Source organism: Cibotium barometz, chromosome 35, assembly GCF_041138505.1.
Source record: "Cibotium barometz isolate CiBa-2024 chromosome 35, ASM4113850v1, whole genome shotgun sequence".
Classification (NCBI taxonomy): domain Eukaryota; kingdom Viridiplantae; phylum Streptophyta; class Polypodiopsida; order Cyatheales; family Cibotiaceae; genus Cibotium; species Cibotium barometz.
Genome location: NC_141080.1, coordinates 25,972,339 through 26,116,517, shown reverse-complemented (window position 1 = coordinate 26,116,517; position 144,179 = coordinate 25,972,339). Strand labels below are relative to the sequence as shown.

The 144,179-nt window shown below is 38.0% G+C and overlaps 1 protein-coding gene across 1 annotated transcript; it reads right to left on the bottom strand.

Moving 5' to 3' along the window:
* Positions 1–29,946: 29,946 nt before the first annotated feature.
* LOC147618268 (agamous-like MADS-box protein AGL11) lies at positions 29,947–94,294 on the bottom strand. Its single transcript, XM_086774712.1, has 8 exons — positions 94,169–94,294; positions 93,609–93,994; positions 72,126–72,204; positions 31,980–32,041; positions 30,940–31,039; positions 30,781–30,822; positions 30,630–30,671; positions 29,947–30,341 (listed from the first exon to the last, which is right to left on the bottom strand). The coding sequence occupies exons 2-8, from the start codon at positions 93,950–93,952 to the stop codon at positions 30,162–30,164; spliced, it is 849 nt and encodes a 282-aa protein (XP_086630838.1). The 5' UTR covers positions 93,953–93,994; positions 94,169–94,294; the 3' UTR covers positions 29,947–30,161.
* Positions 94,295–144,179: the final 49,885 nt, after the last annotated feature.

The window sequence follows — 144,179 nt, the reverse complement described above, 5'->3', positions numbered from 1 at the left end:
GTGAAAGTCTGGATAAAGCCATCTTATGCCTTTCATATTTTCCTAGACGGCATACTAGGGAGTTTCAAATTGTTAAGGTATGTATGGGTGGTATCATGGTGGTATGGGACGCTAGTGATCCCTTACATATATTATCTTATGGGATAATTTGGGCTCAAGATTGTTGCTTTGCTTACATCACTTAGCATGTTGACCTCAACATTCAAAGACAATCTCATTTTCTAAATTCACTAGAAGTTATAGTTTGGGCATTCTCTAGATAAACTTCTTTTATCTATAGCCTACATGTTTTGATGAGGGTAATCTCGTCGGCATATTCACTTGTTGAGATCTCTTTTCTTTAGAGTTCAAACAAGTTTATCTTGTTGTGTTTGGATAAGGAAATTTGGATTCTTCCTTTGTTGGCATTTCTTTCTCTAGTTTCGTACTTTAGGTAATTTATACAATCAACTTGATAGGTTTACGGATGGATATATGTGACTCATCGAGACATTGATGACTCTCTATGTTGATATGGGTAACTCGGGATGTCAATTATTCCATATGCAGATGTGGGTATGTCGGGGCGTCGATGAATCCCTGGTTTCTGCTGTTATAATGCCATGTTTTCCTACTTTATTCCGAATGGTTTACAACAAGGAAGTTACTTTGAATGTGAATTGCTTTGATCATCCGCAGTCTAATGGGCAAACAAAGTGTATGAATCAAATTGTAGAGTATATGCTTCGTGCATATGTCTCTAGAAAATCATCAAATTGGAAAAAATATCTTCCATGATGGAATTTACCTATAACAGTTTAAATATACGGCTATTGGTTTTAGTCTGTTCATGCTTATGTGTATGGGTATCAACCCAGGGCACCTATTGATATCAGTCTTAAGGACATCGAGCTTGATGCATCGAGGGATTTCTTGCGAGATATGTAGGAAATACTGACCGAAGCTTGGGATTCTATCAGGAGTGCTCAGGATAGAGTATGATTTTATACTGATATGGGACGCTCATCTCCGTCTTTTGAACCAAGAGCATTGGTTTATTTTAATGTTCCTCCTAAAGATTTTTAGACTTTGTCAATAGAAAAATGCTCGAATTTATCTTCTAGATATTGTGGCAATTTTGAGTTATACATCGGATTGGCATGGTTGCGTATGAACTATAAACTACCTCCACATGTTAGAGTTCATCCAGTCTTTTATATCAATAGATTGAAAGGAAAATTGTGAGGTGTGAGGATTACACAGTTACTCCTCAAGAACTCGTTCAAGTTGAAGATTTCTCCTATGTTCCACATGAACCTGATAAGGTACTTGAATTCAAGGAAAGAAAACTTTCTAGTTATCTAATCATCTGAGGTTAAAATTAGGTGAAAAGATAGGGAAATAGAGGATTCGACTTGGGAGTCGGTTGACATTGTTCAGTGCAGTTCTTCTTCTTTTCGTTGCAAGAGTGCAATGTTTTGAGAGAGGGGAAGTATGTTATATGTACATTATGTGTGCTATGTTGTATGCTCATTATGTGTGCATATACTAGGAGGCAAAACCCACATTAGGCTTGTGAGCATGGGAGCATGGGAACAAGATTTAGTGGAGCATGGGTTAGGACTAACCTTAAGGGTTAAGGTTAGGGTCAGACATCCAAGGGTCACACATGGGAAATGGAGAGTCAAGAGTAACTTGAGGGCCCTCCTATATAATAGGGGCATGGGGCACACTCAAGGGGGGCTTAGATGCTTGGGCTTGTGAGGCCAAGGCTATGTTATGCTCTCTTGTGTAGAGGATCATATCTACTCACTTACCATTTCACACTATAGCTACATGCTATTAGATTGAAGTTATACCTCTTGATGGTATGGGACATCAAGGTAGAGGTATGATGTATTTCCTTTATAATTCATGTGTGCATCCCTGTCGGGGGTGGTCGGGTGGTTGAGTTTATGCCTGATTTATGCATGTTTATGCATAACAATTATCTAGAGAGATGTTAGGGTTTTAACAAGTTGGCATACAACAGCTTTATAAAAAAGAAACTTCAAGTCACAATACGACCACCGCAATATAGACATCAGGTTTCACTTAAAGATTGGCACATAAAGGACATTAAACAACCTATTAGTATCACCATTTATTTTCTAGAAATAAAAGAAATACTGTACACGTTCCCATAGATGGGCTTTTGGCATCTTTCTTGCAAGAGATGGACTCCCAGGCCTTTTGACAAATCATGTGTCAAGATGCTTCTCCACTATCTGTGAACCATTGAGTGTTGAGGAATGTTTTGCCTTTGCATAGGTCTCTTTGATTGACATAAATAGCTCCAATTCTACTTCAACACTATTCCTAGAATCCTTCTTCAAAGGCTTCAAAGTGGTGACTTCTCAAACTTGGTTCAAAATGCTATATCATCTGACTAGGCCATTATAGGTTGTTTAGATCCTCAAACGTGCCCTACAACCTGACACTAGTGTGTCCTTGATTTGTTGTCTAGGTCTTACAAATGTAGTCACATAGCCCATGCAAGCATGAATCCTACTTATCATAGTGCTAAGTACTTACAAATGCAGTCACATAGCTTGCACAAGCATACATCCTACTTAGCATATATAGTACTCAGCCTACATAAGCCATCTCCTAACCATCATGCCACCATCCATTGACTAAATTGGGAGCTATCAAGTGCCTAGGAGCTCACCAACATCCTCATATAGGGGGCCTTATAAAATAGATAACCACCTGCAGTGATAACAGGAGGTTGGAGCATTGAGCAAATGCTTTTCCAATACTCTGACATCTCCATTGTCATCTCTATTTCATTCATGCTGTGGAGCTATGAGTAGCCTCCAAATTCTCTATTTCATTCATGTTGTGGAGCTATGAGTAGCCTCCAAATTCTCTATTGCTTTTGTCCCCTTCTTCACCACTAATGCCACCTACTACACTATCTTTGTTGGAGTGGAGAGACAAAGGTAGCAACATATACATAGATACAAGCAAGAAAGTAAAGATAGAGAGAAGCACAACACTGAACGTAGATTGATGAGAAGGAGTGAACTATAAGTGAAGTGACATAATAAGTTAATCTTTCTTACAATGAGCCTCTCCCTGCTGACATAATGACAATGCACCTCAATGTGCTTTGTGTAAAACATAAAACACTAGATTCCTTTGCAAACCCCAATGCACTCTTGCAAGATGGAGGTGGAGGATTAATGTCCAACACCAAAATCTTCCAAAAATAATTTGAGCTATACACATTCCAAAGTCATTGTGTAAAAGCCAACTTCATGGGCTGAAGTGAAGATGGAGGTGGGGAATTGATGTCCAACACCAAGATCTTCCAAAAGGCATCTGAGTTATAGTCCATAGCCGTTGTGGAAGCCAGCTTCATAGCTCGAAGTGGCCACTGTGGTTGACTACTTCTTGATGAGCCATGATATAAATGAATCACCAAGATGAAAGCAAAAGTCACTAGCATGTTATAATATTCAACCCAATTGGATTCAGTGAAAGCATGTAGTTAAATATCACTCCCCTTAGCATAGAATAGCCCAAGGGGCTATAGGTATTGAAATTCTTGCTTTTAGCAGTCTTAAATTTAGGAATGTGCATAAACCTGCTCATGATCTAGGAGACCCTAAAGTAAATGTTTGTCCTCTTATTACATAGATAAATGAGACACCCATTAGCCTGCTCTGTTGATAAAGTGATGCATCAAATGGTTCACCTATATCCTAGAGAAGACTGAGCTTAGCACCTGTCTCCGCTGGTGTAGCAATAGGCTTACAAGCTTTAAGACCAAACCATGTAAGCATTCTCTGTATGTACTTTGACTGTAAGATCACAATTTATCATCACACTCTGCATAAATTGTATGCCCAAATAATAATGCAATGAGCCCAAATCTATCATCTCAAATGACACATGTAAATCATCCTTGAAGGTTGAAATCTTCTTGTCATTAGGACCTGTGAGTAACATATCATCAACGTATTAAAAAATGATCCAAAATAATCTTTACTCCTCTAAGTTACATAGAGGGTGCTCTTAGACTGTTGTAAAACCCATTTGCAACCAAGTATGCAAATAATCTTTACTTATATTTACATAGAGGGTACTTTCAATTGGACTGTTACAAAAACTATTTGCAACCAGGTATGCATTTATCTTCTCATACCATGCTCTGGGAGCTTACTTAATACCATATAAACGTTTCTTAGCCTGCATACTTTAGGCTGTTGTCCCTACTAAAAAAAAACCACGAGGCTAAGATACATAAACCTCCTCATGTAAATCACCATTCAAGAAGGTAGTCTTGATATCATATTCCAACCATGATGCACTACCAATGCAATAATACACCTAATTGTAGTCATACAAGACATGGGTGCAAGTTTTGATCATAATCTATGCCCTTCTCGAGCATAACCTTTGTAGCAAACCTTGCCTTGTAGCAGTCACCTACCATCAACTTTACACTTACACTTATAAACCCACTTTGTAACAATTGTCTTTTTACAGGCAGATCTACCAAATACCAAGTGTCATTTTTAAGAATTGAGTTATACTCTTCCTATATGTCTAGTACATTCTTTAGTGTTGCTACAATATTTTCATATTCACCTTTGTCCACACTCTTCAGAAGCACTGCTAGTGCCTCATCATCTTCTACCTTTTTGCCAATAGCTATGCCAGCTCTGCTGTTGCTTAATGCTTTTATATTTGTTCAAGTGTGTGATTAAAGGTTCACTTTCCTTCATGTCCAATTTGTAGAATTGCATTAACAAATTTATCTTTGAATTTTTTGCTTGTGTGCCAAATAATTTATTGAGTTCATCCCATGCATCTTTTGCCCATTATATCCCTGTGATGTGATGAATGATTTCATCATTTAAACTGAGTGCAATAAGTCCCAATTCTTTTTCATTCCTGCTCTTCCACTCATTTTCTCCTCTCTCAGGACATTCATCTCTTCCCTCTACTAACCCCCACAGATTTGTCCTCATGAGCAAATACATGGTTTTTGTCTGCCATGTATAAAACTGTTCCCCATTAAATTTGGCTATTTCTTGTGCTGTACTCATGGTGATGTGAAGGGGGTCTTACCTCTTGATCCAATTTCAAGATTCAAGGGTAGTGTCTACCCTTTTACAACTCAATCTGGTGTTTAATAGATGATTACAGCAAATTTATCAGCATAAAATCACCAAAAATTACATTAAATCAAGGGTAACCGATTTGTACAGAATGGTTGGAGTATCAAACCAACTCCGAATTGCAATCTGAAGTTATAGGGATCTGTATCAGATACCTAATGGTTAATTTGAACCCTCAATTGTACCAAAATACAGTGATTAGCATTGATTAATCACTAACTAGCAAATTAATTCACTATTTTGTGTGCAAAAAACAAAGTATGCGGGGAGTCCAGATCTGGTGCCTTAGACTTCAAATGAGCTCAATTGCTTTCAAAGCCATCAATAGCAATGAGTCTAGTAGAGGATTAAGCCAAGAAACACAAGATTTGACCAAATATTGAAAGCTTAATCTCTGTTTTACCAAAGTCACCTGCAGATTTGATGAAGAGCTTGGATTTCACTTAGACTTGAGGAAATTGAATTTTGTCTTCACCAGCTTGTAGAGCATGCTTGAAAACACCTTGGGCTAAGAGGAATTAGAGAACTTTGATTTGGTGAAGACAAGATCTGAGATCTTCTACTGAAAAACGACGCCTGCTAAAACAGCGATTTCTCCCAGCTCCGTTGACAGTTTGCGCTTCTTTCTTGATGAGCTTGAAGAGCACTGAGATAGCTATCATGTGCTAGAAGGGTTTGGCCTAATTTTATGTGTGCAAGGAGAGGGAGCTCCTCCACTGGCTGGGGATACAGAGGTGAGTTGAAAAAAGAGGGAAAATTATAATTTTCTACTAATCCTAATTAGCAAAATAATTAGCAAGATAATGAGCTCACAAATTGATGGATTCTAGGCATGGCTCTGATACCATGTTGAAATTAGAGCATTGTGATGAGCTATGGTGGATCAAACACTAGAATCAACATCATTAACAAAGTGATTAGTAAATAATTAAGACGTAATTAGTGGATAATTAACAAATAGATTAATGTAGGCATGGATACTCAAAAACTAGCAAATTCTCATTAGGGCAATGCCTCAATTTATAGAGTTTACATCAAGCATCAAATCCCACTGATTTCTCCATGATTCACTCCACCTCTTTTCCCTGATTCTCTCCACCTCTTCACTTTTCCTCCCAAAATATCTCCACACTTCCTAAATCTTCTCATGCTACCCTTTATTCTCTCCCAGTAGATTCTTCTCACCTTTTCATAGGTTCTTTCACATTTACACATTCTCTTTTACAGCCTCTAACCAAGGGCTTGTTCTCGCACACACCCTATTCACTTGTATTTTTAACAAATCTATGGGATGAAATTTGAGCTCATTTAATATGGGTTGATTGTTGTGACACCTTATTAAGCATTAATTTTCTCCACATATGGCTGCTCGACATTGTACAAAGGCATACATTTTGTTGTTTTTTGCATAAAAGCATGGGATGAACTGAGTTCTCAATAAAGATAACATCTCTACTCACAAAAATTTACCTTGTGGTCGGATGGTAGAGTCTTACCCTTTGCTTTATGAGTTGTATCCCACATAAATTCATTTTACCACCTTGTCATATCTAGCTTATTGCGTTGTTGCTCATGCATACAAGAGTATAAAAAGACAATCAAATCATACAAATGAGCTATAGACGGCTTCCTACCATTTTAAGATTCACAAGGGGTAATTTTTTGTTGCATGGTGTGACATCTATTTAGTACATAAATGGTACACATAACTGCTTCCAACCAAAAAACATGAGATAAATCCTAGTCTTTAACCATGCAACATGCCATCTCCATGAAAGATTTATTCTCCCTCTCAACCACACCATTTTGCTGAGGTGTGTAAGGCATTGTGCATTTATTTTATACCTCTTTTAGCCATATATGCATGAAAAACCTTTGACATATACTCCCCCCTCGCTCTATATGAAGGGTAGCAACTTTATATGCAAACACATTTTCAGCCATAGAAACATAAGTGTCTAAAGTATGTAAAAACCCCTGACTTTACCTTCAAAGGATACATATCTACTTTTCCTTAAAAGGATACAGCCAGGTGTGTCTAAAGCAATCTTTAATAAAAGTCACAAAGTAGAGATATCCCACGATCGATAGTGTCCTCATAGAACCACATACATCACTGTATATAAGCTGTAATTTTTGGTAGATAGCCCTTATTGATCCATGTTTTGGGGATGATGCATGTTGCATCTTGCCCAAAATGTACCCTTCACATACATGTTTGATAGGTGCCTCAATATTTGGCAACTTCGAGACCATCTCTTGCCTTTTAAGGTATAACAAATTGCCAAAATTTAAGTGACTAATACGAGCATCATGCAATAGCTCCACGTCACTCATAGCACGTGTGGTAGTAACTGAATAAGCATTATATGCCAATCTCTCATTCATGTGTCTAGCTTGTAAAGCCCATAGCTTAGAATACTAGATACCAAAGTGATGTTTCCATCACTATGATCAAGAATTGTACACTTGTGAGATGAACAAATCTGATCACTAGGCACGCCTTAGCAATGGCAGAGATTGAGAAGCAAGATTCAATAGCATGCAAGTAAGCAAGAAGAGGGAATAAGGAGAGCTCACAAGAAAAATATTGCAAGGGAATGATTGTATGTTGCTTGTGAAAAATGAAATATTAAAATAACTAATTTTCACGCTAGGTGGGCCAAACTTAAAAATGGTATGGCCTCTTAAGAAACTAGGTACATTAAGCTCGTATACTTTCCCTATTTGACTTTAAGCATAAGGTAAGGTTACTTTATATATTCTAATACCATCTTATAACAGATAAGTGCCCGATCATGTGGGTAAGATGGTAAAGTGCCTTACAGTAGGTAGGTCAGGCATGCAAAACCATGTTAACCAATAGAGGGGCTAACATACCCACCTTCCAAATGGTGATTGTGATTGCACATTACCCAAGTCAATACCCAAGTCAATGGTAAAGCTGCTACCAAGGTGGAAGGTTTGGATGGTCTAGGATATGTTAGGAATTTAGCGATCAAGGTTAAGTAGTATAGCTTGAGACTGATCTACAATCGAATATAGGGCAAAGTGATAGGAAGCCTTGGGTAGTCCTAATGGTAGGAAGCTTTTAAAGGAAACATGAAAAGTGATAGGCGATGTAGAGGTTCTTCATGCTAGGCATCTATGGGTTATGGAAGCGGCATGGGTTGTTCAACATTAGGTTGTTGGTAGAAGTGGTCCACATACTAATTTGCATGGGTAGATGGTGGTTCATATCTTCATGGCACAATAAGATAGTATGTCCCAATCTCATTGCATCATGATGTGAAGAGATGAGGTGCCTTCATGGCAAAGACATTGGCTAGGGCAAGGTTGGGTTGGTGATGAATTGGAGTTAAAACAAAGGAAATATGCATGAAAGCTCATTGGAGGTACCTGTAAGCTCGAGGGTTCTCTAGATAATAGGTCATACCATGGGCCAAGCTTGTGCCCTTGCCATGGTCCCCCAAGCTAGCTGGATAGTTGGCATTGACAAGGTTAGTTGCAGGTGCATGTGTATGTGCATAATATCAAATGCAAGAAGTGAAAAAATGGTAGTGAAATCTATGAGTGAGTGACGCGCATGGACAACGCGCATGGACAATGGGCGGAAGGTGTGCTTGTGTGGGTGCACTTCTCAACCAAAATTCTCTAGCTCAACTAATATCTTCAACCCTCTTTGCTACTGTCTTTGACATTTACATGACATCCCTTTTTTTAGGGGAGTCAAGACTAGTACTTTTTTTGAGGCATGCAACTTTACGCATAGCCATAATGAAGTTGGGAATAACCTATATGGCTCGAGGGATTCGGCATTGTCAGGAACTTGAGATAGAGGCAAGGTTGATTGAATGGGTGATGTGATTAAAGATGAGGCCACGTAAGGCTCCCGTTAATTGGGGAAGGTCTAAGTGATGGGTCATACCATGGGCTAAGCTTACGCGTGCTATGGTCCTCCCATCAAGAAGTGTACCTAGACGGTTGTCGTCTCACTATGAGGCTCAACGTAGGTCATGAAAGAGTAGTGTGTCAATGTGTCTATATATGCAGACCCTATGTAGGTATTGTAGGTGGCATGCATGGGTTTTGGGCAAAAGGCAAGCAGCATGTGTAGAAGCTTCTTCCAGTGAAAACTTCAATACTCTGCTTTATTTGGCACTTTTTATTCTACTTTCTTCGACTCTTCTCTCTTTTTTTAAAAAAAAATTAATTTTTTTATTTTTTATTTTTTAACGGTACCCTTGGACAAGCATTTGTATCAAAAGTGGCCCCATAAAGGATTGGAAATGTAGTAGGTTGCCCGATCATCTTCCAGTGAGTGAAAACTCCAATACTTTGGTTTCTTTGGCACTTTTTATTCTACTTTCTTTGACTCTGATCTTTTTTCTTTTTTTCTTTTTTTCTTTTTTTAATTTTTTCTTTTTTACAATACCCTTGGACAAGATTTTTTTTATCAAAAGTGGCACATGAAGGATTGGAAATGTAGTAGGCTGGGCGAGATGTGGAGTGAGACTTATCAACCGACATTGGTGCTAAATATGATGTCAGTCTCATGGAAAGACTTGACAAAGAAAGGGATCTTCACTTTCTTGATCTTGTTTAGGAGTTAGTCTCTTTTGGCTTCATGTGCTTGGGCTGCAGCAACCTTGGCGGTCTTGAGGGCTTAGTATTGAAGGTAAAGGGAATCCACGTCTTGCTTGTGAGTGTTGTCTAACTCATCCTGGGTGGCTTGGGCGCTGTCACAACCTCATGCTAAAGCCAACGAATTTCATGTGTGGCTTTCTTGAGTTTGGTTTTGAGCGTGGCATTCTTCTCATGGGAAACCTAAAGCAGTTACCAGGAATGGCTAAGCATAAGGTCCTCTTGTCAGATGTATGCATCCTGGCACTTGAGCTCTTGTTGGTGCCATAGGATCTCGGGGGGGTCACTATATGTAAATCCTCTATATCACGTGCATTCAAGGCCTATTTAAAAAGTCCCTTATCTGTGAATTTTTTAGTGAATATAATGTATCCTTTCCTATTCAAATTTGCAATTTTTTTTAAAATACAATAAATAAATCCCCTCTGTAAATATATTTCTGTAAGTTTTAAATATTTAAAATGTCCTTCTGTTGAACCCACATGATACTTACATATTTATACGAGTGATCCCCCCCCCCCGCCGAGCATAGGATCTAGCACTTGGAGGTTTCGGCAACATGGTTGATAAGCTCAACCCACTGGTGAGTGTGGACATCAAAAGTACTGGGGAAGCTGTGAAATCCTGGGCCAATTTCAGAGGAAAGAGATGGTCCATGAGAGACCAATCTAGAGCATCCTTGAGGGTGTCATAAAGGTGGGTATGAGATGCTTGCACGGGTGGAAGGCTAACCCAAGCATACATTGTGGTGGAGGTTGGGATGAAGTGGGAATTTGTGATAGATTTAGGGGGGTGGGTGGGAGCCATCTCATGGGTTGCTGGGTGACTCTCTTAATAGGCATCTTCAACGTGGGATCCAAGCACCTTTCCTAGATGTGGATCAAGGGCAAAGAAGTCCTGAGCTCAAACATATCACTAGCAGAGCCAAAAGGAGATTCTTCTTCTTCCCTCGCCTTTTGTGAGAGAGTACCACTGCAAAGATGGTTCTCTTATTCCATCAGGGAATAGGGAGCTCTCCCTTCACCCCTTTGGCAAGGATCATTCTTACATGATAATAGAGTGAGGATGCGAGGGATAAGCTAGCACACCCACAATGGGAAGTTGCATTTGTGGCTCAAAGGCAAGACCCAACGACACATGCTTCGGTAAGCTCTTGACTTGAACATATTTAGGACTCTTCTATGCCCATAAGAGATCCTTGGTGATGAGTAGGATCTAGCATGTTAACCTCCCCTGAATTGTCTGTATTATGGTAGGACTCAATGTGATTGGAGCGTAAGAGGGAGATCTGGGCCCCATCTGCTGCTGCTGCTGACATGTAATGGAAGGTAAGAGGGAGATTCGGGCCCCATGGGGGTTGGTTGAGGAAGGCCATAAGGCCAACTTTATCAAGGATAGGGGCTACTTCAGGATTGGAATAGCATGGCATTTGATCAACCAACGAGTAGGTGACCCTAAAAAGATTGCCTTGGGGAGTTTTGACTAGGGCATGAAGTAGGAAACCTTAGACAATGCAGAGCATTTCCAAGCTGAGGGACCAGGAGTTATCCCAAATGGTGAGAGACATTTTGGCAAACACTACAACAAAAAGAGGGGGTAGCAATGTTTATAGTGTGGCTTTTATAAAGGGAACTGGAAAAGTGTCGGGGTGTAAGCATCACTATAAGTGAAACTATTTTTTGGATGCTATAAGTGTCAGTACAAACAAGACTATAATCGTCGCTCAGCGGCACTGAGAATGATTTTTTTGGAAAAGATTGGGATATTATCCCCAATTTTCCCCATTTTATATCAATATATATATGTTGAACAAATGACATATCCAATTTTTATACACAAACATATCAAAATACATGTAAAAAATAACTCAAATACACATGTAATTAAAATAAGTGAAACATACATTTGAAATATATTAAAACTTAAAAAATTATTTGTATTAAATCCAAAATACCATGGAAGGCAAGTTATATCGAGTATGAAATGCAAAATGCCATAGAAGGTGAGTTCCATCTTGTATTAAAGCCAAAGTGCCATGATAGGCAAGCTACATTGAGTCTCGAGCTACATAATAGTGAATGCACAAAGATAAAGGTAAAACACATAATGATAAAGTAGGCTGGTCTCTACTCATCCTCGTCCTCCATGCCTATTGCCTCTTCTTCATCTTCCTATATCACATAAGATTAAGTAATATTAAAATACAAATAAGATAAAATTATAAAAGCTTCTAAAACCAAAAGAATATGACCTTTTAAAACTTCTTCAAACACGTAACTTACAGTGGGCATAGCATCATAGTTCAAAACGACACCTTGTTGACACAACCATTCAAATGCAGCTGAGATCCCATTATGGATAAGCACAGTCGTACTCCTTATGAGAAGGAGATCTACCTACCACATTTTCCTACATTAAACACACATTAAAAAAGAACAATTTATATAAGTTTACAAATTGAGCAAGGAAAGATGGCCTTCCACCCGATCCAAGAATGAGAAGTCCCTCTTTTATATTGTCATACTCGGGCTACTTCTCTTTGTCGCTTGAATAGATCAGGGTTTTCTTGGTATGTATTTTTTTGCCTTCTTCCACTCTTTATCTAATTCTCTGGGCAACTTGAGGCCATCCGCTTGATTTCACGGATTTTTTTTCACATGGACCTGTTTCATGATGTGAAAGTTAGGCCGCAAAACGCATCTCACGCCGTGAAATGTATTTCACGAAATTTTTTTTTGAGTCTAGAGGGAAATTCGAGTTTCCTTGTGTAAGGGAAATATTTTTTGAATTTTAAATTGGGGAGATATAAGCATTTTCTCAAAAAGGCAAGTGGGAATACAAAAAGTCAACACTTTTATGACATCCCCTTACACCCTTTATAAATGACCCCCAAAATGGACAAGTTGACAACTCATTGGCATCTTTTCATTCAATGCTCATTAGCCTTAATGAGTTATGAAAAAAAGTACTTAAGAATTAATCCTTCCACTAATCTTTCTCCCTTTTGGCCTAAGCAAGGACTCTATTAAAACCACTAATCACTAATTAATTCACATCATTGGATAGGGCATGAGATTGCTAAGCTATGTGCATCAACTAATGTGTAAATTAATTCTTAATAAGAGATTAATTAAACTCTTAATTTTAGTCTCTTCTCTTTATGCAAAATAAAGCAAAAGAGAGCAAAATTCCTCTAATTGATGAAGAAATTGATGTAATTAGGTGTTTTTAAGCATCTAGATACTCTCAAAACAATCAAGAACACTAACTTCAACCTCTTAAATGATCTAATTTGACCCCAAAAAACATATTTTCTAGTTTTTTTTGCCTTTTGAATTGGATTAATCACCCCTTAATGATAAAGACCACTCAATTAAGGAAGATTAGTCAATTTAAAGAGTTCTTAAAAGTTTTTGTGAAAATTTTCAAATGATTAAGCTATCCCTAATACTTGCTAACACTCTAATGCATACAAATCAAACAAAAAACACACAAATTAAGCAAAAATTAATGACTCTAGTTCTATGTTTAACTCTAAAGAGAGTTAAAATTCACAAAATTGAAATCCATTGCATTGTTTGATGCAATGGATGCAAACTGAATCTAACACACTCTATATACACACTTAAAAAACACTAAAAACTGGATTAAAACTAACAAAGCAACATATTTAAGCCAAAAAATCATTTTTTTAAAAAATAAAAAAATCATTGTTTGATGCAATGATGAAAACTAAACCTAACACACTTTATGTGCACACTTAACAAACACTAAAAACTAGATTAAAACTAATAAAACAATATATTTAAGCCAAAAAATCATTCTTTCAAAAAATAAAAAATTATTGTTTGATGCAATGGATGTGCAAACTGAACCTAACACACTTTATGTGCACACTTAACAAACACTAAAAACTAGATTAAAACTAATAAAATAACACATTTAAGCCAAAAAATAAATCTTTCAAAAAACAAAAAAGAGAGCTATTTCTCACAAAATTACACACAAATCTCCATATTAACCACATCTTTTTTGTGGGAAACCATTAATCAAGATAATGGGCAATGGGTATGCATAGATTAGAGAGCACAGTGGAAAAAGCCAAGGGATGGTTCCCCGCCGGCAACTCTAAGTTCCACAACTCCTTGAGAAGTAATTCCACCGCGATCCCACAGAGCGTTGTCACACTGTCGCGTTGCACTACGTGTACTCGTCCCTCCTCTCACCTCACATCACTCACACACACTCACTATCATGGATTAGAGAGAGATTAGTAAGAGGATTATCAAGAGCAAGACTCTATTGCATAATGGGAGAGTTCTTTGTATAATGAGAGATATTGACTTATATACATGGCCATAAGTGTTCACACTCACTTAAACTGTGACCACCGGCTGGGAACTTTAGGCTCATAAGAGGCCTAATGCTATTATAATGAGACTACTCTCATAATATATCCATGAACTACATCACTTGGGACTTCATTCTAATTTGCTACCACGCGGTCTTGAATCGAAAATCACCATAAGTATTATGTCGGACCATTACGAGCGCCCATCCAAGTTATAGATTTGGACACCTTTGCTTCATATCTTGAATGTACGACCTTTTGGTGTTTCTACCTTGAATCCTTGACATAAGATAATGTCAATACCTCTTATTAACCCTAGAAGTGGGTTAACACTATGATAGGGCATGGGTACTATAGGTAAGTTAGCTAAGTAGCTACCCAGAGCTAAGCTATCTCATCATCTTTTTTTTTAAAAAAAAATTTGTATGGTTAGTCAGTTTTTTAGTATGTGTATAGCTGCTATATTGTTGTACACTGTTGGGTCAAGCTAGATTGTCATTGGTTAGCTTTCTTCCCACAAGCTCCCTCTTAATATGGACATAAACTTTGTCGAGGAGAAAAACATGGAGGGAAAAAGTAATGATATTAGCATATAAGTCCCCCCTTCCTGCTTTCTATCATACCTTGACCTCGTGGAAGGTATTGTAGGTTTTTTGCAACCATCCCTTCCAACTTTGCTCCATTAATGTTTGTTGGCTAGGAACGCTCTTTGTTTTTTGTTGTGGTGGTAGGTCAACTTCTAGCTTTAATGGTAGTAAAGGGATCTCATAAGACCGGATGGAGCTTATGGTTTCACACTAGTATTGATGAGCAATGGAGTTGACACTTGCATAGTGAGTTGCTCTAGGGAGACTAATGGGGTTGGGGCTTGGATAGTCATCTTGATGGTTAGTGATGTAGAGGCTTCAATATCAATCACCATGTCTTGTGTGATAGGGTTTCTCTTTGGGATCTATAATTTATTGGGTGGTGTTGGTGGTGAAGTCTTTTTTACAATAGATTTTCCTTTGTTGGCATTTGAGGTGTTGAAGTCTTTATCCTATCATTGATGTGGAGGTTTGGAAATTGGTAAGCGGCGGTAGTGAGACTCGGAGTATACTTTTATGTTTTGGTATCCAAATATAATGGTTACCCTTGTAGTAGCCTTGAGCTTTCAATAAGCGTTTGGGGATCCATTTTGGGGTAACTTATAATTTGCACTTCTTGTGCTGGTTCTTGTGTTAAGGTCCTCTTTTCTTAGATGGTTGAGGTGGTATGGATTGAGAAACCTTGGAAACCCATTTCCAGGTAGATTGCCACTTTGTAGCTTGTTGAATCTCTTTTTTCTTTTGATATGCAAGTGTTTGTTGTGTGGAGGTAGAAGGATCGAGAGTTTTTTTGGTTATTGGACACTAAAGTGGAGGGGGTTGAAGCTTCCATATATTTTGTGGATGTTAAAGCTTCCTCCTCTTGCGACCCTCAATAATAGTGAGAGGTAGCAGGGGTTTATGAGTAGATTGTTCACTTGTGGTTTCACCCACAAAGGCACACCCTGTCGACCAGTCAATCATACATCATGTAACCTTCATCCATGTACAACCAAGTATTATTGGTTTAGGTACTGTTCTGATAGGCATAAAATTAGGCAAAATATGTAGCCTTCATCCATGTACAACCAAATATTATTGGTTTAGGTACTGTTTTGACAGGCATAAAATTAGGCGAAATATGAACTCTCATTTTTGCCCCTTAAGGATTTCCACACCTCTTCCTTGTAGAAAAATAGGCTCATGGTGAAATTTTTGCAAATCAAATCAAAAGTTGGTGGAGATTGCACTTTTGGAATCTACTCATCAAGACCTTTCCAATGATATAGAGCATGATGGGAAATTTTTATTATTCAAGAAGTCCTCGAATTGGTGATGATATGGCATTGTAACATGTCACATCGTCACCAATTTGGGGACTTGTTGGTTACATGCCACATCATCACCAATTTGGAGACTTCTTGAATAATAAAAATTTCCCATCATGCTACATATCATTGGAAAGGTCTCGATGAGTAGATTCCAAATGTGCAATCTTCGCCAACTTTTGATTTGATTTGCAAAATTTTACCATGAGCCCATTTTTCTAGAGAGAGGAGGTGTGGAAATCCTTAAGAGGAAAAAATGAGAGTCCATATTTTGCCAAATGCCAGGAAGTCTCCCACCAATTGCTTGTTATACCATCATTGTATATCTCTATTTGTAATAGCCCAAGAGCCTCGGTACTTCTACCATGGATACCTTTCACCTTTAAGGAGGTATCTACGAGTTGGGGTTTTCCCAACTGGTTCCATGCATTTGAAGGAAATTGAATGGATGTTTGTAGTAGAGGCACTATGTGCTCCTCTGTATCCCCTTCAACTTTTCCCACAAATCCTTGTGCAGCAAGTCTAAGGTTTCCTTCTCGTCATTGTTGCACTTTGGCTCATCTTTCCATTGCCTCCTCTTAGTCTTAGGTCTTCTTTTGAGCAGCCCTTTCCTTGGCAGCTTTCTTGTCATATGAAGCACATAAGGATTTTGTTAATCCTAGGAATAAGTTAATATTTAGCTCACCCTAACCCCCCTTGAAACACATCCAACAAGAGATTACCTAGTGAACCACAACTATCATGAGGCACTACGGATACTCGTCCCTCCTCTCACCTCACATTGCTCACACACACTCACTATAGCATGCATTAGAGAGAGAGATTAGCAAGAGGATTAGCAAGAGCAATACTCAATTTCACAATGGGAGAGTATGTTGTATTATGAGAGAAATTCACTTATATACATGGCCATAAGTGTTCACACTCACTTAAACTATGGCCGGCCAGGCACTTTAGGCTCATAAGAGGCCTAATGCTATTACAATGACTACTCTCATAATATATCCATGAAGTACATCACTTGGGACTTCATCCTAACTTGCTACCACATTCTTTTGAAGCGGGAATCGCCTTAAGTATTCCATCACACCATTACGGGCACCCAAGTTGTAGCTTTGGACACCATTGCTTCATATCTTGAATGTATGACCTTTTGGTGTATCTACCTTGACTTCTTGATGTAAGATAATGGTAGTAGCTCTTGTTAACCCTAAGAATGGGTTAATATTCCCCCCTTCTTGATGGCGATCGCATCCTCATGATTGCGTTTGAAGACCTTTGTGTGAGGAGAATGGACAAGCTTTGTCGATGGCTTTGATGTTGATTGACATTGTAAGGTTCCCCCCTTCCAAAAATAGGGAAAACACTTAAGATAGTCCACTAAGTCTTATCTTGGAGAAAATTTCCTACTCATCAACACCTTGACCATGCAGAGATTCAAGGACACGATTCATAGGTAAGACCTAGTTCTATCCCACAGGAGGGGGAGCGTGGTCTTCTAAAAATCAAATCACCCATAGGGTAATTGATCATAATTTTGGCAACTAGTAGTCTTGATTCCTAGAGACAACGCTTTTTTCCTCATCCATGCAAGGCACCAACCCGCTGGCCTAGTCTTCTACAATAGAATTGCCCGAGAACCTATTTATCTAACGTAGGGCTTTCACTTAATATGTTGAAAAGCTACCTGACTGATCGGGTCCACCCGTGCATAGGATGGTGCCGTCGGGGCATTCCATCCTCCCACTTTCCACCCTACTCACACGTCAATTTGTTTTCTAATTAATCCTACCACACTGTTTGACATAAATAAACATGTTCCTTAATTAACACTGGTTTGGTACCAAAAAAGGACACTTAAGTGTCCTTTTTCGGACGATGCAAATAAAATGCTACTTGCGCTAGGAAAGACATATTCAAAATCCCTCTTGAGGAGTTTGAATATGTGACCTAGTGTGTCTTTAAAAAATGTAACCTTGCAATTTGGATGCTGGCATGATAAGGAATTACACCCATAAATAGGACTTGCATGAGACTGCAACTCAGGTTTGAGAAAACCGTCTTATAAGCTTAGAGAAAAAAATCACTAAGACCCGTGAAAAATTCCAAGTAATTATTTCATATTTGTTGAGATTCAAGATCGATGTCAGTGTGCGCCAGCTATGCTATGTGCTGGCATGTTAGGTAGGAACATGTGTGAGACATAAATGACCGCGTCCAGCTGGTCATAGTGTGTGGACATTAGCTAGGGTTAGATGTGTGTGGACACAACTCATAGTGTGGTGTGTATTATGATTATGGCTTTATGCATTCTGTGAGAAGGGAGATGGCTTCCCTCTATGGTTAGGGTTTGTAATATACATTAGGGTTTGCTCCTGTGTGTGTGTCTCCTCTCCCTCTACCTATTTTTCAACATGGTACCAGAGCCTTATGCTGTCTACTAGGGTTTATGAGTGAGTGAGAGAAGAGGGAGAAGAAGCTATGAAGAAAAGCTGTGAAGCTTGCCATTGATACTGTGAAGCTTGGAGCACACCGATTTCTATCAGATCTGGGAGCTTGGCCTACCGGGTAAGGTCTTCTAAACATCCTTGAGCGGATTGCAGGTGATTCAGGCAAAAACAAAGCAAAGTAGGGCAACCCAAAGCAAAGAAAAATTCTGGTTTTTTGGAAGCTTTCCATTAAAGCTTGGAAGCACATGTAAATCTGGCAAAGACACATGTATCTGACAAGCAGGAATGTGTTGGCAACTCATGTGCAAGCCCTACACTGATTTTGGAGCAATTTGGATGCATTTGAATGTGTGAAATTTACTGGTTTTTGAGCTCTCACAAAATAGAGAAAAGGAAGCCAAATTTTGATGCATTTGGAGCATGTTTTTGATGCATTTGGAGCATGTTTTTGGCCAAAATCAAAGCATTGATTGGTTACACACTTGCCTAGGTGTGTTGGGGACTTAATCCCATCATCAATTAGCATCATAAACACTCCCAAATCCTCCTATAGTAGGCGGCACAGACTGGACAGAGAAACATAGATTTTTTTCATACTTTTTGATAGGTGGAGGCCCAAAATCACGTATTGTGACTGATAAATCCCACAATTGGCTTAGAAAATTTGTGGTACACACTAGTGAGAAGGATGCTACATGGTTGGTTTGATCAATTATGCCTAATTGAGCTGGAAATGAGCTGATTAAAAAGGCTGTCTACTGGTTGTAGAGAAACAGAGTGAGTTTAATCGATCAATTACTCTTTGGTCATAAACAATTGGACTAATTCCTTTTACATGGAGTTAGTGGACATCATTTCTAGGCTAATTAATGCCTAGTTGCTCAATTTGGACAAAGATTGAAGAAATTAGAGCAAAATTACTCTACTGGTTATTCTGGTTTTTCTGGTTTTTTCCAAAACAAAGAAAGGGGTTTGATAAAATTGATATGTACACACATCGGATGGTGTTGATACTCAACATTGAGGTTGTTTTGGTGTCAATGCAAGTTACCCATACTTGATTGAACCACTACATTACAATTTGGAGCCTTGGAAAGCGCATCAAAATAGGGTATCTTGGACTGTGTGAGCCAGTTCATTTTGGATGCATACAGGTTGATTTTCTACACCAAAATTGAAGTTTGTGAAATACTTTGGAATATCTGGAACACTCATTGGAGTGTGGTTGAGTTGAGGAAGGCTCATTTATAGATTTGGACGTGTGCAAAAGGTGTATGCATTGAGCAAATATGTCGGATAATCCAGTACAAATTGTTGGTGAAAAGCTGGATAGGAAGAACTTCCAGGCATGGAAGTATAGGATCAAAAGTTTTCTGAAGGAAAAAGGTTTTTGAAATCTCATTACAGGTGCTGAGCGCCAGAGCCGAAAAACTACCCCGACAACCTACACAGCAGCAGGTTATAGCTCATAAGCAATGGTCAGAAAGAGCATTCAAAGTGTTGCATTATCTGTCTATATGTATTTCGGATGCTATGCTCATACACATACATGATGCTGAGAATCCCAAGGATGCATGGGATACATTGGTGAAGTTGTTTGATACAGACACAAGTGCTTGCAAGTCTCTGTTGTTGCGACAACAAATACATAATGTGAAGTGAAATAGAAGGATCATACATGATTATGTGCAAGAAATCAAGAAGTTTGCAGATGCATTGGCAACAATAAATGCCCCCATGCTTGATGATGATTTGGTAGACATTACCTTGCTGCATGGTCTTGGCAAGGAATATAAATCTTTTGATACATCTATCTCGGTTCGGAGTACAGGTTTACCAGACTTTGATGAGTTGGTTTCACTCTTGCTTGTTGAGGAAATCAAACTCAGTGATTCCTTTCAGGATGCATCTACTAGCCATGATGATAATGGCAGAAATCAGGCTTTGTATTCCCAAAGAGGATTTAGAGGCAGGGGGAGATTCGCATCACGTGGCCGTGGTAATGGTCGTGGATGGCAGGACAGGTCACCACAATAGAATTTTCAGCCTTCATATGGTGCTAGAGGTGGTCGTGGATATACACCTCAGAGAGGTAGAGGTAATCCTCGTGGTAGAGGACGTTGGCAAGGCCAACAAACATCTATGCAAGATGTGGAATGCCATTACTGTGGGAAATTTGGTCATATGGCAAGAGATTGTTTCCGCAAATAGAATGATTTGAGAGGGGGTAGAGCACAGCATCGTGGAAATTATGCACAACATGGTGGTGGAAATTATGCATCAAGCAGTAATGATGGCAGCGCAAATCACTTGTTTGCCCCATGAAACATGTTGTTGGATCTATGATGACAAATGCTGAGAATGATGACACTTGGTATATGTGAGGACAGATGGAGGTGATGAATACACCTCAAATGCTTTTGAGCATTTCTTGAGAAAGCATGGTAAAAAAAGGCAATTGACTTGCAGGTATACACCTCAGCAAAATGGTGTGGCTGAGAGAAAGAATAGAGTCATATGTGAAGTGGCTAGCGCGATGCTCAATGAAAAGAGCATGCCAGATTATTATTGGGCAGAAGCTTGTGCTACCGTGGTGTATATACTGAATAAAACACCTACATCAGCCATTCATGGAAGTACGCCAGAGATACGGCTTACAGGTTTTAGGCCAGACATTGGACACCTCAAAGTTTTTGGATGCATAGCTTATGTACATGTGCCTGACGAGAGAAGGAGGAAGTTGGATCCTAAGGTAGAAAAATATGTATTTTTTGGATATGCACAGGATCGTAAGGCATACAAATGTTACAATCCACAAACTAGGCAAGTTGTTATCTCACGAGATGTGGTGTTTGATGAGCTTGCTAGTTGGTACAAAGAAAAGGATGAGGGTGTCATTGAGTCACTTGATGCTGATGTGCATGTGAACTTACCACAAGCAAGTTCTAGTTCTAATTCTATGTCTGGGCCAGCAGAGGCGGCTGAGAGTAGTACTGTACATCCATGGTCAGGACGTTTGAGGCATGAGAGTGTGAGCACTCTGTGGATAAAGGAAAGAAGAAGGTTGAAGAACTTGGAATTACAGGTTATGAGTCATCAAGCTCAGAGAGTTTGGATGAGGAACTTGGTGGATAAAGGAAAGAAGAAGGTTGAAGGACTTGGAATTACAGGTTATGAGTCATCAAGTTCAGAGAGTTTGGATGAGGAACTTGGTATACCTGTTTTACGCACACCTGGTGCAAGGTAGGATAGATATGTGCCACCACATGCTAGAGTGACAGGTATTTAGAGTGATCCGCATGCATTGCAGAGATCCCAAAGAGTCAGATATCTAGTTGACAGGTTGACATACTGTGATTTTGCTATGCATTATGCATATATGACGTCTTTGGTCTCGGGGGGGTCACTATATGTAAATCCTCTATATCACGTGCGTTCAAGGCCTATTTAAAAAGTCCCTTATCTGTGAATTTTTTAGTGAATATAATGTATCCTTTCCTATTCAAATCTGTAAATTTTTTTAAAAATACAATAAATAAATCCCCTCTATAAATATATTTCTGTAAGTTTTAAATATTTAAAATGTCCTTCTGTTGAACCCACGTGATACTTACATATTTATACGAGCGACCCCCTCGAGTCTTTGGTGAAGCATGTGGAACCTACATGCTATACAGAAGCTATTGGAAAGCATGTATGGGAGAAGGCAATGGATGTTGAGATGGACGCATTGGTTCATTAATGACACATAGGATTTGGTTGCATTACCACACAGGACAAAAATGTCATTGGTTGTAAATGAGTTTACAAAGTGAAATGCAAGTCTGATGGTTCCATTGAGCGACATAAAGCAAGATTGGTAGCTAAGGGTTATGCACAAACCCAAGGTTTGGACTATGATGAAACATTTAGTCTAGTGGCAAAGATGGAAACAGTAAGAGTAGTCATTGCTATGGCTGCAGCTAATGGTTGGGAAATGCATCAAATGGATATGAAAAATGCATTTCTAAATGGTGATTTACAAGAAGAGGTTTATATGGCATAGCCAGAAGGTTATGTACACCCAAAATATCCCACTCATGTATGCAGATTGAAAAAGGCATTATATGGTTTGAAGCAAGCACCTCGTGCTTGGAGTGATAAGATGAGCAGATATCTTATCTCCCTTGGATTTCAGGTTTCTACAGCAGATTCTTCACTCTATGTAAAGAAAACAGATCATGGGATTGTTTTACTTGTCATCTATGTGGATGACTTGATTATCACAGGTGATTAAGGTACAGATGTGATGCATGTCAAGAAAGCTTTGAGTGGGCAATTTGACATGAAAGATTTGGGTGAGTTGAGATACTTTCTTGGAATTGAAGTGATCAAAGACCATGCAGGTATATGGTTATTAGTGCAATGCCAATATGCATTGGATATGTTGGCAAAATATGGAATAACAGGGTGTAAGCCTATGAGTACACCTTTGGAGTAGAATGTGAAGTTGCAAGCTGATTATGGTGAGGAGTTGGATGATCCATCTATGTACAAAAAGATGGTTGGAAGTCTCATTTACATGACTATCACCTTCCCGGATTTGAGTTATGCTGTGGGGCTAGTAAGTCAGTTTACGCAGAGCCCCAGAAAACCTCATTTGGATGCAGTGAGACGCATTATGCGATATGTAAAGACCACTGCACATTATGGTCTTCTATATGAGAATGGTAATAAAGGCTTGGATATACATGGCTACACAAATGCTGATTGGGCAGGTAGCTCATATGACAGGAGGTCTACTAGTGGTTATGCCTTTACACTTGGAAGTGTCGTGGTGAGTTGGAGTAGCAAGAAGCAACCTATAGTTTCTTTATACAGAGGCTGAATATAGGGGTGCAGCCATTGCTACTTGTGAAGGAATATGGTTAAAGAGTCTCTTGGCAGATTTGGGTGAGCCTATTGATGGCAAAGTTGTCATTCATTGTGACAACATGAGCATTATACAATTGGCCAAGAATCCAGTGTTTCATGCGAGGACCAAACACATAGAGGTCCATTATCACTTTGTTAGAGAGAAAGTGCTGGATGGTACAGCGGATCTACAGTATGTGAAGACTGATGAGCAGGTGTGCAGACATCTTTACAAAGCCACTTAGCAGGGAGAAGTTTGAGTACTTCCGTACTATGTTGGGAGTACATGGGATGAGCTTGAGGGGGAGTGTTGAGAGCCTTGATATCCCAAGCTCATCTACATCTTCATCTATGGCAGTACATCATGAGCTTGAGAGAGGCTATTGAGATTTAAGCTCGATGTCAATGTGCGCCAGCTATGCTATGCTGGCATGTTAGGTAGGAACATGTGTGACATAAATGACCGCGTCCAGTTGGTCATAGTGTGTGGACATTAGCTAGGGTTATATGTGTGTGGACACAACTCATAGTGTGGTGTGTATTATGATTATGGCTTTATGCATTGTGTGAGAAGGGAGATGGCTTCCCTCTATAGTTAGGGTTTGCTCCTGTGTGTGTGTCTCCTCTCCCTCTACCTATTTTTCAACAATATTTGTGTCAAATATTTTGCCAAGTTTCGCATGAAATAAAATTCAATTGAGAGTGTCTAAAATAGCAGGAAGTTGTGTGTGTTTGATACACCACTTTTTGGCATCCATTTGTATCCAAACCAATACATGGTTTTAATGTGTTTGCAAGTTTTTTAAGGTGATACAATGCTTACTCTATCCATTGAGATCTTAAAGTTATATGTAAAAGCCCCTTAGTAAGCTACAAATATTAATTGTTTCAAAATGTCAAAACTGCACACAACAAAAATTCTGGATTTAGATTCTTAAGTCATACGCATTACATTCCTTAGTAAACTTGCAACATTTTGTCTGTATAGAATAATTTCGCTAAGGTACATTGTACAAACATAATTTGGGCACCTAAAACCTTTGTTTCATATGGTTGTTGAGAGAGAATTTATAAATTTTGAAAAATGTAGCACGATTGAAAAACTAAGATAGCGCTCAAGTAATAAGATTTATTTGAGCTTGGGACCCCAAAAAATATGTATTAACTTGGTTTTGAACTATATAATCATTTCCGATTGCCAATTTGCACTAACATAACCCTAGTTTTATGGAAGTACCTTTGGAAGGCCAAAATTTTCCTCTTTTTCAGCATCTTGGTAATTATGAGATTTTTGTTATAGTTCACAACAAGTAGCTTAGGAACTAGGACCTAAAGGATATTGTGTTGTTTTGAAACCCCAAGTTCTACCAATTTACTTTTACAAACATGAAAAACATGATTTATTCAAGACGTTATAGGCATTTTTATGGGATTTTTGACAAAACAGCTTCAAATTTCAATGAAAATTTCAAGTTAGAGTTTTTTGTCAAATTTCTAATTTAGCTTGTGTTTTGACATCATGAAAAATCCCCTTTATTTTTTGACTTTTAACCAACCTATGGTTGAAACAAGGTGTAGAAACGTTGTTTCTAGGTTTCCCAAAAAATTCCAAAGTTTTGGTGAGACCAATTACAGAACTAGTGTTAAGGCCCTTTTTAAAACAGCCTTTTTACAAATACAATAATGCCAAGACAAGATTTATAAAAAAAAGTTTATACATGAAACAATTTCATACAAGCCAAACCGGCTCTCTTATTCTTTTTCTTTATACCGTCGATGATCTAGAATTCGGCCTTCCAGCCTCTACATGCTGGGCAAAACCCTACGGGACCATACACCTCATCATCGGCTAGCAAGGACTCAAGCCGGCCTATCGCCCTCTCAGGCTCCATCGCTCGATCCTCCCGCCCCTCATAGGAATGTCTGCACACTAGGGTAGGCTAATTCACTGCACTAGGGTGGGCCCTCAGAACTAGGCAGCATCACAATCACTCGCCTTAATCGGAGAACCTCATTCTCCCAATGGTATAAGGGATACCATGGGCCAACTCCAGGCCTTACTAACGTCTCCGCCGTCTGGCTATACAAGCACAAGAACAGGGCAGCGTCAAGGCAGGGAGAGTTATACCTGTATCTTAATTTAACCAAGATAACAATCCATTTACTCAACTAGACCATAGAACAGGGCAACGTCAAGGCAGGGAGAGTTGTACCTGTACCTTAATTTAACCATGATAACAATCCATTTACTCAACTAGACCATAGGACTAGAATCCATGTACCTTCTTAAGAAAACAATCATTTTCACAAAGATTTTAGCATTTCAACTTGAGATTGTGATAAGACATTCTTTATTAAGGCATATGCTGTTGTTTAAAAGAATACAAACTTTAAATAGTAAATCAATCAAATAGATCACTATTAACAATTAATAGAGAAGCCGGGGCCATACCTCAACCCTTAAGAATGATATATAATTGAAAAACAAAATATGTATATACCTTATAGAAATTTATCGTTTATCATTGCCTTTGCTCGTTAACAAGAGCTTTAGAACTTGACATATGAGAATAGAATCTTCTAATACCTTGTCTTACAATTGAAATCATCTAATCATCCCCAAGATTTATCTCCTCTTACTCATACTGTGACTCTTCTCTCTTTCTAAGGTTTATGGCAAAATAGCCTTCTCTTATAGGGCTATGGCATACTATTCTTTCTCTAAAAGAAAAGCTATGGAGTTTTGGTCTCTTCCTCCGAAAGACCATAGCAATCTAAGCTTCATTTCTAAGACATTAGATAAGAATGAAGGAATATATACATCTCAAGCTCTAGGATTACCTTGATGCTACTTGTTACCTTCTTACAGTTTTCCCTGTGTAGAGACCCTGACAAAATTAGCAAATTGTTTCAGCCATAACTCTCTGATAAAAACTCAGAATATGGTCACATAACCAGTCAAAAGAATCGGAAGCCATCTGTTCTACGAGCCATCGCGGGTAGAATATAGGCAAAAACGTATGTATATAGCCACAAACGTGCCAGCTTTAGAAACGCATTGCTTTTCCACATTTTTAGTATGCATGGACTCTAAATATGTAAAAGTATACCAAATATGACCTCTTATCACCTAAACTCAAAATTCTATTTTTGGAGATACTTATCTCTTAATAGAACTGTTCTTGTCTTCTTATTTCTTTTAGGATTTTTGGAGCTAATATTTTTATTCTAACACTTTCCTAATGTTTCTAGCCTTATTGTCTCACTCTTCTCTAAGTACACTCTCTTTCCTTATTGAAATCTATATTAAAAGAGACACATACATACATGGCTTGGGAGGGACTTTACAATCTCCCCCACTTAAAAGATTCGAGATGTCCTCATCTCGCGAGCTGGGGTTGTATCTAAATAAATCCTCCTGTCTCTTTCAAAGTGGTGTCCCCACTAGGTAGAAATCTTCTTTTATCTAAACTTTGTTCCGAGTCCCTTATTTCATGTGTTTGGCTTGTTTTGTTGTGCCTCCAAAATGTCTATTATTTTAAAGTTAATTGGCCTTATTATCCTAAGTTCATGCATCCATATACCTCTCAAATGCTATAAACCTTCGAATTCCTTATTCTATACCCCCATGTAATATGGTACTTATAAATTGTCATGGAGAAATGTAAGAGAATCTATCCTTTACGCAATCTAACCTATGATAGCAATTTCATAATCTTAGTATCGTCTTGTAGAATACCTCTATTCATCATGCACATTACTTCACATGAATCTTGCACCAATCCTCTTCTATTTACTCATAGAAATACTTGTTGAATTCGGTTATCTTTAACCTAGCTATCCCTATTTCTTGACCTAGTTTTTGCTCTAGCTCATGATTCCTTGTAGCCAGGGGTGCGGCTTGACGTTCCTCTTGAATTAGGAGACCTCTTCTTGATTAACATGGAAGGACTCATGTCCTTCTTGACACTTTCTATATAAAAAAACTTTATCACAGTCTCTGGCTATATTTATGGCTTCTGAAATAGAGGATAGTTTTATATTCTTAATGAGGTTATTCAAAGGTAGATTAAGCTTCCAAATGAATCGATGGAGAAGACTTACCTCATCCATCTCTAGAGCAAATCGGAGAAGTTTAACAAAAGTTTGGTGGTATTCTTTTAGGGTCTTCCTTTCTTGGGTTAGCTCCAAAAATTCATTCATTTTAGCCTCTCAAAATCCTGGAGGACAAAACCTTTCACGAAGGTGTAATTTCATGGCATCCCATAACTGATTCTCATTCTAGTGGTTAGATTGACAACAATGCTTCCAACTATTTTGGCATTTCTTACGATTTTTAGATGCGAGCAAGGGTAAGCTTGCTTCTTTCATTGTATCCCATTAAAAGTTCAAAACTATCAAATCCTTATCATAGCACCACATTTGAAGGCAGCCAGGATTAATACATCTAAGATCTTTATTTTTTTGAGAATTACACATCTGGTGCCTTGGGATTGACACATCCAAAGATTATCAGGATTGACACATCTAAGATGATTAGTTTTTTGAAAATTACACATTTAGTTTCTTGGGATTAACACATCTAAGAGCATGATCCTCTAGGAATTACACATCTGAGACCCATGTTTGTGTGAGATGGGTTCAAGATCTTGGATGATTGTCCTAGTGTAAAGCATCCAATGGATGGCATTCACACGTCAACTATTCAAACCTTAATGGAGTTATAATCATCATCAGCAAAGCCTTCTTAATGGACTTCTATAAACCATTTCTTATTATAACATATATACATAGCATTTTTTGCCAAACATTGACAACCACTATTGTATTGAGCAACTCTTAGAACTCCAATCTTACTATGACAGGCATATATTATGGGTTGCATTTAGGACCTTTAGGAACTTAGACTAAGATTTAATACCATCAACAAATCCTTCTTGATGGACTTTTATAAACCATTGCTTATTATAACATATATACATAGCATCCTCTACCATAAACATTGACAACCACTATTACATTGAGCAACTCTTAGAAATCCAATCTAACTATGATAGGCATATATTATGGGTTGCATTTGTGACCTTTAGGGACTTAGGCTAAGCTTGAATACCATAAACAAAGCCTTCTTGATAGAATTTTATAGACCATTGCTTATTATAACGTAAATACATAGAAGTTTCTACCATAAACATTGACAACCACTATTGTATTGAGCAACTCTTAGAATTCTAGTCTTACATTGATAGGCATATACTGTGGGTTACGCTCAAGCCCACATGAAACAATGTGACCTTCCTCTTAAGTGGTGTCATTCACAATATAGAAGCTTTAACCCTACATATTGAACATGAGCATGCTTGATCAACTCATGGTTAACTATATATATGCCACCACCAAGTAGCTCTTGTTGCAAAGTTATGCAAGACATTTGGTCACATTTTGAACCTAGGTATTCTACATTGATAATTCAATTGGTGACTATGGCTAGAAGCAATATATCATCATAAAGGAGTTAACTTTGTGCATAAGTGATGTTTTCTTTTCTTACGACCATCAAAACATTCTATTAGTCATGTAGTTCTTGAAAGCATACCCTCCATTAATATTTATGTTGTATTAGAACACAATCATTTATGTTGCTTACAATATTTCTTGGTAATATTATAAGTGATCCATAGAATCTATTGTATTAGAACACAATCATTTATGTTGCTTACAATATTGCTTAGTAATATTATAAGCAATCCATAGAATCTATCGTATTAGAACACATTCATTTATATTGCTTATAATATTGCTGGCAATCTATAGAATCTAAACCTCATCATCATCCCAAGTGGCATTATAAACAAGTAGATTATCCCACATCATATTTTGGGGAATCATTATGAGCTAGTTGCCTTGAACCTTTCCATATCTTTTGGGAGATAGGTTGGTTTCCTTGAACCTTTCTATTTTATTCCCTGGTATTCTTATATTTATAAACATAATGCTCTTCCATCATCGGTTGTATAAGTATCATGTGTAGTTTGATTTATATGCAGTATCATGTACTTGGTAAATATAAAATTTCTCAATTTAATCTACACATAGATTTCCATCTTAAAACTTATAGGTATTGATCAGCCCTATAGCTTTATTGCATGCTGACCTACACAATTTAATCAACACACCTTTCCATATTATAGGTATTGATCACCCCCATAGTTTTATTGCATGTTCTCTCTCTCTCTCTCTCTCTCTCTCTCTCTCTCTCTCTCTCTCTCTCCCCACATGCATCCTTATACAGAAAAGTACATCCATCTACATGATGTGTATGCATGTATGGTTCAATACATGGAAAAGGTGACACATGCATGCCTTCTCCAGATATCCTATTTTAATCCAACTCAAGAACCAACTTAGATAACAGTTGACAAGGTCAAGGGAAAAATTCACAATGACCTTTAGTCAAAAGATGTATAAGATCAGGTGAGTTAGGACCTTGCTACATTCATGCTCACTAGAAATGGAGAGGATCTACCTTAAAGCCCGTAATATTGAGGATTTACATAATAATGATTATTATTTCAAAGTCATTATTTATAAAACAAAGTTCAAGAGGGCACCATGCATTGATTACATTAGCGTTGATTGTTTTGCTGATGAAAAGAAAGCTTCATTGTTAAATTGTAATAGAATGTTCACTATCCTTTTAGGTTTTCAATGGTGATAACAACTTACTTCATGTGTAAAGTACAATCATAATTTAAAGGTTAAAAAAGCCAATGTGGAGATCATCTCTGTGGGCATCCAAGCTGGAGGGTTGTTTCAGCAACACTAATCATTGAAGCATTTTCTTGTGTGAAACCTTGTGGTGGCCTTGATGAAACCTTTATACGTGAGTTGTCTTCGATGTCTTGATAGAAGGTTTCCCTTATAACATTACATGCTTGCATCGAGGATGCTTTGGCAAGCTAAACCATTCAAAATTTTAAGATAGCATGTGAAAAAGAAAAACCAAGTTATGCACGCTTCAAGGTTTTTTAATATAAATAAAAGCTATTTTAAAATAAAATTTAGGAATTTAAAAGACTCTTGTAATGAAAATGTAAAGAACCAAAAAAATCACATCTTAAAAATAAAGCTTCTAAGAGAAAATAAATTTTTCTTAGTAGGAAAGAGAATCCATCTAATTATATATAATATTGGTGATGCTTATTTATATATAAAAGTTAGTGTTAGACACATGAAGAGAAATATACCTTGGATCTTAGTATTTCATTCTCTTGTACAAGTATATGTTCCTAAAATGGGAAAAGAAAATTCATAACTAAGTCAAAAAATCCCAACATAATGATTAAAAAAGCATCGCATCCAAAAGTTAATAAAAGAGAAACATTATAAAATTTGTACCTTCTTACTAAACTCTTGAACTTGTTTCATCAAGACTTGCATCTATCCAAGGGTAAAATAATAAAAATGCTTTTAATATAGAATTTTTGTTTGGAAACAAAGTATAATTTCTTAATTAAGAATTCTTATTAGTTTTGGCAAAAGTACATTGATAAATACCTTTCTTGCTCTCACACGACTTATTCCAGCTTGAAGTTGGTTCTCAAGCTTTTGCAAATCTTTGATTTGAAAACCCACAAGATTTTCTCCCATTAGGTTTCTACAACATAACAAATTAGTAAAGAGAAGATGTCCAATCAAATCTAATGCTTATGATGAAACGATATACAAGCAAGATGATGAAGTGATACAAGTTGTGATATAGGCACCAAATGATTTTTTCAAATAATTAATTAGTGAGTTAAACTATGCAAAGTGTGACTTGACTTAAATTTACGTGTCCAAGATCACAATAGTGTGAACCCAAGACTCATCATCTTTCAAACTAAGGTACATGTAAGGATATGATGTTTCCTACCCCATTGCATGTCCCTCTTAAAGCTTATGTGAAGGTGACCCACCATAGCTTTCTATTCAAGTATGTAAGTAATATGAGTCTCAAGATATCAATTAGGGGATGTCTTATAAGCCATAGTTAACTAAAATATATATATTTTAGTTAACTAAAATATATATATTTGATACTAGGGATAATGGACCATTAAAGGTGAAGAGGCTTATGCCATTGGATCTTCAATTTGATTTGGTAAAGCCCATTGTTCTATTGTCAGGCTATACAAAGTGCCTCCCATGATGTAATGCTCTATGTTCTTTCCAAGTTGAAGATACATGTATCCCAAGAAGAATACAAGCTCACCATATATGGCTGTAAGCTATTATATGTTGTGTTTAAAGTTTTTGATTTCATTAGTGAGAATGGAGGATGAGAGTTCTCTAAGAAGAATAGCTTTTTAGCCAACATGTTGGCAAAGGGAGCCAATTTAATGTATATATGTAAATGTTGGAAAATTAAGTGTTGCTAACACCTAAATATAATATGTATATATAGGTGTTGGCAAATTGTGTTGAAAAAAAAAACCAACATGTTGCCAACACCTAGATACAATATGTATATGTAAGTGTTGGCAAAGTGTGTTGAAACAAAAACCCATATCCTTTCAAGAAAGCCTAGCAAATATGTATGATTTACAACTTTTTACCTCTGCCTTTCCTCCATGAAAGCTATTTTTTCTTTATATTGAGTAGCCTCATGTCTCCAATACTACAAAACAAGCAAATACAAGTGTTACCAAAATCATAATAACCATACCATCCAAATCATGACAACACGTGTTACCTTGAAATCATGATAACCCATTAGAATCTCTTTAGATCTAATACTATATTTGTGATAAAACCATAGTTGCATTGATTAAATATTTACCTCTAGAATTATAGTGGATTTCTCTGAGGCTTGTCATCAAGGAAAAATTTTATTGCTAGACCAAGCTTGCTATTGGTAGACCAAGCTTGCTATTGGTAAGCCAACACCTAATCTAATGAAAATTTTGAATAATTAAAGAGAAAAGGTCTCTCTTTTTAGTAAGTGTTTCAAGTCCTAGCCGTAAACAACACTTTTATGAAACATGTAGAAGATTGGCTTAAAGCATATAGTAGCTTACTCTAATTTTAAGGACCTAAAATTCCTTGTGTTTTGAACAATTTTGACTTAGCTTTATATTAAAAAATTATGTGTGGTTTGCATCCATTACAATCACTTTTTTGGGGGAGAATATGTAGGTATATGTATCTTAAAGTGAAAGAAAGAAACACACTCAAGAACCAAAGTTTACAAGGTAGTACTCATACAGGAGGGATCACTCATATTATCAAAAGAAGAATCCACCATATATAGGACTAGAAAACTATAAATATTATTAGAAAATTATTAGAAACATCATTATTTTCCATTTTCACTTATATACATAGCTATCCCTTTCAAATTACACTTAAACATGACCATGGGTATGGCCATCCTATTCCCTAGCTCTTGACCCTTTTACATACACTTATTCTTGGCCTTGGGCCCAAATAGATATGAGACTTTTCTAATTTGTTACAAACCATCCCCACCCATGAGGTTTTGTCCTCAAAACCGTGGATGAACATATGAACATATATGAATGGAGAATATTAGCAAAGTCTCATGTCAAGTATCATTCATGCTCATACTTGAGTCATATATGTGTTGAAGACAAAAGGGCATACGTATGGTTGTATACTACAACTTATATCTTCTAAACATATCCAAAGGCATGTATCATGATACAATATAAGTATCATAAAGATTCCATACACTATGCATCCACCTAAAGTGAGTATATTAGGGCTATCCAAAGTGCATTTATAGGAAACTATTGCAAGCTCCTTCACTAATTTCAAGCCCAATATGAGTCCTCAAATGCATTCAACATCCCTTCATAGCCTTCCAATCTAGAGTTAGGTTGCCATGAAGCCTCTTCATGAGATAACCCTCACAATTTGAATAGACATTCCACAAATGTTTGGTTGCAAAGAAACCTTTCGCTTGTACCCAAAATTATTTCCAACACATACTCAATCATTCCCTCCTCACTCATTGGAGGTATCTCATCACATACACAAACACATCTGGCCCAAGGTAAGCTTTTAGACGTGATACATATCGTGAACCTTTATAGTTATTGGTAGTTCCAATCATGCTGAGATTCTTAGACGAGGACCCATGAATGCACAATGGCTAAGATATGTCAAAAGACACTAAAGTTCATGAGGAATTCTCTAAAAACTTGGGAGATTAGTTAAGCCGTGCAATGTTACAAACCAAGACCCTCCCAAGCTCACAAAATCGGCAAGAAAAAAGCAAAACAAAGCTTTTGGTGGCTGATGTAAAATGAGAAGCAAAAACAACTTTGGTAGGCAAGGAAGAGAATGATGAGGATCCGGATTCGCAGAAGTTTGCAAGCCATTTCAAATCCTTTGATGTTGATCCAAGAAAAATAGTTTATCTACTATAGGCACAACATTGAAGGGGTGATCAAATAGGAACCTCATATGATGCACCTACGGAGGTGAAAGAGGTAGATATTGCAAAGCTTGGTGCGAGGACCCTAAAATGGTCTTCATTGCCACCACACACCTAACCCTACAGGAGGAAGAGTCATTGATAACTCTTCTAAAAGAGTTTAGGGACTAATTTTTCTTGGAGCTATAAAAGATATGATGAGAATGCCACTAGAAACGGTATAACACACCACATCATGGAAGGTTTAAGGTCATTCATCAAGAAATTTATTTACCAAATGAATCTAAAATACTCAGAAATTGTAAAGGAGGAAATTGATAAACTCATTGGCTGTAAATTTCATTTACAAAATTGAGCACACAGTTTGGGTATCACCAATTGTGATTGTACCCAAAAAAGCGAGAAGTTTTGCGTGAATGTTGATTTGAAGAAGGCGAATGTAGGAACCGATAGAAATCATTACCTATTACCACACTGATCATGTTTTGGAAAAGGTGGTGGGTGAAGAAGCGTACAGTTTTTTGGATGGATTCTCACAATACAACCAAGTATCCATTGCATGTTTTGCAAATGGTGGCGGGTGTAAAAGCTTACAGTTTCTTGGATGGTTTCTCAAGATACAACAAAGTATCCATTACACTTTAAGATCAACATAAAACTACTTTCACCACCACATGGGAAACCTTTGCATGAGGTTTTTTGGCTCACCTACAAAATTGAGCCAATGATACCTATGAAATACCTGGTGCTCATCTTGAAGATAGCCATGAAAGAAAGTCTCAGGGAGAATGTTTTAGCTAGCATTGATGAACAAATTGCTACAGCCATTCCTCTTCAAGTTTGTATTGGTGTTTTTCAATGAAATATTGGTGTATAGCAAGAGTGAAGAGGAACACTTGGTTCATTTGAAGGAGGTATTTGATGCATTGAGAACCAACCAATTATGTGCCAAAGAAACCAAGTGTACATTCACGATGACAAAAGGGGTGGAATGCCTTGGTCACATTGTTAGCATTGATGGCATAAAGGTGGACCCCAAGAAGGTGGAATGTGTGAAGAATTGGTCTACTCCCACCAATCTCACTCAAGTTAGGGGATTCTTAGGTCTCTCATCATTCTATCATTAGTTCATTGAGAAGTATACACATATAGCAGCTCCTTTGACGGATAAGTTGAAGAAAGAGGCATTCTTTTGAGATGTGACAGCACAAAAGAGTTTTGGTGAGCTGAAAAGAGTTTTGATGATGGCACCTATCTTGGTATGCCTAGATTTCTCCAAGCCTTTCACTATTAGAGAGGATGTATTTTGAAGAGACATTGGTGCGGTGTTGTATCGAGACCATGGAATAATTGCTTTATGAAAGCTACAAACTTGATGAGAAAGAGATGGAGATGCATGTGTATGACCAAGAGATGATTGTTATTTTGCATGCAATCAAGAAATGGCATCACTATTTTTATGGATGCAAGTTTTATGTGCGAAGTGACCATACGGTTCTTCAATTCTTTCTATCACAATCAATCAAATCTCTCACCTAAACAAAGAAGGTGGTTGGCTACCCTTCAACAATATGATTTTGAGATCACATATACAAAGGGAAAGGATAATGTGGTGGTGGATTCAATCTTCAGAATGTGGGCATGTTCTTTATCAGCCATCATGGAAGTGCATAATGATTGGATTGAGGAGATTCAAGAGGAATATATTCTTGATAATTAGGCTTCACAAATAGTGTAGAAATTACAACATAGTGTTTGTGATGATTTACCTCATTTTTGGTTACAAAATGGTCTCCTCTATCCCAAGGAAAGGGTGTATCTTATACCCCACTCATCCTTCAAGAAAAAGGTCATGGATGAGATATATTCTACTCCCATGGTGGGACATTTGGGTTTGTTCATCAAAACCTATGATGCCATAAGGAAAAGTTTTAATTAGAAAAGCCAATGGAGGGAAGTCAAAGAGTATGTTGCTAAGTGTATGCCTTGTCAACTCAACAAGGGTCCCAAACACAAGCCTGGTGGTTCGCTTTATCCTTTACCTATTCCGTAAGGTAAATGGATGCATATTGCTATAGATTTCATTACCGGCTTGCCTTCTATAAAGAGGGGATGGCATAGCATCTATGTGGTAGTTAATCGATTAACAAAAGATACCCATTTTATACCAACAAAAGTGAGACATGTTCTATCTATGATAGCACACCAATTCATGGAAAATGTGTTCAAGTTAAATGGTATGCCGCAGCAAATATTGAGTGATCGAGATGTGAAGTTTATGGGCACATTTTGGTATACATTGTTTGATAGCGTGGACACTAAGTTGACTCCTAGTATGACCTATCATCCAAAAACCGATGGTCAAATCGAAAGGGTCAATAAGTGGCTTAAGACTTACTTGAGGCATTATTGTTACAACGATTGGTTGCATTTGACAGAGTTCACCTATAATAGCACCTATCATAGTAGTATTGGAATGTCACCTTTTGAGGCTATGTATGGTTATAAGGTGCATGTACCAATCGTAGCATTCAAGCAAGAGAATGCAAATCCACATGCAAGGGAGGAAGTGGAAAGAATGTAAACTCTTTTGCAAACATGCAAAGAGAACATCAAGAAGTATCAAGAGAAGATGAAGCATTATGAAGATGCACATCGAAGACCATTGGAATTCAAAGAAGGAAACTTTGTGTTCTTGAGAATACCTAAGACTCGATATGGATCTCTCAAAGGTAGTACCAACACAAAGCTTGCACACTGTTATTATGGGCCATACAATGTATTGAGAAGGGTTGGTGAAGTGGCTTATCAATTACTACTTCCATCTACTACATAAATACGTGATGTCTTTCACATACCACATTTGAAGGCATATGTTGGGCTGGAGGTGTAAGTATTGGATGAGCTTCCACACCCAAGAGTGAAGATGGCATGGTGGAGTACATTCCCGAGAAGGTGTTGGGAGAAAGAGAGAAGGTGTTGCGCAACAGCACTTTGCATGAATACCTTGTCAAGTGAAAAAGTTTACCTCAAGATGAAGCAACATGGCAGCCTGTCTCTATGTTGGAGGGGATGGAATACTTTTTTGATGCATCTGAGGTGCATTCTTGAGTCAAAACAGTAAAAAACATCTTGCTATATTTTACTGTTTTATGAGGCATAAAAGAGGTTCAAATGGATGTAATTGGCATATACACTTCTTAGCCATGATTGGCAATGAGTTGTAGAGCATTACATAAAGTTTTGGAGTTGTCAAAGGCTCAAATCGTGCTCTTTTGGAAAGCTTTGGCGAGGAAGTGTGAAGTGGTTCATGTTGATGCTTATGTAAATCATCCAAACTATGGCTTTACTTTGTGCATGTTTCAAGGACAAAATATATTTGGGTGGGGATGGTTTGTAATGAAGTAGATTAAGACATTTACATGTATATCTTGAGGGCCTTAGGTTATATGAGGTATAGGGCCCATCATGGGCTTATAACCTTTTTGATCATTTTGACTATTACCTTTCTTGGAGCTCTTATATCCAAGCTTTCATGGTGTTCTTCTCCTATATAGAGATGAAGTTGGTGACTACACCCATGTTATCTACTCTATGTCTTGAGTGGATCATTTACTTTCTTGCTTTTCTTCCCCATGGCCTCAATTACTCCCATGCATTTGACTTTAGAGCTATTGGCCATTTTAACACTAAAAATGGACTTCCCTGTCACTTTCAAGCCTAGGTCATGGACTTCTTCTTCTATCATTACACATACTTGGGCCCCTCCATCAATATATACTTTACTTACTTTCCTTCCTAGTATCTAAACATCCACTATTGGTAGTATGTCAAACACCCTACTCAGCTGCACTACATTTGCTTGAGGTGTCTTGACTTTAACTCTCCTGACACTGGCCATGGCTTTCAAATATTTGAATTCAGCAGCAAGCAGCAGCAGTTGGCCATAGGTTATATCTGCCTTCTTACTCTTGACATCTAATAGGAGGCTATATGGGGGTTCCCCTTCTCTCATGTTGAAAGTCATCCATTCCAATTTTCCTTCTCTTGGCTCTAGCTCTCCCTTGCTTACTGGATTCAGGCTCCTCCATGGGCTCTAACTCTCCCCTACTTTACTGGATTCATGCTTCTCCATGGGCTCCTTCTCTTTTCACCTTTTCTTCTTTGCCCTGGTTTCCTTACTAGCTACCTCTAATTCAGATCTTTGCAGCCTGCTAGTCCTCTTGTTTGCTAGCATATCTGCCTCATCTTCTTCCTCCTCATCACCCAACAATTTCAAGTATATGAGCATTTCCTAAAGGTCGCTTTGGTGGTACCTACCCTTGAACTGGTCCTTGAATTCCATTGTTCATCTCTCTATTTCCAACTTCCCTGTTTCCTTCAAGCCTCTAAATTATGGGGTAAACACCCCTAGGTTCCCTCCTTGGCTGGGTACACTATGGAGCAATGTGTCCCCTTTTCCCATAGCTAAAACATTGAAAATTATCCATTATATTTCTCACAGGTCTGTCAGCATGTGGTCTCCTAACCTGGTTTTGAATCTTCCTCACACAATCCCAGTTACCTCTTTGCTCCTCTGTTAGCACATCCTCATACCACTCCTTGGCTGCCCCTTCTAAGAAGCAACTCCATCATCCTAGCCTTATACATATCATCATCTTTGTTATTTCTCAAGGCTATCAGTTCAATCCTTCTCAAAAACAAAGAGAAATCTTTCCCCCTCTCACATTTGGAGACATCATATGTGGAGGCAACCATTTGCCCTGAGTTGATTACAAGTGATTCTCAAACTGCAAATCAAAGCTTCAAACAAGAGCTTTCTGTCCTTAGTGGGGGCACCAAAACGATGTGTGGTCTCTAGGTGGTGGCCTCTATACACCACCAATTGGCACACAAGGAAGAAAGTCAATGGGATAAGAATTGAGGGATGCAGAGATCCTAGCTCCAAGGGCACTTCTCAGCTGAACTTTAATCTTTAGCCCTCCAGTTGATTCCTTTTAACACCAACGAATCCCTCAAAACCCTCCCAACCTCCCTATCTGTCCCAATTGTCTACTTCACATGTCCTCTTAGATCAACACACACACCTCTTGTAGCTCTGAACATACACTCATCGGCCTCTCCTGACCACCCACAGCTGACCACCAGCTAACCAAACTCACCCTTAGCTGACACAGAAACCTTTGTTTCTCCCTCCAAAGTTCTCCTTTAGTCCCAAAACAAAATATGTCCTTCAGGATCCTTTTGTTGTCCTTAAAGGTCAGCTGACCTCACATCCACATCCCCTCAACCTTCCTGGATCTCTTGCTTACCTTTCTCTGCCTCCTCTACTATCTGCTATCTGCACAACCAGACTGAATTCTACCTCTAAATTCTGATACAAAATTTTTCTTCTAAAACCTTCACAGAATCAAACCTTCTTCTCTGTGTCTGCAAACTTCTTCTAGCCCCCTCAGGTACCTCCTAATTGTCCAAGATATCACTCACGTGGCTCTCTGCTATAAAAATTGCAAACCCTCAGCTGCCCATAGACTACACTGCACCTGACTTACTAACCAAGCCGACTTAGTTGAAGCAAATATTCTCCCCTTTGGGTCAGCTGCTAGCAACTCTAAACATAACTAAGCCAGGTCCTAGGCCTTTTGACACTTGGCAGACTCAAACTTGGCTTACAGTTCCACAGACTACACTCAAGATCCATATTCTTCTGACTCCTCCTGACTGCTAACATCCCCAATCTGTTAGACCTAGCTTACAAACACTTCACACCACCTCGAACCATAGCAAGTTTCCCACACCATCAGCGAATATTTATGATGTCTACCCTGATACAGAACAGACATTTTGGCCTCTTCTCTAATTCTGACTCAAAAACTATTACATAGTCATCAGACTAGTACTCATAGATGTTTCATCTCCTTAGACTTAATGAAAATAGCACTCTCAATACAACAAAAACATCAAAGCAAAAATTATGTATCCCAAACACACTGTCTTCTTTGGATATACAAGAACTCAAGATTGTCTCAACAGCCTTAAGACAATGGACTAGTACCATTAGACAAACACATAGAAAACATATAGTTTCTTCATCTATAGGACTGAAACTATTATCTAAGCTACAATGAACTCACTGATTCAGACACTACGGGTTCACCTAGATACTATATTCAGCAACATAGCTAATCCACAATAACAACTGAGTATAAATCAGGCTAAACCAAGTATCTAACAGAGAAGTCTTCCTGAGATACCCAGGGACGTATCTTTTGCTCGATTCTTGCGAGACCAAGACACCACCTTTGTGCTGATCTCGCTAGATTCACCTCAATTAAATTACACCTCAAGTTTTGAAACCTTTGAACATTGGGGAAGCTCACCCGTTTGCGTGTCACTTTATCTCTTTGCTCACACCCACTTCTATCTTAGCTCTCTCCACTATGTGACTCTCTCTCTCTCCATTATCTTCTAATTTCCCTTTGTGTCACCACCTTGTCGCATTTTGGAACCTTTGCATTGTCTACCCCTGCCACCATACACCTTCTATTTTGGTATCCTGTGTTTATTTTGGACCTTAGGCACCTTTGACAATGTGATCACGCCAGCAATTACATCATCATGATCATGACATGCATCCCATGTCACATGTATTAATCTCACTATCACATGTATCAATCCTCATCAAGACCCACCATCATGATCCTTCTTGACCATAAATAGATAATTCTATCTATTCATTACATTGTTTTTCATCTTTTTTCGAGTCTTCATTATCATCTTCTTCTAGCTCATTGTACTTGCACCTGCATCATCTGCTACCTGCATCTGCTACCTGCACACATCTCCTCCCTGACCATAAATAGATAATTCTATCTACTCATTGCATTTTTTTTCATCTTTTTTTTTTGCACACGTCTCGTCCACTGTCACACTTATCATCAAGTAAGACTCATGGCCCCATCTTCATCTCTTTATGATGCTTGTGCTGTATCTTCTTGACTTGTAAGATATGCATAACTCGAGGCATGCATCGGGGTGAGTATCATCCACATTTTTGTGGTCTTCAGTCTTCCATACTCTCTATGTAAGATTCCTCCCCAGTCTCTCAAGAAGTCCAGTATCTTCCCCTGTAATCAAATCCCTCTTCAAAAATATAAAAGATCTTGTTTCTACCTGTTTTGACCTAGAGAGAGAATCTTTTAGAGAGATGATTCAATTTTTAAATATTTTTGGATGAAAAAATATCTCATCTTATTAAAAAAAATTTTCCCAAACAAAAGTTCAAAAAGAATTTCAGAAGGTGCATTAGAAATAAATTATAATCTATTCAAAAGGCCTTATCCTAAGAGTCCAGATTTTTAGAAAATTTTAAATTAAGGTTCCTATGGAGGACCAATAAGATAAATCCAAATATAGAGAGGAGGTAAATTGAAGAAATAAAAAAAATCCTCCCAAAAATGAGTAAATACTCACATAAGATGAAGAGTGGACTAAGGACCAAAGGAAGTACTAAAAAAATAAAATTTTGACACCTCAGAGTGGGGATTCTCCCTCATGAAGTAGGTGCTTTTTTTTTATCATTGCTTTAAATCAATAAAATTAGATATTTCATGTCTCCTCTCTCCTAATTCAAAACTGGATCCAAAAAGTGAACTAAACTGACTCAAAAATGATCAAAAATTGACCAAACTGATCTGAAAAATTCTAGAATCAGTTTGCTTGGTTAGAAGCTCACTTTTTCCTATAAGTAGAAGCCTCTCCCTTTGTAGAAGCTTAATAGTGTTTTATGCACTGTTACTCTACTCCTCCCTCCAGAGCCAAAAATAATGAATTTATTGATAATTCATTAGTTTTTGACCATTTCCTCTTCAAAAGAATTGGTGGCCACTCTTGTTGCAAATAAGAGTAGATCCCTCAAACCATGAAGCCCAAGGAAAGCTCACAAAAATTCATGTAAGCTAGAAATCTTACTTTTTTTTTATTTTATTTAATGATTTTCTAATTTTTATTTTCTTTAAAATAAAAAATGATGTTATGCCTTGTTGGAAAGGCTTTCCCCTCTCTTCATTCTTGAATTTAGCCTTTCATTATCCTAGATATGTAATCAAATTCTTAGAATTAATCTTTTCATATTGTTTCTCTTTAAAAAGTAAAATTTAATTAGTTTAGAATGCTTTAAACCATTTGGGATAATTTATAAGTAACTTGAAATTTTTTTTTAAAAAAAATGATCAGCCAAACAAAAAAGGTTATGACAAAAAAATTTTAAATTTTGTGAAATAAGTTTTATCTTTTATTATTCAAAAAAGGTAATCCCCACCGTTTGTGTATTCTAAAAGTGTTATTTTCATTCTATGCATAGAAAAATGCATATTAAAAATATCTTTATTATAAAAGTGTTATTTTCATTTGAATTAATTTCTATGCATAAAAAGATGCATATTGGAGAGTTTTGTTTTATTCTAAAAGTGTTACTTTCATCAAAATTGATTTTTATGCATAAATAGATGCATAAAAGATTTTTTTATTATAAAAGTATTATTTTTTATCAAAATTAATTTTTATGCATAAATAGATATATAAAAGATTTTTTTATTATAAAAGTGTTACTTTCATCAAAATTAATTTTTATGCATAAATAGATGCATAAAAGAATTTTTTTATTATAAAAGTGTTACTTTCATCAAAATTGATTTTTATGCATAAATAGATGCATTAAAAAAAACTTTATTATAAAAGTGTTACTTTCATCAAAATTAATTTTTATGCATAAAAGAATTTTTTTATTATAAAAGTGTTACTTTCATCAAAATTAATTTTTATGCATAAAAGAATTTTTTTTATTATAAAAGTGTTACTTTCATCAAAATTGATTTTTATGCATAAATAGATGTATTAAAAAAACTATTATAAATGTATTATTTTCATCAAAATTAATTTTTATGCATAAATAGATGCATAAAAGACTTTTTTTAATTATAAAAGTGTTACTTTCATCACAAAATTAATTTTTATGCATAAATAGATGCATAATAGAAATTTTTTTAATAAAAGTGTTACTTTTATCAAAATTAATTTTTATGCAAAAATAGATGCATAAAACGATTTGCTTTTATATATAAAAGTGTTATTTCTATAGAAGTTGGATTTTATGCATAAATGGATGCATACATAATTTTTATATCAAAGTAAGAGTTCTTTTTAATCCCATGTTTAAATCCCATGAATATTGGTAAATGAATAAGTAAATACTCTGTGAGAGAAAATTCTACCATTTCATATTCTCTAGGATGGTAATAAGAAAACTCAGAAAAACTATCGAAGTCGAAATTTTAGATAAATGATTAATTTATTCCTCATAAGAATTGGTGATTAGTTTTGAATTTAGTTAAGCAAATACTGAATAAATGAAATTCAATAAAGTAGTAATTGAAATATTACCCTTCGAGAAAGATAGTTGGAGAGTTTTTTTTAATTCTAAAAGTGTTACTTTTATCAAAATTAATTTTTATGCATTAATTTTTTTTTATTATAAAAGTGTTACTTTTATCAAAATTAAATTTTATGCATAAATAGATGCATAAAAAAAATTATTATAAAAGTGTTACTTTCATCAAAATTGATTTTTATGCATAAATAGATGCATAAAAGAATTTTTTTAATTATAAAAGTGTTACTTTCATCAAAATTAATTTTTATGCATAAATAGATGCATAAAAGAATTTTTTCTAAATAAAAGTGTTACTTTCATCAAAATTAATTTTTATGCATAAAAAGATGCATAGAAGAATTTTTTTTAATATAAAAGTATTACTTTCATCAAAATTGATTTTTATGCATAAATAGATGCATAAAAGAAATTTTTTATTATAAAAGTATTACTTTCATTAAAATTAATTTTTATGTATAAATAGATGCATAAAAGAATTTTTTTAATTATAAAAGTGTTACTTTCATCAAAATTAATTTTTATACAAAAATAGATGCATAAAAGAATTTTTTTATTATAAAAGTGTTACTTTCATCAAAATTGATTTTTATGCATAAATAGATGCATAAAAGAATTTTTTTATAAAAGTACTACTTTGATCAAAATTAATTTTTATGCATAAATAGATGCATAAAATAATTTTCTTTTATATAAAAGTGTTATTTCCATAGAAGTTGGATTTTATGCATAAATAGATGTATACATAATTTTTATATCAAAATAAGAGTTCTCTTTAATTCTATGTTTAAATCCCATGAATATTGATAAATGAATAAGTAAATACTCTGTGAGAGAAAATTCTACTGTTTCATATTCTCTAGGATGGTAATGAGAAAACTCAGAAAAACTATAGAAGTCGGAATTTTAGATAAATGATTAATTTATTCCTCATAGAAATTGGTGATTAGTTTTGAATTCAGTTAAGCAAATACTCAATGAATGAAATTCAATAAAGTAGTAATTGAAATACTCAATGAATGAAATTCAGTAAAGTAGTAATTGAAATATTACCCTTCGAGAAGAAAGATAGTTTAGAGAGAACCTTTCCACACTCAAACCCTGAATCAGACTACGACCAAGACATAACTCCTTCGTCAGTTTCAAGAAAAGACGATGTGACCAGTTCACGAAAATTCACTCAAATCACCCAACCACCGAATCTGAAATCAAGTTAAGACCCTTTGATTCGGATCTGAGGATCAAGGTTATAGAATTCATGAAATTCTGTTGGAATTAAGACCTGCGATCTAGAAGTATTGGGATACAGATTTAAGATATATTCATTATATTCAAAAGAAAATAAAAAATAAAAACTTGCATAGAAATCCCGTTTTCTTAAAAGGACTGTCTTACGCCAGAATTTGGAGGGACCATTTGTGGTATATGTGTTTTTTTAAGGGAAGTTCGGTTGCAACAGCTATGGCGGGGAGTATTCAAAGACTGGCTCACACGGCAAAAACCTGCCCAGGTCTTGACCAGCCTTGGTATGGTGAAAAATGGTGTGCTTCCGGTACGATGTGCGAGGGCTAACGAAGCGATCCCTCAGTGAAGTGTCAAGACACCTAAGGAGGATCGTGGAGGGTTCTGACCAGGCGATACACGGGCTCGTGATGCTTAGACACCCATGCGTATGTCGTGGAAGATATATATTATATGATGGACCAATGTTTATTGTAATCTGTTTATTGGATCTCGTTGTTGTTGACTAGCTGGTCTCGTTGTTGTGCTGACCAGCTGGTCTCAATGGAGAGTCCAGAGTGATACTATTTTTTGTGAGAAACAAGAATTGAATGGAAATTTTGAGTCATGACATCTGTAACCAATAATTGTTTGTCAATGGATTGTTTTATAAGTTAAAGTTTAAAGAGGAGTGTGTGCGTATCTATATTCTAAAGCAAAAGTTAAGAAAGGCATTCAATTATGAGTGGGTGAGTACTTATCTGGTTCTACCAATTCCAGTGGTTGGGCTAATCCATGGGGGTCGGAGGCTAGAATCAGTAGAGTTTTAATAAAAAAATTGATTAATAGAAATACGTTTAGAACTCTAATAGTTAAATAAAAGCCTAAAGACTTCTCTAATGAATAGATCAATGGATGTGCCTGATTCAATTAAGAAAAAAGCATTGATCCCTTCAAGTTAAGTCTGTAATAGTTTCCCTTCTATCTGGTTTATTCAGATGAAAATTAGTTCACTATCTTGACTTCGTTAAGAAAATAAAAATGGTGGAATTGTCTCCATTTTTCGAGCATGGAAAATTTTCCCGGTTTCAATTTTCGGTTTTCGGAATGACCACAGGCCGCGAGTGGGAAACCCTGCCCTGCGCATGAGGGAGCTGCTTCCGCTTCCAGCTACTAGGAATCCGGTGTGCGGAGGGGGCAGTGGGATCTCACATTGTTTTACAGCCTCACCCAAACCAATGCATATCTATTCACTCTCTCCAATTTCCTCCAACCTCAAAAATCTTGGTTATCCCACCGTGATTGTGTAGCCTATGCAAGCACAATCACTAAAACCATGACTGTATAGTCATTCCAAATCACATATTTCATAACTAATACATAATTCTTCCACTCAAACATTCAAGTTGCCAGTTGTATCAATTCATGGTTAAGCACATCCTAGGAAATTTGTGATTTTGCACTCTATAAAATCATAACATGTGATTGCCACATCACCATTCACAGTGCCACATCACCAATCACACCAAAAGAATCACAATACATCACTAATTATGCCAAAAAAAATTCATGGTGCCACATCACTAATCATACCAAAAACCAGAGTGCCATGTCACCGATCCCGTAAAATAAATAAACAAGTAATTAAAAAATAGAAATAAAAAATTTACGATACCATGTCACCCAATCATGGCGTGATTGCCACATCATCTCTACACAATCACGTCATGCCACTTAACCTTCTCTGTCAAGCCTCCGCCCAAGTTTCCCTACTCTTAACAATAGATTGTCATGCCATGATTCTACAGTTTTCTAAATCATGGCCGTGATTGGGAAAATAAAAAGCTACATTTCATGCCAAAATCCTCACACAAGTCTGTGCTAACACATCATTTTAATATCTAACCTCTATCAAGGGACCATGATGTTACGAGTCAGTTAAATGATAAGTATTCTCTATTTCAACATCATGGTAGGCAACGAGACCCACCTAGATCCACTGTGTACGAGAAACAAGAATCACCAAGATTCTTGGGTGGGGACCAGACTCCTAAGAAGAGGTCCAAGGGGAAATTCAAGTAGGCTCATCAGAAAGGGATCAAAGGTGCTTGAGGAGTTAGTGGCAACTATCCCAATTCTGAGAGGCACCCTCAAGGAGGGTACGTAGATCATCGGTGGGATCCGATCGTTGACTCCTTTCTTATGCGGCCAATTGGCGAGCCAGATCCTGCATGTGGATATCAGTGTTGCTAGGAGCTGGTTGGAAATGGCTCTCCCTGACCATCCTCTCAGAATCCAGTTCCTCAAATCTTCTTGTTGCCACCTCATGTGCTCTTCTAGTAGTAGCTTCTCTTTGATTGGACTCAGTAATTTGATTTAATTGTTGTGTTGCCAATCTTTGTGTGTCTTGTAATTGTGCTTTCAGTTGTGATATTGTCTCTTGTCTTCTTTGCGCCTCTACTTGGTTGGTGACGATTGTCTCATTGAGGGCCTTGATTTTTTTCGCATGTGCTTTGGTAGCCTGCTCTCTTTCCTGTTGTGCAGTCCTTGCACTCTTTCTTGTTCTTCTTTGAGGTGGGCTTTGAGGTGGGGGCTGTGAGGATCTCTATTTGTTGTCGAAGCATATCCTCATTATGCTTTGCACCATCTTGGTACTCCTGCATTTCCTTAGCATGCCTAGTTTGTGAGGCTTTGTGTTTGTGCTATCTCTTTTTGTAGCTGCTTCTTTTTTTACTCTAGCCTTGCATTCAAATCAACATTTTCGTTGATTTTTTGTATAATGGTTTGACTTAAAACTAAATTATTACTTTCCAAGGCACTGTATCTGTTTTCCTGTTCTTCTGTAGCCTTTAAACTCTTCATGATTACTTCTTTATGAGTTTCTTCTACTGTCACCAAATTTTCTTTCACGCTTTGTATTCATGCATTGGCCTCTTCCAGCTGCTTCCATAGGTTGGCGTTCCTATCATGTAGCATGTGTGTTGTTCAATAAATGGCAACGCCACACCTTTTGTTCATGTTCCCAGTCGGTACTAGTAGTAGCTCCTATTTCTCTAAGGGGATCATGGAGTAGTGCGTCTATGCCTTCCAATGTATCCTGGATGAATGGCTGAGAATCCACATCCTTGAAAGATCCAAGTTGCGGGTAGTGGCTTATTATCATCCAACCTTCTTTGTTTGCTTGGACTGGAAGTATCTGGGGAGTGTGACCACTTACTAGATTCTGCTGGATCCTCCAATTCTTATATTGCCACTGGTGCTTCTTTGATTACCGGTCCTTCCAAGGCATGGTCCTTTGGTGTTTGTTCTTCAGCTCCCTATATTGGTGTATCTGCTAGTTGTGAATCTTTGAGCGTTGAGAGGTCTTTGAAGAAAAGTTGTGCAGGGCTCGTTGGAGGGGAGAGCTGCTGTTGTTGTTCCTGCTGCAGAGTTGGGCTTTGTAGCTTTTCTTGGAGGGCCTCTTGGTATGTTTTGATCTCGGATGCCATTATCGCTTCCAGTTATTGAGATTCTCTTGTGACGTCTATTAGTAGCCCTCTGATTCTCTTGTATGTCTTCTTCTTTCAGTCATTCTTGATTTTCTTTATAAGCTCAACACTGCTTGCCCCTCTTCCATCCTTCCAGTAGCTTCTGTAGGTTGGGTAGGGATCATAGCTAATTGCAGGCTTCCCTTTGGTTATGGCTCTTTTAACGACCTCTGTGCCACATGGTTTAAGTATTTGAGTTAAGAGGTACGGGTTGCTGATCTTTGACTGATGGGCTTTTAGGTAATTCTCCATCTCCTTATGCATGTAAAATGCCCAGTACTCCTCCTTCTCTTCATAATCTTTTGCTATCTTGTTCAGGCCCACCCTGTTGTACCTATCCACCGACTTTATCTGCATCATTAATGACATTGCTCTGCAGGATTTTTCGATGGCTTCATCTCTGATGTTTTTGTATTCCGCGCCATTAGAGTTATAGGAATCTCTCTTTAGCATCTCCTTGATTGGCATTGTATCTAGGGTGTGCCTTTGGGCTTTCATTGCAGGAAGGAGATGTAAAGCTTCTCTGATGAGGTCTTCTATAATAAGAAGCTCTTCATTGGCACCATTCGCCTTTGTAATGTTGCCTCTTTTTGTCTGCTTGTTGTATGTTCTAAGGTATTCATGCAGAGATCGATGTCTGCTTGTTGTATGTTCTGAGATATTCGTTTTGCAGAGATCGATGTCGATTACTCGGGGTAGCACTTCAGTCAAGCACTTCAGCCATTCTACCTAGGCTGACTTTGTCTAGCTTAGCTTTCACTTTGACATTCTCTAATAAGTGGAGGCACTCCTTGCTGTGGCATTGAAGAGTGACCTTGCCATGTGGTGTGGTGACCTCCTTCCTAATGAGTGTGCCTTGGAAGGACTGGGCGTAAGGACCCAAGAAGTTAGTCTTCAACTTGCTGGCACTTTGGGACCCTGTAGCACTATTCGCATGTGTTGTAGAGGGTTTCTCTCGGGATTCGAATTCTTTTGTGGCAACATATATGGTCAGTCGAATTGCTGGTGGAAGCTACCTTTTTCTTTTCTTTTTCTTTTTTTTGGGTTAATTAGTGTTAGTATGTGACACAGGACGTGCAAGAGTAGTCATGAATGATGAAGGCATGAATTAGCAGACGGAAGTTTAGGACGTGAAAGTGCAGCGTGAAGTTAGGGACATGGAAGACTTCACGACGTAAAGTAGCAGACATGAAGTTCACGACATGAAAGTGAAGGCATGAAGTTCAGCATATGAAAGTGAAGGGATGTGAAGGTCTTGACGTTGTTGAAAGAACGGTAGAGGGGGAGGAGACACACACACAGGAGCAAACCCTAATGTATATTGCAAACCCTAACCATAGAGGGAAGCCATCTCCACTCTCACACAAAGCATAATGTCATCATCCATAATACACACAACACACTATGAGTTGTGTCCACACACTACTAACCCTAGCTAATGTCCACACACCATGACCAGCTAGACACGCGGTCATTTATGTCTCACACATGTTCCTACCTAACATGCCAGCACATAGTATAGCTGGCTCACACTTGAAAAGATTCTAGAAATGGGATTGATCATGGTGAAGGACATACATTAAGCATAAGAATTAAGGTGGATTAAACCACACTAAGAACTCCATAACTAGAGAGAGAGAGAGATTGCACACTCAACACTATTCCCTTGTATTGCATATCACAATGAACCATACAATGATATAGGCTCTCAAGCCTTATCCCACTTTACACATCATCATCCATGTGGCAACTCCTTTTCCACTCTTTTGGTCAACACTCACACACCATTCAATATTACATGTGGCATTCCTATCTCACCACAATATCTTGCACCTCTAGGGTGCTTTCCTACATACACACATACACACAATATCTTGCACCTCTAGGGTGCTTTCCCTCATACACACAACACCACGATTATATCTCTCAACACCCCCTCTTAATCGAGGTGTTCCACAATTCACCCATCATCCATCACCCATATCAATGTAGCATTGCACAACCGCAATCGCTACCTCTCAACACTCCCCCTCAATGATACATTGGAGTGTTTATCAACCAAACATGTGTGCCCGTGTCTACCATCTTAGACACCTAGTCCATTTCGAGCCGACTCATCGCTCACAACGGAACCACTGAGTCCGATTTGAACATGGAAGTTCGGGTGGGAACCAACTCATGCGCATGCACCTCACACGTGCATCGCTCTTGCACACATCACAACAACTGCCATTTTGAGCTTCTAGGTGAGCTCGGGCATGACGACCCTCATACCATGGGTGATTACATAAAGAAATCCTCATTTTGAGCACACAAGCTCGGGTACGGTTACCCATCACAAACATTTTGGGTGAAATCATTTACAAATCATTTTGGCCGTAGCTGGGCAGAGAACCCCTCCGTGTGTGAACAAACTTTTTAAAAAACTTGAAAATTGTTTATGTGTGAATGCACCTTTGTTTAAGTGTATTGTACACCACACAAACAACCTTACATGAATGATTTTAAAAAAAATGCACCTCTTGCCCTCTGCTCATTAAATATGCTGCACTGATTCACGCCAGACTGCCAGTTCCAAACTGCCAGTTGCGCGAATGATGAATTCTGCCGACTAGTTCACACTTTCCTCTCTCTTCCTTCGTGGGGGCCTGGGTGTCATCGCAGACGGTGTGGAGGGCGGGTCTCTGATGAGGGGGGCGCACATACCTCTCTGGAACGCAGTCCAGACCCTCATCCACCAGCTCCTTTATGCTGCGCGCTGTTGTCATGTGCATCAATGTTGTGCTAGTTCCTGCGCCAGCTTCCCCCAGGCCATAAGTTCCACCAGCCGTGCTTCTGCACTCCCAATTTGTTGTTCTCGCTGCTTTTCTCTCCAGCTAGCTGCTGGCGATGGTGGATCTATCTGTTGCCTCTACAGCACCAACGTCTCCCGTAGCTCGTTGGCTCTATCCTCTACCGGAGTGTCTACACCCTCGACACTTGTCGTGCAACATTCTGCTTCTTGCGGCTAGTCTTCTGTCTATGAGCTGCGCTTCTGCAACCCTTATGTAGCTTGGCTACCTTATGCTGCCTTACTTTAGTTAATGTACCTGGTGTTCTTTCCATTAGCTGTGCTTCTGCAACCCTTACTGGCGCCTCTGAATTTTCCATGGCTACTTGCTTGCTTGTTTTTTTCCTTTTGGAGCTCATCCCAGCTCCTATAGTGACCGACCTCCTCATGACCTTGTATGATGGGTTCTCCTCCTCTGCTGTACAACAACATTCCTTCTAGAGCCATTTTACTATAAGCTCACTTTATTCATGCTGCCCTTCACCTCTCTCAATAGCTTCAAAACTCCATAGCATCTCGCATTGCTACTTTGCCTCTCCAAGACCTCCAAGTTGAGGTCTTCCATGACCATTGACATGGCCTTCATGGCCTCCAAATCAGCATGCTTTTCCTTCAATGCATGCATCCATTCAAGGGTGTCCATTTTGGTTTCTCTCAAGAAACCAAGGTGCAAACCAATGTGAAAACTCCAAAAGCTTCCACCAAACATTGCCCATCTTCTATGAGCAAAACCATGAGCATCACTCTTTCCAATGTGCTCAACCATGGACTTCTTCCAAGCCCATAACCGCTTGTCCCTTCTTAGACAAGCATTGCACCTCTTACACTCTTTGCTTGGAAGCAAAGAACCTTGGGATTCTTCCATCCCATTAAGCAACCCTTATACATTGAGCATTTTTCCATGCTCAAACACAAAACTTTGAGGCAAAACTTCACAAAACCAACCTTCTTGAGGCATAATCAGCAGCATATCTTCTCTTGGCAGCTTTTCCTTGACGATGATGAAGACTCCATAGCCTTCATAATGCTGAAATCTCCATTTTCAGTTTCTTTGATGACGAGCAGGCTTTCCTTGTTGCAAAACTCCCTTTGCAACTCTCTTGGGCAGCTTCTATGCAACCTCCTTGTTGCAAATCTCCTCTCAAATCCTCACAAATACAAATCTCCTCTCAAATCCTCACAAATGCAAATCCAAATGATAATATGAGTGTGCATAATTTTTTTCTCATAATAACTGAAAATAATGCTTAATCAAAGAAACTCACAACCAAGCTAATATACATAATAAACACCATGACCAAGAGCCCATTTGGCTCTGATACCATGAAAAGATTCTAGAAATGGGATTGATCATGGTGAAGGACATAGATTAAGCATAAGAATTAAGGTGGATTAAACCACACTAAGAACTCCATAACTAGAGAGAGAGAGAGATTGCACACTCAACACTATTCCCTTGTATTGCATATCACAATGAACCATACAATGATATAGGCTCTCAAGCCTTATCCCACTTTACACATCATCATCCATGTGGCAACTCTTTTTCCACTCTTTTGGTCTACACTCACACACCATTCAATATTACATGTGGCATTCCTATCTCACCACAATATCTTGCACCTCTAGGGTGCTTTCCCACATACACACATACACACATACACACAATATCTTGCACCTCTAGGGTGCTTTCCCTCATACACACAACACCACGATTATATCTCTCAACAACACTGACATCGAGCTTGAATCTCAACAGTCCCTCTCAAGCTCATGATGTACTGCCGATGAAGATGTAGATCAGCTTGGGATATCAAGACTCTCAACACTCCCTCTCAAGCTCATCCCATGTACTCCCAACATAGTACGAAAGTACTCAAACTTCTCCCTGCTAAGTGGCTTTGTAAAGATGTCTACCACCTGCTCATCAGTCTTCACATACTGAAGATCAACTGTACCATCCAGCACCTTCTCTTTGACAAAGTGATAATGGACCTCTATGTGTTTGGTCCTCGCATGAAACACTGGATTCTTTGCCAACTGTATACTACTCATGTTGTCAATGCGTCCATCTCAATATCCATTGCTTTCTTCCATACATGCTTTCCAATAGCCTCTGTATAGCATGTAGGTTCCACATGCTTCACCATAGATGTCATATATGCATAGTGCATAGCAAAATCTCGATATGTCAATCTGTCAACTGGATATCTGACTCTTTGGGATCTCCGCAATGCATGCGGGTCACTCTGTACACCTGTAACTCTAGCGTTGATACTCTACATTGAGGTTTTTTAGGTGTCAATGCAAGTTGCTCATACTTGATTGCACCACTACATTGTGATTTGGAATCGTGGAAGCGCATGAAAGCAGGGTATCTCAGACTGCGTGAAACAGTTCATCTTGGATACATACAGGTTGATTTTCTACATCAAATTTGAAGATTTATGGCTACATTGGAGTATCTGGAATATTCATTGGAGTGTGGTGAGCTGAGGAAGGATCATTTACAGATTTGAAGTGTGCGGAAGGTGTATGCATTGAGCAAACATGTCGGATAATCCAGTACAGATTATTGATGAAACGCTGGATAGGAAGAGCTTCCAGGCATGGAAGTACAGGATAAAAAGTTTCTTGAAAGGAAAAGGATTTTGGAATCTCATTACAGGTGCTGAGCCAGAGCCTGAGCTACCTCGACAACCTACACAGCAGCAGCAGCAGGTTATTGCTCATAAGCAATGGTCAGAAAGAGCATTCAAAGTGTTGCATTATCTGTCTATATGTATTTCTGATGCTATGCTTATACACATACAGGATGCTGAGAATCCCAAAGATGCATGGGATACTTTGGTCAAGATGTTTGATACAGATACGAGTGCTCACAAGTCTCAGTTGCGACAGCAGATACATAATGTGAAAAGGGATAAAAGGAGCATACATGATTATGTGCAAGAAATCAAGAAGTTTGCAGATGCATTGGCCACAATAAATGCCCCCATGCCTGATGATGATTTGGTGGATATTACCTTGCGTGGTCTTGGCAAGGAATACAAATCTTTTGATACATCTATCTCAGTTTGGAGTACAGGTCTACCCGACTTTGATGAGTTGGTTTCACTCTTTTTTGTTGAGGAAATCAAGCTCAGTGATTCATTTCTAGATGCATCTACTAGCCATGATGATAATGGTAGAAATCAAGCTTTCTACTCGCAGAGAGGCTTTAGAGGCAGGGGGAGATTCGCATCACGTGGACGTGGTGGTAATGGTCGTGGATGGCAGGGCAGGCCTCCACAACAGAATTTTCAGCCTTCATATGGTGCTCGAGGTGGTCGTGGATATGCACCTCAGAGAGGCAGAGGTAACCCCCATGGTAAAAGACGTTGGCAAGGCCAACAAAATTCTATGCAAGATGTGGAATGCCATTACTGTGGCAAATTTGGACATATGGCGAGAGATTGTTTTCGCAAACAGAATGATTTGAGAGGGGGTAGAGCACAACATGGTGGTCATTATGGTGGAAATTATGCACAACATGGTGGAAACTATGCATCAAGCAATAATGATGGCACTGCAAATCATTTGTTTGCCATGAAGCATGTTGTGGGATCGATGATGACAAATGCTGAGAATGATGATACATGGTATATGGACTCAGGAGCATCAAACCATATGACTTGTCAATGTGAATGGTTTGAGCATATGAAGCCTATGGATGTGAAAGGCTATGTGGAAATAGGTGATGATACCCAGCATGTCATTACACATGTTGGTAGTGTACCATTGGTTATGCACAATGGTTAGACAAAGTCTATGTCAGATGTGTTGTATATGCCTTCTATCACGAAAAGCTTGGCCTCAGTTGGTCAAATGGTGGAACAGGGATTACAGGTTCGATTCAACGAGCATGGTTGCTTCATTGAGGACTTCAAACATGGATGTAGAGTAATTGCTAAAGGCAAGAAAGAAGACAGATTGTTTAAGCTGGGGATGCTGGAATTCCTGAGCTAAAATCAGCCATGTTCTCCAAAAGTAAAAATGTGGTACATGACATTGATATGTGGCATAAGAGGATTGGACATGTCAATATACAGAGATTAAAGAACATGCAAACAAGAGGCATTGTCAGTGGATTGCCTAGATTCAAATATGATGGAAATATGCATGTTTGTGAAGCCTGTCAGTTTGGAAAGCAGGCAAGGTTGAGATTTCCTAGAGAAGGAAATATGAGTAGCAGGCCACTTGAGATAGTACACAATGATGTATGGGGTCCTGCACAAAACCCATCTATCAAAGGCAGTCTATACTATGTTACATTCATAGATGATTTCAGTAGGATGACATGGATATACTTTCTCAGAGAGAAGAGTGAAGTGTTGGAAAAGTTCATGGATTTCAAAGCTTTTGCAGAAAAGCAATATGGCTGTTGGATTAAATGTTTGAGGATAGATGGAGGTGGTGAATACACCTCAAAAGCTTTTGAGCATTTCTTGAGGAAGCATGGAATAAGAAGACAATTGACTTGTAGGTATACACCTCAAAAGCTTTTGAGCATTTCTTGAGGAAGCATGGAATAAGAAGACAATTGACTTGTAGGTATACACCTCAGCAGAATGGTGTGACTGAGAGAAAGAATAGAGTCATATGTGAAGTGGCTAGGGAGATGCTCAATGAAAAGAGCATGCCAGATTACTATTGGGCAGAAGCATGTGCTACTGCAGTGTATATATTGAACAAAACACTTACAGCAGCCATTCATGGAAGCATGCCAGAGATGTGGCTTACAGGTTATAGGCCAGACATTGGACACCTCAAAGTTTTTGGATGCATAGCTTATGTACATGTGCCTGATGAAAGAAGAAGGAAGTTGGATCCTAAGACAAAAAAATGTATATTTGTGGGATATGCACAGGATCGAAAGGTATACAAACGTTACAATCCACAAACTAGACAAGTGGTCATCTCACGAGATGTGGTGTTTGATGAGCTTGCTAGTTGGTACAAAGTAAAAGATCAGGGTGTCATTGAGTCACTTGAGACTGATGTGCATGTGAACTTGCCACCACAAGCAAGTTGTAGTTCTACTTCTATGTTTGGGCCAGCAGCAGTAGAAGCTGAGAGTAGTACTATACGTCCATGGTCAGGATGTTTGAGGCATGACAGTGTGAGCACTGGGAGTAATGCTATGGATAAAGGAAAGAAGAAGGTCGAAGGAATTGGAATCACAGGTTATGAGTCATCTAGTTCGGAGAGTTTGGATGAGGAGCTTGGCATACGTGTTTTACGCACACCTGGTGCTAGACAGGATAGATATGTGCCACCAATGTGGATAATGCATGGCAAGCATCGATCATTCCATGAACATTTAATATAAAACAAGGGATTCTTGACTTGATACAAATTTATATTATCACAAATTAAAGATATTCAAAAAAAGGAAAGCAAAGAAAAAAAAAAGCAAAAGGAAAAGCTCCCACCTTGATTAGTTTAGATAGGCAAAGTTGGAAGAAAGGAAGCGATGGTGCGCAAGCAATCGAAGAAAGAAAAACACGAAATCACTCGAAGAAAAGTGACGAGACAAGATGGAGATTCGATTTTATAGCGTAGCCATCGTACATCACAGCTACGTTAAATGAAAAAGCCACATGTCACGTTGTAATTGGCTATTGAGTTCTTACCATTTCACAGCGTGAACTTCTTAGTACTCTTTCATGGCGTGAAACACTAAAAAAATGGTTTACGTCATGAAAGACTGTAGGAACTATTTTTTGCAGTTTCACGTGTTGTCTATAAGATCATATTTTTATCTTTTGTGCTCAAACACTCACACATGCACATAATGATGCATTGTTTTTCTTTTCCCGTTAATTTTACCATGGAAACCGAAGATTCTCCTTGGCACTTTTTGGCATTTTTTGATGTAATCATTTTAATTCTATTGGGGAGGTTCTTAGTGTTCCTTCCACCCAGCTAAATATTTTTGTTGCAGTGTCTGGTTGTATATTGCTTATATTTGGGACACCCTTACCTTTACCTTCACATGTCTTGTTCCATTCCATATTCAGTATAGATATTGTTGTTGCTTGGGTCATTTTCAACTCCGTTTTGCTGAATTTTCTTTGTTCTCCACACAAGTGCAAGTGTGGGGTTTGCTCTTTTGGGAAGTTTATGCTACAAGCTCTCACTCTCCTTTGTATATTGATTCAAACTTATTGTGGTTTTGACCATGGAATTTGGTTTGGGTACCCATATTGCTGTATTGCTTGATAGTAGCCTTGTGCTCACAACAGTAGGTCTTTTCGGACCCATTGCGACGAAAATCATGAGGTCTCTCTAAGTGCTTGAAGTTCTGCCACTTAGTAGGTGCTGGCAATGTCGGACTTTTCAACTGGGCCTTCCCTTGAATACGTTTATTACTCATTGTCTCCTTCCTCTCTAGTTGATCCTTGAGTTGATTCTTGGGCACCCATTTATGTGTGTCCTTGTATGTTGGGTATTGTGTAGGCACATTCAACACAGTGGGTGCATATTCTGTTTTCTGAGGTGTTGCTTCTACAGTGATGATTTGTTTTCCTTGATTTACCAAGATCCATAATGGTGTGGACATGACCTTCTCAGTGATGTTGTTTTTTCTTCCCATTGAATATTGCACTTGTTGGCACAGATCCAGGATCGTCCTAAGATCATCTCCTCTTCCATTGTACCTGCAGGCATCACAAACACCTTTGCAACCAAGGGATTATTAATTGATGGAAATATTAACATTTAAATACCCTTTGGTCTTTGTGGTTGTTAGGTGTACACTACGAACTTGCGCATCCGTAGGCGTGGTCTTCCTAAAGCTATCCAAGTATTATATGAGATTAGGTTGTGGCTGGATCCTATATCTATTAATGCAACACTTGTTGTAGCTATTGTGAGTCCCAACTTGAGTCATGCTAGCTCAATGTTTAGGTCCCCTTTATCCTCAAGAGTTACAGATGCCATGTTGACCACCATGTTGACAAGAATTAGGCCTTTCTGCATTTTAGCTTTTGCTTTGCCGAGCCTTAGCCTCATCTTGCACTTGTTGCTGGATCTTTCTTTTGCTAATTGTTTCTGTTATTTTAAGAGGTACTCTTGCAAGAGCATCTCTTGGGTTAATGGTCCAAAATATTTTTTCAGTTTACTTCTATTGACATAGCCTTCCATTTGGATGCCGTCAATTGTCTCTATTCGGACAAACCCTTAAGGTGTGATTTTCGATACTCGGAATGGTCCCAGACCTCGATATTTAAGTTTCTTTTTCCTGGCATTTCCTACACCATACATTAGGACAAGATCCCTTATTTTTTAATTCTTTTTGTTTGAGGTTTCTATCAAACCAGTGTTTCCTGCATAACTTTTTGACCATGAGCCCATGTGATGCTATCAATCGGGTCTCATCCAGTTTTTCCAAGCATTCTCAGTTAGACGCTCTTGTACAGCAATCCTTAAGCTTGGGACTAGGTATTCCATGGACATAACCGCTTCAACACCATAAGCTAGACACAAAGGAGTATATCCTGTCACTACCTTATATGATGTGCGGTAGGCCCAAAGAGCTGCTGTCATTTTATGCTCCCAATCTGTTTGATTTGCTTCTACTGTTTTTGTCAGGATGGTACACAAAATCTTATTCGTACTTTCTGCTTGACCATTGGCTTGTGGGTAGTAAGGTGATGATTTCTGATGGATTACTAAGAATCCTACAAGCAAATGATTAATGACCTCATTGATGAAATGTGAGCCGCGATCACTCACCAATTCTAAGAGGAAGCCGAATCTTGGTATGATTTGCTCATATACAAATTTTGCAGTTGTTCGTGCGTCCGCTTTCTTTGAAGCTCTGGCTTCCACCCACTTTGTGAAATAGTCCGTGGCTACGATTATATAGCGGGCTTGGGAGATGGATGCGCGGTTGGGCTAGCACGCAACCAATAGAAACATTTGACGCATCGATCTGTACGTGGAATATGAGATCCCAATTGGGGGGTCGCAAAATGGGTGCGCTTGCCAAGGCTTACTTCAGTCTCTTGACACTCCTTGGTCCACTCAAAGACAATGAGAAGTTTATATAAGAGTCTGGCTATCTCAGCATAAAATATGATGAAGCGTCAGTAATAACCTACATGACCCATAAACCTTTGCACTCCTTTGTAGTTGGTAGGCGGTGGTAGCTCTAGGATCAGTTTGACCTTGCTATCATCTGTGGATATGCCATTTTTTGAGACTATGTGCCCCAATATCACACCATGCTTGACCCAAAATTGGCACTTCAAGGGGTTTAATGATATCCAATATAATCGACAACGTTCAAACACTTTTCTCAAGCACGTCAAATGATCTTCCCATCGAGAATGTGCACACATAGATCATTAATAAACACTTCCAACCACTTTTACAAGTAGTCCTTAAAAGCTGTGTACATCAATCGTTGAAAGGTCGCCGGGGAATTTGTGAGACCGAACGGCATGACCTTGTAAGAGCAAATGTCTCCCACATTGTGTTGAAGGCTGTCTTGTGTTGGTCTTTTGGTGCTATGGACACCTGATTGTATTCGGAAAACCCATCTAAGAAGCTGTACGCTTTCCTCCTAGAGAGCTACTCTTTTCAAGACATGTTCCGTATACGATAATGTTCCGTATACGATAATGGATAATGGTCATTTTTTGAGTGGCCGCATTTACTTTTTAAGATTTGTTGAAATTTGAGCATAATGATGAGCTATGGTGGATCAAACACTAGAATCAACATAATTAACAAAGTGATTATGATTAAGACGTAATTAGTGAATAATTAGCACATAGATTAATGTAGGCATGGATACTCAAAAACCAGCAAATTCTCATTAGGGCTATGCCTCAATTTATAGAGTTTACATCAAGCATCAAATCCCATTGATTAAGCCCACCCTAGTGCACAAACGTCCCTCTGAGGGGCGGGAGGATCGAGCGATGGATCCTAGGAGAGCGACAGGCCGGCTTGAGTCCTCACCAGCGGCCAACGATGAGGTGTATGGTCCCCTAGGGTTTTGCCCAGCATGTAGAGGCTGGAAGGCCGAATTCTAGAGCATCGATAGTATAAAGAAAAAGAATAAGAGAGCCGGATTGACTTGTATAGAATTGATTCATGTATAAACGTTTTTTATAAATCTTGTCTTTGGCATTATTGTACTGTGAAAAAAGACTGTTTTTTAACAAACCTTGTGAAAAGGGCCTTAGTTAAAGAACATGTTTATTTATGTCAAATAGTATGGTAGGATTAATTAGAAAACAAATTGACGTGTGAGTAGGGTGGAAAGTGGGAGGATGGAATGCCCCGACGGCACCATCCTACAGACGGGTGGACCCGATTAGTCGGGTAGCTTTCCAACATATTAAGTGAAAGCCCTACGCTAAATAAATAGGTTCTCGAACAATTCTATTCTAGGAGACTAGGCCACGGCTGTGCCTTGCATGGATGAGGGAAAAAGCATTATCTCTAGAAATCAAGACTAGTAGTTTCCCAATTTATGATCAATTACCCTATGGGTGATTTGATTTTTAGAAGATCATACTCCCCCTATGGGATAGGACTAGGTCTTACCTATGAATCGTATCCTTGAATCTCTGCATTGTCAAGGTGTCGATGAATAGGAAATTTTCTCCAAGTTAAGACTTAGTGGAATATCTTAAGTGTTTTCACTATTTTGGAAGAGGGAAACCTTACAATTAGTATCACAGCCGATCTTAGCTCCTAGGACTTGCCATTTAAGGACTATTTTGCAATGTATGTTTTACCTAACATATTGCTAATTAATAAAAACATCCTACTAAAAACAAGTTGAATTGATGTTTGAATGATTGTAGGAAGAGGAAGATGCCTACTCAACGTTTCTAGTTTTCCAATGTATCTTTGAGACTGCTAGTCACTCCTCAAATTTTGAGTTCCGTGACACCATGGTGCAGATACTAGAGAAGATGTCCCTCCCCCATTTCTCTCGTATCGAAAGAGGACAGGGTAGAGATTTCTGGAGCCACGGGCCGAGATATTTCTTCATCCAAGCGGATCGAATTGCGAACCTTACTACCGACCTAAAGCGAATTCGTTGGATTGAAAAGTTAAAGATGATCCGTTTATTTTGGTTTATCGGTACTCCCAAGGCCGACACCTCTGTGACTATAGATGGGGTTTGCAGATCGCTAGGTGTATGACCAAGTAATGCAAATCTTACCTACTACTGCTGATAGAGTAGTTGTGTTGGGACCTACCCCAATCCAGAGTCTACCACCCTTACCATCAGTTTTTCGAGTCTTAGAAACTACAGCGGAACCCCCATACTTCACCTATGTGGACTGCTCTACCCTTATGTCATAGTCAAGCTTAGAAATTTTCCTTGATGACAAATAAGACTAATTATATTAGTCTCACATCTTTGTAATAAAACTCATCCTTGTAAATATTTGGAAATAAAATGATTTCAATGTTTTACTCTCCAAAAGAAGTGTTGTGCAAGTATGAATCTTGTAATCTTAAAGTTGTTTTTACAATGGTGGCCAGGACGAACAGCCTTCACTTCCCAATGCGCTTAACACTTATATCCAGGAGAAGAAGCTTCTCTCAAGCAAATGCAACCTCCCTCCTTTAAAGAAGAAGGTTCAAAGATTGAGAAGGATGCTGAAATCTGGATTAAAGCGATGGACGATTATTTCTCTGCCACCAGTACTGGAGTAGCAAATCAGTCTATGCTTGCATAGTTTCGCCTCATCGGAGATGCTAAACTCTGGTGGAAATAGTGGTGCCATGACAAGGGAGTCACCGAGCATTCTCAAACGTGGGAAGACATCAAGCAGGACATGAAGGAAAGATATCTTCCCCCATCCCATGAATCCATAAAGATGAATGAGTTTTTTAGTCTTAGGCAGTGCAGCTTAACTCTTGAGGACTACTATTCCAAATTTATCACTCCTCGGAAGTATGTCCCAACTATAACTACTTCCCAGTAAGTGGCTCGTTTCTGCCAAGGATTAAATGAACCCTTAGATTCTTGCCTTGAAGCAATGAGGCCAAGCACATTACAGGATGATCTCATATGAGCGAAGCCCCTTGTGAAAGAAATGAGGACTTACAAACCTAAGTCTCAAAAGAGATCTTACCCTGAGGCAAATTCTAAAGATCAACCCTACAAGAAACCCCAACATAATTTCTCCTACTACAACAGAGGGCAGTAAAGCAACTCTTTTGTCCCCCGCTCGTATGTCATTGGAGGAGCAGTTGCTAGGACTGCCTATATTATAAGTGAAGAACCGACCTTGGAAATGGCTAAAGAAGAGTGCACCACCATCCATGTGGCAATAGAACACCAAGGTCTGAATAAACAATTTGGTGTAATCCAAACCCGATCCACTCATCACGGTAAGCCATTCTAGCTTTTGATTGATTGTGGTAGTACCCATTCAGTTCTTTCTCTTAGGTGTTTGCAAAAATTAAACTTGGGTCAAAAAATAGCTAGAAGAATGACTGTATAGTTAGCCAGTGGGAAAGAAGTAGTATCTCACCACTCTATAGAAAACCTTGATTTTGAGCTAAGTAATGAACAAACTCATGGTGGCCACTTTAAGTCTTGCCATTAGGAATTTATGATGGAATCCTTGGGATGGATTGGTTAATTGCAAACAAAGCTAGCATTCACTGTAACCAAGGGAGTATCACTTTTGAAAATAATCATGGCCAAGTAATATCCGTGGGGATAACAGAAAAACCTAAATCTAGGGTAGTCAAGGCAAAATATCTTCTCAAGAGAGTACGTAAGGGTCAGCAAGTTTTCTTAGTCAAGCTCAACAAAGCCATTGAACCTAGTAAGCAGACAGAACCCTCTTGGCTCTCCAAGAATTCTCTAACATCTTCCCTGATGAGCTTACAGGGCTACTGCCTCCTCGAGAAGTCGATCATGAAATCCAAGTGATCCCTGGAGCTCAACCTGTCTCAAAAACACCCTATAAAATGTCCCTTCCTGAAGCCATTGAACTTAAAGAGCAAATTTTTCAACTCATTGAGCAAGGATTCGTACACCCCAGTAGCTCTCCTTGGGAGACACCTGCTTTTTTCCAAAAAAAGAAGGATGAAACTCTCCGCCTCTACGAGGACTAAATCAAGTCACTGTCAAGAATAAGTATCCTATCCCTCGCATCGACGAACTTCTTGACATGCTTCATGGGGCCAAAGTCTTCTCAAAAATAGATTTGAGGTCTGGTTACTATCAAATCAGATTCAAAGAAGAAGATATACCCAAGACAGCCTTCTATACCCGTTATGGCCACTATAAGTTTACTGTAATGTCATTCAGGTTAACCAATGCTCCTGCAACCTTTAACCGTCTAATGCAAGATATATTCTATCCTTACTTGGATGATTTTGTGCTTGTTTTTTTTTATGACATCTTAATCTACTCCAAATCAATGGAAGCGCATGAGGAGCATGTGCGTAGAGTTTTGCAATTGCTACGCAGACACAAACTCTATGCCAAGAAGAGCACATGTACTTTCTTTACTCATCAAATTGAGTATCTTGGATTCATCGTCTCCAAAGATGGCATCTTAGTAGACTCCGCCAAGGTCAAAGATATTCTGGAGTAGCCACCTCCTAAATCAGTTCGTGAAGTTCGTGGGTTTTTGGGAATCACGGGATGGTATAGGATTTTTATCAAAGATTATGCCTTAATAGCTGCACCTTTGATGGATCTTCTTAAGAAGGATTGCAAAATAGTGTGGCTGCCAATCCATCAAAACAATTTTGATCAGCTCAAGGTCATTATTACTTCTGCCCCAGTCGTCCTGAAACTTCCTGATTTCACCAAGGAATTTGAAGTGGTTATTTACTGATGCCAGTAGTCTAGCACTTGGTGGTGTCTTAGGCCAAGGAGGAAGACCAGTTGCTTATACTTCCCGCAAGCTGAAGCAATATGAAGCAAATTATGCCACCCATGATTTGGAGCTCTTAGGAGTTGTTCATTACATCAAATTATGGAGACATTATCTCTTTGGGGGAAAATTCCAGCTTGTAATTGACCACAAAAGTCTGAAGTGGATCTTCACCCAGCCTAACCTCAACATGCGGCAAAGGATATGGATTGAAATTCTACAAGAATATGACTTTGACATCAAATTCCGCCCTGGAAAAGATAATGTGGTAGTAGATGCACTTAGCCGTAAATCTTTCTTAAGTACAATTCAATGCCAAATAATCCCATATTGGTCAAGGTGGAAGAAGTCTCATCTCATAATCCAGATTATTAGAGGATGATGAAGTTAGTAGAAGAAGGAAAAAATTCAGAGAGAGAAGAATCTAATCAAGGGATACTCCACTCATGAAGGAGTCCTCTACTTCAATCATAGGCTATGTATCCCTAAAGATCCTGCTTTAAAGAAACTAATCCTCTATGAAGCTCATGATAGTCCTGCTGTCTGCAGGACACCCAGGCTATGCAAAATTATTAAATGCCGTAAGAAGGAGCTTTCATTGGGCAAGCTTGAAAAATGATGTCCTTTGGTACTTGAAGCAATGTCTCTCATGCCAAAGGATCAAAGCTGAAAAGATCAAGATGCCTAGTAAACTTCAACCCTTGGATATTCCCCAAATGAAGTGGGAGTGCATTAGTATGGATTTTGTTACAAGTCTGCCCACTGTACAAGGAGGATATGACTCCATTCTAGTAGTAGTGGACTTACTTACCAAAGTAGCTCACCTTATACCAGCAAAGAAGACCTTCAAAGCTTCTAATGTTGCTTGAATATTCATCAAGGAAGTCCTCAAACTTCATGGTCTCCCAAAAAGGATAGTAAGTGACCGAGATTTTGACTTCACTTTAAAGTTCTGGCAGTCCTTATTTCAAGCCCTGGGAACTCAACTTTGCTTTAGCACAGCTTATCATCTAGAGACCGATGGCTAGAGTGAGAGAGTCAATCAAGTAATTGAAGATATTCTTAGAGCATATTGTGGACGGGAACCAAGAAGGTGGATTCAATACCTTCCTCTGGTAGAATTTGCCTACAATACATCTTATCATCAGAGCATAGGAATGTCACCATTCAAAGCACTCTGTGGGCAAGAATGCTTGTCTCCTCTAAATTTCTCTGATCCGACCATAAGAGTTGCGGCATCCAAGAAAATGCTCGAAGAGATGGAGGAACAAAATAAGGTAATCCAAAAGGATATTAAAGCTGCTCAAGATCAACAAAAGCATTATGCTGACACCAAGAGATCTACAAGGATCTTCAAGGAAGGAGACAAAGTTCTTCTACGAGTGCAATCCAAATGAAGTTCTCTATCACTTGGGAAATATAAGAAGCTCAACCTAGGTATTGTGATCCCTATACAGTGATCAAGTGTCTAGGTAAAAGTGCCTATAAACTCCAGCTCCCAGTCCATATCAAAGTCCACAATGTATTTCATGTAAGTTTGTTAAAACCTTATATACCCAGTCTCTCATATACTTGATGACACTCTTAAAGTTATTCCCAATTCATGAGGAGATGAGGACATCTCCATTTCTTAAGGGGGCAAGGATGTAACATACCCATCTTCTCACTAATAAAGAAATGTCCATGTAATAGATGAATTTATGAGTTTTTATGGTATAAAAATCAATGATTTTATTAAATGATCCATTTCTACTTAGAATCTTCAAAATCCTAGTCCAAATTTGGAATCTGCGTACGATTTTATCCTAATATAAGATTTCGCAGTATCCAAAACGGACACCGGATCAAGCTTATACGTAAATTTTGGTTATTTTTAGTTAAAAAGCGATGACCTTTAAACCTTAATAAATGTACGACCGGGCGTCCGATCGACGAATGATCTACACCTCAACGACCAGGGGAATATCCCGGAGAAAAAAAATTCTCGTCCCCCGGGCAGTCCAGCATGCAAATCCAGGTCGGCGTCCCAAATTTGGAAACCCCACCCCAAAAAAGGGACCGTACACACTTACCAGGGTGCCGTACGATGGCCGCATAAGAACCAAAGGTCGACTGTCCACTATGTGGTCCACACGCACTGCTATGTGGACACCCATGCTGCCTCTGACCAGATAAGGTACATGCGTAACGACTTCTTTCTCTATTAACCACCACCGTATCTTTCCCTCCCATAGCCATGGAGGCCATTGATCTACAACCTTTGCCGGCACACCGTCCTTTTGACCTCCCATGGACAGCACGCATTTCTGCGTAGTCTATACTCTGTCGTGTCGTCGTCCGTACCGCTATCTGTCCCTGCACAGTGTACTTGCTGCAGTGCAGCCGCCCTTGTTGTTGTCCCTCTCCACACTCCCTCATTTGCTACTTTTCAGATAACGCAACTTTCCTCTACCCCCCCTTGTTGTTAGAAAGTAGTGTCCTTACCCCCCATGTGAAGAGACTTATAACAGCACCCTTCTCCCCTTTATCAAAAAGTTATTGTGTTAAGGACATCTCACAATCCCCCCTCCCTCCCCCATTTGCGTGGACTTAAGCAAGAGGTTTTGGCCTTAGAGAGGGTTCATGCGCTGTGGTCTTTTGCTCATACAGTGAGCAAATGATCTCAGAATTGAGATTTGACTGGAGCGTTTTGACTGCGACAGCGAGCCCTACAAGACGATGTCCAAGATGGCCCTATCCCAAAAATGTCAAAATATTATCTTGGGGAGGGGTGCGCAATAATGAGATTAGAGAAGATGCTCCTAATGCAGCCCCAACCCTCCTGTTATAAGCTCCTCAAGGAAATGGTGGCCCAGTTAGCTTGGTTATCTTTTAAAGAAGAGTTTTTTTTAATATTAGTGTTCATAAATGTGTATCTTTTTCTTTTAAAATAATAAAATAAAATTGTATGAAGCTACGATTTGATGCGATGCAGTATTCAATGAATTGAATTGAATTTTTTATCTTTAAGAGAAAGAGTGCAAGTTTTTCTTGGCTTTGACGCTAACTCCGTTCCGTGCTTGTGTAGCCGGGCGGTGTCGTTATTAGCAAAGCCCAAGAATGGCCCAAGGTATCCCTCATACCATTGGGAGAATAAGGTTTGCCGATTGAGGCGAGAGATTATGATGTTGTCCAGTTCTAAGGACCCAGGCTAGTGCGCAGACATTTCTCTGAGGGGTGGGAGAATCGAGCGATGGAGCCTGAGAGGATGACAGGCCCGCTTGAGTCCTCGCCAGCCGTCGACGATGAGGTGTATGATCCCGTAGGATTTTGCCCAGCATGTAGAGGCTGGAAGGCGAAATTCTAGATCATCGGCAGTATAAAGGAAAAGAATAAGAGAGCCAGTTTAGCTTGTATGGAATTGATTCATGTATAAACGTTTTTTATAAATCTTGTCTTTGGCATTATTGTACTGTGGAAAAAGGCTGTTTTAACAAACCTTGTGAAAAGCACCTTAGTTAAAGAATATGTTTATTTATGTCAAACACTGTGGTAGGATTAATTAGAAAACAAACTGACGCTTGAGTAGGACGAAAAGTGGAATGATGGAATGCCTCGACGGCAGCATCCTACGGACGAGTGGACCCCATTAGTCGGATAGATTTCCAACAGATTAAGTAAAAGCCCTGCGCTAGATAAATAGGTTCTCAGGCAATTCTATTCTAGAAGACTAGGCCAGCAGCTATGCCTTGCATGGATGCGGAAAAAAGCGTTGTCTCTAGAAATCAAGACTAGTAGTTACCCAATTTATGATCAATTACTCTATGGGTGATTTGATTTTTAGAAGATCACGCTCCCCTTGCAGGATAGGACTAGGTCTTACCTATGAATCATATCCTTGAATCTCTGCATGGTCAAGGTATCGACGAATAGGAAATTTTCTCCAAGTTAAGACTTAGTGGACTATCTTATAAGTTTTTCCTATTTTGGAAGGGGAGAATCTTATATTTTTGTTCTCTAATTAATCCTACCAGACTGTGTCACATATATAGACAAGTTTATTAATTAGGAATCGTACACGATGTTCATTAAAATAGCCACTTAACTTAATACAATGATACAACAATACTAAAAAACAAGGGACTTAATAAAAAAATGATTACAAAGGTTTAGGCTCTCTTATTTTATGTTTTATTATGTTGATGATCTAGAAATTGGCCTTCTAGTCTCCATACCTACGCAATCCCTACGGGACAATACACCTCGTCGTTTGGTAGCCAGCACCGGCCTCTCACCCTCTTAGGTTCCATCATGCTTGATCCTCCTACTTCTCGGAGGGATATCTATGCATTAGGGTGGTCTTATTTACCACACTAGCCTAGACCCGTCGAACCAAGCAGCATCTATAGTTCTCACCAAACCGGTAAGTTCCAACTTCCTAATGGTATGAGGGATACCTTGGGCCCGACTCCAGGCCTCCCTAATGTCGCTGCTCGACTATACAAGCACAAGAACGAGGTTGGCATGAAGGCGGGGAGAAGATGTACCTGTACTTTAATTTAGGCAAGATAGCAACATAATAGTTCAATCCAACCTTATAAGATATGAGAAACCACATTATCTTTTTGAGAAAGCAATAATTCTATAAGAGATCTGATATTTTCAAGAAAAAAATTAACATCCTTTATCTTTCTTAAGTAATGCTAACATCAAGAATTAATCCAAAAACCTCTTTTGAAATTATTTTTAAGCTTACCTGGCCATTTCCTCCATGAGAGACTCCCAAGTGAAGAGTTGGGACCGCAGTCCGAGCATTCTCTATTGTGTTGTTATCGTGTACACTTTTTGAGGGAGCATTTTGACATCTTTAAGGATGAGCCACATTGTCCACTTTCTCGTAGGTCGTGCAATCACAAACTCAACACTCGAGACGGATTGCGATTTGGAGTCCGTTTGCTTACTTTATAAGCAAAAGACTCTTCTATGGAAAACCACCTCTTAGAGCAAAAGTGTGCTTACTGAAGTCTCTTTATATGGGGGGATAAATAGTAGAGTGTCCTTAAGCTGAGAGCAACATAAGCAAAAGGCTCTTCCGTGGAAAACCACCTCTTAGAGCAAAAGTGTGCTTGCTTAAGTCTCTTTATATATACGAGGGGATAAATAGTAGAGTGTCCTTAAGATGAGAGCAAGGCTGGTTGCTGGAAACAAGACCAGAGGGAGGAAGAAGGAGGGTTCCCCCTTAAGTCTATTCACACCGAGCAGGGGAGGGGGGAAGAGCAGTGTAGGACACCCCCTCCACAAGACAAGATGACTTGCTTAGAGAGCTTTTGGCTGCAGAGAGCTGTTGAGGAGAGCCTTCATGCACAAAGACGACTACTAGGCATAGAGGGGTTTTTTGGGGGATTTATATAGGGGCTAGTACGGGTATGGGAAGGAGAAAGCAAAGAGGGGTGGAAAAGAAGGTGTACATGAAAAGTATTCCATGCGAGTGGTTGCATGGGTGTCTACCTGGAAGTAGGGAGGACCTTACATTGAGGCGGCCAAACTTTGGTCCATATGTGATCGCTTTGTATGGGTGCCCTGGTGTGTGTATGGTCCAAGGAGGCATCTTTTTGGGATGGAGATCCCTTTTTTGGGGCATCGGCCCGCGATATGCATACCGACGCATCCGACGACAACTGTCAAAATTTTATCCAATGAAATTGTTCAAGGTGTTTTCTTGGTGGCATGGGTGCAATCCATTTGTCAATCGAACACCCGGATAGGCATTTATTTAGGTCGAAAGTTTGCCATAATTTAATTAAGAATTTACGTAGAGACTTCTTTCCGTGTCTGTTTTGAGTGCTGTAAGATCCTTTATTGGGGTAAAATCATGTGTAGATTTTAAATTTATACTCAAAATTTAAAGATTCCAAGTAAAAATTGCTCAATTATTAAAATGTTTATTTTACACTATAAAAAGGACCATAATTTCATCTATTAAATGGACATATATTATTATTGGAAATGGGCATGTTACAATGGCCCATAATATTGATGAGCTAATTTGGAATTGGTGTTACCCTTAAGAGCACCATATCTCATCTTATGTTTTGTCATCTCTTCCTTTGCATTAGGATTCACTTATCAGTTATCAATCTCAATCTCTAAACTAGACAGAAGAAGGAAAGTTAGGAAAGTAGGCAAGGGTGAAACTATGGTCCAAAGATAGTTCGATCAAAGGAATATAGATTCAGGTTAGCAAAACCTAATGAAGAGTGTATATTACTGCAAAAAATGATGCTGGCTCCTAAAAAGAAGGATTAATAGTCCAATGAGATAGACATGCAACTCCTTAAGAGGTCATTGAATATCTAAATACCAAGGAGAAAATCCAAAAATGAGAAACAACTAAGGCCTTAGTGGAAGAATTCTAAGTGAAATTTGAGGAAAAACTAAGGGCTAAGAAGGCACTAGATACATTGTATCCATGCCATGAAATTATGAAGAGAAGATGATTAAAAGTACCCAAGTCAATTTGGGAGTAAAGGGAAGAAGGGCATATAAGCTTTGACCATGACTTAGAGGGGAGGACCTCATGGCATAGATGTTTACGAAGAGAAGATGATTAAAAGTACCCAAGTCAATTTGGGAGTAAAGGGAAGAAGGGCATATAAGCTTTGACCATGACTTAGGGGGAAGGACCTCATGGCATAGATGTTTACGAGTGAAGATGAGATTCCTTCTCGAAGATTCTTGTTTTCAAAGGATTACATAGGAAACCCCACTATAGATCAAAAAATCACACACCTTGGGATATGGCCACTCAAGAATTGGATGCATGTGGTAACCACCATTAATGTGCTACCAATAAGAAGAACTAAGTACACAAAGAGGGGCTTAGTAAATCTAGCCCCTTCGACTTTGATAATCATGCTATGTGTCATAACTTTTGGTAACGACTTTGAAAGTGGATCATCAAAGTAAAAAAAACTAAAATGCTACAAAGCTAGGTGTAATAATATTGCATGGCTAACTGATGCTCAATGGTTGAGATACATCCAAGCCACAAAAGTACAAGAGGGATTCACTGAGAAATGGAAAAAAAAATTGAACAAAGTAGTTACTCCATATAGTGAGAAAAGACTCATTGCTAAATTTGAGGAAGAAACAAAGCCTCAACTCACCAAGTCTAAAGGAAGAAAAAGAAATAAGGCCTTGGCGAAAGTTGAAAGGGAGTCCAAGAGGATTTTGGCTCAAAAAGAAGAAGATGATCTCGTACCATTAGCTTATTATTTAGATGATGATTACTTTCCTGATGTTTTAAATAATAGGATGGATCCCAAGAAGTTGGAGGACTTTGAATCAGAGTAGGAGCTCCCATTCACCTCAAAAGAAGAGTTGACCATGCGATACAAGTTAAGAAGAAAAAAACAAAATAAATCCACAATGTAAGAAGACACTTGGATCCATACATGGACTATAAGTGGTTGGCTATATAAGGTTATGTTAAAAACTTTTATAACAATATCAAATTTTAAAATAAACTTCACATGTAACATAGGCATAGATCACCCTATCTTTGAATATTACATACTTTAAAAAAAAAACTTCACATGTATACATAGGCATAGATCACTGTATCTTTGTATATTGCATTTTTTATATCAGTATGTGCATATTTTTTAAGCTCATCATGTGCCTTTGTTTAGTCCTAAATTGTACTACTATGTTCTCTCTCCCTTCATATTTTTGTATTCATTGATCTCTCTATCTTGTCTACACCACCTTGTCGATTATACATTACATAATAAAATATAAAGGGACAAGAATGGAAGTAAAGTACATAGTTATGAGGAATGAAAATGAGAATTGGTCAAGTAATGTCAATGGTGTATGAAGACTAAGAAAGAATACAAAAAATCACATACCAAGTCAAATCACTATTAATAACATACAAAGATAAGAAGGCTAAGAAAATGGTGTATGAAGGCTAATAATGAATACAAAAAATCATGTACCAAGGCAAATCACTAGAAAATAAAGCTATAAAGAATGCAACTAGAAATGTAAATACTAGAAAATAAATAGTAAAAAGAGCGCAATTAGTAATATACAAAGTTGTGATATGGATAGAAAAAAAAACTTTGATGGTAAAATGACTAAAGAAGAATATAATGGATGCTATTTTTAGACTTTGCTATTGTTTCCCAAAAACTTTTACAGGTTCTCTTTTTATTCACAAAAAAGAATGAGTCTTTAAATATTCACTTTCTTTTTACTTTAAATCAACTGTGGCCTTTTTTATAGTTTTAAGGGTACTTATACTTTAAGGAAATTACCAAATTAAAAAATATAAGATAGTAAACAATAAAATAAATATACAAGGTAAGATAAATACCTCTAGATCTTGTGCTATGTTTGTCCCACTTTGTAATGAGCTTGAGCATCTTTTAAATCTCTCCATAACTTTTGTTATGCTAATAACATATAATATTCACATGAGTTAAAGAAATCTCTCTCTCTCTCTCTCTCTCTCTCTCTCTCTCTCTCTCTCTCTCTCTCTCTCTCTCTCATGCCATGGCCTTAGATTCATTAGTTGCCTCTCGCGTATGCATTACATGTACTTTCAATTACCCTAACACCATCCTTTCCCTAGTGGTAGTTTCCCTGCATCCTAGCTAGGGGTGGAGCCTAGCATAGCCACCATTTTATTCTCCTCCAAGTACTTCCATACACATGTGCTTCCACCTAGCCATGTACTATGACCTATTTACACCTTCTTTGTGCACCTTGAGCTCCCCTAATGTGTGTTGCTGCATGTTATTTCTTGCACTTACCTCACATTTTGGCCCGCTAACTTGGTTGCTACACCCATTAGTTTAGTTCTCAAAGGTCAACAATGTTCAAGTGGTTGTATCACACTCATTTTTGGGTTAAAATTCTGATTACTACCTAAATATCAAACAGGGAGAAGGGTAAAAATGATATCAAGATTCTTATTTTCATCCACCAAATCTAAAGCAAGAATAAGTCACTTACCAAAAAGTGAACTTTCTATAAATAGTAAGTTGGTTTCAACCCTGTTATGATAACATTTGGATTTTATGTAAGATCTAAGGCAACGACAAGGTGATTTAAGCTTATAGAAACCATCACATCAAGGGTTAGTGAAAGAAAGTAACATCTAGGATTAGCCTAAGAAACATGGATTAAGTAAAGATTAACAAAGACTTAGAGTAGAAAGAGAATATTTGTCATTATCAAGATGATTATCAAGGTTGACCACAATAATGAGTTGTGTTAGTATATATACATGACCACCTCTTTCACACTATTATTAATATTGTCTATGGGTATGATCCATTGGCCTTTGGACCATTATTCATAAGAGACCATTTCACTTTGTTACAAACCATCCCACCAAGAGGTTTCGTCCTCAAAAAATCACAATTCCACATGGATTGAGTATATGTCAATGGACTCATGTCAAGATTCAAGCTCATGCTCACACCATGTATGAGAAGCCAAAATTGTATTCATATGACTGTAAACTACCCAAGAAACCTTCATCATAAGTCATAACATCTATCCAATAATGACAAAAGAGCTTTGTATAGCTTCCAAACAATATGTATCCAAATCCCAAGGGTAAAGGGCTTTCCACCACAATGAATTTACAAGATTTTTTCAGCAAACTAATTCACTGTTCTTGACCCTCGTTGGACTTCCAAAATGCATCCAACCACCCTTAAAACCCTTCTAATGTAGTGTCAGGTTGCCAAAACTCTAAGAAGCTCACTTATGAGTCTCAAACTCACATCTTTGCATACCAATTTGTAATCCATCTTTGCTATGTGTGCCCCCACTATTAACCAAAACATGTGCCAGCCATTTCATTTATGCATGCCTTCACCCTTGATAAACTTGCATCTTTACAATCGACATATGCATCACTTGAGACATTGCATAAGGTAGCCATATTAAAAAACACACATAGGCAACTTTACTCTTCTTTTATGCACCCGGATCAAAAGTTAATTCGCTTCCATTCTTTACATCTTCCACTTCACTCCTCTTTGATCCAACGTCAAAAAGAAATCCATTAATCCCATGTGCAAATGTATAAACATACATATATCCATCGTGTGCATAACATCCACCTGGATCATATGGAAATGAGTCCGAACCACCCATGCTCATAAGAAAAGTATAATTGATGAAGCTCTTGCTCACACTTATGCTGGGGTCGAAATGATATGTATCATTATCATCATCATTGGAAGCATAGATATTATGGCCCTCCAATGAATTACCATCATAGACCTCCCATGAGTCATCTATATTTATATTTCAACCAACACCCTAGATGTTCTCATAGACATTGTAACCCATAGCACCTTCCATATAAATCTCCTCATATGGATCACAATCATTTCCATTCCCACTATCATCCACATTATCATCATATAGATCTTTAACACTTGTCTCATCTTCAGACCATAATCCACATTGACCTCTTGAGAGTCACCATCATATGGATTAATATAATAGTCTTCCTTTGCAACAAGACAATTCTCATCATAAGCATCACTATTCCCATAATCATTCTCATCAAGAGAATTATGTAAGTGTTCTTCATTAACCTCTTCAACAAGACAATTCTCATCATAAGCATCACTACTCCCATAATCATTCTCATTAAGAGAACTATGCAATTGTTCTTCATTAACCTCATCTACACTTGCATCCTCACTGGTTTATTTTCAGCCAATGCACATATAGACATATTTTTACATTCCTCATTTGAATCACCATCTTCACTTGAAGAATCTTCATGGAAGTGACTCTCTCACATGAAAGTCTTGGACTGAAGTGAAATCCTTGTGGATTGCCCACTAACAGATGAGGTAGGCATTCCTGACACATTTGTTTCACTTCGATCATCACTTTCATTTGATTGAGATCCTTGGTTCAAATTCTCCATAATCCTTCCAAGCCTTAGCAAATTTTTTTGTTGATCCTGATGCATCCTCTCAAGCAATTAGCTCATAATCCTTTGTTGATCAGGATACATCTTCTCTCACACTTGCACAACCCCTTGACTCTCAATAGAACCTTGTGGTATATGTGACCCTTGATGCAAGTCAACATTAGTTTGCACAAACTCTTGAGCATCTTGTCTTTCATCTTGCTTTACTTCCGGAGCACCACCCTCATACTCAACCACTTACTTGAAAGTGGCCTTGGTCTTTGACTTTGATGCCATCCATCGAAAATGACCAATTTTGAGTTAAATATGATCCCAAACTCTGAATTGCAAGATCTTTAGCTCTATAGAGAGGTAATGATGTATAGAATCCATGTGTATGATCACTTTGGCCGTGGTCAATGCACAAGTAATCTCTGTTTTGATTTTTTTAGAAAAGTCAATCGGTGAGTAGTTTGTAACTTTGACCAAGCAAACAAAGTCTGATTCTTGATGTCTTTAACTTGCCAGAATGGGGAAAGAGTATACTCTCCAACTATAATGTCAAAATTGATTGAGTTCACAAATCCTAATTTTTACAGAAACAGGGTATCCTGTAGAAAAATGGACCTAGCGACTAGCTCAGGTGTCCAATTGGTAAGGTTAAGGACTTGATAGGAAGCTTAGGGTATGGGAAAGATAATCCTATGCTCACTTTGCCAATGTATGCTGCTGTTTTGGACTAGGCCATACTTTGTCCTATTTTCCAATTGGATAAGCAATTGTTGTCGGAATTGAGTGCTTGATACCTTGGATTGTAGCCCTTGTTACAAGCTTTCAAGATATGTATCACCCTTTAAATCAGCCCCTTCAGTTATGGACTAAATTAGGGTTTCAGGTTGCAACCATGTAAAGATTTTGAGCAAATTTGGACATTATCTCCTTTGGAAAAATCTCAAATATCCAATGCTAACGTAACAAATACAACCCAATGGCTACACAATGCCAACTTCTTTGCACCCAAATTTGCAACCAAAGAAATCCAATTCTTTGACAAATCAATGCATATTGCCTTGCCAATTGCTAATTCAAATTGCCCTTGCCAATTCTCAATCCTTTCACATGAGAATGTACCACCATTGCTTGCAATCCTACTAATGAAGGGTATGTCAATCCGATATAACACGTTGAAGCTTGTCGATCTCTCGAGCAAGCTCTTCCAACCCCCTTACTCAAGTTTAAAATCCAACAACAAGGATTTGCTCCATGTCTTCTCACCAAGTACCTAATCGCGCACCGCACCGCTTTGCTAACGACACTCACGGCACGGTGAGTTCAAGCCATACTCCCCCCGGTCTCTCCTTCACATACCGGGTACCCTCACACAACACTAGTGACTAAAAATAAAGAGTGCAGTACAATGTGATATGGAGAGTGATTGAATCTCAAATAGATGGTTGAAATCACTTACAATTTGATTTAAGCATGACTCATGCTCTTATAAATGTTCATATACTCAAGCATGTACTCATGCCAATATCACAAAATCAAATCTCATAATTTCCAAGCTCTTTCGCAACACCATATAGCTCTCAAGGCATTCCATCAAAACACATGTATGCCCCTTACATAAGCATGTCAAAAGTATGGACATTCAACATCTCCATGTAAATCCATATTGAGTATTCACATAAGCATACCATATGCTATTCCAAAGCATTGATTCATGTTTCCATCATGTAGAATAACTCCCATCAATCAAGCAAGCACATCCAAGCATGTGATTATGGCATTCAAGAGTATCATTGGATCATGTAATTCCATCATATGCTATTCAAATGGCATGGAAATAGCTACGAATAACATGTATTGCATCCGAATGGCAGAAAAAGAAGCAAGAATCCCTAAATTATTGCTTTAGGTTTTTCCTAATGGCTCTTATGAGAGCTTTCCCTTGCAAATTTGCATATTGATTTAAGTGCTCGATGGGTAACAAGGCAATGGAATTAGCTTGCAAGAATATTAATGGCATGAAATTGAGGATTATTTTGAAGAGAACTCTCAATTATTGAACCATGGAATCAAGTAAGAACTATACTCTTGCAAAAATCACATCATTGTGATGCCAATCATTGTGGAAGCAAACAAATAAGGAAGCATATGACCAAGAAGGCCTATTCTTCACATGGAATGGTTCCAATAGCATTCAAATGGACTAATCCTTATTCAAATGGAACCATAAGAGTGGTATGGGCTACCCTTCAACAAAAAGAGCATATGATTTTGTGATTTTGGCTAATGGGCAAGCCAATGATGCTAATGGATGCAACAAGCCACTAATTAGGTTTATGAAGCCCTAATTTAATGGTTTATTTTGTTTGCAGCCAAAAATCCGAGATTCTTGCACCATAGCTTCAATCTTGGCCCAGTTGCAAGAAATTAAACATTGATGATAAAGAAATATTAGCAAACTTACCAATGGCCTCCAGGAAGCTCCAATGATTGAAAATTTAAAATAATGCTCAAGCTTATCTTGCTTGCAAACCTTAGCTTAACAGGCCGGAAATACCCGTTCACGTAGCTCTATGCCTTTCATGCAGTTTTTGTGCTGCGGCAGTTCACCCTAAACCCAGCATTATAGCGCGAATCGTCCCTCCATTAGCAGCATAACAAGGCTGCTCTTGCATCCAAAGTAGCCATGGCCTCCAAACGCTAACGAAGGCGGCAGAGTGGTAGCAAGCGATGGATGACATTTTCCCCCTTTTTTTTAAAAAAATGTGTCATAACATCCCCCCATGTCTAGGGTGCCCATGGTTGAGAACAAATTACCAAAACCACCCAAATTATGTCCAAAACCCCATGAAATTGATCATTTCTCACCCATTCGATGCCCGGTTTGCTTTGAAGTTCACCTTAGCTTGAATTCTAAGCATCAAACTTGAACATCATCCATACTTACATCAGAATTTTCAGAGAAGTTGGGCACAATCAAGAAGATCAAGAAATTAAAGAACTTAAAAAAAATAAAGAAAACTCAAGAAAATGCTAGAAAATTGAAGACAATTGGTAGGAAATAGGAAAAAATGGATCAAAAGAAAGGCTCTGATACCAATAAAAGAAAGTAACATCTAGGATTAACCTAAAAAACATAGATTAAGTAAAGATTACCAAAATATTAACAAAAGTTTAGAGTAGAAAGAGAGTAATTTTCATTATCAAGGTTGACCCCAACAATGATTTATATTAGTATATTCACACTATCAGTAATATTGTCCATGGTTATGGTCCATTGACCTTGGGACTTTTATTCATATGAGACTATTTTACTTTGTTTACAAGCCATCCCCACCCAAGAGGTTTCGTCTTTGAAACCAATGATATGTACAATCACAATCCACATGGATGGCGTATATATCAATGGACTCATGTCAGGCTTCAAACTCATGCTCACACCATGTATATTCTGATACCAAAGAAAGGAAGTGACTAGCCATTAACCATTGATGATATGTACAATCACAATCCACATGGATGGAGTATATGTCAATGGACTCATGTCAAGCTTCAAGCTCATGCTAACACCATGTATACTCTGATACCAAAGAAAGGAAGTGAGTAGCCATTAACCTAGATTAATCTAAGAAACATGGATTAACAAGGATTGATAAATATTAGCAAAGGATTAACGTAAAAAAAAGAGTATTTGTCATTATCAAGATTATCAAGGTTGACCCTAATAATAGCCTATGTTAGTATATATACATGACCACCCCTTTCATACTATCATTAATATTGTCCATGGGTATGGTCCATTAGCCTTGGGCCCATTATTAATATGAGACCATTTCACTTTTTGACCAGCCATTAACTTAGATTAATCTAAGAAACATGGATTAACAAGGATTGACAAAGATTAGTAAAGGATTAACAAAAGGTTTAAGGTAAGAAAGAGAGATTTATTAACAAGTGATTATCAAAGTTGACCCCAATAATGACTTATGTTAGTATATATATATGACCACCCCTTTTACACTATCATTAATATTGTCCATGGGTATGGTCCATTGGCCTTGGGCACATTATTCATATGAGACTATTTTACTTTGTTACAATTGGGTACCCAAGAAGATTTTTCAATTCAAATTTAACATAAGGTGAAACATGTGTCTACATCAAGCAAAGAGGGGTTTCCAACAATAAATGAGAAAAATTAAACTACATGATGATGATTAAAAGCTAATTAACCTTGTTTATCAATTAATGATGAGTAATTTTTAGCATTAATAGCCCATGATGGCACTAAGATATTTGTGACAATGTATCTAAGCTTTATGTTTTTATAGAAAATTAAAAAGTAAAGGCATAGACTAAGATATAAATACATTATCCATACCATAATCAGATCAAGAAGAGGATAGGATGGATGCATCTCTCCCTCCTTGAGACTTTACTGAACATTGGATGTGTTAAAATTATAGCAATGTGATGAGCTATGGTGGAAGAATCAACATCATTAACAAAGTTATTTGATGATAATTAAGACGTGATTAGTGAGTAATTAACAAATAGCTTAATATAGACATGGATAATAAAAAACCAGCAAATTTTCATTAGGCCAATGCCTCAATTTATAGTGTTTACATCCAAGCATCTAATCCCACTGATTTCTCCTTGATTCACTCCACTTCTTTTGCTTGATTCTCTCCACCTCTCCCAGAATATCTCCACACTTCCTAAATCTTCTCATGCTACCCTTTATTCTCTCATGCTACCCTAAATCTTCTCATGCTACCCTTTATTCTCTCCCAGTAGATTCTTCTCACCTTTTCACAGGTTCTCTCACATTTACACATTCTCTTTTACAGCCTCTAACCAAGGGCTTGTTCCCGCACACTCCCTATTCACTTGTATATTTCAACACCTCCCCTCAAGTGAATACTCCTAGCACACCTGGATCTTATACCAAGTTTCCCTCTTACTTGATAGTCTGCACGACCAGTGCCTAGCACACCTCCCCTCAAGTTAACTTAGCACACCTAGACCCTGTACCAAGTCTCTCTCTCAGAAAAGATGATCCGACTCCTCTTCCTTAGGAGCGTCCATGAAGTTTTCCCATGTCGTTCCTCTCCATTGGGTTTGCTGTAGCAGTCTCTTGCCATGTGTCCTGGCTTTTCACAGTTGTGGCAAGTGAAGGTCCTTCCTCCTACTTTGCCTCTTCCTCGTCCTCGTCCTCGAGAGAATCCTCCTCGAGTGAAGAATGCCTTTTCTTCTCCTACTGTTGAGTCGACCCATTTCTTCTCTTTGCCTCTGCTCTCTGGCTCTAGTAGAGCTCCTTCTATGTCGTGTAGCTTCAATTCAGGTACATTCTTTAGTGTTGCTACAATATTTTCATATTCACCTTTGTCCACACTCTTCAATCAGATATCTAATGGTAATTTGGACCCTCAATTGCATCAAAATACAGTGATTAGTACTAATTAATCACTGATTAGCAAATTAATCCTCTGTTTTGTGTGCAAAAATTAGAGTATGCGAGGAGCCCAAATATGGGACCTTAGACTTCAAATGAGCTCAAATCCTTTCAAGGCCATCAATAGCAATTAGTCTAGTAGAGGATTAAGCCAAGAAACACAAGATTTGACCAAACATTAAATGCTTAATCTTTGTTTTACTAAAGTCACCTGCTGAGCAGATTTGATGAAGAGCTTGGATCTCACTGTACACTTCATCAAATCAAATCTGACTTCACCAGCTTGTAGAGCATGCTTGAAAACCCCCGGGGCTAAGAGGAATTAGACCCATTTGATTTGATAAAGTAGAAATCACTGATTTGCTGCAGAAAAACGACGCTTCTTAATCAGTGAAAAACGGGAGCTTGCGCCGGCGGTTTGTAGATCTTTCTTGATGGGCTGAAGCACAAGAGTGTTGACTATGTATATTTGAGCTAATGTTGAGCCTACAAGGAGAGGGAGCTCCTCCACTGACTGGGGGTGCAGAGGTTAGTTAAAAAAGAGGTGAAAATATTTATTTTCTACTAATTCTAATTAGCAAAGTAATTAGCAAGATAATGGGCTCACAAATTGATGGATTCTAGGCTTGGCTCTGATACCATGTTAAAATTACAGCAATGTGATGAGCTATGGTGGATCAAAGGCTAGCTGAGTGAATCTGGCATTGCCTTCAGGGGATGTAGTATTAAAGGTTAGCTGAGTCATTATAATCATGAAATTAGAAATATCATATATGCATTGTCATGATACAAATTGATAAGGCATCCAGTAGCTTTATCATAAGTGGTTATGTTAAATGGTTCACTTGCATCCTCCAAACTAAGCTGGTCTACACTTAGTCTATATTCTGTTGGTGTAACGATAGGTTTGTAACATTCTATATTAAACCTCTTAATCCCTTGATATACTTTGGCTGCTTAATAACTATACCATCATCTTGTATATAAATTTCATACCCAAATAGTAGTACAAAATACCAATAGCATGTTATCTACATAGACAATGATAATAACAAAAGCCTATAATATATCCTTTTTCACATATAAAGTGCTTTTTGTAGGATTATTTTGAAATCCCTATTCAGTCAAATATACATGAATCTTTTGGTAGCAAGCCATAGGAGCTTGTTTCAAACCATATGAAGCTTTTTATTAAGGCTGCACATCTTCTATTCTTGACTAGTTTAGTTAAATTTAGCTGGTTGACTCACATAAACTTATTTCTTTAATGAACCATTCAAGAATGTTGTACTGTCTAATTAGTCTACTTTCCATCCATGATGGGCTTTAAAGTAATAACAAATTGAATAGTGGTTATACAGGAAGTGGGAGAAAGTTTCATCATAATCAATTCCTTTCCTATATTGGGCATAACCTTCTACACAATAACTTTGGCCTTAAATTTTTCAATGGTTCCATTTGGCTTTCTCTTGACTTTGAAAACCCACTTAGTACCAATAGATTTCTTGCCATGTGGTAGATCCACTAAATCATAAATACTATTTTTTCTAAATGGCATGAATTTAATCTTGCATAGCTTTTGTCCAATTTGGATCTTTTTGAGCCTCTTTAAAAGGATCAGGTTCATCTACATCATGTAGAGAACTAAAAAATATAAACTTAACAATATGTGTTATTGAATAAGTGATTCTAGCGCCAGGGTTTAATTATACTTTGTAAAGGAACATATAATTTACTATCCTCTGCAAGGTGCTTCTATCCCATCTAGGCACAATCTTTTATTAATTAATTACTGATCTTTCAGCATTTCCTACATTGTGTAATTTATCTGAAGCTAGTGCATCAATTCTTTGAGCATTCCTCCTCTTGCAACAAATAAGGATCAATAGTCAAAATTTGTTAAAAATCAATTGATACTGGTATGAGTAATAACACATCAAACATGTTTGAAGAATTGGCATAGACATGCTTATTAAATTCTATCATTAGATAGATAGATTCCTTTGTAAAAATGACATCCCTACTGATTAGAGGATTGTAGAGATGATAACCCTCGCTTTCAGCATTATAACCAATATAAATGTATTTCACTACGTTATCATCAAGCTTAGTTCTACTTTGTGTTGAGATAAATGCATATACCAAATAACTAGAAACATGCATTTGCTCGACCTTTGGTTTTCGATTAAACTAGGCCTCACAAGGATTAATAGTCTTCAACACTTTAGTGGGACACCTACTTAGCACATAGATAGCACAAAGAAGTGCTTCCATCCAAAGCTTGTGTGGAAGTTGTTGACCTTTAACCATGCATCTAACCAGCTCCATGAGAGTTATATTTTGTTTTTTACCAACACCATTTTGCTATGGTGTATAAAAAGTTATATACTAATGCTTATAAAAATTTGTGTTAAAAAAATCTTTGAATGCATTAGACATATATTCAATTTGCCAGCTTTCGGCCTCATCTTTCACCAAACTACCGGGCTTGCACGATGATCTTCATTCGTCTAAGATGCTTTGCCTTCAATCGTGCTTTTGCAACATGCTATGGTCTCAGCCTCCCTTCGCCCATGCTTGTATGCAATTCTGGCCTTGCCTCTTCAACCACAGATGATCTAACCACCCTCTATCAAAAGAGAGAATTGAAACTTTTAAGCCAGTTTCATTTTTAACCCGTAATAACAAAGTTTTAAAAATGAGAAAATATCTTTGATTTTTCTTTCATAAGGTAAGACCAGCTGTACTTGCTATAGTCATCAATAAATGTAAAAAAGTATAAGTTTCCTTCCAAAGAAGTATTCCTCAATGGACTAGACACATTACTATGTATGAGCTATAATTTATGATGAACTCAATCACACTGAAGTCTTTGGGAAAGGTTGGCAAGAGATTCTGCTAAGGATTCATTTTTCATAAACATATCTTGGTAATGGATCAAGTTTAGGAAGATCCTCTAGCATCCCATGTTTCTGAAAAAGCATCAAACCACCAATAGAAGTGTGTCCAAACCTAGCAGTTTTTGCCATCTTTCATTGCATTAGAAGTGTCTCCTAGACACTTATCATGCATGTTCGATTTGTAATAATCTTTTTGTCATGTTGTCTATCATCACGAACAATGCATTTATCATCTACAAATTCAACATTAAGACCTCCCCTTTCTAGAGTGGGCACAAAAAGAAGATTCTTGCAAATTCCTAAAATAAAAAGTACATTTTGAAGACAAAGATCCTCACCGCTTGGAGGAGGGAGAACTATCTGACCAATATCTTTGATTGGGTAAGAGACATTATTGGTACAAGTAACAATGTGACTACCTTACACACTCTCCAAATGTTTGAATAAACTTTTTTGAGAAGTTATATGCTTAGAAGCACTGCTATCAAGAAACCAATTGTTAAAGATAGTTTCACTAAGACATGCATCCTGTTCAAAATTATAATTGTAAATAGCTATTACTTAGAAGTCTTGATAGAGAAATTTCTATAGCATTGTGGATGTCTCCCCTAGTACATCTTCATCTTTGTCTTCCTCTTTGAGAGAAAGATTAGTCATAACTGTGATAAATTTCTATAGTGTTGTGGATGTCTCCCCTAGTACATCTTCATCTTTGTCTTCTTCTCCTACGAGATTTGCATGATCTTCAGCTTGCTCCTTTGCCATCCACTTAAAGCTTAATTCTTGGCCATCTTCTTGAAGCACCTATTTTTGGAGTGTTTAATATTTTCTAGTAATTCCTTTTTTAAAATCTTTCTTGGCTTTTCCTTGCCTTTCATCTTTGACTTAAAGGCCTTGCCTATTTCAAATCCAATGTCCCTCTATGGTATGACATCTCATGTGTTAGCCTGAGAATAGTGAGGGTATCTACATACTTGGGAATCTCTTCTATACTAGATATAAGTATTTCTTTCATGTCATCCTCATCAACTAGTGCCTTGAGGGAAACGAGCTACTAAAGAGTAGTGTCTAGATTACTTTGGTGTTCTTACAAAGTTTAAGCTTCTTTCATTTTCGTATTTAAAAAATTCACTTGAGAAACACTTTAGAATTATTTATTTTGTTTCCAAACAAATTCTCTAGTTTTTCCCATACCTCTTTGGCTAGCTTGTCTAGGTTAAGATGATGCATGAGGTTGTTGGATAGTCCCAAGCGAATGATGTATAAGGTTGTCGACTAGTCCCAAGTTGATGTGCACGAGCACTTTGTCATTATTATCTTGCCAAGATTACACTATCAAGGATCCCTCTTCTCTTTGGTATTTTCTTCATTGCCCTTGACCACATTATTGACTCCATTTCATATGAGAAGAAGTTGGATCTTTGTTGTGTAGGAAAACGTACCCAAGAGAATTTCTCAAAGGTAATAGTAATTCTCTTGAGATCCATGCAAGAGGTTTATATCAAGTGGTGATGATGTAGGGTGAAAAATGCATAGAGCAATGAAATCATGGTGGTGATGATGCAACACCTTCACGGTTAGTGCAATGAAAAGTGGAGGTGCATGTGAGAAAGGTTGATGGCAGTGACGATGTGTAGTTATTTCACACATGTATGAGATACCAACATGAGAAGGGTTGATGGAGGCGATGATGTCCCAATTTGATGTGCATGAGCACTTTGTCGTTCTTATCTTGCCAAGATTATACTACCAAGGAGCCCTCTTCTCTTTGGTATTTTCTTTGGTGCCCTTGACCACATTATTGAGTCCATCTCCCATGAGAATAAGTTAGATCTTGGTTTACCATATAGGAAAATGTACCCAAGATAATTTCTAAAGGGAATATTAATTCTATTGAGATCCGTGCAAGAGCTTTATGCCAAGTTATGATGATGTAGGGCAAAAAATGCATAGAAGGCACATAGCACTGAAATCATGGTGGTGATGATGCAACACCTACATAGGTAGTGCAACCAAAGGTGGAGGCACACGTGAGAAGGGTTGATGGAGGCGATGATGTGTAGCTATTGCACACATACATGTATGCGACACCAACGTATGGTGATCAACTGTAGGTGAGTCAACGTAGCTTGGAACATGAAACGAGTTCAATGATTCCAAGGGAGGTTATACCATTAGAGATAACTTGTGGGATTGGCTTCGTGGCACTAGCAACAGCCATGGTGTTAAAATTTCTAAAGCTCAAGGTCACCTTGTGGAAGAATTTCCTAGCGTACTTGCATGAGCTAGAGGTGACACGGCTGTTATACCATATCTGTTACTTGGAGATCACGAGCTACACAAGTATTGTAAATATGGAGAGAGAAAGAGAGTAAAAGTGGTAGAACAAGAGAGCATACATGCATAGTTTATTATTCTCATCCAAGCTTTCACCAAATATATATGATTTTTTAAGGCTAGAGAGTGGCCTTATCTGGACATACTGGACATACACACATACTAATGAAACATGGCACACTTCTCCTATGACTCATAAGGAGTATCCACATGCTCTTAAATAATAAGTACACACATAAAGAGGGTGTTCACACCTAAGAGGGCATTCCAACCTAGTAGATTCCTCATATCCAATAGGATAATCATAAAAGACTGTTTTTAAAACTTTTTAGGTAGGTAATTGAATTTGTTTTTTAAAGTAATATCTTGTGTTGAGAGTATTTCTAGAAATTTTTTTGAGACAATAGACTTACATTAATGAACTTTTTTACAACAAGTCTCTAAGAAAAGCCACGAAAGAATCTTTCCCTTATTATAAGACTATTGTTTACGAAGCAATTCTCCCATCTCTAATACTCAATTTTCTCTCTTTGGATGAGAACAAAAGATATGTTTTTAACCACCTCTCAATATGTTTCCCTGAATAACTATGTTAACCTCAAGACCCTCTTTAGAAGCCTTAAGAAGCCATATGAAGCCCTTTCATGCCCTTTAATACTCATTTGGCTCACTTTTGTCCATGAAAGGACCCCCACTTATTTCACCTCTCAAGGACTACATAATCCTCAAGGAAAAGTTCACCAAAGTCAACATCATTATAAACCTCAATAGAAGTCTTGGTATAAGCCATAGTACGAGCCTTAATATAAGCATTGAAGTTCGTGACTATGCGATAAGACTATTGGGGCATTTTGTTTTAGTTGTAGAATAAACGTCGACACAAGTCTAAATTTGCCTCTTCGTCGCTCGTGACTATGTGATAAGACTATTGAGGCATTTTGTTTTAGTTGTAGAATAAACGACACAAGTCTAAATTTGCCTCTTTTGAAAAATTATTTTTTGTAAGTTTTTCCCTCTTTCTTCTTACCTACTATTTATGCCTCCTCCCTTGAACCTCTCCTTTTCTCTTCCCACACTAAACTTGGTAGCAACAAGAATGGAAGTTTTTTCTCCTATCTTGTTTTTTCCATATTGTGTGTTTTTTCTTGATTGTTTTTATGCACATCTCTCTAAGTTCAACTTTCAAATATTTTGTTGCTTTTCCTCCTCAATGACATAGCAAGAGATTTAGGTTTTTAGTTTTTTTTATAAGTTTTTAAGATTTATTTTATTTTATAAGAAAATATTATCATAATTATAGTAATCCTCTTCCTCTTCTATCTTTTCAAAGAAGAGATCTTTATTCCTCAACTTCTAGAAGAAGACAACTACCCATCACCGATGTTTTTTATTAATGTTTTTAAGGAGATTTTCTTTCAAGCATGTGATCTTATGACCTCGGCATTATCGTCGGTAATAATTATCCGATAAGTGCATTAGTATATGTGTCAAAAGAAACATTAATTGTCAATGCATCGAAAAGTACTTTTTAGATATTTTAATCATTTTTTAAGATTTACTTTATTTTCTAAGAAAAAATTATTACAATTATAGTTATCTTATTCATCTTCTATCTTTTCAAACTCACCTTCTAGAAGAAGAGATCTATCCATTACCGACATTTTCTACCACATTTTTAAAGAGATAACTTCTCACACGCATATGATCTTATGGGCCTTGGTACTGTCGTGTGTTAATAATTATCGATATGTGCATTAAAAAGTATATCAATGTGTATGTTGAATAGTTCATCGATACGTGTGTCCAAAAATGCATCAATATGTACACCAAAATGTGCTTCGAAATATGCATCAGTATTTGAGGATAAATTTACTTACTGTATTTTATCTAAAGTAATCACATTTTATTTACGAATATAAAGACAATTTTATGAATATTTGTCATGTACAAGGTCCATGGCTCAAAATAGGTCAGTTTCTAATACGATCTTCGTATATCCTATATCTTTAAACATGGGATTACCAAGAAATTCATCACCATCCATAGAAGGATCTAAGGATGTAATAAGCCCTCCTCATGTTCTATCAATTAATTCTCAATGACATTATCATCCATAACATTTATGAGCATCTCCTCATCAAGGCTTTGCTCAGAGCCACTAGAGTCACCATCTACATATGAGTGACCTCTGACAGATTAGGCACAAAAGGTTGATCTACCTTTTCCTTCCCTTTCCGTGATACATGTGTACCTGCATCATTCCTCAACCTTTTTGACCATGGACTAACATTGGATCCACTGCTCGAGGACTCCCCAGGTCCACTCAGCACCTATGATTGCTGCTCTACATGTGGTACAACATCAGCACTTTTTACATCTACATCTTTTGTTGCCTTCACTACTGGTGCATACCAACTACTCATCTCATCGAAGACAACATCTCTTCTTACTCGCATCTCACAAGTGATAGGGTTATAACATCTATAATCTTTTTGCTCCATAGCATAACCAATAAAGATACATTTCTCTGCCTTTGGATCCAACTTTGTTCTCACTTCATCAGGAACATGTACATATACAATACACCCAAACACTTTTAAGTGAGACACATCCGGTCTTATGCCTATAAACTTCTGTTCAGGAGTCATACCATGAACAGCTGCACAGTGAGTGTTCTATTCATAATGCACATAGCAGTTTCTACTGCTTCTGTCCACAAGTAATGTGGCATATTCTTTTTATGCCATCAAGGCACGTGCCACTTCTGCAATGTGCCTGTTTTGCCTTTCTACAACACCATTCTATTGCGAAGTGTACTTGCACGTAAACTGCCTCTTGATTCCTTGCCTTCTTAAGAAATCACTGAACTCATTAGAGAAATATTATCCCCCACCATTTGATCTTCAGCATTTTATTTACATGTCTTTTTTCTTTTCAACAACCAAGGCTTTAAATCTCTGAAAGTGAGAAAACACCTCACTTTTCTCCTTCATGAAATAAACCCACACTTTTCTAGTGTGTTCATCAATGAATGTCACATAATTCCTGCAACCTACGATTGTTGCAGTCTTGGTCAGTCCCCATACATCTGAATATAGGATATCCAATGACCTTGCACTGACATGCTTTTCATGTGGGAAAGCATGTTTGGCCTGCTTACCAAGTTGACATGCTTCACATACCTTATGTATAGTGTCAACCTTAAACTTTGACAAACCTATAATTTGGACTTGCATAAACTTCAGTCGATGTACATTCATATGACCAATACGCTTATGCCATATGTCAATATCTGCAATGATACATGTTCCATGAGCAAATATGACTGCCTTTATCTCAGGCATGTTCACATCCAAGTAAACATCCTGCTATTTCTATTACCCTTTGCAACCAAGCGACACTTATTTTTGAAGTCTTTCACAAAACATCCTTGAGGATTAAACCTCAGTTACAGACCCTACTCAACCATCTTTCCAACAGAAACAAGGTTCTTTGTAATATTTGAAACATGAAGTACATCAACCAAGTACTTCATTTTACCATCCTGCATAGACAATGGCACTTTACCAACATGCGCAATGGGATACGCAGTATCATCACTTGTTTCTACTACATAACCTGGTTTTTCCATTTTCTGCATATCTCTAAACCACCCAGTATGACTGATCATGTGGTTAGAGGTGCCAAAATCCACATACCATATATCTTGAGATCTTGACACATCCCCTGTTATGAAACTAAGCATGTGCTACATCACAAATAGCTGCTCACTTCTGTCATTACCTCCATGTTTGCTAAATGATGCATAGTTATCTTACTGCAACTTTCCACTTTTAATGTCATTTTGCTTTTTGTGGTAGTCTTTTGCCATGTGTCCTGGTTTGCCACAGTAATAGCACTCTATGCTATTTGCATTTTGATTTCTTTGCCAACCACCTCAACCTCTTTGGCTCCCCTTGTCTCTAGACTGGTCTCTTCCACCTGTGTATAATTGTTGCTATGAATCATTGGGTTGTTGTTGTCTAGAATTATGATTTCCTTGTCGACCACCACCTTGCCCTCGATGGCCTCTACCTCTATCTCTACCTGAATTAGAGTAAAAGGCATGTTCCGATATGTTCTTACTTTATGAAAAAGAATCTTCACCTAAAGCCTTTTCTTCTATGATCAGCATAGATATCAAGTCTGAAAGTTGAGAATATTCTCCCTAAGTGCAATGGAGGTCCTGAATGGCTTGTACTCTTTGCCAAGTCTATTCAGACAGACACTCACCAAATCATCCTCCACTGATACATTGATAGACCCAAGGGATTCAACAATGCCCTTAATCTTCAAGGCATATTCATTGATAGACATGCTTTTCTTTTTCACAGTATCCGACTCTCGCTTTATCTGCAACTTCCTTGCCTTTGTGTTAGTCTGGAACATCTCAACCAAATTTTGTCATGCAACTGCTAGAGTGTTTGCATCATGTATGTGTCCTATCATAGTGTCTGTGACACTAATTAAAAGCCAGTACATGACTTTTCTTATACCCTGATTCGAATCCTTGAATGCCTTTATATCTGCAGGAGTGGCTTTCTCCTCAGATAACTCTAGAGACTCCTCATTATCTCTTATATAATCCCAAAATCCTTTACCCATTAGAAAATTGATCATTCTGAACTTCGAGACATGAAAGTTATTCTTATCCAACTTCTCACTAACAATTTGATTAATTCCGTTAGACATGTTTTCTTATAGCAATCAAATATCCTGCAAACAGACAACTTCTGTATACAACCTGTAATACAGCAGTATCTCCTGTAAAAACTGATGCAACAGGTACTTCAACACAACCTGTGTGTTACCAAATGTGACCAGAGTATATATACATACACCCAGTATCAACAATATATGTGCAAACCCTGTCTGCACTTCCGAAATGCATATATATACTGGGTATATATATATATACACCCAGTATCAACAATATACGTGCAAACCCTGTCTACACTTCCGAAATGCATTGTTGCACTATAATAACCAGAATTCGAGCAAAAATAGTTCTCTACCAAAACTTCTAAAAAATTACCGAAAATACCCTGCAGTAATGAAACGGGACCCGTAATGCATCCGAAATACGAATCTAACTAAAAAACTTAGTGCAATAAGAAAGTATACCTGTCATGTGTCTTCACTCCCGTGAAGAGAGCTCCTCAATCGAAGATGTGTAGCTCCCAAGTCTACTAAGGGGGTGTTGTACCTAAACTAAGAAAGAGAGATGATGGTACTTACCCGTGTTAGTACCGCTTTCTTCCTTGCTTGTTCTTGCCTCTTGCTTACCTCCTCCTTAGCTCACACGAACCAGGCTCTGATACCATAAAGAGAATGTGGGAAAGAGGGAGATTTTCAAACCCTAGCAAGCAAACACACACACAAGAGAGCAAGACACAAGAGAGATGGATAGCTGAATATTATTCTATCTTCTTCTTCTCTACTCAACCAACATAACATAAAGATAAGAGTACACACTATATGGGTAGTACTCAACTACTACAACATACAAGGGTTGATCCATAATGTGAACCCAAGTAAATGAGGTGGCGTTATAACTATGTCAGTCTTCAGTAATCTAAAATGGCTATCACACAGCTTGTCATCCCATTGGCCACATATCACCCATAATCTCACCAACCATGCCAGTGGTGTAGATGTGAAAGCTATCACCCAAGCGGGTCATCAATGTCCGCCATGCACTAGTTGAGCTCGACATCTCAATAGTTGGAATGGACTATCTGTAGAATTCTTTATTGCTTTTTGGCCCTCCTTGAAGGAGCTGGTATGGAATATATGAAAAGAGAATTTTAATACTGGTAATCTGGACAAAGATTTGAAGAAGAGAGTGGTGAAACTTATTTCCAAACAGGCTACATATAACAGATTTAATCATTAGAGACTCATCACTTTGCTAATAGTGATATACAAAATTATGGCCAAAGTCATTGTCTTAAAGATCAATCCTATCCTACAAGAGATTATATCTAGGAAACAAAATGGCTTCATTAAAGATCGATCTATCAATGAGATAACATATTTGTTGCTATGTTAGGGAGAAATGTGTCCTAGAAGACAAATCAAAAATGCATCTTGTTACAGCTTGACTTGGAGAAAGCATATGATAGGATTTCACTTGTCATTTGTTGCAAGTATAATGGAAAGACTAGGTTTTGGACTCAAGATAGCTACTTGTATTTATATCCTCACCATGGGTGGTCACTCTAAATTGCTATTGAATAGAAGGCTGGTGGAAGGGTTTGAGGTTAGGAGGTTTGTGAGACACAGATACACTCTTGTCTCCTTGCTATTTTCTATTGTCTCACATCCACTAATAGTGGCCCTCGAGGATGCTTATGGAAAAGGGAGGGGGACTCGACTAATGCTAAGAAGTGGTGAGAAACCGGTTACCAATGCTTTGCCGATGACTCATTGCTCTTATTGAGAGCAGAGAATGACAATCTGAGAGACAAGCATTATTCATTATACATGAATTTATTATGGCTTCTGTGTCTAGATGCAACATACATAAGTCCAAGGTTATCAGTATGACTGAAGACAATGAGTTTGGCCTTGGAGAGATGAGGGTGTGAGGTAATTAGGAGCGGCCAAATAATTACACATCTGGGAGTTCCTTTTGGGGTGGAGGTGACAACAAAAAGATCGTTGATTGGACCCTAGAGAGATTTATCCAAAAATTAAAGAAATGGAAGGGGACTAGGGTTCCCTTTAATGACAGGGTGACCATTTGTAATGCTGTTTTAAATGCCTACATCATGTTTTGTGCCTAGTGTTGGACTTTGGCAAATGGCATTAAAAGAAGATTATGGAGCTTGCGAGGTATTTTCTATGTAGAAATAGGAAAAGTGGCAGCCTAGCTTGCCTGGGACAAGCTAAGTATGCCCAAGAATGAGGAAGGCCTACACTTAGCCAATCATGCTATAGCTACTAGGAGGATAGCTCTGTATCTTCCCAATTGCTTACATCGGAAGACCTACACTTACCCAATCATGCTATAGATAGGAGGATAGTTGTGTACCTTCCCAAGTGCTTACATCAGAAGGAGACATGAGCCAAGATGATAAGGGAACCAGTGGAAGACTCTCATGTCCTTACAAAAGACATATGGTTGGGGTTAGGCTGGAAAGACAAGTTGCTATCTTATGCTCTCTTGAGAATTACAAGTTCTCCTTTTTGTAAGTTCCACTATAACCCCAAGCTAAACAAAGAATTTCCTGCAATATAATTTTTCAAAAAGCGGCTAGTCTTGGAGTAGATTTACTAGAAGAGTACTAGAATTGATGTATATATGTGCTGGTCAATATATTATGTTAATAAATTGAATGATGAAGCTGCAGTATAATAAATTCAGGCTAGGCATCAAGTTGAGACTAGATGATCTGCTCTACAGTTTAGGAGACTCTTGTACATATGAGGCCATTCTATCATCATGCATGGATACTCAGAGCTTGATGTGAAAGCAAAGCAACCCAAATTTGGGCAGAAAACAATAAGGTTATACCTAAAAGAGAAGCAACCAGTCTATACTTTTGTGGCATTCATGAAGAACCCCCTAGGAACTAGGCCAGTGGTGAAAATCTGGTCAAGAGGGGAGGCCTTAGAGAAGCAATCTCCTAAGGGCTGCACTTCTGAGGCTATGATTGTTGCTTGTATGCAGGTGGGGTATCACATCTCATGGGGACAATCTTCCATTGTTTGGGAGGATCAAAGGTGGGACCTCATCAGAGTGAAGTGAACTCGAAGGTCTCTAAACTTCGGTGTAGTCTATTGGTTTCAAAGTATTTACTCGATGTGATGTAATTAAGAGAAGGGATGTAGGATGACTTCTTGTAAAGGGTGTTTTTTTTGTTAATATTAATATATATAACTATTGCTCAAAAAAGAGAGAGAGAAAAGCCTAGTTTCGAAATCTGAGACAAACAAGGAAAGAGGGTATGAAAGTGACATCTCGCCAATGCCCATTCATAGTTGAAATTTGAGAAGGTTAGCGAGAAGGTTCCTAGCTGAGACAAGGCTGCGAACTAGAGAGCCAACATGAAAGGTTCGTGTGTCTCCAAAATAAGGTAAATTTAATCAGCATTAAAATGCAAAGGTTTTGTAATTTACACGTACATGTACGTTGGAAAAAAAAAAACTTTAACAAGGACGTACTTGGGGCTGGCGAACTCGAAGAGCCTGCCGGTGGCGGAGAAGATGATGAGGGCGAGTTGGGCGTCGCAAAGGACGGAGAGCTCGAAGGCCTTCTTGAGGAGGCCGCTCCGGCGCTTCGAGAAGGTAACCTGCCGGCTGCTTGTCTTCTCAATCCGGCGTATCTGGATCTTGCCGCGGGAGTTGTATTTGCCGGCCGCCTTCTCCACCGCCATGCGATTAGGCACGCCACCGCAGCCCTCTTCATCATCAGTACTGGTCTGATCATTATCATTATCATCACGGATATGGCTGTGACGGGCAGTTGGGATCCCATGCGCAGCGGGTGCAGCGTGACAGTGGGCCATGGTGGGGTAGAATCAATGGGAGAGGAGTGCTGTGAACTGAGACTGCGAGAGGAAAAGAAGGTAGAATGAGAAGGCAGGTTAAGGCAGACAGTTATATAGCTTAATAATTAGATTAAAGCTGAGAAGAGGGGGGGCGGGGGGTTTAGGGTTTAGACAGTCGAAGCTAACAGCAAGATGAGGGAGAGGCGTGCGCGTGACGAGGAGGAGGAGGCTTACCTGCAGCTTGCTCGCTTGCCTGTTACCCTTCACTACATCAAGAGCGCACGCTAAAAAAGAAACACAAGAAATGCACAGGCCACGTGATGTTTTCCCAAAGTTGTCCCGTCACCCGACACTGTCCGAAAACAACCCCTTGCTTGAACGTGGGCCCAGCTGTCCGCTCTTGATTGGTCCCTCCCACATGTACAGCTCGGTACACCTTTCGCATTGGCTGGTTTAATATACGTGTACCAATTTCATATTCTCTCATTGGTCACGAAAATTACACTACAAACCGGGTTATGTGACCGGGGGTGGTTTAATATGCATAAAACTACTCACCTCCATGAACCTTGGCCATCACTTTCATTCCACACCTTTGTTTTCTCCTTTCCTATTCACCTCCATGTTCACAATATGTCATCGTTCAAAATCCCACCCTAGAACATAGAGTTCCTCGCGAAAGCAGGACCACATCCTCCTCTAAATCATATCCGAATCGAAAGTGCGGGTTGACTATTAATAAAGATCATACTTAAAGTTATGTTCATAAATATCATAACTGAGGTTATGCCGACCGTAAACAAAAGATGCACCGGTGTTCACCATTCATCACACACATGTCATCATTACGTTTTGGTGTCAATATAACTGCAACAATAATGTATGCTCATGCACTTGCACCTTTATTTGATCTAAAGTGTATTGTGTAAACAGCTCGTAAATACATTTACTATCACTCAACCGGAGCACCAACATCTATCACGTATGTTAATTATAAGCATCTCTATATTATATAAAGGAAGAGTTCCACAAAGGTCCACGTGGTAAGAATTTAGAGGTTCGAGAGGCAAGTTGGAGGTTTGAGGAGAGGTAGGCTCTTATTACTCTACGAATTTGAAAAATATCAAGCTAGGAATTATATATGTACGAATTAGCACGGATCAGCCCACTAGTAATCTTTTAAAATACTCTTCTTTAGTTTATGTTGGCAACCTTACAATTCTCTTTTGACAAACACGTTGAGAATAGAGTCCAACACTTAAATTTCTTTTAGTCTTGGAACTTCTTCATATTGAATTTTCTTTTAGTGTTGGAACTTCTTCAAATTAAATTACCTATTTATAGATCATGTACCAAATGTTTCACTTAGTTATCATGTACCAAATGTTTCACTTAGTTATGTAAAAACATAATTTGGCTCGTTCAATGAACTTTTCCAAAAAAAGAAACTTAAGTCTTTTTCCTACTAATCAAAAAACAATCTCCTAAGTAGAGTTAGAAATAGCCAGAATGTGGTTTAGGTAAAGTTAATGAATCTATATATGTATTATATGTCATCTCTATCTCTATCATTAATTTTGTTTTATATGTTTTTATAAGGATGATGGCATATCCACCACATTATTCCATGCCTTCAAATAAAAGTTCACTAAAATTTCAAGCAACATCACCTTATAACGAAACTCAATAGCACCCAAGAAAGTTTTCATCTCTTTATCATTCTCTTTGTACTATTGTCTTGCTTTTCTTTATAATGAGCATGAAGAAACTCCTTTTTAAGTAATTTCTTGATAGATAATTATATTAATTTATCCCAAATCATCTTTGAGGTTACCTCATTGAATTTTATTTTTTTCAATAAAAATCACATTATCTACTCAAAAAGCATCCCCAAGGTACATGGGACTTTTGATCACATGATAAGTTAATATAAAATATCAAGATCTTTACGTGTGAAAACTGATAATAGTTTTCTAGTCTCGTGCATAGGTTTTTCAATCGAGATCATGGGGAAACTCATGGACATTTCTAAAATAGGACCTGTCACATTGCAAACAAATAGAAAAAGCTTATTTGACTTTTATCGAAATGTTGTGTTGTTAACAATGTGGATGTTGACATAAGTTATGAATTAAAGGAGAATTAGTAAATTGGTATTGAAAGAATCTCACATATAAGACCTCACACAAAGAGTACTTGAACTCTAACAAACCAGTTTTAACACTCTAATGATGTATGTGCAATATTAGAAATGTAAGTCAATGGTTAAGGAATTTTTAAGGAAAAAATGGCCACTTGTAAGAATTACAAAAGCTACTAATGTCTGGTTTATCTCTTTTATGATAAAGGTCTTTTATAAGTTGGTGTGATGGTTGAAAATGATGAAATAGATAAATTTAAATCTTGAAACATGTATAATTAACCAACAAAGAAAAACTTCTTATATTATTGAAAATCAAGTGATTCTTAGTTAGAATCTCTCTCTCTCTCTCTCTCTCTCTCTCTCTCTCTCTCTCTCTCTCTCTCATCTTTTTACATATGTCTCTCTCCCACCCTTTCACTATGTGTGTGTGTGTGTGTGTGTGTGTGTGTGTGTGTGTTGGGGGGGAGGGGTGGATAAAAGCACACTTATCCATAATGAAACTAAACTTGTTTAGTGTCTCATGACCATACTCAAGTGCATTATTTGCTAGCATGCCTCTATGAACAATATTAATTTTTATTAGCATTCTCTTAGTGACCTAGTTTTTTCTATATATTAATGGAAGAGTTTTAACTTAAGTAACAAATTCAACTAAGGGAAAAAACCTATGTGTGGCTTCAAGTCTTTGAGCCATGATAGTTCTAATTCTCAAATATACACCCATTGTCTATGCCTTGGGAGAACTACAAGATATGGGGAGCATAGCCCACGTGAAGAGGAGAGAGAGTAGAGAGAGGGGACCCGAGCAGGTGCATAGGGTGTACACAATTATAGTACGTGGCTATGCACGCAGCCATAGTCACATGTATAGCCACGTGTATAGCCCCATGTATTGTCACGAGTATAGCCACATACCGGGGAAAAAATCCAGACATTCTAGAGAGCATTTGCGAGAGCTGAAAATATCCCAATATCAGAAAAGAAGAAGCACAAAATGTGATCCCAATATCACAAAAGAAGAAGCACCAGATGTATTATAAGACAATAAAATATGGGCTGAATCAAGATTGGCAAATTGAGCAATTGTTTAATGAATCAGGGTGAGCTTGGCCCGACATCTGTTGCATCTTCCATCGAATCCATACATGATAATTAGTTTATCTCAAGATCCATATGTCTCATTATAAGATCAACAAAAAGCTCTATCCCACTAGCAGTGGACTCAACATCATCATCACATCATTATACTCAAACTCAATTCCTTCCTCATTATCTTGGATAAAGACATCTTCGTTTTGATTAGTTGGTGGTATCTCGCGTTCTTCATCTTGTACTTGACTCTTTGTAAGTTCATTCTCAATTGCCACTTCATCTATGAGTTCTTCAACATCCCTATCTTGAAAAATAATGTTTGAATGAGGATTGAATTATGACTTATTGCCATTTCTTGTCATTCATATCTACGTGAAACACAACCTTGTAAGAAGAAACACATCAAGTGTAAATTAAACATGCAGCACAAGGATGATATAATAAAAGTTTATGGCTAGAATTTACTTGTTCACATCCCTCTCTGTTTGCCAAAATTTTGTGGAATCAATCATCATAAATCCATTTGGATGCTTTTTCACGGTTGCTTAAGAACCTCCATCCACATCTTTGAACCACTTCACATCTAATATAAAAATTTGAAATTTTCGAAATCCAACCTTTAGGATGTTTTAAATTATGCCACAATAATGAAGCATTGCTTCACTTTCTCGCTCAATCTTTGCCATAACCTCATAAACTTGGGTATTTCTCTTTGCATCTATACGTTGAGTGCGGAAATGCCTTCCTTCAAACCACATGGCATTGTATACCTTATACTAACACCAACACCAAATGAAATACATTTATGATATTGAATAACCATATCATGAGATTATACTTTCAAAAATAAAAAAAGAGAAAGTAGGGACACACTGAATCGCATCCTCTTGTGTACTCCCACTCTTCTTCTGTCACCATCCCTCTATGTTCTTCGGCCTTTTCCATTTCTTTATAGAGCCAATCAATAGTACAATTTTTTGGAAGTGATGCAAGCTTTGGAGGAAATGGCAAGAAAATCAAACATGTCCTAAATGCTCTTCTCTCCTCATATCGGTTTCTCCTCACCTCTTCATACCTTGCCACCCACCTCTTCATAACTTCACTATTGAGAATACAAAATGTATTCACCTTCATCAACATTGATGTTTCCATTTTCCTTGCTCTTACTTTGACTTGTTGTATGTGAGACACCATGCGCTCATCTTCCTCATTACTCCACAATCATGGCATTGTGGGATCCACTCGACAAAGATACTTTGAAATGTGGATACATGCTTCTTACACTAGCCAACCCTCTGACATGCTTTCTTTTAGCCTAGCTCTTTTCCTAACAAAATCCTTCAAGGTCTTTATGAAACTTTCAAGGAAGAACATCCCCACTGAGCATACACAACACCATACACTGACACTTCTTCTATCAAGTGTACCATAATAAGTAATTGGCTAGACTTAAGAATAGTCAACACTATTTAGATACAGGATACTTCCCTCCTGGATTGAATCCTCAACAGAAGCAAAGGCTTACCAGGAAAGCTCATCCTTACACAATTCTAGGGGATGTTCTTTACAAGCAAGGTAAGGATAAGATTCTTTACAAGCAAGGTAAGGATAAGATTCTTAGGAGGGTGGTGAGCCTAGAGGAGTCTAAAAGGATTATGGAATTATGTCATGAATGTTCAGGTCACTTTACCTCAGCCAGCACAACTCGGAGGATCCTTAACACAGGGTATTATTGGCCTCGACTCAGCAAAGATGTCCATGAGTGGTGCAGAAGCTGCGAAGTATGCCAGGCATATGGGCATAAGCAATTGGTTCTCGGACCCTTAAACCCTATCCCAGCATATGGTCCATTTGAAAGGTGGGGATTAGATTTTGTGGGCCCACTTCCTCGTTCCTCACATGGGAAGTATTACATATTGGTGGCCACAGATTATGCAACAAGGTGGGCAGAAGCAAAGGCAATGGTCAATAATAAAGCAATGGCTGTGGTGTCCTTTCTCAGGGAATGCATATGTGCCCGATTTGGATGTCCATTAGAAATCCTTACGGATGGGGGGAGGTCTTTCACGAATGACTTGATTGAAGCTTTGGTGCAGAAATTAAAAATAAAGCATGCTATGTCAACTCCCTATTATCCCCAATCTAATGGTTTAGTAGAAAAAACTAATGGACTGCTTTGTGGATCTTTGTCTAAGCTAGTGGATACTATGAAGAGAAAGTGGGATGTGCATTTGCCAGAGATCCTATGGGCCTATGGGACAACTCACAAACTCTCTCTTGGTTTCACACCTTTTCAGTTAGTTTATGGAATGGAGGCTATTTTGCCAATAGAATTGGAAAACACAAGCCTTCGCACATCTTTTGCACGCTTGAATAATGAAGAAGAAACACATGCCCAATGCCTAGCACAACTGGAGATCTTGGATGAGAGGCGACTTCAGGCACTTCAAAATTTGGAGGCTGCACAACAACGGTGCAAGGCAAGGCATGGCACTCTCACGAGGAAGAAGAAAAAGCCAGAACTCAAGCAAGGAAGCTTAGTCATGAGGTATGATGGCCGTGTGGAGAAACGGCTAGATAAGAAGCTTCTTCGACGATGGGAAGGTCCCTTCAGGATAAAGCAAAAGTTCAAAAATAACACCTATCTTCTAGAGGATGCAAGTGGCCAAGAGGTTCCCGGACATGCCAATGAGTACGGGCGGCTAAAGATATTCTACCCTCGAGCACCATGGCCAGCAGACCCCCCAGACAAGCATGGAGGATCTGCTGGGGGGGAAAGATGTGACGTAAAAAAATTGATATCTTTCATTGTTAATTTTGTGCATATTTTGATGGTTTCTCAATGGTAATAAGGTGGAAGCTTGTCCAAGAAGATTGTGGCGCCCATAATGGAATAACGACGTGGTGATGCGACGGCTTGGCGGCTACCCTGATAACAACATTCTACCTTCAAATATAATGGTTTTACTTGATTTAGGGTGCACACATTGTAAATGCCATAAGTATGCTTGATAAATACTTTGGTATGCTAGATAGGCTAGTGATGTGGAAAATAAAAGTGGGCCTTCATGCTCACATGGATTTTAATTATATTATTAATATGGTATTCACCATAAGGCTACAAGTTGGGGAGTGTGGAAGGCATGTGGAGGAGTGTGTGTAGGTGCATAATTGGGAAAGATTCTTCTAGAATGCCTACATGGAAGAGGAGAATTCCGCCATGTGTAAGTGGGATCTCCACCTACATGCCACTTAGGCTTGGCTATTATCTCATCACACTCTCAAAGTCAAAAAGTCTTCAATTTAATAATCAATAGAAGACTTAGCCTAAGAGGACAATTGATGGTGACATCTACCCTTATGTCACTGAAGGGTTGAAGATTATTATGTTGTAATTTGTAACAATGGAAGAGAGGGTGATTCTCCACCTATAAAAGGAGCCCTCCTCTCCCTTTCAAATCAAAGGAATGAGCCTCCTCAATTGAGCATTTTGTGTCATTGCCATTCTCTTATCTTTCAAACCCCTATTCAAACACTCTCTTTACATGTGAATGTCTCATTTAGCATTAGCTCCTCATGCTTAATCCAATTTTGGACCTCTTTGATGATTTATGATAAGTGGGATAAGGAGTTATTATCTTGGTGGGCCTGTGACTTCTCAAGGTAGCCCTTGCCTTATTGCTGCCCTCCTTTGGAGGTACCAATGGTTTTAGCGGTAATGAGCATGCGGAAAGACTTTGGGGACCATAGGTAAATCTTGACGATTGTCCATTGAGCAATGTTAACCCTTACCCTCTAGCTTGAATCATGAAGGAGATGAAAGGTAAGAGGCTATGTGAAAATTGAGGTTTCATGCAAAGAGAGGGAAGTGCAGTTTTTGTGGTCCAATACCCAATTTTCAACCGGTAATTACTCATCACTCGGGTGTTAGTTTCTTAAATTGATTATATGGCTAGGAAGCTCTTTATATGCTCTTTCCACTCATGTAACTAATTTCTTAATCCCTCACTTCATTGATGATCAGAATTTCTCCCAAAGTTGCTAACTTTTAGGCGAATTTTGACAGTTTTATAGTCTTGTAGTAAAATGCTCATAACTTTTCGCTCGGTTGTCCGTTTTTGAAAGTTTTTATATGGGCGCGAAGCTCTCTTCAAGCTCTACGCATCTATCTAATCTCCTCTTGCATAGCATATATGGATTTAAAACTGCAATTCTCTGTGTATCTCTGTTTTTATAGAATTTTGGCAGTTTTATAGTCTTATAGTAAAATGCTCATAACTTTTCGCTCGGTTGCCCGTTTTTGAGAGTTTTTATATAGACGCGAAGCTCTCTTCAAGCTCTACGCATCTATATAATCCTCTCTTACATAGCCTTTATGGATTTAAAACTGTAATTCCCTGTGTATCTCTGTTTTTATAGACTTTTGGCCATTCTTTCTTCTTAATCATGATTAATTCCTCCTAATCTCTTATCAAAAGGCAAAGCCCATGTATCTTATCCTCTTGTAAGTGATTGCTATATTTATTTTCTTTAATATGTTTCGTCCAAATTGCCCAATTCGAATGGATGAACCTTACCAATATTCCCCGTATGTTTCCGTTCACATAATCCTGAGTCGGAAGATTTTCTTCCAACAAAGAATCGCCCTCTTGTTTGGAGCTGCAAGACTGGCAGAAATTCTTACTTCTCCGGAGCCTTTCATCTTTCCTTCCATGAATTATGATCTCACCTTTGATGTGTATATCTTTATCTTAACCTAGGGAGAGAAAGGGAGGTGAGGAGGCTGTGAGGTTTCATACAAGTGTGTTTTGATTGTGAGAGAAGTGACCGAAGTCCAAACGCCAACTTCGTGTCACAGTACCACAATTGACCGTCATACAATCAAGTGCAAATAATTCTTCACCCCACAACCACCGCTTTAACAGAAACAGGTGAACTCATGCCAATCTGACCGTCATACAATCAAGTGCAAACAATTCTTCACCACAACCAGCGCTTTAACAGAAACAGGTGAACTCATGCCAATCTCTAGTGTTTTCTGTATTTTTCTTGTTGCTTGATTGTTTATAAAATTCACTTTACTAAGCATGGCAATATGCATCTCCTTTGGTCTAGAGTAGGGATAGCATTTTAGTGGCTTTAGACTTGATAATGTAAGTTTGACCGTAATTATTTTTACCCGTTTAAGCAATACAAAGTAATTAGTGTTTTGTGCTAAAGGTAGAGTTCCAGACCTAGGACAAAGAGACTAAATTAATCATAAGACTATCAGTGGTGGATATCTTGCCCTTTTACTAGGACATTGCTTAGGGACAATCTAATAAACATTCCATAAACAAAAATTGGCATGACAAAAATAAAAGAAAAGTGTATATGTTTGTGGCCTATTGCCTTGTTATTCATGGTAGGCGAGGGAGGTCTATACCTTTCCCAGACCAATGCCTTGTGTAGCAAGGAATAGCCATACCGCGGGTGCGCAAACATACTCTTGAAGAGAGCCCTGTCCAAAAAAAAAAAGAGATCAGAAAAGCACCAAGAGAAATGCTTGTCTAATCCAGGATGGTTGCCGTTGTGCTTAAAATATTAAACCTTAACACTAAGCAATATCAAGAGTCTGCCACTACATAATTATGTTAGATCTATTAGTGTTGAACCGACATCTTTGACTTAGCATAGGCTAGGTATACTACTTGATAGTCCTTCGATTAACTGTTGTCTTTTGCCTTCTAGGAAAAGAACAATACATTTGGCATCAAACATTCTTTACTTTAGTTAGCTGCAGCAGGTAGTAATTATTAAGGCTTGAACTAACCTATTCAATCTCTACACTGCTTCAATGTTTCCTTCCTCTAGCTAATTGGACGTTTATTGCCATGTCTTATTCAGAAAAATTGCTTGTTTTGTTATTGTCTGTCAGTACTTTTGCTTTCACAAAAAAAAAAGAAAAAAAGAAAAAAAAAGAACACACAAACCACCTATCATTTTGCTTGCAGGTATACACTGGAGATTCTACTCTTCCTTGGTATCTACGCGCTCGAGGACGTGCGCAAAATAGGAAGGGGGGAATGTTGTATGATCAATGCAAGGATGCAACACAAAGATGGAAGTAGGAAAACAAGAGACTTGACATTCTTATTTGGGGCTCTTGTAGAGAGTTTCAAGTTGTAGGTGAGTGTGGGAGTGGGCTTGAGAATAATCCCACATGGGAAGTTTTGGGAGTTTTAGTATAAATAGTGGCTCATTTGAGAGCTCAGGGACACTTTGGGCTACACTCATGCTTGAGCTCTCTTGAGACTAGCTCTCCCTCTTGTTCATAGAGGTGCAAGCTCTTCTCTCTCCCCATCTACACTATTGTATGAGCAATGCTCTTCTAAATCAATGCAATGAGATGATGTTTTCATCTCTTCTCATCTCTATTCTCTAGTGTGCATGCTTTTTTTGTTGATGCTTGTGGATTCTCTATTAGGCTTTGTGTGGTAGTGGATTCAAGCTTAAGCTTCTCCATAGCTTGTAGCTTAGGTCTCTCTTTATCATCTGCGGGGGTACTTCAGGAATCAAAGCCTCACACCATAGACTCCACAGTCTACCAAACTCAATCAAATACTGATCCACATCCTGTTCATCCTTCTGCTGAATTTTACACAACTCTTTCCACACATCATTCGGACTTCTTACACGGGCAAACTGTGCCAAAAATGCAGCTCTGGCTACACGGTACTCAGGATCCTGTTGATGAGCATTCCTGTGTGTAGTCACAAACATCTGTAGCCATACTTTTGGATCACCCTGCAAGCAATAAGTCAAAATCTAAGAGAGGATCTCCGGGGTTGCCTTGTCTTTCATCAGAGCTGTAAATTCCATCTTTTCCAGAAACCTAAATGCACTTTCATGCGGTAACCCCCAATACTCTAAAAAGTCTTGAGCCATCTCTTCAATCTTTCTTCACACAAACCCTTGTCTTCTTTCACAAACCGAAGGAAGTTTCTTCCTCTATGGAGGCACCAAAAAGGGATGACACGGAAGCGGTATAGCTGTATATGCCTTTATAGAGTGTCACACTTCCACACACTGATAACACACCCAGAACACCAGACCCAAGAGTATGAACAAAACTTTATTTCAATACAAGTCTTCGTCTTTACAAAGTTGGACATCCATTCCATCCTCAAAACCATCTTCATCTAGCACCCATTCACAATCAGCCCACTCCCCTTCATCGATATGAACTATGACTGACCAGTGCCCTGCATCACTATTAGAGTAAACCTCAAACATGGAAGCATCTTCAAAGTATAGTTCTTCGATGTCCGGACCAAGCTCCATGACAAGATACATATCTGAGGTGGGCTACCCTCAAAGCTTTACTTTAGGTTTACAAGACTGTATTTTCAGGACAAAAACTATTACAAGTATGCATACAAGAACTCAGTTTCAGCTTTGACTCTTTACACAAAACTTCCCAGAAACCTCCAAGCCTAGAAAAAAAACATCAACACCTTATACAGCCGATCCTTCCACCATTTTTGTGCAGCAATGAGCAGGTCCCAAAGCTCTTCAGCTCTGACTTTAAGAAGGGTGTTTCCCAGCCAACTCAGCAGTAGACGACCACCTCACCAAAAGGCATCTTTTTGGTCTTCTCAATTCCCCTTGCTTCCATACACATTGCCTTTTGGCCACATAGCTCCAAGAGAACCAGATTGTTGTTCTCTAAGAAAAAACCAGTAGCAGCACAATTCAGCCATGCGGTTCCCTTCCCTCCCCTATTTCGAGCTTCAACAAAAATCGCTTTGACACTACATCCTCCCACAAATCCAAACTGTAGACTTCAAAGAAAATAACACAAACGTCCTCTTCAAAATCAAGGCATTATAACACCATATCTCGAACAAGGCACCCCTCTTGTCTTCTATTCTTTTTTAGCAGAAGCTGTCTCATAGTATCTACAGGCCAACGCCACCTTTGGTGCAAGACAAGCCCCAACACACTCAAAACCTTGAAAGAGAACTCGGTGAAGCCAAACACACAGCGGAAGCCCTCTCTGGATCACCTCTCAGGATTCAGCTTGCCCGACACACAAGCCCACAGCAACAACCACTCTCCTGTCTCTCCAACGCTCCCCTTCATCACCTTCCTTTTTCCTTTCTCGCATGCCAGCCCATCGACGTCCTCCTCTGTCTTTTTGCCTGCAACGCCGCCACCTTTTTTCCTTCACTGTTTTCCTGCAGTCGACGCTACCTTTCTCTCCTTTCCTGCAGACGACGTCATCTTCTCTTCTCCTCTGCTTCTCTGCACAGTCGACGCTCTCCTCTTCTTCTTCACTGCTTCTCTGCAGTCTCGCCGCCTCCTCATTGTTGACGCACTCTCTCTCTTGGCGACTCTCTTTCGGCTCCTCTCAAGGATTCCCTACTCCCAATACAGCAAACTCATTTTCTTGAGGCCATGTGGTCCCTTCCATCCTTCTTGCGCACGCGGTGAAGGTTAATCTGCCAAGATGCTGTTGGCTGCCCGCCACCCTCACTTTTTGGAAGCTTGAAGCTTCTATTTTTCTATTAATTTTGTATTATTTAAGGCTGTTCACACTGCACAGCTCTTTCAGCCATGTCCCATACCATTTAAGCCTTCCCATCCTTTGCTCACAAGCCATTAGCACCATCCTTTTTTTTGCCTCCTCATTGGCCTTAGGTCACACGCCGCCTACATCCACGCTACATATTTACAAAGGGGATGCCCAAATGCGAACGGTCAGCACTCATGCAGGCACTGTCACACACACATACCCACCCGAAGGCTCGCCAACAAAAGCAACAAGATCACCACATCATGAGGATGCAAAGACTGATGGTTATGCCTCTACTCCTCCTGTTCATCAGATTTAATCTCAACCAAAACTCAAAGCTAACCCAAACTAATTACATATTTCTTCAAACTCTTAGTACTTTGCACAGTATGTACACATTATTAGTCTCTGTTTTTGTCCACACACCATCTAAAAAGAATGATCAACATCCATGGCTTTTCTTAAGCCAATATTTTTTCATTATTTTAGGGCATAAAAGAAATGCAATTATATTTTGCATGTCTAGAACATGCCATGGTGGAGGGGTTCTCAAAAGTGCAAGTGCACCACAGAAATGTTCTAAGGTATATGCACCACAAAAGAAATCCATACGGCCGTCCCTTATATAGGACCATTTACACCAAAAAATTTGAGGCTAAGGGTTTAACCCTTGGGATTCTAAGATCCACAGACAAAGGATAATGCTCAACATGTCGTCATCTTCTTCTACGTCCAACGGTCGACCTCTTCATGTGTACTACCGGCCATCCACTCTGCATGGCGACTTGTATTTGTAGATTGCAATGAATGTGCTGACTCTATGGACCCACCCGAGTCTTCTTCTTCACGCTTTATCTTCGTGCTCAGCTTCCATGGCCTTTCTCAACAACTCTTGTTCCACATTGATTGTCTTCTTCGTATGATCAGAGAAGCCTTTTTCTATTCTCCTGCAGCAGCAGCAGCTGCCCATTTGCTGCAATACCTTGCGCTTTGTTGAATCTACGCCCAAATCAAAATATCATGTAAACCTCCTTCTCGGCTACAACTTTAGCTCTTCCAACAATGAAGAGTTATACTGTAACTTCGACCAAGCCATTATATCTAGGCTATAGTTGAGCTCCCCATTGAGCTCTTCTTCACACATGAATGTAACTTAATTCCCTGCCTCATCAATACACACATATCAATATGTATGTATGGATTACCATTCAGTCTATCACAACTTGCATGTACCTTTCCATGACAAATAGGCATCTTCAAAGGGTGCTCTTCCTAGGTTTCTCACAAGAAACCATTGGTGATATACCTTGTAGGAGCTTCCATCGAATATTGCTCATCTTTCATGAGCAAATCAGCACATCCTTCCATTTGATGCGCACATTCATGGCTCCTTTTCTTGCCCACAATGCTTGCCCCTTGCTTGGACAAGCCTTTCACCTCCACACATGCTCTTTGCCAATATGCAAGAGCCATGGAATTCACTTGTCCCATAAATTAGCAACCCTTCTTTACATTGAATATTCTCCAATACTCACCAATACTTTAATGAGGCAAAATCCACAAAAAACAACCTTCAATGTTGCAAAAAGCTGCAATTTGCACCTTCCTTGATGATGAGGCAGCTTCTAAGACTTCATCTTTGTTGAAGTGTCCATTTTCAGCTTCGCCATAATCTCCAAATCTCCATGAGCATAATCTCTCTCGAAATGCAATACTAATGACAATGAGTGTGCTAATTTTTTTCATAATGAACTAAAAATAATGCTTAATCAAATGAACACATAACCAAGAAATCTATACATAAATATTCATCACCATGACCAAGAGCCCACCCAAGCTCTCTGATACCATGAAAAGATGCAGGGGAGAAGAGGGCTTGAGCTCTTGCAACACACACACTCACAAAACCCTAAAAGAGAACACACAAGGTGAGAGGCTGAAAATCTTCTACTTCTTCACACAACACTCAACACACCATATACAAAGATAAGAGTGCACACTATATGAAAAGGTACTCAACCAAATACATACTAGGGTTCTCTATAGTGTGAACCCAACTAAATGAGTAGGCGCTTGAAGATCAAGGGTATTGTGGAATCCCTTGCATCTATTGGCATTTCAATAGATGATGATGATAAGGTGGAAGTCTGTCTATGTGGTCTCGGGCCACATAGATGATGATGATAAGGTGGAAGTCTGTCTATGTGGTCTCGGGCCACAATACAAGGTGTTTAAAACGTCTATTCAGACTCGAGAAACCTTCCCAATTTCACAGATTTGGTGTTTATGTTGATTATAGAAGAGAAGAGCTTCACAAAATAAAAACAGCTCAGAGCAACAGGCCTTCTACACAAGTTCAGGAAGAGGATGAGGTAGAGGAGGCCGTGGACGCAACCGAACAGGTAATCAGAATTATGGCCAGCAGCAGCAGCAACAAAAACAACAGTCTTAGAATTCCAACAACAACAACACGCAGGTGGAAGAGGCCAATTCAGAGGCAGGGGGAGTCAAAGAGGTCATGGAAATTGGCAAAGGCAATATAATGATACACGTGGATGCTTTTATTATGGTAAGCTTACACATGTGCAGGCAGATTGTTATAAGAAGCAGGCTGACATGCAAAATGGAAAATTGTAGCCAAACAACTATGCATCCTCGAGCAGAAACAATGAGGATAATGAAAGGTTGTTTGTTATGCAGCATGTCGTTAATGCCATGTCTGAAAATGTTGAAGCAGCACATAAAGATGATGTATGGTACGTTGATTCAGGTGCTTCAAACCACATGACAAGTCATGGGTGGGGAGTGGTTCAAGGGGATGAAAAACCTTGAAAGACCGAGTTTTGTGGAAATAGGGGATGACACTGCTCATTCAATTGCCCATGTTGGAGATATGCCATTGTCTATGCAAGATGGCAAAGTGAAGTACCTTGTAGATGTACTTCATGTTCCGAACATAACAAAGAATCTGGTTTCAGTTGGCCAGATGATTGAGCATGGTTTGGAGGTTCGGTTTAACCCTGATGGTTGTTATGTTGAAGACTTTAAAGACAAGTGTAGGTTGGTTGCAAAAGGCAACAGAGTGGGCAGAATGTTTACATTGAATGTAAACATGCCTGAAGTGAGTGCTGCGATGTTTACAAATGGTTCAAGAATTGTTGTAGACACAGACATTTGGCATAAAAGAATGAATGTAAACATGCCTGAAGTGAGTGTTGCGATGTTTGGTTCAGGATTTGTTTGCAGACACAGACATTTGGCATAAAAGAATGACATGTGAATGTGCAGAGAATGAAGTCTATGCAGACTAAAGGAATTGTGACAGGGCTGCCAAAGTTTCATTAGGGGAAGGTTGAGGTCTATAGGGGCCCTTTAAGATGCCATGTGATTAAAAGGTTATTAAGGAAAAGAGCCAATCATGTGATGCCATGTATACAAAAATGTTGGGTGATTAAAGGTGGTCAAAAGATTCTCTAGAAGATGCCTTTTTGTACTTTTCATTCCCAAAAAGTGGGGGGAAAGTTTTTGAAATTTCGGACATCCATAACTTCTACATATGAGCTCAAAATTTGTCGGAGATTAGAGATCCAGAATCTACTCGTCGTTGAGCTCTTTCCATAGATATGTCACATGATATGGTTTTGCCCACTCAATTTTAAATTCAATTTTGGTGGGAAACTTTGAAATTCAAACTTCTAGCCATTTGAAGAATAAGAAGGTATCTAAAGTCAAAGAAACTTAACATTTTAACAAAAAGTCATTAAAATCATAATATGGCAGCTTAAAGGGCCTCTATAGACCTCAACCTTCCCCTAATGAAAGTTGAAGGTATGCAAAAAATATGTGAAGCATGCCAATTTGGAAAGCAAACAAAGCATGTATTTTCACGTGACAGAAATGTGAGCATAAATGCACTAGATGTTGTGCATTCAGATGTATGGGGTCCTACGAAGACCATGTCTATGGGAGGCTATAGGTATTATGTGACATTTATTGAGATGACCACATAAGGAAAGTGTGGGTATACTTCATGAAGGAGAAGGGTGAGGTGTTCACTCATTTTCAGAATTTTAGAGTTATGGTTGAAAAGCAAACAGGGAAATATGTAAAGTGCCTAAGGTGAGATGGAGGGGGAGAGTACTTCTCAAATGAGTTCTCTGAATTTTTGAAGAAGAATGGTATTCGGAGACAGTTTACATGCAGATACACTCCGCAACAAATTGGAGTTGGTGAGCGAAAAAACAGGCACATTGCTGAGATTGCGCGAGCATTGATGGAAGAGAAGAATATGCCACATCATAGCTTTTAGGCTGAGGCTGTTTCTACAGTAGTTTACATCATGAACATGACTCCAACCACAACCATACATGATGTAACTCTAGAGGAGAGGTTTATTGGTAGAAAACCTAATTTGCCTCATCTCTTTGGATGCATTGCATATATGCATGTGCTAGAGATGAGTTGAGAACTAAACTAAATCCAAAAGTTGAAAAATGTGTGCTTATTGGGTATTCCCTTGAGCAAAAGGGATACAGGTGTTATAACCCTGCTACACGTGAGTTGAGGGTAAGCAGGGATGTTGTTTTTGATGAGATGAGCAGCTCTGGTATGCTGCTGAAAAAGAAGCTGTTGGGGCTGATGTGAGTGGAAATGTGTTTGCACAGAATACAAGTCAGCAATCACAGTCTTTGAGTGGACCAAGAAAGTCCTCATCTAGTGGTCCAGTTGATAGACCATGGAGTGGCAAGTTGCGTCATAACACCAGTCCTGCAAATGTGATTAGTACATCACATAAAGGCAAAGTGGTTGAGTCCCTTAGTATGCCTGACATTTTTGCAGGGCATTCTCATGTTGATGGAGAGTCTAGTGGCTCAGAGATGAGCCTTGATGAGGATCTTGGGATACCATATGAGAACACCTGGTGTAAAGAAGGCTATGGAAGCCATGAATGCAAAGCTGCGAAGATCTAGGAGAGTGAAGAATCTTGTGCAGAGGTTTACCTATGATTGTTATGTGGCACATCACTATGCATACATTGCAAAAGTTGTGCAGCTTTTAGAGCCCACATGCATTGATGAGGCTGTTGGAAATGGGTGTTGGGAGAAAGCTGTGGATGAGGAGATGGATGCACTATATGAAAATGAGACTTGGGATTTAGTGTAATTGCCTGAAGGCAAGAAAGCCATTGGATGCAAGTGGGTACACGTACAAAGTAAAACATAACAGTGATGGAAGCATAAGCAGGTACAAGGCTAGATTGGTAGCCAAAGGATATGCACAGACATATGGCATTGATTATGAGAAAACTTTCAGCCTAGTTGCAAAGATGGCAACAGTGAGAGTTGTGATAGCAGTGGTGGCTGCGTTAAAGCAATGGTCTTTTTATTAGATGGATGTAAATAATGCATTCTTGCATGGGGATTTGCAGGAAGAGGTGTATATGTTGCAGCCACTTGGTTATGATGATGTGAGTCACCTTGAGCATGTTTGCAGGTTGAAGAAAGCCTTGTATGTCTTAAAACAAGCACCAAGAGAATGGTCTGACAAATTTTTTGAATATCTTCTATGTAGATGACTTGATCATTATGGGGAACCATGATGCAGAGATCTTGATGTAAAGATCTTGCTTAGATAGAAGTTTAAGATGAAGGATCTAGGGGAGCTCAGATATTTCTTGGGCATTGAGGTGATTAGGTCATCACATGGTATTGGATTACTGCAGAGATAGTATGGCTTGGACATGTTGTCCAAGTATGGTATGACAGGCTGTAAGCCTATCTTAGTGCCATTGGATGAGAATGGCAAGTTGAGTGCAGATTCAAGAGAGATTTTGAAGGATCCTACTATGTATAGGCACATAGTAGGAAGCTTGATCTACATGACAATCACCAGGCCAGATTTGAGCTATGTTATTGGGCTGGTGAGTCAGTTTATGCAGGTTCCTTGAAAGCCGCATTTGGATGCATTGAGATGCATACTGAGGTATGTGAGGTCTACTTTGCATTGTGGACTATTTTATGAAACTGGGACAGAGATCTGTGTACATGGGTACACAGATCTGATTGGGCCGGTAGTATCTCAGATAGGAGATCTACTAGTGGCTTCAGATGCTGATTGGGCCGGTAGTATCTCAGATATAGGAGATCTACTAGTGGCTTCATGTTTTCTTTGGGAAGAGCTGCTGTGACTTGGAGTAGTAAGAAGCAGCCTACAGTTGCTCTACTAGTTGCTTCAGATGATGATTGGGCCGGTAGTATCTCAGATAGGAGATCTACTAGTGGCTTCATGTTTTCTTTGGGAAGAGCTGTTGTGACTTGGAGCAGTAAGAAGCAGCCTACAGTTGCTCTATCCAGTACACAAAGGCCGAGTACAAAGGTGCTCCTATGGCAGCATGTGAGGTAGCTTGGTTGAGAAAGCTACTTGCAGATTTGGGTCTATCAGTGGATAGACAAGTTATCATTTCCTGTGACAACATTAGTAGTATACAGTTGGCCAGGAACCCAGTTTTTCATGCTCGCATGAAGCATATAGAGGTCCACTACTATTTTGTCTCAGAGAGAAGGTTTTGGCAGAAAACATTGACCTTGTTTATGTCAGCACCACATAGGATCAGGTCACTGACATCTTCATCAAAGCATTGGGTACAGCGAAGCTCCGCAGATTCAGGGCTTCCCTTGAGATGGAGTTGAGCTCGAGGGGGAGTGTTGAGATATCGAGCTCATCTAGTGAGGCGATGGACACTGATGACCCGCCTGGGTGATAGGCCCCACTCTTACACCACTGGCATGGTTGTTGAGATCATGGGTGATATGTGGCCAGTGGGATGACAGGCTGTGTGACAACTATTCTAGAGACTAGCATAGTTATAGTGCTAGCTCATTTAGTTAGGTTCACACTATAGAGAACCCTAGTATGTATTTGGTTGAGTACCTTTTCATATAATGTGTACTCTTACCTTTTCATATAATGTGTACTCTTATCTTTGTATATGGTGTGTTGAGTGTTGTGTGAAGAAGAAGAAGATTTTTAGCCTCTCACCTTGTGTGTTCTCTTTTAGGGTTTTGTGAGTGTGTGTGTGCTTGCAAGAGCTCAAGCTCTCTTCTCCCTTGCATCTTTTCATTTAAGCATGGCTGCAAATTGTTTGCCAAAGGTGAAAAAGAAGGGAGATTGTTCAAGCTAGATGCAAGCATACCAGAATTAAATTTAGCCATGTTTTCTCATAGTCATGGGATAGTGCCAGACATTGATATTTGGAACAAAAGGATTGGCCATGTGAACATGCAAACTTGAAATCTATGCAAACAAAGGGAATTATTGGTAGTCTACCAAAATTCAAATATGGCGGGAGTAAACATGTGTGATGCATATCAATTTTGGGGGAGCAAGAAAAGTTGCCATTTCCTAGGGATAGTCCAATGAGTAGAAGACCACTTATGCATAGTGACATTTGGGGTCCCACTAAAACCTAACCAATAAATGGGGGTAGGTATTACATCACATTTATTGATGATTTCAGTAAGATGACATGGATTTATTTTTTTGAAAGAGAAGAATCAAGAATTCAAAGCACCTGTGAAAAAGTAATATGGTCATTGGATTAAATGTTTGATGATAGATGGTGGGTGGTGATGAGTATATCTCACATGCATTTGATGGATTTTTGTATTGCTCTAACTAGGTAAGCATAATGATGGGTTGTATTTCCATCATATCTCAATCTGTCTCAATAGGAGTAGACCTACATAGACTTGGATCATTGCTAGGTGTCCTTAAAATAACCTTGGTTCTTTTTACACCAAGAGTAACCCACAAACAGAATGCCAAGCTCCTCATCCAGTCTCTACTCAAAGTCGCTATAGTATCACCATCCACATATGAGTGACCTGCTGTGCTGATAGATCAGGCACAAAAGGTTGATCTACCTTTTCCTTCCATTTGCATGATGATACATGTGTATCTACCTATCCTTAACATGCCTGCCTTGGACTAACTTTGGATTTACTACTAGAGGACTCTCTCCAGGTCCACTAAGCACGTGCGATTCGTGCTCTACATGTGGTGTATCATCAACACTTCTTACATCTACATCTTCTTTTGCCTTGACCGATGGTGCATACCAGCTACTCATCTCATCAAACATAACATCTGCACTTACTCAAATCTCACGAGTGGTAGGGTTATAATATCTATAACCTTTTTGATCCATAGCATAACCAATAAATATCCATTTATCTATCTTTGGATCCAACTTTGTTGTTACTTCATTATTAGGAACATGCACATATGCAATACACCCAAACACTTTCAAGTGAGACACATTTTGTCTTATGCTTATAAACTTATGTTCACGTGTCATATCATGAACAACTGCAGTGGGTGTCTTGTTTATAATGTACACATTAGTAGCTCTACTACTTTTGCTCAAATATAATGTGGCATATTCTTTTCAATGATCAAGGCACATGCCTATTTTACTATGTGCCTATTTTTTCTTTTTGCAATACCATTCTCTTTGCGGAGTGTACATGCATGTAAACTATCTCTTGATTCCGTACTTTATTAGGAAATCACTGAACTCATTGGATAAATATTCTTCCCCACCATCTGATCTTAGGTATTTTATTTGCATGGATTTTTCCTTCTTGACCAAGGCTCTAAATCTTTGAAAGTGAGAAAACACCTTAGTTTTCTCCTTCATGAAGTAAACCCACCCTTTCCTCGTGTGGTCATCATAATACTTGCAACCTGCAATTGTTGTAGTCTTAGTAGGCGGTCCCCGTACATCTGAATGTATAACATCTAATGGCCTTGCACCTAACATGATTTTCTTGTGGGAAGGCATGTTTGACCTACTAAGTTGGCGTGCTTCACATACTTTATACGTACCATCAACCTTAAACTTTGTCAAACCTATAACAATATTTTTGGCCTGCATAGACTTTAATCTCGCTATATATTCACAAGACCAATGCACTTGTGCCATATGTCAATATCTGCAATGACACCTGTTCCATGTGCAAATGTGGTTGTCTTTACCTCAGGCATGTTCACATCCAAAGTAAACATCTTGCCATTTCTGTTACCTTTTGCAACCGAGAGCGACATTGATTTTTGAAGTCTTCCACAAAACATTCTTGAGGATTAAACCTCACTTCTAGATTCTGCTCAACCATTTGTCCAATAGAAACCAGGTTCAGTGTAATATTTGGAACATGAAGTATATCTCCCAATTAATTCATTTTTCCATCTTTCATAGACAATGGCACTTTACCACCATGTCCAATAGGATGCGTAGTATCATCACCTGTTTCTACATAACTTGGTTTTCCATTTTTTTTCATGTCTCTAAACCACTCACCCCCATGACTGGTCATGTGGTTAGAGGCACCATAATCCACATACCATATATCTTGAGATGATCCTCACAGATCTCTGATTGTGGAACTGAGCATGTTCTACATCACAAAGAGCTACTCACTTCTATCATCACCACTCTATTTACTAGATGATGCATAGTTGTCTTGTTGCAACTTTCCACTTTTAATGTCATTCTACATTTTATAGCAGTCCTTTGCCATCATGTGCCATGGTTGAAAAGATGCAGGGGGGGGGAGAGGAGAGCTTAAGCTTTTTCAATCAAACACACACTCACACAAACCCTAGAAGAGAACACACAAGGTGAAGGCTAAAAATTCTTCTTCTTCTTCACACAACAAAAGAGGTCTACAAAAAGAAGATAAAGTGACGAACACACATACTAGAGTATATAAAAGCGGTCCATAATGTGAACATGCTAAGTGGAGTGGATAGGTGTGGACTAGTCAGTGTTGTCTAGCTATAGAATCTCTCATGAAGATATGTCGGTGCCAGCTACTAAACTCGTCAGTGATGTAAATGTCAAGTGGCTATGCATGCGCCTCGTGAGTGTCAGATCATGTTGACATCTCAACACTCCCTCTCAAGCTCAACTCTAGCTCGTGAACTCCAAGCATATCTCAAAATCTGTGAAGCTTCTCAGCTCCCAAGGCCTTTGTGAAGATGTCAACGACTTGATCGTGTGTGCTGATGTAGGCCAAGTCAATGTTGCCTGCCAAGACTCTCTCCCTGATGAAGTGGTAATGTACCTCAATGTGTTTTGTCTGTGCATGGAAAACTAGGTTCTTAGCCAACCGTATACAGCTAAGATTATCACAATATATAACAACCTTTCTCTCCACATGCAACCCCAAATAAACAACTAGCTTAGGTAACCAAGCTACCTCACATGTTGCCACCGCAACTCCTCTATACTCTACCTCTATACTCGATAAGGGCTGCTTCTTACTACTCCATGTCACAGCAGCACTTCCCAACAATGAAAACATAAATCCACTGGTAGATCTCATGTCTAAGATGCTACCTTCCCAATTTGCATTTGTGTACCCATATAGCTCCAATGGTATGCCTGTTGTGCATAAAGCAATGCATAATCAACATTGACCCTCGAATACCGAAGTGTGCATCAAACACTGTCAAGATGTGGTTTACATGGAACTTGCATAAACTGCTCTCTAAGCCAACAATGTAGCTCAAATCTGGCTGCTAATCATGACATAGATCACTCCCCACCATCTTTGTGTACATAGTGGGATTTTCCAACACATAACCTGCATTTGCACTAAGCTTGCCATTTTAATTTAATGGCACCAAAATTGGCTTACAACCAGCCATCCCATACTTGAACAACATGTCCAATACATACTCTCTGTGATAACCAAATACCGTCAAGTGTGCGATGATATCAATATCCAAAAAGTAGCGGAGATCTCCCAAATCCTTCATCTCAAACTTCCTTTTGAGAAGACTTTTCACGTGCTCAATCTCTTCCAAGTTGTCACCCCCCCAACAATAATATCATCTACATAGATGGTAATGATCACAATACCCTTATCACTCTTAGGCACATACAAAGAGTGATCTGCAGCTGCCATATGAGAACCAATAGTGACAAGATACTCAGCAATCTTGTCATGCCATTCTCATGGAGCTTGCTTCATCCCATACAAGGCCTTAGGAAGCTTACATACATACTCTGGGTGACCTATATCCTCAAAACCAGGTGGCTAATTCATATACACTTCTTCTTGTAAGTCACCATGCAAGAACACATTTCTTAGATCCGTCTGATGTAAAAACCAACCTTTAGCTGCCAGCCGCAATCACAGCTCTCATAGTTGCCATCTTGGCAACCGAGGAAAACTTCTCCTCATAATCAATCCCATGTGTCTGCGTGCATATCCTTTGGCTACCAATCTACCCTTGTACACTGCTTATGCTACCATCACTATTATGTTTCACTGTATACACCCACTTACATCCAATAGCTTTCTTGCCTTCAGGCAATGTCACCAAATACCAAGTCTCATTTCCATATAATGCATCCATCTCTGCATCCATAGCTTTCTTCTAATACACATTTCCAATAGCCTTATCAAAACATGTAGGCTCTACAACCTACACAACATTTGCCATATAAGCATAGTGATGTGCCACATAACCATCGTAAGTCAACCTCTATAGAGGGTTTTTGACTCTTCCAGATCTTTTTAACTTTGTATTCATGGCTTCCAAAGCCTTCTTTACACCAGGTGTCCTCATTGCTGAAATCCCAAGATCCTCATCAAGGCTCATCTCCGAGCCACTAGATTTTGAGAATGTCCCCCCTGCATAAATATCAGGTATACGAAGGGGCTCAACCACTTTCTCTTTGCCTTTATGTGATGTGTACCAACTACATTTTCAAGACTGGTATTATGATGCAGCATGCCACTCCATGGTCTATTAACAGAACCACTACATGAAGACTCTCTTGATCCACTCAATGACTGTGTGATGCTAACTTGCATTCTGTGCAACCACATTTCCACTTATGTCAGCCCTAACAACATCTTTTTCAACAGCATACCAGCTACTCATCTCATCAAATACAACATCCCTACTTATCTTTAATTCACGTGTAACAGGATAATAGCATCTATATTCCTTTTGATCATCAAGGGAATACCCAATAAACACACATTTTTCTACTTTTGGATCTAGCTTAGTGCGTAACTCATCTGGCACATGCACATATGCAATACATCCAAAAAACTTTCAAGTGAGACAAATCAGGTTTCTTGCTAGTAAACTTCTCCTCTTATGTTATATCATGTATGTCTGGATTAAGAGTCATGTTCATGCACATATTGCACATGCACATATGCAATACATCCAAAAACTTTCAAGTGAGACAAATCAGGTTTCTTGCTAGTAAACTTCTCCTCTTATGTTATATCATGTATGTCTGGATTAAGAGTCATGTTCATGATATAAATTGTTGTAGACACAACCTGAGCCTAATAGCTATGTGGCATATTATTCTCTGCCACCATCAATGCTTGTGCAATCTTAGCAATGTGCCTATTTTTCTGCTCACAGTAACTCCATTTTGCTACGGAGGTTATCTACATGTAAACTGTCTCTGAATGCCATTCTTCTACAAGAAATCAGAGAACTTATTGGAGAAGTATTCTCCCCCTCCATCTGAACTTAGGCACTTCACATGCTTCTCTGTCTGCTTTTCAGACATCACTTTGAAATTCTAAAAATGAGTGAAAACTTCACTCTTCTCCTTCAAAAAATACATCCACACTTTCCTCTTGTGGTCACTCATCAAAATGAATGTTACATAGTACCTGCACAACCACCCATAGACATAGTCTTCACAGGACCCCATACATATGAATGCATAACATCAGTACATTCCTGCTCACATTGTAACATTCACTCATCAATGAATGTTACATAGTACCTGCACAATCACCCATAGACATAGTCTTCACAGGATCCCCATACATATGAATGCATAACATTAGTACATTCCTGCTCACATTTCTATCATGTGGAAATGCGTGCTTTGTTTGCTTTCCAAATTGACATGCTTCACATACTTTTTGCATACCTTCAACTTTAGGCAGCTCTGTCACAATTTCTTTAGTCTGTATAGACTTCATTCTTTGCACATTTATATGCCCAATTATCTTATGCCAAATGTCTGTATTTGCAACAACTCCAGAACCATTTGCAAACATTGCAGCACTCACTTCAGGTATATTTACATTCAATGTAAACATTTTGCCTATTTTGTTGCCTTTTGCATCTTTAAAGTCTTCTACATAACAACCAATCAGTTGAACGAGACCTGCAAACCCTCCTCAATCATGTGGCCAAAAGAAATGAGACTCTTTATAATGTTCAAAACATGAAGTATATCTGAAAGGTACTTCACCTTACCATCCTACATAGACAATGGCACATCTCTAACATGGGCAATCAAATGAGTAATGTCATCCCCTATTTTAACAAAACCTGGTCTTTTAAGACTCTTCATTTACTTGAACCACTCACCATGATTTGTCATGTGGTTCAAAGCACCTAAATGAACATACCATACATCATCCTTACATGTTGTTACATCATTTCCAGACATAGCATTAACTACATGTTGCATAACAAACAACCTCTCATTATCCTCATTTTTTTTGCTAGAGGATGAATAGTTATTTTGCTACACTTTTCTCGTTTGCATGTCATTATGCTTCTTATAGCAATCTGCCTATACATGTCCAGGTTTACCATAGTAAAAATAGCCTCGTGTATCATTATGCTGTCTTTGCGATCTCTTTGACTCCCTCTCCCTCTAAAGAGACCTCTTCCACCTGTGAGTCCTAGGACTGTTGTTGCTATGCTGACCATAATTCTGATTACGACCACCACCTTGGCCACGACCTCGACCTCTACCTCGTCCTCTATGTACACTTGTTGCTATGCTGACCATAATTCTGATTACGACCACCACCTTGGCCACGACCTCGACCTCTACCTCGTCCTCTACGTACACTTGTGTAGAAGTCCTATTGCTCCAGACTGCCTTTGTTTTGTGAAGACTGGTCTTCAGCCAAACTCTTTTCTTTAATAATCAGTATTGACACCAAATCTGTAAAGTTGGGAATATTCTCTCGAGTCTGAATAGACGTCTTGAATGCCTTGTATTGTGGCCCGAGACCACGTAGGCATACTTTCACCTTATCATCATCATCAATAGAAACACAAATAGATGCAAGGGATTCCACAATGCCCTTGATCTTTAAGGTGTAATCATCCACATACATATTTTTCTTCTCCATAGTATGAAGCTCATTCTTCAACTGAATCTTTCGTGCCTTGGTGTTAGTTTCATATAGCTTCACCAAGGTGTCCCATGTCTCCTTGGGTGACTTAGCATCCTCTTGTATATGCCCACTCATAGTGTCTTGTATGCTAATAGAAAGCCAATACATGACTTTTCAAGGTTATCATGTAATCAACTTGCTTCATGTAGACTCTCCAAAGTATGCCCAATTTATTAGGTAAGAGATATGCTCAATCAATTAGGTAAGAGATATGTCTAATCTATTAAGCAATAAGTATTTGTATGGAGAAGTTTTGAGAAATATGAGGATTATGGAAATGAATAGAGAAGAGATTAAAGATTAGCTTATGGAAATGAATAGAGAAGAGATTAATGAGTAGAGATTAGAGTTAGCAACAATGAGTAGCTCAATGGAAACATGAAAGAGGTAGAACTTAGCTCTGATACCAATGTAATGCTGTTGCTCATGAACTCTTGAAAAGAGATTTGAACGTCTTGGCTCTTGTTCAGCCCAAAGAAGCCTGCCTATATGGTTGCCTTGGTGTGTGGCTCCAGCCTACTGTAGTGGAGGTGGGCACTCTTTTTTTTTTTTTGCAAAAGCAAACGAATGGTCACATCAGTTGTGCTAAGAGGAGAGGGGGTGAGAGATGAATGGAACAACTATTGTGAGGGTTTTAGAAGGCGGACTGGAGTGGAGGTGCAAGGGTTATAGAAGGCGGGCCAGGAAGTAGATGGGAGGGAGTTGTCTTGGAGAGGGTGAGTGAGGGGGTGATGTAATGAGAGATAGGGTGGTGAGAGATAGCAAGTGAGGTGGCCGCCACATGGGGGGAGGAAGTGCTCGTTGAGCCGTAATTGGACAAAGGGACATCGTGGGGCTGGCCGGTGGGTCATCCAGGAGGAAAAGACAAGGCAACCAACTATGCAATAGCATGGGATGTGGTGGCCGGTGGATGAGTAGATAAGGAAAATATGACTACAAGGAAAGAAAACAACTATATATATATATATATATATATATATATATATATATATATATATATAGGGAAGGTTCTCACACATGAGAAAATATGGGATTTTTCCTCCTTTCCCCCTTAAAGAAATTGAGATGTCATCATCTCGAGAATAGGTAGGGAAAAATCTTGATAAAACTTAGACTCATCTTTCTAGATAGCATCTTTTAACGGGAAGTCATTCTACTCAACTAGATGTTCCCTAATGGATCTATTTATGAGAGTCATTTCTCTAGCGTGCCAAGGATAAATTTCCAAAGTGCTATGGGATGGTATAAAAATTTGCTCAACATCAACGTGCCTGGTATCTTTACTCCTCTCAGCCTTATTTCTCTAACAAAGTAAGCATTTTGTGACATACCTAAGTACATCCTCCTTCAATCCCGTGCAAAAGAAACTCCTTTGTAGAACATTTAGCATCATCACATGTCTTGGATGTCTGGCTAATAGTGCATCATGAGCTTCATGTATGATTCGATCTCTTAACTCTTTGATGTTTGGAATGCACATACTAAGAGTACATTTCTTTAAAAAAAATCCTCCTTTCTTTATGAGAGTGAGTTGTTTGGGTCATGAGTTGTAAAATATGTCCAAATACTCATCTAAGGCTATTTTGTCCTTCACATCTATAAGTAAAGGTTACCTGGCATAGAGATTGCATACACAAGGAATCCTTCAATGCATTTGCAACTACATTATCTTTGCCTTGTGTGTATTTGATTTCTAGAGCTTCTCTAACTTGGGCTTCGTGCTCTTTCCAATCCTTAGAGTAGATTAGAATATTATCAAAGAAAATCAAGGCATGATTGTCTAGCTTCTTCTTGAATATATCTTGTATGAGCCTATTGAAAGTTGAATGGCATTAGTACACAATTAGTATCATAGTGTATTGATAATGACCACATACAAAGTTGAATGCAGTCTTTGGGATGTCTTCCTCTCCTAACTCAAATCTGATAGTTTTCATACTTCAAATTGATCTTTGTAAAAACTTTTTCTCCGTGTAGTTAGTCTAGAGTTTCATCAATCTTAGAACTATGATACTTGTCTTTTCACAGTGAGTTAATTTAGACCTCTATAGGTAATGCATAACTGGAAGGTTCCATCCTTCTTCTTTTGAAATAGGGTTGGAACTCCCTAAGGTACACTCATTGATGAATCCCTGGTACAACATTGTTACAAGTTACATGTAGGCTTCAAATTGATGTTTCCACATATTCTATGCATTAAATGTTATTTTTACATACAGTATATATTAAAAATTTTGTACTTGCAAAGACCTATAGGTTGGAAACTTGTACATACTATATTATATTGATAATTGCTAATATTTTAAAAAATAAGATAATTATTGACACGTGGAAAGATGACGCTGCTCTTTGTAAAGGGATGTTACATATGAGAGAAAATACATCCACACTTTCTCACATCATGCAAAGTTTTGTTTATAGACAATGGGCTTATCACCTTGTGGTAGAATTTAGGATGTCCATATTATATATTTGACATCTACATGTGTGAGACATGGTGATAATGCCATGATTGGAGGGTTTACAAAGAGTGAATGCCAATCCTTCAAGGTAATGGCACATGAATGACATGAGAACAAGACAAGGCAACATTTTTATTGGTGTTTTTGAGTGTAGTAGCATTACAAATTTACATATTCTTTTGTTGGTACTGACATGTATAGGAAATTTGGGAGTTTGGAGGATGCATAAAAAGAGTGAATGCATTACAACACATCAAGGGAACAACAACATTTTTTAGCAGTATTTTTGCAGGGTTTTTGGAAGGGACATGTCGTGGCTCTTAACACTACTATACTATAAAAAATAAAATGATGCTCAACAGCCTGGCTTGAAAAAAGTAATCCCGCTTCTTTTGCCGCCGCATTGATTTTAGCTTTTGAATGTCTTAAACTTGATACTTTGGGTTTATGTCTAATCTTTCACTTCTACCTCTCCTACTCTATCCTCCTCAAGCTTAAGCAAGGTATGTCTTCTCTTTTCCTTCATCTCCTATGCAGACAAGCTTTCCTTGGAAGCTTTCTTGTGAGTATTTCCCTTCTCCTTCTTTTCTTTTAATTTTTCTTTTCTTCTTTTTTTCTTCTCATTGAAGCTCTTTGCTAGGGTTTTTATGTAGAATCTAGGGTTAGGGTTAATCTTTAATAAGAAGAAAAAAAAAGATTCAACAAGTTTTCTATATTATGCAAAAGCTTTCATCATTAAGATTTTTATTAAGATTAGGTTTTGTGTATGCTTTCTATTAAGGCTAGGATTAGGGTTACTAATACTTTTTTTTCTTTATTTTTGTTCGACACATACAAGTCTCATAAGGTAAGAGATCTCTTTCTTTTATGTCTCCTCTCTTATGCTTTTACATGTTATAGGGTTTGTAAGTTTTAGGGCTTTTACTTAGATTAGGGTTTGTTATTTTTTCTTTCCTCTATGGATAGCCTTTTGAGAGCTATGCTTCTCTCATAAGGTGGCCATATGCCTGAGGCTAGGGCATAAAGCTTATGCATGAGGCTAGTGCATAAGCCTTATGCATGAGATTTATTCCGGATGCAAGCACTAACCGCTCGACAACTTTACTCTGCAGCAGAAGCATTAGATTTTGAAAACACTCATAAAACCGCGTTTTTACACTTCATTTGCATTTTCTCTCTAGTCATTCCTGCATTTTCTTTCTCATCTGTAGACTCATGCCTGCTGCTACTGGATGGAGGAGCAACTATTCGAGTAAAAGCAGCAACCTGCATGCGGCTCACAACTCTGCAACCAAAAAACAGTGGTGTAGCTGTTGGCAGTTATGATAGTTACAAAATAGAACTTTTGTAGGATGCAGCCAAACCATGTCCTTGTAACCAGTCCAATCTGATCAAATATTGTAGATTACAAGACGACCCTGTCACACTGCAACCACGATGATATCACAAATTGAGCTTAATTAGTAGGGCGTGCAGCCACACATTACTTATGTTAATCTCTATCTACTTAACAATGCTATTACAACGCTACAGAGAAACACACGCTGTGCAGCCAGCATTTGTAACGTCAAGCGTTGCAGGATATCCTAATAAAAAACCCAACTCAAATAAAAAAATTGACAAGATCACAGGAAACTTACAGATTGACCTTTGTTGCCAATCATGCTTAAGATATACAGATGGAGAGATTCTTAGAGCATTTCCATACACTAGTAGAAATGGAGAGATTCTTAGAACATTTACATACTACTTAAAATTATGTTAAGAGTCATAATTGTTCTTAAAATATAAATTCAACGAGACAGCATCAATCATTGCTTTCGGTTTAACTTGTAATTAGGAAAGCTACATTACTAATATTCTCAGTGTGCATGAAAGCTCACTACCCTTGTAATTAGTGGTGATGATCACACCTTCCTTGATGTATCAGAATACAAGAATACTTTACATATATTTCCAATAATACCTATGAGAAGCATTGTGTTAGTAGACACGTGAAGACAAAAATACATTGGCTCCTAGTATCTCATTCTCTTGTAAAAGTAGATACTCCTAAGATGGGAAAAGAAAATCATAAATGAGGAAAAAATAACATAAAATAGTGGGAAAAATTTTACTTACAAAAGTAAATAAAAGGGAACACTACAAAATGCATACCCTCTCATGACAATTTTGAACTTGTTTCAAGGTATAATAATTTAAATACTTCTAAAATAAGATTTGGAGAAGTTTTGATTTAAGATATCTTATTATTAGTATCTTAAGCAATACCTTTCTTGCTTTCACACGAGTTGTTCTAGCTTGAAGTTGGTTCTCAAGCTTTTGCAATCTTTAATTTGTAATCCCGACATATTTTCTCCCATTAGGTTTCTACAACATAACATATTAAGTAAGGAGAAGACTCACAATCTAAATGAATGGAAAGGTCTCCCTTCAAAACACAACCTCTTGTTTCACCCAAGGGAAAACCCTAGAAAATATGCCTCATTTCACAAACTTAGTACCTATATCTTTCCTCCATGTAAACTAATCTCTCCTTACATTGAGTAGCCTCATGTCTCCAATAGTACAAGAACAACAAAACACTAGAAGTATGTTAGAACCATGCCAACAATGCCGTTAACATATCTTCAGAATTAGTACTATAGCTTTAACAAAAGCATAGTTACTTTGATTATCTATATTAAAATATTATAAGTAAAAAAAACATTTCGTTTCTAATATGTTATAGAGGTGAAAACAAGGGGCTCATTTTGTAGGTGTTTCAAATCCTAGCCTTAAAGAACTATTATTGTGAGGTGTTCGCACGCTTTGAGCTGAAATTGGGGATTATTCACGTGTATTGTGTGAGATTTTGATATGTTGTTCACATACACCTTATATTTTGGGTATCTTAGATGGCGCCGAGGTACAACATTGTGTATGTATGCGATGTAGGTGAGCTATATGCATATCATGATTATCATATGTTTAGCTCGGATGAGCAGGCAACATTATCATGTTATTCTGATGAGGACATAGCTATGTATGCATCTCTCCATTCCTCTGTATGGGATCATATGAGGAGCTATGTGGCCTACTTCGATTTCATTGATTGATTTGGGACACTTTGCACATACCAGCACTTCTGGGAGGAGTGGTATGTGTGCAAGTATGGGTTTGATCCATATCATTCCGTCGAGGATGATGATGATGTTCATGCTATGAATATAGAGCATGCTGCCACTTTCGTCGTCTGTCATCACAGTGGTGTTCGCATAGGCCTTGAGAGCTTCTACGACTCACCCACGACATCGACTAGTCATCATCTCATTGATTCTCATTTACTTAGACCGACTCATTCGTTGTATTATGGTGGGGATGATGAGGATGATGTTGTATTATTATACACACACACACATGATGATATTGATGTAGCGCACACACATACACATGATGATAGTGATATACGTGCACATGATGCCAGACACTTATGCACATGGTGATGATGATGTATGTGATAGTGATAGCAAGAGTGATGTGTGTAAGTTATATCATGTGGGCATGATCTCGAGAGCAGAGATGGCAGTGAGCATATCGAGCATCGACACTTCTTTGCCTATCATCTTTCCTGCAGATCATGAGGATATTCTAGTAAATTGTGGTGACATTTTAGAGGATCGTGTGCATTTGATTAGTGACACATCCATTAGCACATTTGGGATGGGTGTATCCATTAGCACACTTGAGGATAGTGATACTCCGCATACGAGTCATGGAGACATCTATAAGCATAGGCCTGAGTTACTAGTGTTAGATGCATCAAGCTATTCTTTTAGGAATTCTATTTGTGGACGTATCGCTGATAGAAGGCACTACTCCTAGTCTTCATAACATTCCTAGCACTATTCATGTGGATAGAGCTCATATGTTTGTGCAGTCAAAGATAGTGCATAAGAGTAGTGATGATTTCATTGATGTGAGACATCATAGTAGGATTATGCATATTGACCATTTTCATAGTAGATCACAAGGCATAGATCTTGAGAGATTTGCATTTGATCTAGACATCTACTTAGATCCTTTATTATTGGAGATAGAGAAAGATTTGCATTTTATCTAGAACCACTACTCCTAGTCTTCATAACATTCCTAGCACTATTCATGTGGATAGAGCTCATATGTTTGTGCAGTCAAAGATAGTGCATGAGAGTAGTGATGATTTCATTGATGTGAGACATCATAGTAGGATTATGCATATTGACCATTTTCATAGTAGATCACAAGGCATAGATCTTGAGAGATTTGCATTTGATCTAGACATCTACTTAGATCCTTTATTATTGGAGATAGAGAAAGATTTGCATTTTATCTAGACATCTCCTTAAATTTATCATGGGATTTATTAGAGATAGATTTATCATAGGGGCATCATTGATGGAGATAGACCATGTTTATGAGGATGAACTTTGAGGACTTGGGGATGCCATAGATGATGACTTAGGAGATGATACCATTTATCTTTCATGTGAGGATACATCTTTATTTTTTAGTAATGATTATGATGATGCTGATGATTATCTTGATATCTTAGATCATCATACACACATAGAGGGTTTTTCACATGAGGAGGTAGTGTATAGTTTGTCTCATGCCCATATACCTACTACTGACGTAGTGGATCATGTCTTTGACATTTTGAGTGATGCTACCTGGGAAGACAGCATTGGTTCAAGCTTACTCTCGCATGATGCCGACCTTGAGATATCTTCTCTTAGCTCCTACGGATGTCGACACGAGCCTATGTTCTTTGGAGCAAGGAAATTTTTCTTTGGATACATTCTTTGCCGTTTGAGGAGCATAGTTTTTGGATATGTGACTCAACATTCAGATGCACCTACGACATATCTCAGTCTTGGCCTACACGATGGCTCTTTATCCCAGGACCATTTGACATTCTGGTCAGGAGTTTCAAGCTTTTTTGGTGGATACCTTTCGTGCCAGATTTACAGTGCCGTCATGAGGATGCGCTTATTACGAGTGTTCCTTTTGACCTTGGAGCTATTATTTGTTTGGAGGCAAGCTTTCCTTTTGATCTTGGAGGATACTCTACTAGATGTGGTTTCTTATCCTCTCCACTTGCATGAGATTATTGTGGGACCATTGCCTTGGATTTTGCATGCCTTGGATTTCATTTCGATCTAGGTGGTTGCATAGATAGCCTCATCTCATCAACGAGAACCCTTTGTCCTTTCCATTTGTCCCTGGGGGTCATATGATTCATGTATGGGTCTTATTCTACATTGGAATTTAGTCATGGATGTGATTTTTGGCTTTTGTACATAGCCACTTGTATACGTCTTTTCTTTGGGCACGACCACCCTTCAATTTCCAGGATGATATCATTGTAGGAGGGGATGGTTTGTAACAAAATAGATTTCATTACACATTCACATGGGGAATGGGCCCTAGGCACTTAGGCTAAGGGTGTGTACTTTTGGGGGGCCTTGGGCTATATTAGGTATAGGGCTCATTGACATTGTACCCTTTTTGATCATATTCATTTTCATGAGTGCACTTACTCTTTGGAGCTCTAAGCTTCCATGGTGGAAATCTCCCTCTTGAGATGTTAGAATGGTGACCCACACCCATGCTGTCTCACTGCATGCCTTGAGTGGCCAACCCTAGTTTTTTTCAAAAACCCATTTATAAAACATGCAAAAAGACTACAAGCATTATGTCCTTAATGGCAACTTACACTAATCTTGAGTTGCTCAAAGTTTGAGAACTTCTCTCCTATCTTTGCATGATTAAAATCTGTATGTGGTGACATTAGTATAGTTGTGTGTGGGCTTCACCATACTAACGTTTCAATTCACATCAAGGAGAAATCATATTACTTCATGATTATTTTTGCAAAAGGACAACTTAGAGATTTACATGTTATATCATGTTGGGGAGATAAGGAAAGTACCCTAATAACTATGTATCACGTTGGGCACCAAGCACCCTAATAAATGTATATCATGTTGGGGACTTATGAAAAGCATCCTAATAATAAGATATTTAGAAATTAATGCTTAAACCTATCCTTATAGTTGCACGAATATATTGGCTAGCTCTATGATAAGCTACCATGATTGTACATATAAAACATTGATGAAAATAGAAAACAGAAACAAATTTATTTTAAAAATCTAATTTCAATGTAGAATTTTAATACAACAAATCTTCCATGAGATTTTGTTTCCTTGGGGTTGGGGGATGGTGTTTGTGTGTGTGTGATGACCAAGGAAAGGGAACCCAATTATTTACATATATTTCTAGTAAGACCTATGGAAAAGCATTGTGTTAGACACATGAAGAGAAAAATACCTTGGCTCATAGTATCTCATTCTCTTATAAAGGCAGATACTTCTAAGATGAGAAAAGAAAATCATAAATGAGGAAGAAATAGCATAACATAGTGGGAAAAAAAATACTTCCAAAAGTAAATAAAAGGGAAACACTACAAAATGCATACCTTCTTATGACAATTTTGAACTTGTTCCATCAAGACTTTCATCTGCCCAAGGTATAATGATTTAAATACTTTTAAAATAAGAATAAAAAAAGTTTTAATTTAAGATATCTTATTTTTAGTATATTAATCAATAGCTTTCTTGCTCTCACACGAGTTATTCCAACTTGAAGTTGGTTTTCAAGATTTTGCAAATCTTTGATTTTAAATCTTGACATATTTTCTCCCATTAGGTTTCTACAACATAACATATTAAGTAAGGAGAATATTCATAATCAAAATGAATGAAAAGGTCTCACTTCAAAAAGCAACCTCTTGTTTCACTCAAGGGCTCTTTCAATGTAAACCAATGTAAGGAAGAATTTGCACCAATGTAAAAAGATAAAATTTTAAATAATGTATAAAATTTTAGACACTTTTTTTCTCGATGTTTTCAATATAGCTAGTACATTATGTTGCAATGCTTCCTACTACATAGTCAGTTACACTATGCTCCAATGATTCCTATTACATAGTCTGCTGGCTGCACCAAGAAAACTTTCTTATTGGTATGTCTTTACATGAAATGGTCCTTTATTTTATCCTTGTAATTTTTTTTAACAAAAAATCACAGTAATGTGTTAATAATAATGTCTAAGGCATAGGGATGAAAATACTTTTGCATGTATTAATAATACTTCTATGGCCAGTGTGATTGACATATCTTACAATCATTGCACTTGAACACTTAATTTTCAAGCACTTGTAGGTCGTCCTCATTTGCTAAGCTAGTTAATACTTAACATAGAGAAATGTTTGACCTTATTAATAAGTATTGTCGACAAGCTCATGCTCAAACGATACCTTTAATAGAAGCAATGGCTGTTCAATGTCATCCTCCAAGTCTTAAGCAATAGCTACAAGATTTCCAATCACGTAATTCCATCTCATGTAATGAGAGGATAAAATAAAATATGAGAAACAATCATATAATTACAGATAATAGACTTCCACTGGATTTTGCAGATAACCCCATTTTATTCTTTTACATCCCAGTTTTGATCCAGGAAATCCAAACATTTCTTTTATTTACAGATTAACATTGACATTGTTTTTCGAACTTCCTCATCATATCTAGATATATCTTTAACCCATATGTAACCCAGCCTCTCAAGATGTCCAACATCTTCCCCTGTAATCAATTCCCTCTTTAGAAATATAAAAGATCTTGTTTCTACCTGTTTTAGCCTAGAGAGAGAAAATATTCTAGAGTGATAATATTCAGATTTTGAATATTTTTGGATGGAAAAATAACTCTCCTTATTAAAATAAGTTTCCCCAAAACAGAAGTTCAAAAAGATTTTCAGAAGGTGCATTAGAAATTAAGTATAATCAGTTCAAGAGGCATTATCCTGGGGGTGAAGATTTTTTCGAAATTTTAAATTAAGGTTCCTATGGACCAATAAGATTCATCCTAATGTAGGGAGGAGATAAATGAAGAAATAAAAGAAAAATCCCCCAAAAATGAGTAAATACTCACATAAGATGAAGAGTTGACTAAGGACAAGGTTAATAGTTAAAAAAGGAAGATATTTAGAAGTAATGATGCATTTTTGACACCTCTGCATGGGGGATTCCCCCCTCATGAATGAGGCGCCTACTTCACATGTGCAATTGAGTTTTAAATCTTCAAAAATTGAGATATTTCATCTCTCCTCTCTCCTAATTCAAGTCTAGTTCCAGAAAGTTAGCTCAACTGCCCTAAAAATGGTCAAAAATTGACCAAACTGATTTGAAAAATTCTAGAATCAGTTTGTTTGGTTAGGAGCTCAATTTTTTCTGTAAATAAAAGCCTCCCCCTTTGTTGAAAAATAATAGTGTTTATGCACTGTTACTCTACTCCTCCTAAGCCAAGAACTGTGAATTTATTAGTAATTCACTAGTGTTTGACATTTCCCTCTTCCAAAGACTGGTGGCCACTCTTGTTACAAAAAAGAGTTGAACCCTCAAACCATCAAGCCAAAGGAAAGCTCCAAGAAATTATGTAAGTAGAGATTCTTGTAATTTTCTTTATTGATTTTATGTTTTTCTAATGTTTATGATTGTTTGAAGTGATAAATGGATGCTATGCCTTGATCGAAAGGCTTTTTCCCTCTCTCTTCTTAGAATCAACCCTTCTTTATCCTAGTTAAGTGATAATTGTTGGAAATAAACTTTTTTATAATGTTTTCTCTTTTACAAGTGAATTTTGATTAGTATAGATTACTTTAAATCAATTAGAGTTAATTTTTAAGACAAATTAAGTAGGAAAATTTGAAAAATAGTCAGCCATACAAAGGAGGTTATGGCAAATTTTTTTGGAAATAAGAATTATCTTTTATTATGCTAAAAGAGTAATTCCTATCAATTCTATACTCTAAAAGTGTCATTTTCATGCATAGAAGATGCATATTGATTATTACTATTTTTTATGCATAAAAGAATAATCTTTTTATTATGAAAGTGTTACTTTCATCAAAATAGATTTTTATGCATAAAGGAATAATTTTCTTTTTATTATGAAAGTGTTACTTTCATCAAAATAGATTTTTATGCATGAAGGAATAATTTTCTTTTTATTATGAAAGTGTTAATTTCATCAAAATAGATTTTTATGCATGAAGGAATAATTTTCTTTTTATTATTAAAGTGTTACTTTCATCAAAATAGATTTTTATGCATAAAGGAATAATTTTCTTTTTATTATGAAAGTGTTACTTTCATCAAAATAGATTTTTATGCATAAAGGATTAATTTTCTTTTTAGAAATTATAGATGGAAGTTCCGTACTTATCCGGTATTCTCGACCTCAACCAGTCTCAAGATATGACTGCGTTCGCCTTCGAGCATCTCATCTCTTCCGCTTCAACTCGAACAAGCCGAGCAAGACTCGCAAGCCATTTCGAGGAATTATATTTTCCTGACCCAACGGAGAGACGACAACATAAGTGGTTTGCAGGGCAGTATGTCCACGCCTCTTATGACCGGTGTGCAATGTTAAGGCAGAACCTCTCATTGGCAATGATTCTGTTAAAGCTGAAAATGGTGCGTGGTGTCATTCTATATCATTTGATGCCTCAAAATTTCAGACTTTCATGTCAAGTCTACAGACTCTTTTCATCATATGCATCTCTCGAGGAGATTTTGAATTCTGGAGCCGAGCTGCTCTATGTACATATTGCAACTTATATATAAATAAAGAAATGTTTTCTAGAGAAAAATTCCCTATTGTATAAGTGATTGTTTATGGACGATCTGATAAAGAAAAAATCTGTTATTGGACATATGTCATAGATCTCCAATAAGATCATTGTCTTGTTTAAGAAATTGTTTTCTGAACCTCTTAAGTCTTAGGATCTCATGATGATATCAATATAAAATTTAATAATATATAATTTTTGGCAGAATCATGAGATGAGGAAACCATGGCCGTCAGCCACACCCTCTCTTTGAAGACGATGAGCTTAACCCTGATGTTCGTAAGGCTCTTCATAGGACTCAGCCCAGGACCCTTCAAAGGAGAAGGGGAGAACCTATGCAAGGCTGTGGAGAAATGGGTGGAAGCCATGGAAGAATATTTTGATGTCAGAGGTTATAATGAGCAGAGCAGAATGGCTCTTGCCAGGCTGAAAATAGTGGAAATAGCTCGGGTAGCATGGAGGAACCACTGTGACACCAACCGTCTGGACAGAAGTACTCAGTCCTGGACCGACCTAAAAACCTATTTGAGAGAGAGATTTTGTCCCCCTAGATTTTTGGAAACCAAAATGAACGAATTCTTAGAGCTAAAGCAGGGGAGCAAAACCATTGAGGAATATCACCAGGCCTTTGCTCTTCTACTCAAATATTCACCACCTCTTGATGAAGAGCAACTCATGGTGTTCATTTGGGGAATGAACGAACCCTTGGACACATTGGTCAAAAATGCCAAGCCAGTGTCCATGGCTGAAGTTGTCAGAATGGCGAAGGACTTTGCCAAAGCCTTCATCGTGTAAAAGTTCCGCCAAAGCCAGCTCCCTCATCTTTCAAGAGATTTCAGACACCGAGAAGTTCTTCCAACTTTTCACCTCCAAAGAGACTCCAAGGTCCTAACCAGAATGTGGAGACGAGAAGCTTTAGAAATGAAGAGAGACCTTTCCCCCGAAGTACATTCTACGGAACTGCAGCTCTCTCCAAAATGCAAAGAGAAGACCTTCAAGGCGAGAACAGATGCTTCGGATGTCAAGGTCTTGGGCACCAGCTCAAGGACTACCCATCTCCTTCTGTGGGCCAAGGAAGCTAGGGTCCCAGAGTTCCGAGATAGACTCCTTCTTATCAGTCCACCAATCAGGGTCCCCTGCGCGCCAGAATCAGGGAAATCCCAGGAGAACTCCAGCTCAGCCATCTGCCTCTGTCCAGCTCAGAACTCCTTCCCAGAATTGGGACAACCAAAGAGAAAGAGTTCTGCCTCAGACTGCGGCAGCCAGTTCAGTCACAATAGCAGAAGTAGTGGAAGAAGAAAGAGGCCAAATTGATTCAGGCAGTACTCATTCTTTCATTTCCCCTGGATGCTTGCATAAGCTAGTCTTAGATCAAAAATCAGGGAAATCTATGCAAGTTTAATTGGCAAGTGGGAAGATTCTTTTCACTCACCTTGAGACAGATCGTATTCAGTTCCATCTAGATGGGAATTTGGGAATTTAACTGACTGTCAGTTCAGAGTTATACTTTTGGGAGTTTTTGATGGGATCCTTGGAATGGATTGGCTCCACAAAAATCAAGCTGACATTCACTGTCATAATGGAACCATTTCCTTCCGTGACCTTCATGGAAACAAAGTTCAAGGAACCGGAATTTCAGGATCCCCAAGTCTCCAATTTAGTAAAGGCTTCTAATTTACTAAAAGGACTTAGAAAGAAACAACGCATTTATCTTGTCAAAATGAATCCGGTATACTCAAAGTTAAAAGCAAAAGAACCTGAATGGTTAAGTGATGGTTAAGTGAATATGATGATTTATTCCCAGCAGAGCTAACAAAGATGCCTCCAATACGGGAAGTAGATCATGTGATAGAATTGACCCCAAGAGCTCAGCCAGTAGCCCTACGCACGTACAAAATGCCAGTTCTTGAAGCCATCAAACTCAAGGATTAGCTTAGACAGCTATTGGAATAAGGGTTTGTAAGACCCAGTGTTTCACCTTGGGGTGCGCCAGTTCTCTTTCAGAAAAAGAAAGATGGAACGCTAAGACTCTCTGTGGACTACAGAGGTCTAAATCAAGATAGTTATGAATAAGTATCCTATCCCCAGAATTGATGAGCTTCTAGACAGGCTAAGTGGAGCCTAGATCTTCACAAAGATAGATCTCAAATCGGGCTATTATCAGATCAGGATTAATGAGCAAGATATCCCAAAGACAGCCATTAATACTACTTGGTATAGGCATTATGAATTCATTGTCATGCCGTTTGGATTGACCAATGCCTCAGCTACATTCAATCGCTTAATGTAGGACATTCTCAGAGAATACTTGGATGATTTTGTTCTTGTTTTCTTTGATGATATTCTGATTTACTCAAAGAATGCAGCTGACCATGAAGATCATGTCATAAAAGTTCTTGAGATTCTAAGGAGGCACCAACTCTTTGCCAAAAAGAGCAAATGCACTTTCTCTGCCGACCATGTTGAATACTTGGGCTTTTTGGTATCAAAAGATGGAATTTCTCCAGATTCCACAAAAGTCCAAGCAGTCATAGATTGGCCTGAACCAAAGACAGTGAAAGAAGTCAGAGGATTCTTGGGTTTGTCTGGTTGGTATAGAATTTTTATACCAAAGTATGCTCTCATAGCTTCCCCCCTGACTAACCTCCTCAAAAAGAATACCCCATTTCAATGGTCTGCCAGGTGTGCCAGAGCGCTTTTGATAAGCTAAAGACTACCTTGGTAACCAATCCCGTTATGAAGCTGCCAGATTTCTCTCTACCCTTTGAGATAGTAATAACTGATGCAAGTGGTTTTGCCCTGGGAGGTGCACTCATGCAGGAAGGCCATGCAGTGGCCTATGAATCCCGAAAACTCAGAACGCATGAAAGGAATTATGCTGTCCACAACTTGGAACTACTTTCAGTAGTATATGCTCTAAAATTGTGGAGACATTACCTACTGGGTCAGAGATTCACTTTGATGACTGATCATCAGAGCTTAAAGTGGATCTTCACTCAGAAGGATCTCAACATGTGCCAAAGAAGGTGGATGCAGAGCCTGCAAGAATTTGATTTTGAAATCAAGTATCATCCAGGCAGAGAAAATGTGGTAGTAGCTGATGCCCTCAGCAGGAAAGCCACCTTGCTTGCAATTACTATAGTGTCAAATCCTTTGATTATTGCAGCAAGAGAGAAGATCATGCAGGATAGATTCTTTGGCCCTATTGCTACCTTACTTATGTAGGAAAGCAAAACTCCACCGAAGTTGAACCGAGTTTAAGGGTACAACTTGGATGATGGAATTATGTATTATAATCGCAGGCTATGCATTCCCAATGATGAGGGAACCAAAGGACAAATTTTGAATGAAGCCCATGACAGCCTTATTGCAGGACATCCAAGTTTCATCAAAACCTACATGTCTATAAAGAAAAGCTTCTTTTGGCCTGGTATGAAAAAGGATGTACTGAATCATGTACGTCAATATGTAACATGCCAGAAAGTCAAAGCTGAAAGAGTAAAAATGCCTGGAAAGTTACATCCATTGGACATTCCCCAAATGAAGTGGGAATGTATCAGTATGGACTTTATTACTAGATTACCTTCAGTGCAATCAGGTTACAACTCCATCTTCGTGGTAGTCGACAGACTAACCAAAGTTGCCCATCTGATCCCAGTAAAAGAAACCTACACTGTAGTGGATGTGGCCAGAGTCTTCCTCAAAGAAATCTTCAGATTGCATGGAATACCAAGGAGAATAGTAAGTGATCGAGATCCCAAGTTTACTTCAAGGTTCTGGAGTGCATTTTTTGAAGCAGTGGGAACTTTCTTGGATCTCAGCACAGCTTATCACCCTGAGACCGATGGTCAAACTGAAAGGGTAAACCAAGTAATCAAAGATATACTTCGGTCATGCTGTGGCAGAGAACCCAAGAAGTGGCTAAGCTATCTGCACACCTAGTCGAGTTCGCCTACAATGCTTCTTATCACCGAAGTATCGGGATGAGCCCTTTTAAAGCTCTGTATGGACAAGATTGCTTAACTCCATTAACTTGGTCCGACCCATTGATTAGGGTCGAGATGTCCAGACAGATGCTTGACGACATGGAACAGCAGATGCAGGCAATTCGTAAAGATATTAAAGCTGCCCAGGATCGATATGTAGATAAGAAGAGGACAGACAGAGAATTCAAAGAAGTAGATATGGTCTTCATTTAAGTACACCCCAAAAGAAGTTCTCTATCTCTTGGGAAGTACAAGAAGTTATCCCCCCCAGATATTGTGGACCATATCTGATTACAAAGAAAGTAGGTGACTTAGCCTACGAGCTTCTTCTGCCTCCTCATCTTAAAGTACATAATGTATTTCATGTCAGCCTTCTTAAAAAGTACCAAGCCCGAATCATGTGCTTAATGAAATCTTAACTTCTTCAACCCAAGGGCAGATGGAATTCTAACCTGAAGAAATCCTTGATGTTTGAGAAAAGATTCTCAGGAACAGAATTTTGAGAGAATTATTGGTCAAATGGAAGTTCTATCCTTTTGAAAATGCCACCTGGGGGGAGAAAGAAGCCGAGCTGTTGCAAGATTACCCCCAGTTTGCGAGATGAGGACATCTCGCATTTTTCAAGTGGGAGAGAATATAAGATTTCTTCTCAGCCTCTCAAGATGTCCAGCATCTTCCCCTGTAATCAATTCTCTCTTTATAAAAGATCTTGTTTCTACCTGTTTTAGCCTAGAGAGAGAAAATATTCTAGAGTGATAATATTCAGATTTTGAATATTTTTGGATGGAAAAATAACTCTCCTTATTAAAATGAGTTTCCCCGAAACAGAAGTTCAAAAAGATTTTTAGAAGGTGCATTAGAAATTAAGTATAATCTGTTCAAGAGGCATTATCCTGGGAGTGAAGATTTTTTCAAAATTTTAAATTAAGGTTCCTATGGACCAATAAGATTCATCCAAATGTAGGGAGGCGATAAATGAAGAAATAAAAGAAAAATCTCCCAAAAATGAGTAAATACTCACATAAGATGAAGAGTTGACTAAGGACAAGGTTAATAGTTAAAAAGAGAAGATATTTAGAAGTAATGATGCATTTTTGACACCTTGCATGGGGGATTCCCCCCTCATGAATGAGGCGCCTACTTCACATGTGCAATTGAGTTTTCAATCTCCAAAAATTGAGATATTTCATCTCTCCTCTCTCCTAATTCAAGTCTAGTTCTAGAAAGTTAGCTCAACTGACCTAAAAATGGTCAAAAATTGACCAAACTGATTTGGAAAATTCTAGAATCAGTTTGTTTGGTTAGGAGCTCAATTTTTTCTATAAATAGAAGCCTCCCCCTTTGTTGAAAAACAATAGTGTTTATGCACTGTTACTCTACTCCTCCCAAGCCAAGAACTGTGAATTTATTAATAATTCACTAATTTTTGACATTTCCCTCTTCCAAAGATTGGTGGCCACTCTTGTTACAAACAAGAGTTGAACCCTCAAACCATCAAGTCAAAGGAAAGCTCCAAGAAATTATGTAAGTAGAGATTCTTGTAATTTTCTTTATTGATTTTATGTTTTTCTAATGTTTATGATTGTTTGAAGTGATAAATGGATGCTATGCCTTGATCGAAAGGCTTTTCCCCTCTCTCTTCTTAGAATCAACCCTTCTTTATCCTAGTTAAGTGATAATTATTGGAATTAAACTTTTTATAATGTTTTCTCTTTTATAAGTGAATTTTGATTAGTATAGATTACTTAAGAGTTAATTTTTAAGACAAATTAAGTAAGAAAATTTAAAAAATGGTCAGCCATACAAAGGAGGTTATGGTAATTTTTTTTGGAAATAAGAATTATCTTTTATTATGCTAAAAGAGTAATTCCTATCATGAATTCTATACTCTAAAAGTGTCATTTTTATGCATAGAAGATGCATATTGATTATTACTATTTTTTATGCATAAAAGAATAATCTTTTTATTATGAAAGTGTTACTTTCATCAAAATAGATTTTTATGCATAAAGGAATAATTTTCTTTTTATTATGAAAGTGTTACTTTCATCAAAATAGATTTTTATGCATGAAGGAATAATTTTCTTTTTATTATGAAAGTGTTACTTTCATCAAAATAGATTTTTATGCATAAAAGAATAATCTTTTTATTATAAAAGTGTTACTTTCATCAAAATAGATTTTTATGCATAAAAGAATAATTTTCTTTTTATTATAAAAGTGTTACTTTCATCAAAATAGATTTTTATGCATAAAGGAATAATTTTCTTTTTATTATGAAAGTGTTACTTTCATCAAAATAGAATTTTATGCATAAAGGAATAATTTTCTTTTTATTATGAAAGTGTTACTTTCATCAAAATAGATTTTTATGCATAAAAGAATTTTCTTTTTATTATGAAAGTGTTACTTTTATCAAAATGTATTTTTTTATTATTAAAGTGTTACTTTTATCATTATTGAATTTTATGCATCAAAGTATGCATAAAAGATTATTTTTTATTATAAAAGTGTTACTTTTATCATAATTGATTTTCATGCATAAAAGTATGTATAAAAGATTTTTTTTTGAAAAGTGTTACTTTTATCATTATTGATTTCTATGCATAAAAGTATGCATAAAAGAATAAATTTTTTTATTAAAAGTGTGATTTTCATCATAAATGATTTTTATGCATAAACATATACATAAAAGATATTTTTTTATATTAAAAGAGTGATTTTCATCATAAATGATTTATATGCATAAACATATGCATAAAAGATATTTTTTTATATCAAAAGTGTGATTTTCATCATAAATGATTTTTATGCATAAAAGATATTTTTTTATATCAAAAGAGTGAATTTCATTATAAATGATTTTATGCATAAAAGAAATTCTTTTATATTAAAAGAGTGATTTTCATCATAAATGATTTATATGCATAAACATATGCATAAAAGAAACTCTTTCATGATAAAAGAGCGATTTTCATCATAAATGATTTTTATGATGATAAAAGTGTGACTTTCATCAGAAATAGATTTTATGCATAGATGCATATAGAATCTTTATAATAAAATAAGGGTTCTCCTTAATCCTCTGTTTAATTTCCAGAAAAAATGAAAAAAAGAATAAGTAGATAATCTGTGAGAAGAAATGCTACCGTTTCACATTCACTAAGATGGTAATGAGAAAGTTCAATTAAACTATCGAAGTCGGAGATCGAGATAAATGATTATTTTATTCCTCATAAGAAATTCATGTTTTAGAAATCTGTAAGTAAATATTCGTCGAACGAAATTTAGAAAAAGAGAAATTGAAATAGTACCTTTCGAGAAAGATAGCTTAGGAGGAACCTTTCTAGACCCAAACTCTGATTCAGACTATTGACCAAGACCTAATTCCTTCGTCAATTTCAATCAATGACGATGTGCCGAGTTCAGGAAAAATGTACTCAAATCCCCCTCCGAATCTGAAACTAAGTTAAGACTTTTGATTTTGATCTGAGGATCAAGTTAACAGAATTCGAGGAATTCTGTTTGGGATTCAGACCTGGATCTAGAAGTATTTGGGATACGGATTTAAGATTATTCATGGTTTTCAAACAAAATCTAAACTGAAAACTTACATAGAAACCTTGTTTTCTTAAAAGACTGTCTTACGCGAGAATGCTGGAGGGAGCATTTGGCATTTATGTTTTCTAAGGGAAGTTCGGTTGCAACAGCTGGCGGGGAGTGTTCAAGGGATAGCTCACGTGGCAAAGCCTGCCCAGGTCTTGACCAGCCTCGGTATGGTTAAAATGGTGCGCTTCCGGTACGATGCACGAGGGCCGACGAAGTGGTCCCTGAGTGAAGTTCCAGGACACCTAAGGAGGATCCTGGAGGGTTCTGAGACCAGGAGATACACAGGCTCGCGGTGCCGAGGACATCCATGCGTATGTCGAGGAAGATATTATATGATGGACCTATGTTTATTGTAATCTATCACTGGATCTCATTGTTGACTCGCTGGTCTCAAAACGGAGAGTCCAGAGTGATACTGTTTTGTGAGAAACAAAGACTCAATGGAAATTTTGAAGTATGACATGTGTAACCAGTAAATTGTTTGTCAATGGATTGTTTTATAGATTAAAGTTTTAAAGAGGAGTGTGTGCGTATCTGTTTTCTAAAGCTAAAATTAAGAATGGCATTTCAATTATGGGTGGGTGAGTACTTGTTCGGTTCCACCGATTCCAGTGGTAGGGTGGTGGCTAACCCATGGGCCGGATGGGGTTAGGCTGGAATCAGTGGAGTTTTAATAATCAAACTGAAAAATCTTAGGATTACGTAGGATTCGAGTAGCTAGTCAATTCCGTGATAAATTTCTCAAATGAGTGGATCAACGGCTGTGCCTGATCTTGATCAGGAAAAAAGCATTGAATTTACTAAAATGATCAAATTATATCAGTGATAGTTTCCTTCTATCTGGTTTATTCAATTGAAGGATAGCTTAGAATTGATCACGTTAGAAAACTTCGTTAAGAAAATTCAAAAAGGTGAAATCGTCCCCGCTTTTCGGGCATGGGAAAATTTCCCTGTTTTGGTTTTCGGAGTGACCACCAGCCTAGTCTCGTGCCCAGACATTCGTGGTCGAGGCCCCGAGTGAGAAACCCCACCCCGCGCATGAGGGGGCTGCTTTCGCTGCTGTTAGCTACCGGGAGTCCGGTGCGCGGAGGGGGCAGAGGCATCTCACACCATAGCACTGTTGGAACTTGGTGCTACCCAGGATTTTGGTCAACTACAATCTGTGTTTGAAGAAGATCTATAGAGATGGCTGTAAAATTCAACAAGGAGGTTTGCTGTGAAGGCTCCCTTAGTTTTTATGTTTTTCTCTCTTGTTTGAGCCTATGTTCTTAGAGTTGTTAAGATTTGTTTTTATTTTACATATATATAGATAATAGAGTGTTTGGGTCTGAACATGTTGTGAGTGGATGGATGAGTTTTTGTGCTATGGTGTTTTGGTAGTATTGTTTTGATTGTGATTATTTAGAAAAATCAATTGTGAGTGAAGAGTTGAAGTCTACTAAGTCAAGACTGAGTTGAATATGTAAGATGCCTCCTCAATCTGAATAATGAAAAAGATTTTACCTCAATATCCTATAATCATTCCCTAATTATGAACGCAAGAAAATATTATTTTTTCTTGTTTTTTTCTAGAGAGAAGATAAATTCTAGAGAGAGATAATTCAATATTGAGATATTTTTTGATATAAAAATTCTCCTAATGTCTAAAACATAATTCCCTAAAACAAAAATCAAATATGAATTCTCTAATGTGCATTAGGAATCAATTAAAAATGTGTATTCAAGACCCAAGCCTAAGGGTCCAAGCCTAAGGGTCTGGAGTTTGAGAAATTTTTAGATTATGGTCCAATTAAGGTTTCTATGGGCCAATAGGATTAATCCAAGTGTTGGGATGAGATAAATTGAAAGAATAAAAGAAAATAACCAAAATTTAGTAAATGCTCACATAAGATGAAGAGTTGACTGAGTACAAGGTTTATTAGTTAAAAATTAAGAGATATTAGTTAAAAAATGAGATATTTAGAGGAAATGATACAATTTTGACACCTCAGTAAGGAGAGAATGCCACAACAAGGAGGCGCCATTTTTTTCATGATTTCTTGAGTTTTTAATCCAAAAATGGGATATTTTTCTCTTTCCTCTCTCTTGGATCAAACTGGTCCAAATCTTGTCCAAATTGAGTCAAACTGAAGCTAGAAAATTCTAGAACCTAGTTGGACTGGGTTAGAGGCCTCCCCACCTATAAATAGATCCTCATTCCTTTGTATTCTCATCTTTGAGCTATACCATGCTAGTATTACATTAAAATAATCATATTTTCTATTATCCCTTAATATTCCTTTACTTTTGGGGAGCTTGGAGCTTCTCTCTCTCTTTAACAACTCTTGGAGTTCTCTTCTCCTCTTGCTAACCAATTGTTTGGTTGGGGGCTTCACTACTAAAAGGAAAGAATCAAGACAATCTTAGAGGTAAGAATGATTTTTATGGTTTTTTCCAATTTTTCTCAATGACTTTCTTCTTCTCAACCCCTCTCAAGCTTGAGAAGATTTCTAAATGATTGTTTTAATTCAAATCAAGCTTTCCCTAAGAGTCTTAAAGTTTAATTAGAAGAAAGTTAATCTTTATGCTTATTTATAATGCCTTCTTTAAGTAAATCTCTCTCTCAAAAAGAATAGTCATCTCTATGGCTAATTCTTTAACAAAAGAATACTTCTCAAAGATAATCTCTTATTTCAAAATTAAACTCTAGGCTTGTGATGAGCTAGAGATCAAGAAAATGATATTTTCATGATTTTGTGCTATTAAAATAATGGTTATTTATTTTAGATTATTTTTAAAAATTACTTTAACTCTTTCTAAATGAGAAATGGATTATCCTAACAAATTGGAAAAAGAAGAATGTTGAAAATTAGCTTAATCTAGTGGGATAATCATAATTATATTTATAATTATGGTTAGAATTATGATTTAAATTCATAGTTTAAATTGAAGCTTAAAAGTAGAACTTCTATCATATTTTCATTACAAGCTTTTATTCTTTTAGAAAATTTAAAAATTATCAGTAATAGCAGCGAAGCTATGATAAATTTTTTAGAAAAAAATACATATCTTATTTTTATGCATAATACTAAAAGAGGAACTCCTACCATATTGTAGGTTTAGAAATATAAAGCAAAAAGAATGATTTTGACCATATTTATGAAATAATATTTTTTTGTATTTATGTATAAATATTTAATTTAAAAAGAGAAATTCTTGATAAATTTATTTTACACATAAGAATTTTTAAATGATAAAAGAGGAATTCCCATGACATTCGAAACTCAATCATTTAAATACAAAAAGAATAATGGATATTTTTATTTAATTTAGAAAGAGAAAATTTTGATAAAATTTTTTTATGCATAAGAATTGTTAAATTATAAAAGAGGAATTCCCATGACATTTGGAATTCAATCATTTAAATAAAAAAAGAGGAATTTTTGGCATATTAAAAAAAATGGATATTTGTATTTAATTAAAAAGAGTAATTTTCATGGTATTTTAAGTAAAAAAAAGGTTTAAGTTAATTTTGATGACAAAAGAGGAATTTTCATGGTATTTTAAGTAGAAAAAAGGTTTAAATTAATTTTGATGACAAAAGAGGAATTTTCACCATAATTTCACCTAGAAAATTAGGGTATATTAATGTTGATAATTGAATTGGTGGAAAGAATATTCTTAGATATTTTTATGTGGATAAATCACCAAATTGATATATACCCAAAATTGGATTAGTGGAAGAAGAGTATTTTTATAAAAATCGGATATTCTCGTATAGAACTACTTCTTAATTCTATTATGGTTAGGAAGGAATGAAATTCATAAAGTTAGAATTTTCCTTACGGTTAGAAGTTCAGTAGATTTTTATCTGAAGAAAATCCTTAGAAATCAAAGTTAGAAGTAAACCGAATAATTTTGGTTAGACCACGACTATGAGAATGGCGGCCAGTAAACTACTTGCCCATCTCTCGAATCTGAATCAAGCAAAAACCTCGAGACCAATTCCAAATCTTGAGACAAAGAATAGACTACCGTTGGATTAGTGTAGTTTTCCCTTAACCGAAATCACCAAGAATCTAGTTGAAAATTCAATCAAATGATGGGTAGATTACCCTAATGAGAGATCAATGATTCTTATTAAGAAAATCTGGATTATGGGAAAAGAGTTTTGTGGAACCAAACTTGAACCGGGAATACTACTTGCATAGAACCTCTGTTTTTAAAGGATTGTTTTACGCCACAATGCTGGAGGAAGCATTTGGTAAGTGATTAACTAAGGAGAGACTCGTTGTTGCAACAACTGTGGTGGGGAGTCATCGAGGGACGTCGCTCGCGACGGCAAATCCTGTTGAGGTCTTCACCAGCCTTGGTATGGTTAAAATGGTGCGCTTTTGGTACGAGCTTTTGGTACGATGGGCGAGGATCGACGAAGCGGTCCCTGAGTGAAG

Coding starts and splice junctions, on each gene's coding strand:
- LOC147618268 (XM_086774712.1), bottom strand. CDS start 93,952: ATGGCCCACTGTCACGCTGCACCCGCTGCGCATGGGATCCCAACTGCC. Junction 31,040..31,979: donor TTCATGGAGGAAAGGCAGAG/GTAAAAAGTTGT, acceptor GTTATGTTGTAG/AAACCTAATGGGAGAAAATC. Junction 30,823..30,939: donor GTCGTGTGAGAGCAAGAAAG/GTATTTATCAAT, acceptor ACCCTTGGATAG/ATGCAAGTCTTGATGAAACA.